General features: G+C 42.1%; 5 protein-coding genes and 2 non-coding genes across 9 annotated transcripts in view; 4 read left to right on the forward strand and 3 right to left on the reverse strand.

Annotated features, from left to right (window-relative positions):
- The window catches only part of acbd5a (acyl-CoA binding domain containing 5a), a 51,472-nt gene extending 3,605 nt beyond the window's left edge, over window positions 1-47,867 (forward strand). Inside the window, exons 2-12 of one of the 3 annotated variants that reach the window (XM_042332429.1) lie at window positions 2,106-2,226; window positions 10,109-10,181; window positions 20,988-21,105; window positions 30,769-30,909; window positions 37,169-37,387; window positions 41,558-41,664; window positions 42,446-42,716; window positions 43,665-43,864; window positions 45,238-45,288; window positions 47,193-47,302; window positions 47,404-47,867. In XM_042332429.1, coding sequence (XP_042188363.1) covers window positions 2,106-2,226; window positions 10,109-10,181; window positions 20,988-21,105; window positions 30,769-30,909; window positions 37,169-37,387; window positions 41,558-41,664; window positions 42,446-42,716; window positions 43,665-43,864; window positions 45,238-45,288; window positions 47,193-47,302; window positions 47,404-47,416 — 1,424 coding nt within the window. In that variant the 3' untranslated portion in view covers window positions 47,417-47,867. Of the gene's footprint in view, window positions 1-2,105; window positions 2,227-10,108; window positions 10,182-20,987; window positions 21,106-30,768; window positions 30,910-37,168; window positions 37,388-41,557; window positions 41,665-42,445; window positions 42,717-43,664; window positions 43,865-45,237; window positions 45,289-47,192; window positions 47,303-47,403 lie in introns of those variants that run through there. The other 2 variants (XM_042332430.1, XM_042332431.1) reach the window with 2 other exon arrangements.
- Window positions 17,272-17,341, reverse strand: trnat-cgu. The gene has a single exon. It is a non-coding gene; the product is annotated as a tRNA-Thr (tRNA).
- A 3,525-nt stretch (window positions 47,868-51,392) lies between the features above and the next one.
- mastl (microtubule associated serine/threonine kinase-like) lies at window positions 51,393-69,951 on the reverse strand. The gene is made up of 12 exons (XM_007901164.2): window positions 69,660-69,951; window positions 67,165-67,302; window positions 66,292-66,431; window positions 65,918-66,006; window positions 65,490-65,596; window positions 64,426-64,597; window positions 63,326-63,498; window positions 58,763-60,091; window positions 55,259-55,397; window positions 54,185-54,298; window positions 53,192-53,293; window positions 51,393-52,363 (listed from the first exon to the last, which is right to left on the reverse strand). Exons 1-12 carry the CDS (start codon window positions 69,861-69,863, stop codon window positions 52,206-52,208), a joined length of 2,865 nt encoding a protein of 954 aa, XP_007899355.2. The 5' UTR covers window positions 69,864-69,951; the 3' UTR covers window positions 51,393-52,205.
- A 4,444-nt stretch (window positions 69,952-74,395) lies between these two features.
- Window positions 74,396-74,468, forward strand: trnav-gac. The gene has a single exon. It is a non-coding gene; the product is annotated as a tRNA-Val (tRNA).
- A 508-nt stretch (window positions 74,469-74,976) lies between these two features.
- Window positions 74,977-96,065, forward strand: yme1l1b (YME1-like 1b). The gene is made up of 19 exons (XM_042331905.1): window positions 74,977-75,201; window positions 79,731-79,862; window positions 80,500-80,671; window positions 81,737-81,838; window positions 81,926-82,032; window positions 82,125-82,275; window positions 83,518-83,601; window positions 84,558-84,640; window positions 84,728-84,818; window positions 85,922-86,074; window positions 86,172-86,304; window positions 88,359-88,421; window positions 89,608-89,720; window positions 89,860-90,015; window positions 90,251-90,402; window positions 91,739-91,865; window positions 93,473-93,546; window positions 94,536-94,622; window positions 95,034-96,065. Exons 1-19 carry the CDS (start codon window positions 75,172-75,174, stop codon window positions 95,175-95,177), a joined length of 2,154 nt encoding a protein of 717 aa, XP_042187839.1. The 5' UTR covers window positions 74,977-75,171; the 3' UTR covers window positions 95,178-96,065.
- Window positions 96,066-103,035: 6,970 nt separating this feature from the next.
- Window positions 103,036-116,182, reverse strand: LOC103183592 (patched domain-containing protein 3-like). The gene is made up of 4 exons (XM_007901162.2): window positions 115,454-116,182; window positions 110,087-110,208; window positions 109,830-109,975; window positions 103,036-107,330 (listed from the first exon to the last, which is right to left on the reverse strand). The coding sequence occupies exons 1-4, from the start codon at window positions 116,165-116,167 to the stop codon at window positions 105,631-105,633; spliced, it is 2,682 nt and encodes an 893-aa protein (XP_007899353.2). The 5' UTR covers window positions 116,168-116,182; the 3' UTR covers window positions 103,036-105,630.
- Window positions 116,183-123,816: 7,634 nt separating this feature from the next.
- LOC103183591 (hybrid PKS-NRPS synthetase pytA-like) lies at window positions 123,817-139,268 on the forward strand. Its single transcript, XM_007901161.2, is given in 9 exon segments — window positions 123,817-123,929; window positions 126,399-126,482; window positions 127,721-127,874; window positions 128,109-128,269; window positions 129,931-130,134; window positions 130,813-130,994; window positions 133,499-135,449; window positions 135,452-136,910; window positions 136,913-139,268. Coding segments are annotated over 8 exon segments (6,321 nt in total). The 5' UTR covers window positions 123,817-123,929; window positions 126,399-126,424; the 3' UTR covers window positions 139,065-139,268.
- The last annotated feature ends 4,911 nt before the right edge of the window (window positions 139,269-144,179 follow it).

The following is a 144,179-nucleotide window of genomic DNA, read 5'->3' on the forward strand; positions in this document are numbered from 1 at the left end:
TCAAGTGCTAGATCAGTTCTAACTTTCTACAGCTCAACATTAACAAGATCAAAGTTGTTCCACTTGGCTCTCCTATCACCAGCTCCTTACCTCAACCTGTACTGATATTCACTTCACCTAATTAGAGCCAGTGCAGATCCACAGTGTCTAGTTTGATCCCAACTATCCTTCAAGCAATACATCTGGGCTCTCAACTGCTCTCTCTCACCTCCGCAGTATCACCCTTCTCTGCCACTACCTATCCTCCTGCTGCTGAGACCCTCCTTCTTGTGTTCATCACCTCCATGCTCAACAAATCCAATGCCCGCCTTGCAGAACTCCCCAGATCCTCCCTACATGAGCAGCAAACCTGCATTGAGTTTCCGAGCCCAACACCCTTGCCTGACTGCACTGTTTCCCCTTCCCCCAGTGGATTGAGTTCAAAATTCTCATCCTCAGACTTAAATGCCTGCATTGCTTTGCCCCAACTAATCTCTGCGACCCGTGACCTGTTACCCCATGGCTTCCTCCACTTAGCAAATGCCAACCTTCTTTACATCCTCCACCCACTCTCCTCTACCATTGGTGGGTGGGCATTCAGCCATTTGGCTGCTGTCTTCTGGAATTCCATCTCTCTGGAATTCCTTCCACCTTGTCCACTTTGCCCACCTTCCCCCCCCCCCCCCCCCACTCCCCCGCCAGCTCCTTCTCAACCTCAGGCTCCCAGTCAGTTGTGTGAAATGCTTTGAAATGTCCTCCTAACGTGAAGAGTACACATAAATGTGAATTATTTGGGTTATTTGAAACTGGTATATTTCTGTATTCTCTTTGCTATTTCGGCTTTGAAGTGACATGAAGTGTAATTTTTATAAAAATGTTATTTTTATATTTCAGTGACTTTTTTTTGGAAATTAAAATTTCCCATCTCCCTTATCTTCCATCCCTCTTGATTCCAAGCCCCAGCTCGGGTGCAAACCATTTACTGTCCAGTACCTGGGATATAAAAGGCACTATATAAATATCATGGTGTTATTCTTGTTTTTGTTAGCTCCATTTGAAATTACATTGATTCAGTTTTGAGAGGTAATTTTATTGCAGCTGATTACATGATTTCAGATTTTTAAAAGGTACATGTAGATTTGGAGCACAGAAACAACTTGAAGCGCACTTGATGAGGGGTAGCTTCTCGGAGTGTACAATTGCTGTGTGTAGTTGGTCTGCCGCATTCGGGCTACAAACACACAACCACTCCACAGTAAATACTGGGATGCACTTTGGGATGTCCTCCTGACGTGAAAGGTGCTATACCACATGCAAGGATTATTTATTATTTATTTCTCATTGTTAAATGTCTCAAAGCACTTTACGGAGCCAGGGTGAGGACGATGGGGAATGGGGAAAAGAAGGCATAATGGGAGGTTTTAGAGGGATTTTAAGAGCATTGAGGCAGTATGCAAAGCGGAGAGAGTTCCAGAGAGCAGGGCAAGGTGATCTCTTCCACTTTGCCAGAATTCTTTTCAAACATAATTATTTAGTATTGTGTTAGCAACAATAATTTAAAATTGAGTGCCTGCAGGTGATAACGTTTTAATATACCAAAGCACATTCCTAATACATAATGCTTTTTTTAAAAAAAAACAACCAATCAGATACTGGAATGGTGATCTCACACCTAAAACTCTGAGAGCAAAGTTTACACTTCCAGATCCATATAAGGTGAAGTGTTTGGTTGCTTCTTGTAATTCTGCAAATGCAGTAGTTATCTCTTTTATGGGACTATACAATTATAGTGTTTTACTGGAAAAGGTATTTTAAACCACTACTATTAAAAGTTTAAAATGCAGTAATATGTTCTCTCTCTACAGCATAACTCTTTACTCCCTGCCAAGAAATGTGTTCTAACCATATAAAGTCAGGCTGTTCATTTGTTAGAGGAGGATAACTTGCCTCTGCCCAAGCATTACACACTTTGAAGCAGTTATCAATAAATGCCAGTAAGGATAAAGGGAATGTGTGGCATGGAATCTGCAACTCCCGGATGTTTTAATTAGAAGTTAACTGATTGTACATGTTGGAATTACAGTAATGTTGGAAATATAGTATTAAGTGTTTGCTTTATTATATAGGTTCATTTCAGCCATCAAATGAGCTGATGTTGAAGTTCTACAGTTACTATAAACAAGCAACACTGGGCCCCTGCAACACCCCGAGGCCTGGATTCTGGGATCCAATTGGCAAATATAAATGGTAATGTTTGTTTTTAATTACTAACTTTATTGATGCAGTAAAATTGTCATTATGTCAAATGACAGCAGTCTCTATCAAATACAAGATTACTATGTATTTCCAGTTCATTAATCCATCTTTTGATATTTATTTTAGGATCATTTCTGCTTTGTGATTCAGACATACATTAAGAGATTATGCCAATTGCTATTTCAAAGAATCATGGAGTCTTTCTCCCAATTATCTTGTCTTCTCTTAATAATAATAATAATCCTTGCATTTGATATAGCACCTTATCACATGGGTGAAACGTATTGAAGTGTTTCATAGAATATAGTGTAAAGTGAATTGATTGTGTGTTTTGGGGGGTGAAACAAGGCAGTCAATCGCGCCCAGCAGTGTCCCACAAACAGTCGGGTTACTATTTAGTGCTAGGTAAACAGAGGTGTGTGCCGAAGGCTTTGCACTGCCCGGAAATCAAACCGGGGTCCAATCGCTTGCGAGGCGAGGTCATGTCAAATAACAGAAATCTATATCAAATACAAGTTTATTATGTATTTCCAGATCATCATCCAATTTTTTCATATTAATTTTGGATCGTTCTGTCTTGTGATTCAGGCACATAAGAGATTATGCCATTGCTATTACAAAGAATCATGAAGTCTTTCTCCCAGTTATCTTCATCTAAATTTATCCCAGTTTAATTTATTCTAATTGTTTACGGATATTTGCTGGTACAAAATAGTTGCTGAGTTTCCCTATATAACAATATTCACTTTCTAATCAATATTTTTAATCAATTATATTTATTGATACTTCATTCTGAAAACTGTATGATATAAATTCTTTTAAGAACTACAGAAAGCTAAGATTGAAATCAACAATTGCCAAATTCCGGATCCTTTGAAATAGTGTAAATTTAGACATAGATGAGATTTCTCCTCATTTGTATTCACTTTATAGCTTTATGGCTCTTTATGGGGCCTTGCTGTGTGCAGAATGGCTGCTGTTTTGCCTACAAATAATAATAATCCTTGCATTTGATATAGGGCCTTATCACGTCTTCTGGACGTCTCAAAGCGTTTCACAGAAAATACTTTGTGGGCGAAATATAAATTTGCTGGACTTAACAGCAATTGCTTGTGAAGAACTTGAGTCATTTTGATATTATAGGCACTATCAACTGCAAGGATTATTATAATAACTGTTTTGAAAGATATATTAATTGATTTGGTGCTAAAAGGATGAAGCGGTTAGGGGAATAGAACACTTAGCCATCCTCAGCATTAAGAGTTCGGCTGATGGCTTACCTGATAAAGCCGTTGCTTTGCTTGAAACTAAGCCACATTGACCTACAAGATTTCAGATTCAATTCTCAATCTGCTTTGAATTAGATTATTCAAGATGGGGCAGTAATAGAGATGAAACCATTAGCTTCAGCTTTGTGGATTTGGGAGGGGAAATTTCAATCATGATTGCTATCCAGTGATCTCTGCTGAAAAGTGTGTCTGTGTAAATAACAGTTGAGGACAAGATTGAAACGCCCACACCCAACAGTTTGACTAGTCTAGGCTCACACATAAAGACTGACAACTTATGTGAGATGGCCGAGGATGGCCGATGTTTGTGAAACTGTTTCCATGAGGGTGGAAAAAAAGTTTCCCCAAGTCAAGTGTTGAGAGAAACCTTCATCTGTTCTGACAATGTATTAACCTCAAAATGCCATTTTGTTTTCCACTGCACACGTGTCAAACTTTATATTTTCCAAATCAGCCCATCATAATGGTTTATTTGAGTGAATTATTTATACTGATGTATGTATATATTTTTCCTGTTGATCCCCAATTAATTCTGTGGTTTCTCTACTGGCGAAGAAAGGCTTTCATTCTCAGCCTAGGCTAGATTTAAAACCAGGTTATAACGGTGAAATGCTAGTGTTTGACACACTGCACCCAGTCTCTATGTTAAACTTCATGTAATGCATGTTTGCAGCCTTATACAATTATGGTAGTTTCAGTGATTGTGCTAGCACCCTGTAATTTTCGAATTTGTCTTATCTCATTAATCCATTCTGTTGTAAATTTGTATAATTTTTCACCTGCGTTTATCTTACCTTCAAACCTTCTAGCATTTAAATGTTATTGCTAACTCATGGTTGTTTGTGCACAAAATAGCTTCCTTTGTCTACATGTGATAGTAATTACTTTGAGACATTTTGAGGTTTAAAGTATGATAAAATTGCAAGTTCTTTTGTTGAAAATCCACCAACTATTGCTCATTTTAGGTTTTGAAATGTCACTTTTAAAAATACAAAGTTCAATGTGTAACTGAGCAGTTAATCACATTTACTGATCATAATTGTGACTCCCAGCATGTTTTAATGTTGACAACTCCACCTTTGTTGACTGCACCATCTAGAAAGGTATCTTTTCCTGATAGTAGGCATAAGTGAGATGGTCAAAGTAAACCATATCCCATTTAAAGATTTTTTTTTGGGTGGGTTTGTAACCTTGTTGGTGTTTTTTTTATTTTGGTTTGCCAGACAGGTGCGGAAACCATTGTTATGCTTAAGAATATCCAAACCATACAGAGTTCCACATATGTATGCAACCGACGCATTGAAATTTCCTGTGTCTAGAATGGAATGCACACTCTCTTCCTGGAGAACCCTGCTCACCTTCCTGCAAGTTAGGCGCAGGTCGGCAAGAGCCAATCTTAAGCAATCTAGAATGTGCATTAGGGTACTTCTGGAGGTTAACTAGTTAAAACCACATAGCTTGGCATTGAAAGCATAGTCTGTCAAGCTTCTCGCTGCTTTGCCCCCTGGGACCAACAGTTTGGGCTTAAGCTTGCAAAATTAATAGGAGTCGAATAGGAAATATCCATACTTCTTCCATGATCCTTCAGGTCCTGCCGTTGAGCCGGCTGATCTTCCATCAGCAGTGCCTTGGACTACTACAGAACCGCCGGCTCGGGCACCAGGTGACTGAGCTTGCCACAGATGGAACTGTCTTAATTCCAACATTGCATTGGCAAGCAGGTCACCTTGGATCAGCATGAGGATCGTTATTGGCGAAGAAATGCACTGCAACGGACCCAATTCTTTGCTGCTGTGAAAATGCCCCCCCCCCCCCATAATATGTTTTTGTACCTGAGTTTTGAGAGCAAACTTACCCTTTCAGCTGCAAAATAGATGTCTGACTGCTTTCTTTTGAAAACTCTAATGGGGCCTATTTTAAGAACATCGACTGTTGGTGGTTTGGATGTTGATTTCCTGCTAATGTACTTCTACACATTTTGTGAAAAATAGCTGTTATTTGGAAGATGACAGGAAATGCTAACAGGTATTGCTGCATTTGTTGATGAAATCACTATCTGTTTAATAATGTTGCCTTTACTTTGCAACGTGCATTATATGGGCAGCATGTCAGACAGTGTCAAGCTTTGCGGTTTTAGCTGGTTAAACCCCGGCAGTACCTCTGAGATTCCTCAGCCTTGGTTCCTGCCCACCTACACCTTTTTCTCTCTGGAATTAGGTAAGCAGGATGAGTTCCTCCAGGGAGAGAGTGTGCATTCCACTCCACTACATGGGAATTTCCATGTGTAGGTGCGATGCACGGAACTCTGTTTGGTTTGGATACTATTAAGCATGGTGATGGGTTTCTACCTATATCAGGCTCCCGGTTGACCCAAACTGAAATCCACCACCCAAATGTTGGCAATTTGACAAGGTTACAAGTAACATCAGTTTTTTTTTAGCACTCCTTCAATGATCTTTCATTGTTCTTCTGTTGTTTTCTTGTTTAGTTCTTTTGTGTTGCATTGCAGCACTTTCATCCTTATTAGCCTTTACTTGTTTTTTAGTGAAAAGATCAAGTAACAGCTATTGTGCAGGAAGGCTATTTTAGGTGACTTCTCTAAAGTTCTACTCACCAACCAGGAATGAAGTTTCCTGGTGTCTGTACTTTCTTACTGTTTAACCATTGTAGTACTGTATATGAGGAAAAACAATTAATGCACAGAACTGAAATCAAACAGAAAACAACAAAGAAAAACTTGTTGGCAAATCCCACCCCCAAGCAGGCTGTTTAATAATATAATAATAATAATACTTATATTTGATTTAGTGCTTTATCACGTCGTTGAGACGTCTCAAAGTGCTTCACAGAATATACTGGAAACTGGATTGACTTTATCTACAGAAAATATACACAACGGGAGAAACACGGCAGACAATTGTGCACAGCAGTGTCCCATAAACAGTCATGGATGGAGTGACCAAATAATTATTTTTTTTGAAGGGATTTGTTGCCTCCGGAAAATCGATCTGAACAATCAGGTTCCTACTTACTGCTAAGTAAACAGAGACGTTTGTAGTAAGAAAACTAAGGCTTCGCCCCACCCAGGAATCGAACCTGAGTCCTCTCGCTTACGAGGCGAATGTGCTAACCACTATGCTACAGGTATCGCAAAGCGATAGCCATCAGAACCCATTTCAAAAATTATTTAAGTAGATTTGACATCAATTGTTTCCAGTCTATTTCTGTTTTGTTTTATAAGCTAGTATGATCCGTGACTCATCTTAACCGAGTCAATCTACTTGACAGTGTGGCCATTGAAATAACATTAGGCCATGAGGTGCTTACCATGCTTGTTTCAACAGTCTTATTTCAGTATAATCTAACCAACAACCACAATGACTCTTTCAAGCCACGTTGCCCAGTGATGCAAATAGCAGGACAAATATGTTTGCTTTCATAATTAGAAAAAACTATAATTAAAGTCAAATGTTCTTTATTGAGTTTTTTNAAGTGATACTAATCTTTGAAATACTTGGCTGTTATTTTGAAAATGGTATGGAGTTTTTGATTAAGAATGCTTTGTCTTGTCATTGTTTTTTATAATATGTCCTTAATTAATGAGAAAACAAACTATTTTATCTCTCAACTGATCTTCCTCAAAAGATGTTGATTTGTAATATCTACATAATTTTGAGTCTAATATCCACTTTTCAGAATTCTTCTTTTTCCATTGACAAAAGTTGGTCAAAACAATAAGACAATGTAACTTGCTGATTTTATAAGGATTTAGATTATTTACAAAAAATTCTATCTGGGAAATTTTGAAAGGAAGCTCAAACAACCACTGTAAAAATTAAAGGATATTGGGTGAGAAGTGGAATGTGGGATTAACTTTTTTTAAAAAAAAGGTTTACTCAGTAAGGAGAAGTGAGGGTGTTTAGAGATTTGTGGACAATTGATCTGAGAGGGGAGCTTATGGAGCTTGGCAAGGAGTGGTGTGATGGGTTGGGAAACGTTTTGCGTGGGTAAGGATGCAGGCAGTGAAATTTTGGATGAGCTACAGCTCTTGGATAATAATGATAATCCTTGCATTTGATATAGCGCTTTTCGCATCTTCTAGACGTCTCAAAGCGCTTCACAGAATATGCTGTAAAGTGAATTGACTGTATATTTATGAGCGAAACGCAGCAGCCAATTGCGCACAGCAGCGTCCCACAAACAGTATGGATTGAAAATGACCAATTTATTATTGTTTTGTTTTGGAGGGATTATTATTTGGTGTGTGGAGTAAGGAAACTTGCCCACGGTTTCGCCCTGCCTGGGATTGAACCCAGGTGTCTCGCTTGCAAGGCGAGTGCTCTAACCACTGAGCTACAGGATGTTGGAGCTGGGGAGAGTTTGGCATTGTTGAGTGTGAGAGAGGGATGAAGTTAAGCAATGTGGTGAAGGTGGAGAAAAAGTATCTTGGTCAGGGCCTGGTACTGAGGGAGGAAAGATAACTGAGGATCAAACTGAATGCCAAGGTTGCCCACTAGTAAAATTTAATACCCCCTTGGATGTCTCACAATTATTATTATTATTAGGGGCAGTTTGGATATGACAGGGAAATAGAAATCTGCAAAGGTAAGAATATTTTTCTATCCTGATACAACATCCATTGAAGGAATTATACAATAATTCCTCCATATTGTTGTATAATGAGGAATAGTAATATTCCTCCATTTGTCACTGTTACCATCACTGGCAACAGTGTATTTTTAAACTTGTATTGGTAGATCTATAGTGATAGTGTACCCAAACCTAGATAATTCTGAGTTATAAATTGCATTGTTTTATTAGATCATGGCAGACCTATTAATCGCATTTCTCATTCCTTTTCTCCATATTCCTTAATGTCTTTTCTTCACTTCCCAAGTAACTGTCTATCTCCCTTTTTTAAACTTGTCTCCCACTAACCCAGATGTGGGAATATGAACTTGGTCTGAGCATAATTTTTAAAAAAAAATCGCTATCCAAGTGTGTTACTTGAGTTTGGAAGTTATTTGTTGTGTAGATCTGTTAAACGTTAGTTTGGCCGCAGTATTAACATAGTTGCAAACTTTCCAGTGGTCTTAACTCAGTTTGTACAGTATTTAACTGTCAGACAGTTGTGTTGTTCCTTTGGTGGTGGCTATCATGCCACATTTCCTGGCTTTCCTCAAGCCACCAAAAATGCAAATTGGTTGAAGTTCAAGGCAAGTATGCTTTTTTAGGGAATGTTTTGCTGAGGACGGGAAAAGCATCAGTAGTGAGGAATGAAATGTTTTTCCACATTTGAACACATCATCAGTTTCCCACTTTTTGCTGAACCCAACTCCCTTCTTATGGACAACGAGCATATCTGCATCGTCCTTCTCATTTACAAAAGTATTCACAGTCAAAGAATAGTCATCTACCACCGCTTACAAAATACTGTTGTTTGTATTGTCATAAAGTGCTACCCAGTGGTTCAGTTGATGAGAGGCATTTTCTAAGCTGAAACTGACTAGCAAGATGGGAGGGAGGGAGTTGGTGTTGCAATTGGACTTAGTTCCCTAGAGCTTCAGAAAGGCAGGAGCGCTAACGCAAATCACTTGCTAATCATGACCCTGCCTAGAAACTGTTTGGGCTTGGACCTCAGCAGCTTTTCATTTCTCATGGGTTTAGTTTAGCTGTGGGCTACTGGTTGCTGCGTTACACCCATAAAATACTGAGTCACTCCACTTTACAGTATATCCGCTTTGAGACATCTAGATGGCATGTTAAGGTGCTAAATTGAATGTAAGGATTATTATTAAGGTCACTGTCTTAAAATTTAAAATCATGCAGAATTTTGAAAAGTTCCTATATTTTGCCTTAATGTGGAAAAATTCTGTTTAAGACAGCTGGTAGAAGATTAAAAAAACACCTTCATGTTGGGAGGTAAGGTGTGTGAGTAAGAGAGACGGGTCAGGATTACTGTGATCTTTCAATCAGGCAGCTTGGATTTTTGTTGTTTTTTTTNGGTTGGGAGATATTGGGAAGAAACTGCCTTCTGTTTTCAAAATATGACAGGATTTTTAATGGCCACCGGAACAGGCTAACGGGACCTCAGTTTAACATCTCATCAAAGGTCAATACAGCAGTGACCCAGCACAGCACTGGAGTCTCAGCTCAATTTTTTTCAGCTCAATTGTGTATGTCAACCTTCTGTTCCTGTGACAAGAGTGATACCAACCCCTTCATTTCCCCTTCTCTGTCTTCAAAAACTACCTAAAAACGCCCTCCTAGACTGTGCCGAAGGCGACCTCCCTTCCCACCTCCCTCACTCAATGTCAAGCACCATCTCTATAAAGTGCTTCAAGATGCTAGTTTACGTGAAGGAAACCATATAAATTCAAGTTATTGTTGGGGAATACCTGCGGTTTGAGATCTGGGTTCTGAAATTTGGGCGTTTCCTCGGCTGATAGAAAAAAAAGTTGTTTACCTTTACAGTGACTCTTTTCCTGAGCAGTGTAACAGTTTAGTTTAGAAATGACTGGAGTTTCGAGAATCAGCTTTGCATGTAATAAGTCATTAAATGACTTCTTGTGTTTATTATTTAGGGATGCTTGGAATTCCCTGGGTGATATGTCTAAAGAAGAAGCCATGATTGCCTATGTTGAAGAAATGAAAACGGTAGGGCAACAGTGTATTTTTAAACTTGTATTGGTAGATCTATAGTGATAGTGTACCCAAACCTAGATAATTCTGAGTTATAAATTGCATTGTTTTATTAGATCATGGCAGACCTATTAATCGCATTTCTCATTCCTTTTCTCCATATTCCTTAATGTCTTTTCTTCACTTCCCAAGTAACTGTCTATCTCCCTTTTTTAAACTTTCCGACCAATTTGTTTTCCTTCTGTGGCAGTGCGTTCCACATTCTTAGAACCCTTTCTGTGAAGAAATGTCTTCTGATCTCACATTTTGTACACAAAATCGTGCTAGTTTAATTTGTTTCAGGAAGTTGATGTGCTGACATTTTTATCTACTACATGGCGTTTCTTCCAAAGTAATACAGTGCTGGTTCTCTTTTGGAAACAAAAACTTGGAAAAATGATTACTAATTGGAGATTAGAAAACTGGTTTGCGAAATATATCTCCTTGAAATACTCATTGGCACAGCAGGACTCACCAGAGCAGTTTACAGTTCATTTTCTTGTATAGCATTTACTTCCTGGACCATTACGAACAGAGTACCCCTGGAAGCCATTTGTAAAGCAGCTAGGTCAGTTGGGGCATTCTTCATGCTTTTCCAAAGACTTATTGCCTTGATTCCCATCTGGTCTGCTGCACTAGGACCAGTAGATTTATTAGAACTGCGGAATGCTTTTTGATTGTGGAGGTTGACCAAATGATAAAGAATAGTAATCCGTGGAGTAATCCATATCTGCCGCGTTTTGGGGTCTTGATTTCTATTCAGCCTGTGTTGGCATTGGCAGTAGACAGGATATGGCTTACCTTTGACACAGTGGTTGAGGAATCCACCAACAGCATTTGTCTCAGCGCTCCAAGACACTATCCTGCGTGAATGATGCTATATGTATGTGTGTGTATATATATATACACAAGTTGTTGTTAAGCCTGACTTAAAAATGACTTGTTGGAAAAGATGTTAAAAAAGGACGACTAACGCCCGTGATATTGTGACCCAGAATGAGTCATTGCTTTGAAAAGGGGGGAGAATTGATTTGTGGTGTAAAATGAAATGTAATCCAATAGCACTGTAGGTAGCTGAATTAGCATAAACCTTCTCACTCTCTTTTCTGGCACTTTCCATTTATAAATGAAGGGACTCGCTGTAAACTACATATTTATTGAAGAACTGAAATGTTCCTGCGGTTCTGTGGCAGCTTGCTGCAATATCCTGATAAGCCATTTTTCTATAACTTTTTGTGTATGAGTATGAGTGCAAATTCCACCAAGAACAGAAGCAAAACAGTTTCCTTTGGCTGGCACCAATGGGACCACAGACCAGTTTGCATCACCATCAAGAGAAGATGATCTGTTGCAGGTGTTTATTAGCAAGTTCGTGGTGGTGGTTTGCTCTGCACAACTTGAATCTGTTCAATAGAGTAGTTCCTTTAAGCTGTTAGCCCACTGGCTTTCTCTGAGCTCCAGTGATGGATCTATGTCATTAGTGCTTCCATTTTGCCCATGGAATATACAGTCAATTCACTTTAGAGGATATTATGTGAAGCGTTTTGAGACGTCTCGAAGACCTGATAAAGCGCTATTCGAATGCAAGTATTATTATTGTTACAGGGCAACCCCATTGTAATGCGTTTGTCTGGGTCCAATCACTCACGTTGTAAGTCATCATAAGAAATGTCCGAATTCCTCATTGTCAGGTTCTATGTGCAAGAAGCTTGCTGACATCAATTCTTTCATGGCGTGATAGCTCACAGGAAATTACATCAGTGGTGAGCTGACAACCTGGAAGTTGGACAATTTTTAGCGTGGGAAACCAGGTGTATTGTGGTTAGCTCAGGTCTCCATTAGACACATGCTCTTGAGTGAGCTTGCATTCAACCAGTGGGTATTCTAGCGGAATTGCCTTATACAAGGAAAGTTCATTTGTGCTGCTGTTTGACAGATTATAGTAATGCTGCTCTGTGTTGCTGTATCCTAATATTTTAAATAATAACAACATAAGTTGCATTTATATAATGCCCTTCACGGAGGCTAGGGTCCCAGAGCACTTTAACAAAACTTTATACAGGGTATTATGGACCTACTAGAATGAGATGTATCTTGTGATTCTGGTAGACACAGTTCATGGAAATTATGTGAACTATAAATTTGTAGATTTAGCAGAAATCAATTGACAAATGTTGGCACTCAGAAGCCTATACAGTTAATGGCGTACATAAAGGTGGCTCAGAAGACTGAATTAAATTTGTTTTGTTGGAGAGTCTGAAATCTTTCTTGTCAGCGAAGAATGTATAATAGAACTTATCAACTTCAGCATATCACATGTCCCCAAAGGAAATAACAGAATGGTTTGATCTATTCAGAAATAATATTGTTGCTGGCCTCAGCAGAATTTCTTTAGAGTTTAAGTTGCTGATTTAGATAAGGTATCCTTGCACTGATCATGTTTTTGTGCCATTTTTGGTTATTAAAATGCAGCTAACTTTAAATAGCCATTACATTATGGGTATCATCCTTGGGAAGGAAGTATGCAGGCTCCCCTTGGAGCTGTCTGGGTCCAAGGCGACATGTTTGGCAACAGAAAGTCGGAATCAAGCCAGCCCTCTATGGCAGTCTCGGTAATAATAATAATCCTCGTATTTGATGACGTGCCTTATCACGTCTTCAAGAAGTCCAAAGGGCTTTGCAGAATATACTGTAAAGTGAATTGACTGTATATTTTGTAGTGAAATGCGGCATCTAGTTGTGCACAACAGCGTCCCACAAACAGTCGTGGATTGAGTGACCAAATTATTATTTTATTTTTTTGGAAGAGATTATTACCCCGGAGAAGCGATCCGCCAATTGACTAACAACCGGGTTCCTACTTACTGCTAAGTAAATGGAGTCATGTGGAATAAAAAAACTTGCCCAACATTTCGGTAGTCGGGTTCCTGAGCCAGGTGGGTCTACAGTACTCCAGGCACTGCTGATGACAGCACAGCCAGCCTGGCTCATTGGTAGGACTTGGAATTCACTGGGGGCAGGGAATCATCCCACTCAGCTCGCCCTAATGGGTCGGGTGGTCCCAGCTGGACAAGCTGTGGGAAAGCTTCCCAGAGAGCAATATCAATAGCAAGCTATGCTGTTTTAGCTGGTTAAACTCCAGCAGTACCCAAACGCTCATTCTGGGGTCCACAAGCCTTGCCTCTTGCCAACTGGAATCAGGAAAGCAGGATGCATCCCTTCAGGGAGAGAGTGCATTCCATTTCACCAATGGGTTTCCACATGTGTCAGACACCCGGCTGACCCCCCAAAAAGGTTTTGTGCAATGCAGTACTATTATGTTTCTTCAGGTCAGTCCCAAAAATTGTAGACATGACCTCAACTACCGAACATATAGCAGGATCTTACATCTGTTTTTGTTCATACAGACTGCAATAAAACATGTTCTCCCTTTTGATAATATGATTCAAAAGATCAGCTTGCTTTGTGTTGGGGAGAGGGAAGAGGAATTGGAAACAATGGAAAAGAACAAGCAGAGAGATTTCAATGAATCGGAGATGAATTTGACAAATGGCAGATGTAATTTAATATGGATAAATGCAAAGTAATAAGACTGGGAACGGGAAGAAGTAATGGGAACATCAAAGGGAAGGATTATTATCATCACTGAATAAGGGACATGTAGATAAATTGGGTAAATCAAGGTGAATAGATTGTTTACATCAGGGGTCAGAGGTGGCTCAGGTTTTTTTCTGGCCTGTGGCCCAGTCTTCATTTTCTTCAGTCACGTGTTCAGTGACATCAGTCACGATAACATGTTAGGACTGTATGGATGTACTATTACAGTGCACTATGATAGTGCATACAGAGAATATATTAAAGTAATTATACTGGAGGCAATATCGACTTTGACTCCATGTATCTCCCACGTTCATGAGGATTTTTTAATAGTTAATAATAGTCTTTGCATTTTTCCTTTCCCCCCAAGATCAATGAGTGATTCTCACTATCATAATGGATGCAGAAAATCCTTAAATTCAATCTAAATTTGGAAGCTGGTTCTTTTTAAGAATTTCTGAAAAATAGCTTCCAAATTAACCATAACAACAGCCACAAATTACATTTGTATAGCGCCTTTCATGTCAGGAGGACGTCCCAAGACCCTGGACAGTCAGGGATCAGCACCCTAGCTGGTGGTTGGGATCAGGAAGGGTGGCAGGTAGGGGTCAGAAGGTGACCAAAGGCATGGTCAAAGAGGAGGGTCTTGAGATGGGTTTTGAAGGAGGCAAGGGAGAGGGCGAGGCAGAGGGACTGTGGGATGGAGTTCCTAACAACAACTAAAACTGAGTTTAAGAGTTTGTTTTTACAATCTGTGCGAGCTTCAAAGTTTAAGACCTATTCTTAAAAGCTAAGGCTTACAACAACAAGAAAATTACATTTATAGAGTGCCTTTCACATTGGGAGGACGTCCTAAAGTGCTGAACAGTCAGGTGTCGGGGCCCGAGCATGGGGGGGAGGGATGGTGTAGGGCTGAGGGAAGACAGAGAGGTGGGAGGGCGACCAAAGGCACGATCGAAGAGAAGGGTCTTGAGACCGGCCTTGAAGGAGGCGAGGGAGGAAGCGAGGCAAAGGGACGGTGGGATGGAGTTCCAGAGTGTGGGGGCAGAGAGGTTGAAAGCTCGGCCACCGATGGTTGGGCGGGAGACATGGAGCAGTCCGGAGCACACTGAACGGAGTGAGCGGGCAGGTTGCTAGGGGGTCAGCAGGTCAGAGAGGTAGGAGGGGGCAAGGCCATGGATGGCCTTAAAAGTGATGACGAGGGTCTTGAACTCGATCCTCTGGGGGATGGGGAGCCAGTGGAGTCGGGCGAGGGTGGGAGTGATGGAGTCACGGAGCCTGGTGCGCGAGAGTACATGAGCTGCAGAGTTTTGAATGATTTGCAGCTTGTGAAGGGAAGAGTTGGGAACTCCGATGAGGAGGGAGGTTCCGTAATCCAGCCTTAACTTAATAGCTAAGGCTGGAATTTCATGCTTAATAAGAGGCTATAAGCGATGTGATAACATTATATTGTTGAATATTACAGCAAAGACTTTTATTTGCGTCAGTATGTTAACGCTAGATCAAATATAGTCTCAGAGCAGCACTTGGTGGAAGTACATGTTCTGAGTACATGTTTTAGATGTATTAAGGGCATAATGTAGTCATTTTGTTTGGTAAATAGCTACAACATTGAATACTTTAACAATGATTTTAAAAAATCACACTTGCATTTGATATACTGTGACACCATGTTGAACGATGTCACCGCTCCCAGAGACCTGGCCAACAAAAATCCCCCAAATAAAATTTGTCACTCATTTCATGGCTGTTCATGGGACCTCACTGGGTACTGGGAACTCCCTGTGAGCTTTCCGGTGAGCAACACAGCTCAGTATGAAGTACGTGAGAGCCTTGCCACCATCTTTCTGTCCACAACTAGGACATGTAACAACAACAACAACTTTGATTTATATAACGCCCTCCACGCCGGACGGTGTCTCAGAGCGCTTTACAGTAAAGGAATCCCGGGACCGGGGGAGGGGGAGGGAAGGTGCCCAAAGGCGCGGTCGAAAAGAAAGGTCTTCAGCGGAGACCTGAAAATGGGAAGGGAGGGAGCGAGACGAAGGGAGTGAGGAAGGCAGTTCCGGAGCCTCGGGGCATAGTGGCTGAAGGCACAGCCGCCGAGGGTGGAGCGGAGGACTCGGGGGGGCGAGGAGGAGGCCAGACCCGGAGGAACGAAGGCAACGAAGACGCCATGTTACGCCTTCCAACAGCTGTCGCCCAAGCCTTAGGAGAGTTTACTTATCAGCTACCTGGCAGACATCTGCCTTCAATGTGGTGGGAGGATTTTTGAAGGACAGCTTGTGATGTGCCAGCTCGAGGTCCAACTCCAATACTGCATACCAGGCTTACTCAGCAACAGGCTTACTCACCAATCGAAATGTTCCTGCAACATTATACCAATTCCTCCATTAAACCAAACGTCATCCATTTTCTATTAGCTTAATTTCAGGCTGCTTTATACGGGAAAAGGTGCTTGACCTTGGTTTCACATTAAGTGTTTATAGTAATATAGCATTCCAGCTGAAAAAGTCAGTAAGTTTATACTGTATGAAACAGTCAAGATTGCTTTACATTGTATCTGAAGCCACTAACTGTCGCAGCAGTAAATCTGTTTCGAACATGTATAAATAATGTTGGCAATACCTGTTCTTGCCAAGATTTTGTCGTCTTTGTGATCTTGCTCTTCTCACTGAACAGACATGCTGGCTTTTAGCTTTCATACTTTGACAGGTTCCGACCTTTTTTGGACATATTGTATTAAGATAAATTAATTTCACCTAAGTGATTGCTTGTGCCAGAAGTATGCACAAATCTACTGGGAACGTAGCGTTGTATATTCCAAGCCTCATACTGTCTGGGCTATCACTTCAGCAGTGGTTACATTTGCTGTACTTAAAACAAAATGTAGTTATGTCTGTCAAAACAATAAATATGATATTTGATCAAATAGGCGTTGGCCATTGATTTCACAAAATTGATTTCCTCTTTCGTGAGCTTAATATTTTTGTCTAAACTACTTTAATTTCAGAAGCTTGCAATATCTCCTTACATTCTTGCTTTCAGCATAAATCCAGTATTTAGAGAGCAGTATTTTTTGGGACCAAGCAATTAGATATCACCTTGTCACTTATTACATCTTTGAGGTAAGTTTGACAATTTGAGGGAAGTTCAGTTTTATTGCATCCGTAGACTGATAGCTGTCGTGAACTATAATCATATCTGTCTGTATTTATCTATTTATAATAATAATGATAATCCTTCCATTTTGATATAGAGCTTTTCACATCTTCTAGACATCTCAAAGCGCTTCACAGAATATACTGTAAAGTGAATTGACTGTATATTTGCCGGCGAAACACGGCAGCCAATTGCGCACAGCAGTGTCCTACAAACTGTCGTGGATTGAAGTGACAAATTTATTATTGTTTTGTTTTCTTGAGGGATTATTATTAGGCGTGTGGAGTAAGGAAACTTGCCCAAGGTTTCGTCCTGCTGGGAATCGAACCTAGGTCTCGCTTACGAGGCGAGTGCTCTAACCACTGAGCTATAGGACTCCACAATTTATCATGACTGTTTGGTACCAAATTGTCTGCTGCATCTGGCTACAGTGAAGCACATTGCGACATCATCCCAATGTGAAAGGTTCTATATCAAATGTAAGAATTAATATCATGCCTGACTAATTGCCAGTGAATTGTTTAGAAACGTTTCAACTTCACGAGGTGCTCTGTGGGAGCACGCTCACCTCCAAGTCAGAAGGTTACGGGTTCAAGCCCCGTGAGGATATGGAAAGCAAAAATCTGGGATTGATGGTTGGATCATGCTTTCCTTGGTGTTTAAATAGGTCTGCTATCTCCATTTAATAATTATTTAGGCTAACCTTTATTTAAAACTTCCAAATTCAACTCTAAAGGAATAAAGTCTACTTGGTAAGGGATGGGAAAAATTCAAATATCTAAACCCAAAACTTGTGTTTCAGCTAAACTATGTACTATTTCTTTTTATAGCAGTCAGTTCACAAACACAGATGTATTATAATAACTTTATACTTTAAATGCACTCTGTGTTGTAATAGTTTATATAATGTTTATCTTAATCAGCAGTACTTAAAATGAAATAAACGGTTACTTGGCAATTCTCAAAGCTAATTCAGCAAAACATGCAGGCATGAGGGTAAAAACCTATTCAATTGTGGATTAAAGTGCTGCTCATTAAATCTTCACCAAAAGCCTTTTCTGCCTGCCCGTTATTCACAACTTTAGGTCAGAGTTTCTGTGTGATGTTCTTTTGATGGATTTCTGAGTAAATTGCAGTGTACGGTCCCACTGTTAAATACTGCGTGGTTTAAACTGAAATGCTATAAGTTGAAGATTTTTTAAAAAACATTCAAATTGACTAATAGACATGAAAAACATTTGAGACGTCTCATTGACGTGATAAGGCACAATATCAAATGCAAGCATTATTATATTAAATCAATTGGTTTTAATTGCAATAAAAATAAATTGAAGTGCTCTTGCAATTATCTCTGCTTCTCTTATGTTCTCCAAAAGTAACATCTCTGCATCCAGTGTGCACTTAATTACATTTTGGAATGCACTTTTTCCTCCACTGAGAATAAATTGAGCTCCCTTAGGCTATCATTAAACACAACAATATAAAACTTTGAACTGTAATCTTTGCTCTCCTTTGAATTCTTTTTGATAACGTTGGCATTGTGAAAGTATAGTTAATGACGAATGTTCTTGAATAGGGTCTCACCGGTGTTTTACGGAGTCTTATTACTTCCTTGGTCTTGGGAGACTACGGTTCTACTTCTGCATTCTCTCAGTCTACAATATTTGGTTTGGATCACTATCGTGTAGTGTTTTCAATGTTTGCTTAACTACCACCACACCCAGATTATTTCCTCCTTTGTATCATTTAATCAGATACTCTTAGTTTGATAATTGGGACAGATATGTGTTACTTTACACACTCCAATGTCACAGTATCCAGGCTGTGCTGGTGTTTATACTCCATGTGAGTCTCCAACCATTGCTTACTCCCTCCCATGCTCTTCTATTCCTCATGAGACGGCCCACCTTCCTCTTGAATATATCTCTACTGTTTGATTCAACCACTGATTCAGGCAGCAAGTGCCACAATCTCACTAGACAACAACGTGGATTTATATAGCACCCTTCCCATGGGGTAGCGCTTGTGTGAATTAACAACAAAATTCTGTTTGTATAGCGCCTTCCACTTCGGGAGGATGGCCCAAGGCGCTGGACAGACAGAGTTTCGGACCCAAGCTAGGGATCGGGGAAGGTGCAGGGCAGACGGCGAAGCAGGTTGATCGAAAGCACAGTTGAAGAAAGGGGTCTTGAAATGGGTCTTGGAGGATGCAAGGGAGGATGCGAGGTGTAGGGATTGCGGGATGGAGTTCCAGAAGGTGGGAGCAGAAGGTCCGCCCACCAATGGTGGGGCGGGCGAGACGGGAACAGGCCCGCTGAGGAGAGGGAGCGGGCAGGATGGTAGGGGGTTAGGCGGTCGCAGAGGTAGAGGGGAGCAAGAGCAAGGAAAGCTTTGAAGGTGAGGACCAGGATCTTGAACTGTATCCTCTGTGTGATGGGAAGCCAGTGGAGTCAAGCGAGGATGGGGGTGATAGGGTCGCGGAGCCTGGTCCGGGAGAGGACACAAGCTGCAGAGTTCTGGATGATCTGCAGCCTGCGGAGGGAGGATTTGGGGAGGCCGACAAGCAAGAAGTTTGCATAGTCAAGCCTTGATGTAATGAAAGCATGTATGATGAGGGTTTCGGCGGCCTGCAATGTGAGGCAGTGGCAGAGCTGGGCGATGTTGCGGAAGTGGGGGAAGGCAGAGTGGGTCCTCTGTAGTTCTTCCTAACTTCTCTGTTAGAACCCCTAGTCACACATTTCTCCGGCACCATTTCTGTCTTCAAATGATTAGAACAACAAAATAAATAAATTAGAACAAGATCAAAATGGTGCAGGAGAAATATATTCCATTAAGAAATAAGGGAAAAATAACTAATAATGGGATGCTATGGATGGATAAGTAGGTGAAGAACAAGAAGCCCCAAGTCTTGTGTAGAAGACCTATTAAATGCCTTTTGAAAGCAGATATTTTTCTGCATATTTCTAGCTGCATTATTCACATCTTCAAAGAATTCCAGTAAATATAATATAAACTACTTTTGTTTCATAACTTTGATTCAATTTTTCACCTTGCATCGTTTAAATTGCTTCCTTAATATTGCTCCCTTAATAAACTCCTGATATTATTCTCACAGATGTATAGTCTAGAATTCCCAAGATGTTACTAAAATGTTTCCTCTCTTCTATTTTTGCATCTCGTTCCTCTGGGCCACATGCCATTTCATAAAAACATAGCATTGAATAGGATTGAAAAAGACCTTAATAATCTTTAATTTGATATAGCTGCTTTCACATCTGGAGGATGTCTCAAAGTACTTCATGAGATTTACTGTAAAGTGCAACAACTGTATTTTTTAGGCAAACGCAACAGCCAATTTGGACACAGCAGTGTCCCACAAACAGTCATGCAAAAAATGATTGTGTGCAGAACAAAAAAAAGGTTACTTCTTCACTTTTAAAAATGTCACTTTATTTCTAATGATACAAAGCCTCTTTATTTTGTGGAATTTGTTTTCTATCTTTTCCTTCTGCATTTCATTAGTTCTTCCTGCAAAGTTGTTCAGGCATCAGTCTTGATCAGTGTCATTGAGTATTTAAGATGTTTATTGTGTCTCCTTTTAATTTAGAAATAGTGCTGATTGAATATTGCATCAGGACGTGTTAGTTATTGGTATTCTTGTGGGGGAGGCATTTTGCTGGTAATTAGAGAGAATTATAATTGTGTACTACAAATGATGAAATTAGTAGCTCATGGTCATTAATGGTATTGTGAAGCCTCAATGACGTGATAAGACACTATGCCAAATAGTGATATAGGATTATTATTATTATATTTTAACCTCTGATTGAGGTATGAAACCAGTAGAGAACACTTCAGCAGACTGGTAAAACAGAGAGAGAATTCACGCCAGACCACTTATGCAGCTACTGATCCCAAGATTATGGTGAATTTAATTTTACAGCTCTGATTGAGAATGTTTCAAGGAAGTAGGTAATAATGTATTTTAAGCTGTATTTGAATCCTTCTCTGTCTGCGTTACAGATCCTTGAATCGATGCCCATGACTGAGAAGGTAGAGGATCTACTTCGTGTCATTGGACCATTCTATGAACTTGTTGATGACAAAAAACAAACCTTGTCGCCACTTGCCATCTCAGCAGGTTAGACTTTACTAGGCATGTCTTCAAATTAACATGAAAATGAGGACTACAGATGTTGTTAGTCCAAAACAAGTACGGAAATGCTTGAAATTCACCTCAGGCACATCAACAACTGAAAGGAACAGATAGATTCATTATGGGTTAACCTTCAATACGATGAACAGATTTATTCAAAACATTAGGCTATCTTTCTCTTTCAGTTGCTAACTGACATCCTGTGGATTTCCAACATTTCTATATTTATTAAATGTTAATCCTGTTTCAAGTTCATTTCTGACACTGTTAATATCCATTAACTCCATGTGGAAAATGAACTTTTGTTTTACATTCTATAAGAAAATCACTTGTGTCTTTCCTTAAACATGTTTAAGTAATAAGTTTGTTGTTTTGCTTTCCGCATCCCTTGTTTCTTCACCAGGCCGGTTGGATAAAGTGGTTAAATCACTTGAAGGTAAGGATTAATTTATAGCGAGAACCTAGTGGTGATGTCTTGTGGTGATTTGTTTTATGTTTCTGTACCTGATTAGAATTGGAAAGTTACTTAAAAATCAATGTTTCATGTTGAGTGCATAGGTTGAGAGAGTTCTCGTAAGAGGGAGTGTATCATATGGTAATTTTTCAACTTTGGAGTCAGACAGATGGACTGCAGAGGCCTTTTCCGTCCTGCACATTCCTATGTTTCAATGGATTTTGCAAACATATCCCATGGGTGCTCTGTTTGTCAGTAAAACACCAGTTCAGTTTTGTATCTGTTTAGTTGGACGATTAGATCAAGTTTCCTTTTAGACCATATTTTGGGAGAACTTAACACTAGCAGCAGGCTACTGTTGTATGTTCCTTGATTTGTGACTATATATTGATGCAGCTGGTGGGTTCAGTATGTTGTAGAGCTGGCTCATCATTGAAAACTGGGCAAGGCCCCTCTCACAATATTGTTCCATTTTGTAATAATGTCAATTGTTGTAGATGTAGATTATTACCTCATTCAAAATCCATTACTCTGCTAAATCACTTATATTCCTTTTCTTATTTTGTTATACAAACTTTGTAACTTATTGTTTTTTCAAAGCGTTTTCTATGTTGGAATGAGATGGGGATTGTAGCAGAGTGTTAGGTGCGATTGAGGCCTGAAAGTCCTGTAAACTGCCTTGTATTTGTTGCAATCATTTCATTTTGTCCCACCTTGTGGAATTTATCTGCAGGTTTTCAGTATCGATCTTGTAGGATTTGTCCCATCTCGAAGTATAATTACAGTTTTAGGAATATCTGGAATATCTAATATCTGTTCCATTGATCCATTGCTTGAAGTTCATGTTAGAGAATAGTTTTGAGGTGTCAAACCAATTAATCTATAATAATAATCCTTGAATTTGATATAGCGCTTTATCACATTGTTGAGATGGCTCAAAGCTTGTCATAAAATATATTATAAAGTGGATTGACTCTATATTGTGGACGAAACACGGCAGCTAATCTGGAGGATTGTTGGCCAGGACGTCAGAAAAAATTACCTCTTTTCAGATAGCATTCACAAAAAGTTGTATTACTATAAACTGATCATTTGGAACTCAAAGTCTGTTGCTTCTAGATGTCATGAGGGTTTACAGTTGAAAAGGCTGCCTTTATGGACTCGCATGCATCACTTGATGTGTTGCACAATCTTGAGAGCAAAAAAAANTGCCACTTTTTAGAATTAATTTGTAAAGAAATTATTCGATCCGCATTTTACAATTAGTAAAACATCCTAGGCATTTTCGATACGCATTAGGCATTTTAGGCATGCCTATGAATAATATTTTATGGAAGTTGTATGACTTTGGATAATGAAAGCGAAATGGGAATTAACAATAATACAGGCGGATGAACTGTTTGGTCTATTCTAGAGTGAAACCTATTCTGTCTGCTCTTTATAACCTGCAAATTTCCAAATTATCCTATTTTTAAATGGATTTTATCTGTTCCAAATGGAAAATTACTCCTTCCTCTTCCTCTGGTGGTTCAATAGCGCATTGTTCCTGTTCCATCTGGAAAGTACAAGTTTCAATTGTTCATTGTCCCTGGCTGCTTTCATTGGGGAGTTCTTCTTAGTTCTTGGCTAAGTTAACTAGGGTAGCATTTCATCTTGTGTTCAGAAGAAAAATGATCAGGTCACAGCCTTCTGACTCCGAGGCGAGAGGGCGACCAACAGGCTGACACCTGTGAGCTGTGGACTTGGCACAACGACACGGAGTGTGTTTATATTGTGTAAATTTGAATCAAGTACCTCCTAAAACCGCCACCTTCAAACACCCACTTGGTTTTGTTACTGAGGGCAATTAAGATTATTATTGGTGATTATGTGGAAATCATTGTGCCAAAAAAACAGGCCTAGAGAGCTTAATTAAGATATGATAGTTTACTCTCCAAATTTCATCATTACGTTTACAAATGTTACAATGGAGTATTGAACCCTTGGTTTCTTCCTCTCAGTCCCTTTCAACTGCTCCCCTGGTCCAGTTGTACACAATCCCATATGATTTTAAAAACTTGTTAGTCTAACTTCAGTATATTTGTTTACAATAAAACAATCAATGGAAATAACTTCTCCCCATTTACCCTGTCAAAACCCCTCATAATTTTGTTCACCTAAAAAGAATAAAGAATAACATTTTGTTTTTTCATTTCTCAGCACACAACCTGCAAACAGCACAAGGGCATTTCATGTTGTTCATAAATTAATCCTAATTCATTAGATTTGGACACTGATGCAGTGCACCCTTACCCTCAGCAATGAACCAGTATTAACTCTTATTATTACATTATTATTATTATTACACCTTCAGTGATTAATGTTCCACTCTGGTAAAGCACCTTTACATAAAATTATAGACTGTACACTTAGCCAACTAATTCGTACTGGCGCGTATCCTCAATACAAGACTCCATCTCTCCCAGTTCCTTGTTTCCCTTTCTTTCCCTTCTATTCCCTTCTCCATCATGTATACATCAAGCTCCCTCTTAAATGCATTTAATAATTGAATTCAGGCTTATGCAATGAAAAAATTTTATAAATCCACCTGTGAGGGGCAGAATTTGGGGGGTGGGGAGTGTCATTATATCAGCAATGGAAATAAACATGTTCGGATGAGGCTGTATAATTTCCATGGACAGTGTTAAGGAACAATGCTGGGAGTCTTCTGTGGGGTGGGGGGGGGGGGGGGGGGGGAACAGCCCCTCACCCAGCATAAAAATAAAGGAGAAAGAATTTCAATAGTCAGTTGATGGTATGAACTCTCTGAAGGACATGGATAGCAGAATATTAGAAAGAAATGTCACTTTTTCGAAAAAAAAGGCTCAGTTTGTAGCACTCTGCCTCTAAATCAGAAGATTGTAATACAGTGTAAATTTACATTTATATAGTGCCTTTATATCGGAAGCGCTTAAAAATACTCGCCTTTTGGTTTTTGTACTCACCAGGGGCAAAACATTAGGTAAGTTTCATTCCTCCACATGTATCTAGCAGTAAGTACACAGAGGCATGTGGAGCAAGAAGGACCCTGGTTATTCGTCGATTGGTGGATTGCTTTCCGGGATAATAATTCGAAAAAAAATTTGGTCACTTAATTCATGACTGTTTGTGGGACACTGCTATGCAGTTGGCAATTGGCTACTGAATTTCACCCACTAAATATACAATCAATTCACTTTATTTTATGTAAAGCGTTTCAAGACGCTTCGAAGACTTCGAAGAAGTGCAGTATCAAATGCAAGTATTATTATAATGTTTGTTGTTGATGTTTCTTGTAAATGCAGCTGTTAAGCTATTAAATGTTTTTAACTATCTTTTGTTTTAGTGTAAGGGAAAAGTGTCAGCAGTTTTCAGGTTTCCTTGGGTGTTAAAGCCAGAGAATCTATAATAGTTTGTTTTTTAAATTCTGCTAAAATGTATATAGTTTATATTAACTTAGTGATTGCCAGTATGATTCTCTTGAATTAAATATTGGAAGAGTGGTTTAAATATCATTGAAATTAACGGATGGCATTGGGAGAAATATGGGAATGCAGTCTAATGAGCATAATTGAGAATGAGCATCACATTTCATACAAGTAAGCCCTCTCAGATGTTTGTCTGATTTCAAATGCAACTTTGTTGGCCACGCATTAATCTTAATGCTCAGCGTTTCCTAAAGGAGAATATATGATGTTGCGCTGAGAGTAAAGTTAATAAACACACTGCTTATTTGTTCGCTACGGTTCAAAATGTTTTAGAAGTGTATTCTTGAGGGACAATGTAGAGCACTTCAGATATGTATTATGAGTGACATGATCACAGTTTGTTTTTATGCAGAAAAGTTGTTTTTTGTGATCATCCTCAAATGGAGAAAGACTTCTCTCTAGCTGGTGTCCTTGTCAAGCATTCCAGAGCAGATTATAATGTAGATTAGATCCAGTATTCACTATCCTTTACATTGCTCCATCTGTCGTGCCTTAACCCCACCCTCAGAGCTGAACACTTTGCTGTATCTGTCTGAAATTGTTGCTTACAAAGACATTCCTAACGACTATCAAGTGTGAAGATAATACCAAGGCTTAGTATGTTTAGAAATCTATTTGCATTTGAGATTAGTCAAGTATACTTTGGGCCTTCGTAGCCAGTAGAGAAGATTTTGAAGCCATTTGTCTGAATTATATTCAGATACAGTAGAAAATTGCAAAAATATTTGCCAAAAATTGCAGGGCATTTGACAAATTTTGCAGAAAATGGTGGAGATTTGAAAAATTGTGCTGGAAATTGCAGAGGTCTGGTTAATGCTATTCAGAGACGCATTTTGCTGCTAACCTACATTTTTTCACTTTATTGATAAAAACTGAATGTGCAGTTATGTTTGAAATACTACAGCCCTTGAATAGTACAGCACTTACCAAGAATTTGTTGCAGGAGCTCAGTTTAGGCAGGGCGTCGAGCAAATAGACGCCAGTGGTTCACTCACAAGCGGGCGAAGCCGATTTTCTACTGTGCCGCGAAACCGATCCCAACACTCCCCGCGTCACACAGGCGCGACCAGAGCCACTAAACCCAAAGTAACAGCGTCGAGCAAAGAGAGCAAGAGGCCTGGGGCCCAGCACACTGTGTTTGCACAGGTTTGTAATGAAGAGGGGGGCGTTTGTAGCAGAGGAGGGCGACACCCTGACCACTACAAACCCGCTAAAAAAATTTAGTTTCTGGCCCGCGGACCTCTCGCTGTTTATCTGTTGTCACTGTGGGGATGGCGGCTCCGTACCCGCATGTGCGGTACAGCGCAAGCGGGAAATATTGTGATTGTTCATGTATGTGTGTATGTGAGGGTCTGTGTATGAGTGTCTCGCTTTCTCTATGTGCTTGTGAGTGTCTCTCTATGTGTTTGTGAGTGTCTCTCTATGTGTTTGTGAGTGTCTCTCTATGTGTTTGTGAGTGTCTCTCTCTCAGTGTCTGTGTGTGTGTCTCTCCATGTCTTTGTGAATGTGTGTGTGTGTCTCTCTCTCTTTGTGTCTCTCGCTCTCTCTATGTGAGTCTCCCAAATTTTTCTGCTACTTTTGGAAAACATTTCCGCAATTTTTCTATTGTCCCTGGTCATAACCTATTCTGAAAGTAACCAGATATTTCAGTTGCACAACTTATCTGTTGAGATGGAATGGTGAGATAAGGAAAATTTGCAATCAAGTTACATGAGCAAGTATTGCTGTCACTGGTTGAAGGGTGAAAGAAAAAGACCCTTTCCTTTGAGTAATCAATGATTGAGTATTTTATGGTTTATGAAAATACTAATAAGTTCTTCTCACATTTGCTGGATTTCAGCTTGTTACCCACTTCACATCAGCTGCAGGTGTACTTCAGTGATTATCAGCATTATTTGCCACCCATCTAATTTGTTGGACATATTGCACCAGTTTCTGGCAGACCAATGAGGAAGTGTAACCATTAACTCCAGTATCTTGACCAACTGAAGTATGAAAAGGATGCGCTCTTCCCCTTTTTTGTTAGTTTTGGGTTAATTGCAACATAAAACAATGACAGTAGAAAAATACGTTTCTTGATCATTTTAAGTGAAAATACATACCTCTTTAGAAGAAAAAAAAACAGGCATTACGGGCATTATCGCATTACTACAAGACACTGCTGATGACAGACCAGTCGGACTGTCTTATTGACAGAATTTGTAGGGACAGACACCGGGTGCAGGGATTCTTCCCACTCAACTCTTGTAAACCCCGTGAAACAAAGCCCTAATGGGTGGGGTGTTCCTAACTGAACAAGCAGCAGGAAGCCTGCCAGACAGAGCTCTCAATGACAAGCTGTGTGGTTTTAGTCTTGTTAAACTTCAGCAGTAAGCCAAAACACATTCTGGGGTCCCCAAGCCTTGGCTCTTGCCAACCTGAGCCTATTACTCTCCAGAATTAGGTAAGGCACGGTGCATCCATTCCAGACATGGAGAAATTCCATGTGTAGGTGACATACATATGTGGAACTCACAGTCTGGTTTGAATGCTGAGAAACGTGGTGCATGTGTCAGACACCCAGTAGACCAAAAAACAACTATAGGAAAAATTAAACTATGCAATGTCTACAAGAAGCTGTTATAAACATATAAAAACAATCCTCCAGCCAAAATTGGTAATTTATTTCATGGCTGCCTGTTCTTCGTCCTCTCAGCACCATCATTGGCGGCCGTGCTTTCAGCCACTATGCCCTGAAACTGTGGAACTGTCTGCCTCAATCCCTCTGCCTTGCGCCCACCTTATCCGTCTTCTGATTGCATCTGAAGACCTTCCTCTTTAACCGTGCCTACAGTCACCTTCCCTATCAGCATCAAGCCCCATCACTGTAAGCACTCCTAAGACATTACCCTCGTGAAGGGCACAATATAAATGTAAGTTGTTATTGTTGTTTGTAGTGCCTTGGTGTGCACAAAAAGCCTATTGTATTTGCTGCACATCACTACATGGTATTATTGTAAAAGAGCTTTGAGACATTTCAAAGAAACATAGAAACAGGAGTAGACCATTCAGCTTCTCGAGCCTGTTCCGCCATTCTATAAGATCACGGCTGATCGGTACCTCAACTCCAATTACCCGCCTTAAAGGGATGGCCCTAGAAAAATGCAAGTTCTTCATCAGTATTTACTCTGTAAATAATTTTCACTATATCTCAGAATCTTATTTAATGAAGTGAAGGAGACAGAAAAAACTTTTTTTGTGGGAGTCTTGCTTGGCATGTTCTTGCAGAATGGCTCACAGCAGATGATAAGGAAATGGTGGAAATACTAAATGAATACTTTGCCTCAGTTTTCACAAAGGAAACTGATAAGGAAACTTTAGTAAGAATAGATGGGAAGGATCTAATATTAAGATGGGAGAAGGAGGGTATTAAATAAATTGCATAAACCTAAAGAGAACAAGGTACCTGGCCCAGATGGACTGCACCCAAGGAGTCTTAGGGAAACCAGGGTGGATATGGGTGAGGATCTAGTACATATATTTAAGAACTGTAGAGAAAAGAATTGTGACAGAGGACTGGAGAATGCCAATATTTTTTCAAAATGGTGATAGATGTAATCCAGGAAACCATAGTTTAGTGTTGGTTGTGGGCAAGGTATTGGAATCTATAATAAAAGATGAAGTAACTAGTCATCTGGAAAAGGAGAATATAATTAAAAGCAGCCAGCATGGATTTTCGAAAGGAAGGTCATGCTCGACCAACCTTATCGAATTCTTTGCAGAAGTAACCGATAAAGTGGACAAGGGAACAGCAGTGAATGGAGTGTGTCTGGGTTTCCAGAAGGCCTTTAATAAAGTGCCACATGAGAGGTTCGTGACTAAAATAGGGGTATATGGAATTGTGGTAGATTTGAGATCAGCATTAAGAGTATCGAATCAAACACTAAATGTTTTCCCATGACAAATATTAGACAGGGCAAATGTGAGCGAAAATTATGAATACTTTTTTTGTGGAAATCATGGTATATACTCCACACAAGTCTTCACCTAGTCCTCGCTCTCACTATTAAACTCAAAATATCTCCCTCTTTATATCTTTAACTGTCCAGCGCTTTGGGACATCCTCCCAACATGAAAGGCACGAGACAAATGTAATGTGTTGTTTGTTGTTTCCTTCGCTGCTTGCCTGAAGGTACTGAATCCTGAAATGATCTAACTCTGCACAGACTGGGGTTTTACCGACTAAGCTATTGGGGAAGTTGTCAGGTGTACTTTCACAGATCATCCCTTGTGAATCTCCTGGCATTTTTGGCGTACTAAAATTAGTCTTAGGATATTTTTTTGATTTGAAAAGCGCTATGTAAATGTAAATTTGTTGTTGAGTTGTTGGTCAAAAAGGACAATTCAGTAGATCAAATCACTTTGACTTTCAGAAACCAAATTTGATAATTTTCCGCATCTGAGGTTTTTAAAACTGGAATTAATGGTAAATTTGCTAATTGATTTGAAAACTGGCTTGGTAATGGAAAGCAGCAGGTGGCGATTTTAATAGTAAATGCTCTGTGCCAAAGGTAGCACTTGTGAAATTCCACATGAGTGTGTCCTGGCTCTCCTGCTTTTCACACTCAAACAATACTTTCAGCACAGTAAACATTGCTGACAACACAAAGTTATATAGTCAAACTATGGATATAACAACAACTTGCATTTATGTAGCAACCTTCATGTAGGATAATTTTTTGGAACGTTGTAGGGATGTTGATAGAATCAAAAGAATGTGGACTAATTAATCAATAAATTTTAACTTTTAAGTACCAGATGTATGCACATGAGAACTGGGAATGGGAAACATATATACAAAAATTCCATTAGTACTAGTAGATATTTGAAAGAATTTGTGTTGCACTTAAAATATTCTATCAATGTGGATTTAAAGACTGAGTTAAGTACCTCGGCTTTGATTATGCAAAAGTGATATTCTAGAATTTTATAGATCATTATTTTGGTGATGAAAGCCAGATTTGGCCCCAAATCCTACCTAGTCCTGGCATGTTTAGACATTTTGTCTTAAAATAGAAGATTGTGCAGAATTGAGAAAAAATCTTAAATTTGGAATTTGGAAGCCAATTTTCTACCATTCATTTTAAGACAAATGGGCTTGATAGGTTTGGACTTGATACAATTTCAGGCCTTCAAGCCAACATAGAGTAAAGGAAGAGTAGAAAATAAACCCAAGCATGAATCTTTTGATCCAGAGTGTTACCAATTGAGCCAGGCTGACACATTGGTTCATGGCACTATTCAGAAAGAGGAGAGTTTCTCCCAGTGTCATTGCCATCAGTCCCTCATATAAAATTGGTCATTCACTTCATGGCTTGTGCGACATTGCTGTACTCAAATTGGCCGTCACGTACAAAATACATAGCTACTATACTTTACAGATTAGTGGTTATTTGGAATAGTTTGTTAGGAATCATATTGAAAATTATAAATAGCCTTACAGATAGCAACGATACTGTATGGAACAAAATGTTTCTTTGGCTCTAACAGGCAAAGATGGTTATTGGTTGGCTGGTTACTTTTTTGTGCAAATGATACCTGTTTTGAAACAGACTTGTTGGTCTAAATGGCCTTTCACTCATTCAAGCTAATGTTCTTAACTGGGATGTGAAATAACAATTTGTTTTGTTTCAAAACTTATAAATTCAGATCTTGGCAATGTTCTCAGTTCAGCCCAAAACTGTGACAAAATGAACGGAAATATTGAGAGCAACGATAGTAGTGCTGAATCTGAACAGGAGGAAGGTGAAGAGGATGATGATGAAGATGCAACTGATGATGATGAGAAAGGTAAGTGCAGGAGAGTAGAGTTACAATTAACCATTCCACCAGTTGTTTTGTTGTAGCCTAAATGAAGCCACCTCATTGAGTTTTTATTTAGCTCCAACACTAAAATTCCGATATCTAAAATGTGATTAATAAGGTAAAGTTCATGATTTATTGCAGCTCTGCTTTACCACGTGAAGATTGAATTTTATTATCAATAGAAAGAAAATGTAACCTTGATAATCTTACAACGCTGAGTATGATTATAATTAGCATCCTTGTCTCTGAGTTAGAAGTTTTGAATCAAGCCCCAGATCAGGATGGTTGTGGCTGATACTCCAGTGCAATTCTGGTTATGTTCTGCATTATTGAAGGTGTTGTCCTTTGGATGAGACATTAAACCGAGGACCGTCTGTCTGTTCAGGTGGATGATAAAATTCCCATGGCACTATTGAAAAAGAGTAGGGCAATTTTCCTGGTGTCTTGGCCTACAGTCCCCCAAATAAAATTGGTCACTCACTCCATGGCTGTTTATGGAACACTTATGTGAAAATAGGCTGCCCTGTTTGCTCACAAAATGCACACAGTCTTACCACTTTATAGTGCATATACTGTGAAGCGCTTTGAAACATAATAAGGTACTGAATTAAATGCAAGGATTATTATTATAATGCTCCTTTAGATGAAATCGAGAAGCAGTATCAAATTCAAGAATTTTTATGGTATCTTCTCTAGATGGAAGATCTTTCTGTGATGTTGTAAATGTTGGTTTAAAGAGAACTGCAGAAAAACCCACTTATATAATCAGTCATACAATCCATTCAATTCCTCTGTCCTCCCTCTATTTTAATTATTGCGACCTTTTCTCAAATGCCTTTGTTCCTCTGATTGAAGTAGTCTGAGATCGTATTATCCCAGACCATATTTGTCCTGCTAGGGTATTCTGGATAAATCATGTAACTAAGGACTAAGTTTTTCCTCCTTTTCAGCATTAGTATTGTAACTAGAATTTATGCTATTGGGTGAGGCTCGTGCAGAAACTATGAGTCTACAGTGACCTAGCAGGAATATAAATGGAGTAGTTGAGCTAAGTGGATCCAGAGCTGCCTGACCACAAGAGTAAGGAGAAGCTAAGGGAGAAATGAGTAAGATATTCAAAGGAACAGCTTCAATGCCGAGTCATTTTTTAAAAATAGAAAATGATTGTCAAATTCCAACAATTCATCAATTAAATAAAAATGTATGTTGGTTAAAAATTACAACAGAGCTGGACAGTATAATTTTGTATTTCTCTTCTGGGAAACACTTGAATAAGTACAACTGGCTAGAATGAGTCATGCTCATTCTTAATCATCAAAGGCATGTTGTACTACCATCCATAAGCTATCCTCTATTTTCTACATTTGAAAAAGTGTCAGTGATAGAAACATGAAATCCTCTCAATGTGTTTCCTTTTGATGTTTTGAAATTTAAGACAGATAATGTTTTTCTGTTGAGTTTCTATAAATAGGTTAACTGCCAGCTAAATTATATATGATATCACTTGTAGCATGAACCTGATTACATCTGTTTCCTGAAAACTGAGTGATTTATGCACTGTATGAAGAATGTTTTCTGACAGATTTGGGTAGAAGAGCAATTGTTGCACATCAATGGTAATCATTAGCTCTCTTTCTGCAGTGACTGGTCTTAAGAGAACAAAACCATGCAATTCTACATTTGTAAAGCAATCTGGATTATTAGGCTGCGTTAGTCAGCATACACGCAGATGATGATGATGGTTACAGCTGGAAAGCATCCAGCAGATTTGTGGAGGATATCATATTTTGAAATGCAAATGAGAGCAAAGTGTTGGAAAATGAATAATCTTCTATCTTCCTTTAAGATCAACAATATTACTGTTTTTTTATCCTTAGAATATACTTTCAAAGATAAAACTCCTCTCCCCTTCCCCTCTTGGGAAATATCAAGGCTTTCGAAGAGAAACCAATCTAGATTAGTCATATGGAAGCAACAATGAAGAAGATGGGGAAACCCTCTGGAACTTTTGAAACTTTCTGCATTCATAAAGTTCACTATGCTTTTGAAAACGTGAAGATATGAAACCTACAGACTAGGATTCCCCCTCTCTTTTGCCATTTCCTTCATCTCATTTTATTATGAAACAGTTGATTTTCTCACAAACAGGAAAACTGCAACAACACTGGAGCCAGTTGAAGATGCTTCAGCCCCATTATTCCCAAATACCAACTCCACTGGCCTCTCATTATACCATCATTTGAGTTTCATTTAAGTCTACCCTTGCTAGTAACCTGCTCCAGTTGTTGATTATGCTCTGTGTAAAGAAATCCTGGTGTGAAACATTTTAGCTCTTAAGCCCCCTACGAATGAACTTCAAAGACTTGGAAACGTGCATTGCAGATTTTACATAGACAAAAACACAAAATGATATCCAGGACTTCGTAGAGAATCAGGCTAAATGTAACGGGAGTCGTCCATGAATGAAAGACATAAAAGATATCTTTTAAAAACTCGTTTCATCCACAAAATATATAGTCTATTCACTTTGCAATATATTCTGTGAAGCGCTTTGAGATGTCTCAAAGACTTGATAAGGCACGAAAATTTCAGAAACCGTATTCTGTCTGATAATAAGACATTTTCACACAATGATTGCGCGAATAACTTTTTTTTACACTGGGGAAGGCTGTTGCCTTCCTGAAGCCTGCATATTGGATGAAGATTGCTTTTAACTAGGTTTGTTTTCGGTGTCCGACACCTTATTCACGTGACCTACTGCTCTCCAGAAACTCTCACATTTCCGTTCTGACCGTTCTGATAATAATTCATGCTGAAATCATTCTTTTTAATTTGAACAACATGAAGTCATCCTTCTTGCTTGCATGAAATTCTTTTATTTACGCTTCACTTCAAGTAAAATTGCCAGTGGGTGCCTCTGAAGTTGTGCACACAGGCAAGGCACTCAGGTTCATTTCCTGCATGCAAGAGGGAGGAGGAAGAGTTCTCAGCTGCAGGTCTGCTCAGCATGTAGTTCAATTAGCACAACTACAACAAAGATTTTATATATCAAATGGAAGATTATTATTTGTATTATGATTATTTGATATAGTGTCTTATCACCTCATAGAAATGTTTCACAGGATTTACTGTAGAATTCAGCAACTGTATGTTTTGTTAGCGAATGTGACACCTAATGTGCACACAGCAATGTGTCACAGACAGCCATGAAGTGAATGACCAATTTTGTCTTGGAGAATTGAAGCCAGGATACAGGTAGAGACGTCCTTCTCCTCATCAAATAGTGCCATGGTATTTGTAGGCAAATGCAGCAGTACAATTGCACACAGCCATGAAATTAAACAGCCATAAAATTAGTGACCAATTTTATTTGGGAGATTGTTGGCCAGAGCACCAGGAGAAACTTCCTTTGTAAGGTCCTCCTCGGTTTAACATCTCATCTGAAGAACGACACCTCTGACAATGCAGCACATCCCCAGCATTGCATTCAAGTGTTATTTCAGACAATATGAGTTCCAAATCCCGATGTAGGGCATCAACCCACAACTTTCTGTCTCAAAGGTGAGAGTGCTACTGACTGAGCTAGGCTAACACACCCTATAATTAATAAACGTCTTTCTGTACATATTTTCAAAAAGATTTACTAAGTAAGTCACCTGAACAGTTCAGTGTTCTGTAAAAAAAAAAAGATCAGCATTGGCAGCCTTCGCTTTTTATGTTGTATCCAATTGTTAATAGTTCAGATTTGAGTGCAATGTGAAAATTGTCTTTGAAAGCGTGACTGGTCTTTTTAGGATCTGAGGAAGCCTGATTTGCGCAGTTGTTCCTACTTATACTGTTAAAAGTAGGAGCCCAACCTCGTATCTCCATCTGCAATCATTTGAATCGTGTCTATCAGTGACAGATAGTGGGCTGCTGTTTCATGCCTTCGGGTTTGGCTTTTGACCTAATTACATCAGTAGTATCAAACAATATGTAGACATATCCCAACAGCTATACGTTTGGACTGTAATAGAAGATTGATTTAGAGGTTCCCTAATTCAGGACTTTTGCTTTACCATACAAAAGACAAATTATTTTTTGTATTTCTGGTATATTAAAATGAAGGTTAAGTTAAACACTAACTAAATAAATGTAAACAGTGGAGGCCTTATCTAGTTTGTATGTTTATGTGATGATTGGATCACATTAGACAGTAGTAATGGAATAAGAAATGGAAACAGTATTCACGCATTGCCTAGGTGTTGCCACATCATATTCTATTTGCAATATTTATTTTGAAAAGGTAAACTGATGGCATTTAGATTTCTTCTATATTGTGTACACTTCACTGAACTAAGTTGATGTTTCAAACTACTGGTCACCAAGGGAACATTTTTTTTAATTGAGCTGGGCGTGGTACACGAGTGATTTGTCAGAGTTTGCACAGATATTTTCCTAATGATGTCACTTCCACAGATGCAATGATTTCTACATTTTCTACCAAGTACAATAGTGAAAACATAGAGAGGGAGAATTTTGTTGTCGTTGCGCCCCCTTGAGGGAAGCAGCCATTCTCTCTGAAAGTATACACTTTGGCAGGCTGAAAGGATCCTTCTGAAATTATAATAATAGTTATATAGTTATATTTGTAAATTGGCAGAAATGTTCTTAAAGATTTCAAGCGCTTAATTAACTTAAATAACAGTGTTGCATGCGCTATAATTATATGAACCATGATTACATTCCATTTAAAACCCAGGGAACATTTTGTTATTTATTCTTCAGAGCTCAAGTTTTCCTCGTCTTTCCTCATCCACCAAAAAAGTATATCTTAAGATAGATTAGACCTCATTCGAGAATCCTGGAGTACAGAGTAAAATAATCATCCGTCACACATATCCGTTGAGTTCCTCACAAAATCCCATATGGCAAGGGTTTACCTCTGTGCCAAGTCGCTGTTGTTTGTAGGAAGGTCATGTCAAGTCAATAACCCCTAGAGCTGGGTCAGCTACTGGTAATGTTGGATTATTGGGAAATTAAACTCTCTTGTCTGTTTGGAAAGCTACAGGCAAGTACGGAGTGCTTTCATCTCTTGCCAGATAATATGAATTTTGAAATGTGCTTTGTTGGAATCGTGAATATTTTTTGGAAGATCGTGGCAGCAGCGTCTGAAAACCATGTTGGGACAAGAAGGATTTCAGGATCCTCACACTTGTGTTCAAATCCCTTCACACTCCTCCCTACCTCTCTGACCTCCTCACTTCCCAATCCACCACCCAGCACCTCCGGCTCATCCCTCTTCCCTCCACCCCACCATCGGAGGTCGCGCTTTCAGCCACTACGCCCCGAAACTCAGGAACACTTGCCCTCAATCCCTCCGCCCTGCCCCTCTCTCCGCTTTTTTAAGTCCCACCTGAAAACCTTCCCCTTCGACTGTGCTTACAGCCACCTCCCCCGCCCCCTCTCTGCGCTCCCCCCTCTCCCCCGGCATGGAGTCAGGCTCCTCCACTTTTAAGCACTCTGGGGCACTACCCTGTGTGGAGGGCGCTATATAAATGCAAGTTGTTGTTGTTTGGACAGAGAGTACTGTATATTAACAATAATTATCAGAATAAGAACACTAACGTTAGTAATCTAGCATAAAAGCCCAGCAAAATAGATTGTGTTTATCTCGATGTTTAAATGCTGCTGTAGTGGAGTTAAATGTGTGGTGATTTCTAAATAAGGATTTCTTAATACGGAAACCAGACATTGGTTACACTGATTTGCAGGAACTTTCACTAACAATATCTTTTTTCAGAGAGGAGATCACTTAGATTGGTGTGATGTGTTGACTTGCCGCTGGTTACCGTATGCTGTCTCCACTCGAATTCCTTTTTAAGGAATCCTGTTAGTAAATGCCACATAATAGACTATTGTCAAACCAGAGCCAACTCATCCAAATTTGAAAAGAGGTGTTTGGAACTTGTCGTATAACGCATGACATGTTCAATATTGTGTCTGAGTTTTTTACTAATTTTAATTGTTTGAGTACAAGTTGCTTTCAAGAATATGATGAACTAATTCATGAATTGGATGCGGTTTTTATTTACACTAATGTGCTGATAAGTCACACGCTCTGGGTGTGAGGAAAGCTTCGTTTGTTGCTGCACTTTGTATCTTGCTGCTTGCACACGTGATCATTGGCAAACATGCAATGTTCTGGCTGTTCTGAGTTCATTTGTTTCAAAGTTACTTTGTTTTTTGTGGTTTTTTTCCATAGAAGAAAATGAAGTAGTGAAACTGCAGAACTTGACCCAGGGATCAGCTGTAGACATGAAAGCAGAACTTGTGCTGCCCAATGGCACAGTCGGGGAGAAATTGATTCCTTGTGCATACAGCACTTTTCAAAATTCTAAATCTTCACTGAATGGAGAGGAAACGGCAGATAAAAAGACAGTGCTCCAAATGGGACCAGCAACAGACATCAATGGTGAAATAGGTATGGCTTCCCATAAGGACATTCTCAATTGCGTTTTCACCCCAAATACACAGTCAATCCACTTTACAATATATCCTGTGGAGCGCTTTGAGATGTCTCAGAGACATGATCGGGAACAATATCAAATGCAAGGATTATGATGATGATTATTATTATTAATTGCGTTCTGAAGACACAAGACAACCAAGTTTTCTTGGCACTATTTCAAAGAAATGTGAGGCCTGAAGTTCCACCTAATCTTGGCCAGTTAATCTTTGTCTTAAAATGTTATATGGCACAGAATTCCACGATTTATTTCAAGGTTTATTGTCAATTTTACAAAACTTTCTATTTAATTCAAATCGATTTGTTCTGCTGCACATTGGAATGTATCCTGCCAGCACTGAGAAATGAAACATTTCAATTTTAAATTGATTTGCATAAAACTTGTTATAAAACTTTCCACAATGGAAAAACACAAAGTTTTAGCTCTGTTTTAAAAAGCAAACAAAACAGCCTGTACACTTCGTTTACTTCCTCAATAGTGAAGTCATAGGAGTTCTGAGGATATTACCAGCATCTTTAGCATTGAATAAACTAAACCAATGGTCCCAATATGGAAATTGAGCTTATTTTAAGACAGCTGCGAGTTGTTAACTCATGCCCTATTTATGAGTCAGTTGTAGCATGACTTTGAGTTGATTTACTTAACACATGTAAATGCAAACATAATTTATAATCCTGGCCTGTTGCACTTCCTATCCCAGCAGTTCCCTTTGTCATAATTTGAGCAGTTTGCTACAGCAGAAAAGCAGACACATTCCTATAAAAATATAATCCTTGCGTTTGCATTTGATATGATGTCAAAACATTTCACAGTGCTGTACAATAATTGTTTAGTGTTGTGGCTGTATTTGTATGTGAATACCTATCCCTCCAAGTCTGTTCCTAAGCAGATGCTTATTTTTTAAAGGAGTCAATCGATAAAACATTACTTGTTCTTGTTGGTGGTCTGTTACACTTATTCACTACTCTTTTGGCAAAGGAGCCATTCTTCCTAACCTAGAAATTCTATGTTTACAATTCAGCTTTTATATTTGTTGGTCCCAATAAATGAACTTTTGAATTCAAATATTTTTAAGTGCTTTTTCTACTTTCCCGAAAATAGAATCTTTGAATCTTATCCATAAAGATTCAATCCCATTGGAATTTAGAAATTTGTTTGCGATACAGTTAAACTCAGCATGTGAAGAAAGGGAAAAATTAGCCTGGGTTGCCACTGGAATGTGCCCATACTTGAATGTTAGGATTTGAATGTTAGGGCATCTACAGGATTCACCACGGCTCTGATGCTCTCCATGGTCAATATCTTGTCAACACTCACAGCCTAGGATTTTGGATGAAGATTGGTCATGTGGGTAGTATTTTCGATTAATGGTGGTCATATAGAATCAAACTCCAACATGAGTTCCCAGCTATCTAATTTTTGTCTGACCTGTTTGTATTCTCCAGCCCTGATTCGCCCCTTCAGCCACTACTCACGAAACTCTGGAATACTATTCCTCTATCACTCCGCCGTGTGCCCTCCTTCCCCACCTGAAGACCTTCCTACGGTCACCTCCCCTCAACTCGGGGTCCACTTCACCACTGTTAATTGCTCTGGGACGCTACCCTGCCTGGTTGTTGTTGGTGCAAGGATGTTTTGAAGTAGTTGAAGTAGTTTTGTTCAAATTGTGACCAATTACAAGAGCACTTTCTCAGAAAATAGGTGGAAATTTATTATAACAATAATAACGTAAAAAACATTTTAAAAAGTCGATCCCTCTTCTGTCACGAATCACTCAAAACCAGCCTGATGATGGACCACCCATCCAGGGAGACGGTGGAAGCAGAAAGTGTCAATTCTTTCAAAAGCAAATTGGATAGAGATTACTTTTAGGAAATAATATCGTGGGATACAGTATATAGTTTGGGACATGACTTGTATATGCCACTGCCAGGTTGGTGGAAGGCGAACTGGATGGACCTTGGTCTTCTTTCGTCTACCAATTCTTATGATCTTATCTCCTGGGGCAAAATAATTGTATAGATACTCCTTGAACTCCAATAGAAATCAAACTCTAGATGTGCATACATTCCACATCTCTGGTATTTCACTCTGAGCTCTTTCCCACCACAAACAATATTCCCCTGTTTTGTTTTCTGCCATCCCACCTGAAATTTATTCCCAGTAGCATAGAAACCAGCATACCCTGTAGAATTCAGTGTCTGCATCGATCGCTGTATCCTCCAAAACTGATCCAGACAAATACAGATTCATGTTAACTGCTATCACAAGAGCATATCTGATTCACTGAGCAAAGGGAAGATTGAGAATTTCTTTGAGGAGCCCCAGTAAATTGGATTTTTTTAAACAAAATAAGTAGAAAAAAGAAATATGTGGAAAATATCAAGGATATCAATTATCAACTCTCCTAGGTTCACAAGATGATTAACTTATGAACCTAAATTTTCCTGACAAATTGACAATCCAGAACCAGGAGCAAATAAATGTTTGATTATTTTTTTCAATGAGCGAGGTTAGGCCTGCTTACCCCCATCAGCCAAATTAGACTGAATGTGATCCACTTAGGGTTGTTCCCGCAGACAAGCCCCAATCCCCCCCAAGACTCATCTAGGCTCAAAATTGTCAAAGGACAATCCGGACCTGAACCATGTCTTCGCGACCATCCGAGCCTTGTGACCAGGTGCTCGAGTGAGCTCTGTGTTCCAGTATCTCTGCTTCCTCTTAATGAGGGCGAATATCAAAGATTACAAAGAATGTACAACACAGAAACAGGCCACTTGGCCCTTCCAGTCTGTGCTGGTGTTTATACTCGAGTGACAATTGATAAAATTGTACATAACGTTGCTGGTGTTTCCCTGGACTCTAGGTGCTAAAGATTCCTTTCCATTTCTTGTTCAGCCCAGCTACAGAACCGTTTTGATTTTGATTTTGTGCAATTAATTCACTTAGTTACTTATATTCGTTTGAACCACCGCAAACAATACTAATAGCCTATTTCCACATCAGTCGCCATTGGTTAACAAAATTAAGGTCAGTTGCACAAGTAACTTTTACCTCACTGTGAAACTGAACTGGGTACACTTTATTTTTAGTGTGAAAGCTTGGCTCAGTGGTAGCACTCTCGCCTCTGAGTCAGAAGGTTATGGGTTCAAATCCCATGTCGGGACTTGAAGTCACATAATCTAAGATGACATTCCAATACAGTGCTGGGGGTCTAATGCATTGTCAGAGGTACTATCTTTTGGATGAGATGTTAAACAGGGGTCTGTTTAATTGGTCATTAATTTCATAGCAGTTTGTGAACAATGGTGCTGCCACATTTGGCTACAAATACACAGTCACTCTATTTCACAGTAATTCCTGTGAATAACTTTGAGACAGCCTTCGATGTGATAATGTGCTATAGCAAGTGCAATGATTATTATTATTATCATCGAGACATTTGTACCCCTACAACTTGGAAATTATGACACATTGCTGTGCACAAATTGTACTGTCGTATTTGCTTACAAACTGCACAATCACTACACAGTATATCCTGTGAAACACTTTGACACTTCCTCCCAATATGAAAGGCACTATATCAAATGTAAGGATCATTTTTTTTATTACGTAGCCAAACCTGAAGTAGTCATTGTTAATTCTGGAAATGGATCATACATCAGGGGAGAGCTGGTTCTGTGGAAAATCAGAAAAATGCCCCCTTGAAACATTCCCAATATCACCCTGATATCCAGGTGAGTGACAGCTCGGACCATCGAATCGTCGCCCAGAGTCCGCCTTCCCTGATGAGTGACAGCTATAATATTCCAATCTCTGCCCGGATCCCGCCTACCTTTACAAGCGGTGATAAAGGTTTAATGCCAAATCGGTTTGGCTGTGACGAAGTGGAGCATTCCTCCCAGTTATCTTGGTTTATATTCTTTCCTCTTCCAAGTTTACCCCAATTTCAAGTTAATTGGCTGCTCATGCCTTTGTTTGTAAGACATTATTGGGTGTAAATTAGCTACAGCATTTGCCTGCACAGCATTCACTTCATTTCTGATGTGATTCTGCAAAACCAACCCCTTTGAGAATTTTCTTGTGTGTGAAAGGGGCTAGCTAAATGTAAGTTGTTGTTGCAGATGGGATGGAAAACCACCTTGAGGATATATCAGGAATTCAGCACATTACGAGTGACTCTGACAGTGAAGACTACTGTGACTCAATGGAACAGCTCGGCTTGGAAGAGGCAAGTCATACAGAGAGCATGATCAGGATTAAAGCTCTCTAATTATAAGTAATATTACAAATAATAGTTTAGTGGCTCTCAATAAGAATATCTGAAATGACAAAAAATAATTGAGCCCTTTGACACCATTCTTTCCAGTATACCAAATTCAGTTTGTAATGTAGCTCTCGTAGATTTGGATAGACAAATATGCCAATGGGTTTCCATATGTATCAGACTCCAAGCTGACCAAAATAAAATACCTGTACTTACTTAACATTACAATCTTCCGTTCCTTTCAACACGAGACCTAGCTTATTTTTGAAGAACGTAACGAATATTTCATCAACTGTGTTTGATGGAAGTTTCTTAAGTTTCTTAAGTTTCTACCTGCTGTTTGGGGTGGTAAGGAGAAAGAAAGAAAAAAGTCTTCAGCTTCGAGCTTTTCTTAAGATTTTTCAAATTTTTTACGAAACCTCCAGACCTACAGTGAAAATGAATATCCTGGTTAGATCCTCCCTGACCATGTCTTTCAGAGTGTTGAAATCCTCTCTTGTTCTTTCTACCAACAAGATTAAGTCAGATTCTGTCTGTCAGCCTAACCTCAATGTGTTTTCTAGAACCCTTCAGTTCATGTTCTTTTAAGCAACCAATGTTATACACAATTCCCATGGCCTTTTTGACTCTTTCCTGGATCAGAATCAAAATTTACTTGAAACGCTTTTAAAAATGAATATCAAACAGGTCATCTTGTCAGTGCTTTTCAGTAAATATATTTTTGGGGCCTTGTTCATTTTCTTAGATATCAAAACACATTTCTGATGGAGAGATGCTTAATAGTTCCCCCAAAATCTCAGCAGTTGCCTACAGCCGGCTATCGGGTAGCACAAGGTGGAACATTCAGCCAGAGTTGGAACATTCTGCCGGAACCATTGAGCTTCAGGGAGAGCATAAGGGAAGAGAAGGGGGTGTTGCGCATGGTGGTGAAGACACAAAGCCAAGTGGAAGTGGATCTTACAAAGAGAAGATAGCAACTGAAAAAACAGAGTCTCGTGGGCTCAAGAGAATGAGAGGTATATATCTATTACAACAATTGATTTATCTATTGTTTCTTCCCTCCTTACTATCTGTGAAAGGGGTCCTTATGGTTCTTGAGTACACAATTCTGCTTTACTGCATCCCTAACCCCAAACTATTTGGTGATCTACCTCAATGTTTAGCCACAGTGTTTACCTACAAAAACAATCACTGGACTTCACAGCATTTCAAGGCGATGAGGTGCTATAAAAATGCACATTTGTTCATTTTTTGGCGTGAAGATATTATTCTCAGTTTTGACTCCTTTGGTATCATCTTGCCTCACGTCAGATTTTGGTTTCGAGCCCCGAGGAAATGCTGCATCATTGGAGGTGCTTTTTTAAATAAAATGATAAAAATATGAACTTCAGTCTGCCTATTCTTGTGCTTTAGCTGGATGTTAAATGATACTATTTCAAAGAGGAGCAGAAAGATCTCCTTGTGTCCTGGACAATATTCCTCCCTCCAAATCTATTAAAAAAAGTTCATGGATTAATTGATCATGATTTTGTGGAACTGGCAGGTAAAGATTCACTGCCACATTTGCATTAATAAGATCCTTGCATTTGATATAGCGCGTTATCACATCATTGAGACGTCTGAAAGCGATTCATAGAATGTATTGTAAAGTGGATTGACTATATTTTATGGGCGAACTTGGCAGCCAACTGCGCACAGCAGTATCCCACAAACAGTCGTGGTTTGAGTTTTGCCTTCAGCACACTTCAAAATAGCTCAGTTATGCTCTTAACTAGAGGAATAGGAAGCAGCTGATAAACATCAGAGGAGGTAAATGAAAAGAAAAGTAAATACTGCCAATTATTGAATAACTTCAGCACAAAAACTAAATTGTCCTGGAATATAGGAGCATTTGTTGATGAATCAATTTCTTCTGTGCTACAAAGACATAAGATGTAATTTGAACAATCATCTCTATCTTACAGGCAACAGAATGCAGTACCTGGGGGACAGTTCTCAGGTTGCACAACAGGGTAGTAGTGGTGATGGAGAACGGTGGAATTCAGACTGGGTACAAAATCGGAGCCTGAACCAACAGATTGCTGCAGCGCTCAGCAGGCTCCAGGAGGATATGCAGGACGTAGTGGAACGTCTTCACACCCTGGAGGCACTCACTGACTCTCAGGTAAGAGTTGCCCCCACCACCCCCCCCTCAAAATGTCAGAAAACATATCCTGTGAAATATTTAAGTGTGGGTTTCCATTTGTTGCAGCTACAGGCTATAGAATGCAGAGATGGGTGGTGCAAACTGTAGACTTTGGCGGTGAGCTCAGTGGAGGGCACGAGTTTGTACTTCGGAATTCTTGCAATTTCCCAAAAGAAAATTGGCCAGGTCAATAAGATGCCAATGATAGAAACACACTGGAAGGAGGAGGAGGAGGAGGGAGAAATGGCCTGAAGCTTGGGAAACACTTTGGAAAAGTTAATAAAACTGCGTTAAAAGTAAGGGACAGAGAAAAAGATCTTAGTGTCATTGGCGGGTATCTTGTTAGTATTCGCAATGGCAAGTTGCAGTTTTAGCTGGTATAGCAATACATATCAATACATATTCTGGGCCCCCAATTGTTTATGGAATTGGGATTAGGAAGGATTACTTCTTGCAGGAAGCAATCATTGACACATAAAATGAGCCAAATGGCCTCCTTGTACATTTCTATGGTTCTAAACCTTGGCTCTTGCCAATCTACACCTGAACGCTTTGTGATTAGGTAAACAGGATTTATCTCTTCCTCTCTGCCCCCCACAGAGAGTACACAGTCCATTACCAGAAAAACAGAAATCATACATATGTGGAACGCTCATTGCTTTGTTTTGGACACTCTTAAACAAGGTCAGGGTTTCCCCAAGTGTCAGATACCTGATTGAGCCAAAAAGGGAAAAAATGCAAAGCTTAGCATAAATAAAATTCCATATTGAACTTGATTTGCTGTATGTAATATCTGGGCAGTCAACAGCATTTCTGATGATAATAATAATAATAATCCTTGCATTTGATATAGCACCTTATCATGTTGTTGAGACGTCTCAAAGGACTTCACAGAATATATTGTAAAGTGGATCGATTGTGTATTTGTGGCTAAATGCGGCAGCCGATTGCGCACAGTAGTGTCCCACAAACAGTGGTGAATTGAGTGATAACATTTTTGTTTTGAGGGATTATTAGACCTGGAAAGCAATCCACCAATCGACTAACATCCAGTTTCCTACTTACTGCTAGGTAAACAGAGTCCTGTGGTGTGGGGAATCTTGCCTAAGGTTTTGCCCCATTCAGGAATCAAATCTGGGTTGTCTCGCTTGCGAGGCATGTGCTAACCACTATTGGACTCCAATAATTGGAATGGACTCCAATAATTGGAATTTTCATGAAAAATCACCCGGTTTACGATATTCTGTATTTCTGTTCATATGCTTTTTAAATTCTAAATCACATAGTTCTTTCTATTAGAATTCATTAAGTTTAGAAAAAGTATGATTCTCTTTCTTTTCTTCAAATTACAGGCAAACTCAGAAAATCTGCAACCAAATTCTCGCAGGGATACATTTGTTAAGGTAACTTACTGCAAATCACTTAAATCTTGAATGCCTAAACCCTACTTCTCCAACATGCTGCTCACTGGTCACTGGTGGACTAGCCATGCCACGTTGACCTCTCCACCCTACCCACCCACCCCACCTCTGGTCCGCTTTTAGTCTTAATGTGCGACCCAGCTGCTTCCCCCAAAATGCCTCTACCCTCCACTACTCCCGCTCGATCCTTCTTTCCCACCGCCCTCCCCGCCTACTATCCCTGCTCAACCATCCCACACCTTCCCTCTACTCCAGCTTGTGAATCCTCCGTCGCTCCCACCGTGGCAAACACCACTGGCTGTCCAACAGCAGCCATCCTGACTGCCCCATGCTCCACCTCCGTTGACCCCAGGGGCCAACCTCTCCTCCCTTATCCACATTCCCACCCTCCCAGACAATACTCCTCCTCATCTCACCCCTTCCTCCACCACCAGCTGACCCCTCCACATCGGTCTACAAAATGCCTGCTCTCGCTCCAGCAAAACACTCACCATCCAAGGAAAACATTGACATTCTCGCCCTCACAGAAACCTGGGTCACCCCAGGCAACACCATCCAGCTACACCTTCCATCATACCCCATGACCTAACCGCCATGGTGACAGTGTGGCTCTCATCTCCTGGTTCCCACTCGGCCTATCCGCTTACTCCTCCCTTTCAACATCGATCTGCCCCTCTTGGTGACATCATCCGTAGACATGGGGTCAACTTCCACATGTATGCAGATGACACCCAACTTTATCTCTCCGCCTCCACCCTCAACTCCAGGACCACTGTTGTCCTGACTCAATGTCTGTTAGACATCAAGTCCTGGATAAGAGCTAACTTTCTGCAGTTGAATGTCAGCAAGACCAAGGCCACCCTGCTTTGCCCTCCACACCTCAGGCACTGACAGCATCACTCTTCATGGATGCACTCTGCACCTCATGGAGCCAGTATGGAACCTCAGGGTCCTGTTCAACCCACAACTATCCTGCATACCCCACATCCGTGCCGTGACCCGCTCTGCTTTCCCCACCTCTGCAACATTGCCCGGCTCCGCCACTCTCTTGCATTGCAGGCCGCCAAGACCCTCATCCACACATTCATCACATCCGGGCTCAACTATGGAAACTCCCTGCTTGTCAGCTTCCCAAATTCCTTCCTCCACAGGCTGCAGATTATTCAGAACTCTGCAGCTCGTGTCCTCTCCCACACCAGGCTCCGTGAACCCATCACTCAGAGGATACAGTTCAAGATCCTGGTCTTCACCTTCAATACAATATAATACAAAATTACATTTGTATAGTGCCTTTCACGTCGGGAGGACGTCCCAAGGTGCTGGACAATCGAGGATTTGGACCTGAGCTGGTCAAAGCCCCCCCACGTACTTGCTCCTTCATATCTTCATATAATAATGTTTAATAATGTTTTACTGTTTAATTTTATTTCAAAATATTTTGTAATGTTGATAATTTTATCAGAAAAATAGCTACAAGACTACCGGATGTTGTAAATGCCCAGTTGATTCACTAATGTTCTTCAGGAAAGGAATTCTGCCATCCTTACCTGATCTGGTAGACACACAACTCCAGCCACCCTACGTGGCTGACTCTTTAACACTTTCTGAGGTGGCCTTATTTGGTTATGAGAAAGCTCCCCCATCACTTTCTCTGTCAATCAGAGATGGGCAATAAATGCTTCCCCCACCAGCGTCACCCACAACCCAAGATGAGTTTTTTTAAAAAAGTATATTTTGGTAATGGTTCTTACAACAAGATAATAATAATTCTTATCACATCATTGAGACATCTCAAAGCGCTTCACAGTGCACACTGTAATGTGAATTGACTGTATATTTTGTGGATGAAACTCTGAGATACATCACTCTTGTGTTTATTTTTCCAGAAATCGTCTTGGTGGCCTTTTGAAGTGTCAGGCCATACCCTAGCATTTGCAGTGCTTTGGCCTTTCATTGCCCAATTGCTGGTACACTTGTATTTTCAAAGGAGAAAGAGGTAATTTAATAAGTCAATAATCTTTTTCTGTTTGTCAGTCCTCATTATGAAACACTTGTTGAATAAACTCTTCCTTTATTTCTCCCTCGACCTCCCTCCAGAAAACTGAATTAGATGTCCTTCTGGGATTATGAAGGTCTTAAAAGGTAGATCCATGGAAACTGGAGACTGCAAATGATTCTTGTCTCCTGTGTGTTCAGTGGCATTTTACCTTCCCTAAGTCAAGGTGTGCATTTTGGTTGAACACCACAGTGAATGCACTGTACATAACTAACTGTGAGAACTACTGATACTTGAACCAAATTGTTACATTAATTGTGAATGAATTTAATAATTATTCTGAAAGCATATTCTTGTTCTAACATTTAATTTATGTAATAAAACACTACAATATGTCACTGTAATAATTAACACTATCTGAATGCAAATCTCAATGTTCATTTCAACTGTTGTGATACAAGTGGAATCCTGTTAGAAATTACAGGATCTGTTAGAATCATTATATTTCAGTCCTTCCCTGGACTATTCTGTTTGTGTTTGTATAAAATCAAGACTTCTGTATTGAGACTGATCCATCAGATGTGGTGTTTGCATCTTTTTCTTTTCAATGCATGTGATTTATCTGTACATACTAAGCAATCATCCATTGTGAAGTCTTGATTCATATCATTTCTGTTAATAGCTGTACAAATTGTAGAATACAAGTATGAAAATAGGTGCAATATTTTTCAATTGCATTGTATTAAAATTGTAAACTGTAGGAGACAGAAAATGTGATGTCTAATAGACATTCTATTATCTAATAGAAATATTTAGTATGGTACTTATTTCAAAAATTGGAACTAAATTGAGCTAAGATACATTTATTAAAGCAAATGGATATTGTAACAACTGTTCATATTAAGATTATTATTAGAGTTCTAAAGTAACTTCAAGAAAGTGGCTGTAAGCATGAAAATACCTGTCAAGATTATTGCTTTAAGCATCATACACTGATATATTTTTAGCACATGAAACCCAAATTAAACTTTCCTGGAATTCTTGAATGTTTTCGTATCTAACAAAAAGTAATCACACTATCAAAAATCCATTCTCCTGCAGCCCATAGTTAGATTGAATTAAAAAAATCTTTCACTGGATTAAATCCATGCTATAAAATATTGATAAAATCTACAAGCTAAATTAATGGTTACTCCTACCATAATTTGGGGGATACTAAGTCAAAACTCTTAAGAGAATATGTAAAAGCTTTTGAAAAAATAATAATGCAAACCACAACTCCCAAGAACATCTCTACAGAATAACATTTTACAAAATCTCTAGTGTAAGAAAGAAGCATATTGTGTAAGTGCCAGAGCACCTATAGGATGGTGTGTGGACATTGTATGTGGAGTATATCAATAGCCAAAACTATATTGATACTGCATCTGTAGGTTGGTAATTGATCTCATTGTTTCAGTTGGTTATAATTACCTTAAGTAATTTTCTTTCAGCAATAATTCACGGGGAAGAAGGAAAATCAGTCATTGTGGGATCCAGGAGAGAATTTAGCACAACTATCAAACTGCAGGTTTGTTGTGAACGTGTGTAGGTTGGCCCAATGGAGGTTCTTGGCTGAGTTTAGCCCAAGTAAGGTTTTCACTGCTGCATTAGCAAATTAAGAAAATCCCTGGGAATTTCTCTTCCTATTTTCTGCTAAGGTAGTGAGAAATAGAAGTATGTGTAGACTGGCTAACCCTCTCCTGAACTGCACTGAGTAGATCCTTTGAATTGTCTGTTACACAATATCTGTGTGGAAATTTTGGTTATGCTTTGATGACCTGAGGGGTAACCTTCAGAGATGAATCAACAAGGTCACCTTTTCAGATAGGTAAGACGTTGAAATTCCAGGAGGTTTCTGAATAAATAAGGAATCACAAGGCTAACTTTCCCGATAGTTTTGGAGGTCGTCATTATCTTTTAACGTTTATTCTCCGCAAGCGATCAAAAACAAATTGGAAAATACAAGGTATTGTACAAGCAATGAGATTTGCTCGTCAGGAGCGAGTCCTGATGCATTTAAATCCTGGAATAGACCTGAGGCAATAAGTGTTCTTTTGACCTCAGTGCATGTAGGTTGATTTCTAGTGTTGATATGGTAATTGTGGAGGTTACTTCCTTGTAAAAAATAAATTGCATCGTTGGTGACATTGTATTTGGAGGAAGACAAAATTCTACATTGTTATGGTGCTATATGCCGCGAGACTCTGGAATTCTCTGCCCCAACCCTTACTCCCTCCTTGCCTGCCTTCAGATCGCATCTGAAAGCCTTCCTGTTTGACTGTATCTATGGTTACCTCCCCTCGCTCTCTGGCTCAGTGTCAAGCTCTGCCATTGGTGTCAAGCGCTCTGAGATCTGCAGGACTTACTGTATCAAGGCAACGTGCTTTAGTTTTACTCGGTTTGATGAGGTTTATACTTAGACCATCAACTAAGGTTAACATTGGCGACACTTGCAGACACCTTCCGTGGCTGAAAACTATATTGTGGCCTGAAATTTAATTGAATCTATTCCCCATTTAATAACCTTAATAGTTTTAATAACAGTGCATGGGCTGTTGGGTTCAATGGGTTATTAAATTCAGTGGACGGTTGGATTCTTGTGGCCCACATAATCTGTTCTGGTTTTAACTTTCATGTTTCTGCAATACAACAAAAAATGTCCTATCTGTTAAGAAAAACATAAGACACAGGATTCCTGTTCAATTTTGATTCATCATCCAAGGACAAAAACTGGAGGGAGGGGGCAGAAGAGAGGAAATCCTAAGACAGGGAACTAGTGTAGCACCGCATAGCATTGTGTGTGAGTTGACACTTTCTGATATCCATCTTCTGAAAAGATACTTGACAAAAATCAATTGTCTTAGAAAAAAGCTTTTAGAAAAGAAACTTGACAAGAGAGTACAAAAATGCTGATGCAGCTCATTCTAATAATTATCTTCTCACTTTATTGGGTGGTTTTAGATCACGTTGGGGGGATCTCATTGTGGCCAATTCTTAACAGGAGTCATTAATATTGTCTCCCAGGTTGGAAATAGCAACACCTGCCAGTAACTGGAGCTGCGGAAACGTGCTCCATCTTTGCCAGATAGCAGACCAATGCCCGCAGTTCTGATTACTGATAGCTTTCTCTGCTTGCAGGCACGTTAATACAAACTGCCGCAAATTAGATTGCAGAACCTTTCAAAATATGCCTCACCTCACTGTATGGTACAAATCCAGGAAGAACAAAATGTTCTGGCCTCACAAACTAGGAATGTCAGGATCAATTCATATTACAAATGTGAGCTGTTTGAGATTGATAAATAAAACTGAACACTCAGTAATCCAATGATAATAGGTTATTTATTCAAAATCGTCGCTGTACAAACTGCGAGTTGAACATAAAGCTGAAAGTGTAAAAGTTTGTTGACACTGTGACAGCCAGACATTAAGTACTGTATATGCATTATTAACAAGTATTCCTCCAACATAACTGGTTTCCAGACAGAAATGTTGTACTTAAAATCATTTTGCAAACAATATGGAGCTTGGTTACAGCATCCGTTTAGAGGGAGTTCTGTAAACTCTAAAATGACTTATTGTATCCTTACTATACAATGCACCATCACGGAAGAACAGACCAGGAAACTGGGTGGGTCTAAAGTTTCCAAATGATATTCTCTTCTGGAATTTGCAAGTTTCTGATAAGTGGCAGGTGATGTTAAATAAACATCAACTGACATTAAACTTCACTTTTCAACGACAGAGGAATTTTACAAAATAAAAGTTGGTTCTATACAACAGTAATAGTTGCTTATGTTGACAGATTTTGTTTGGAAAAAAAAAGTTATTTTGATCCGAATGTTTGTCGGGCAAACACACATTGCAGTACAATGTTACCGAGTCCAGCTCTGAAAATGCACACAGGTGGTGAATTGTGTTCTAATGGTTACAGTGTAAGAACAGTTTTTAGCGTTTATCACAATAAAATACTTTGAAGGTAAATAATAGGGTCAGTTTTTGCAGCCATTTGAATTAGCAAGATTCTACAAACAGCTATGAGGTAAGCGACCAATTAATCTGGAGGTGTTGTCCAGGACACCACGAAAACTCCCTTCTCTACTGAACAGTATCAAGGGATCGCTGACATCCGTTTGATCAAACTTCTAACAATGTTGGCACTTACATTGTTACAGGGTGTTTGCTCAATTTAGGCACCTCAAACTCAAGCAAAAGATCTGTTGGTTCTGGTGCTGACGTTTGGAGACAGAGCGAGCCCTTGTACATAAAGTGGGCTGTGACATAACTTCTCACCTTAATCAACTGGATATTGAAACAAGCGGACAAAAGGTAGGAAGAGCAATAATGTTTCAGGACTTCAATATAAAGTAGAATTGGATTCAACCACATTCTCAATAATTACAATTTACAAAAGGAAGGATCCTTAATATTGCTGACTTTAGTTCGGAACCATTAAATAAAGTGCACTTCAATTTGGAAAGGAAGATTATTTAGAGAGGGACACTTAATTAGCTTTCATATTAAAAATTCTGTCCGACAAAGTGGGAAATGACTATTTCAAAGAATAATGAAGTAATGAAGGGAGAAAGCGAGATGGAGACTTAAACGCAAACAACTAATAACATCTTAATTTAAAAAGCCTTGTAAATTACATTACACACTGGCCAACAAAAAAAATGTTAATCTCAGTTAAGTGACAAACTTTAATAGAGTAAAATAGGCAGTAAAGATAGCTCTACCCATCAGGCACAAGCCATCCTCAGTATAAAGGATTGTCACACAGTCTCGCACGACTACAGGCTGATGCTTTCCCCCCTCCAACCTCCAATACTGCGCATAGGTTCAACCAACACCTGCAGATCTATAAGCTGAATCCTGAAACAGTCAAGTGTTGTGCATTATTTCTAGCTTCAAAGTAGGTTGTATCGGTCTCGTCGACTGGTTGCGGCACGAAAGGCATCGGGCAATTCTGCAGAGTGTCCCAATCGATGCTGTGAAAGAGTGCGTGCTTCCTGAGCTCTGAAAGATAAACCAAAGTAAGTTCTCGCTCTTCAAAACCTGCTCTCCTGTCTGCCAAGCTTCAGATCATGCAGAACTCTGCAGCTCACATCCTCTCCAGCAAGGCTCCATGTTCCCCATCACCTCCATCCTTACCAGGCTTACCTGCAAATGCCTCTGAGGCCTTGCTTCACCCCAACTCTGCAATCTCTTGCAAATCTAATCCCCACACTTTCTGCTCAAGCAAATCTGGTCTGCTTCGTGCACCCCCTCTACGCCTGCTCTGCCCCGCCATTAACAAGCGAGCGTTCAGCCATTTTGTCTCTGCGCTCCGGAACTCTCGTCCGAAATTTCTCTGCCTCCCTCCATGTCCGTTATCAAAACCTGTCTAACAACAGAATATAGAACCCGTCTATATTTTTGACTGCACCTTCTGCAATCTTTCCCCCCCACCCCCTTTATTTCTCTCGAAGCTCAGGCTCCCACTCAAGTCTTTGTAAAACACTTTGAGGCGTTCCCCTCACGTGACAAGGGTGCGGGCGAGTCGTGGTTTGGTTTCAGTTTTGATAGGAAAAGATACAGAAGCTCAGATCCTAAGGACATTTGAGTACATTGCATGGAACAACACGAAAGCTTATACCCAATGTTTCCCCTCTGACAACACACAACACACGAGAGCACTGCAGCCTCAGTTTGGGACAAGTTCCAAAGCGGGGCTTGAACCCACAACCTTCTGACTCAAGAGACGAGACAGTGTTGCTGCTGAGCCAAGCTGACACACACGGTGCAGCAGAACAACCTACTAATTGCTGTCTCCTCAATTTTGATCTCAACGCCCTAAAGCAATACCTTTTACCCCTGCTCTCTTGGCACAATCGAGGGTCAGCAGAATATCAACTGCATCGTGGGCGCTTTTGGACAATTCTTCTTCATCTTCTGGCCAAGGTATATCTGTCGGAAAAATGTATTATTATTACTGAGAGTATGGCATCAAGTCTCATCACTTAAAGATTTAAACATGCAAACACTAATATGCTGTATTCAAGTAAGAAATTGATTGGTTACGCAGCTATTTAGTAATTGCTCTACAATGTAACTTTAACAAACATGCATTCATAATTTAGAATACTGTTGGATTTGGTTTCATCTCGGAAATCTGTTTTGTGTAATTCTCCAAAGAACATACAGAAAACTGGCTCCAAATTAAGATTGCGTTTAAGAATTTGCCGAATTCTGAACTTTAAACAAAATCTAATCTAGATTTAAATTACATTGGGTAATTTCTCCCCAAGTATTTCTCAATAAATATTTGTGGGTTAGGAGAATTTGTTTAAATCCGGGATCAGGGCACAGGATAAGAACACAGTTGTTATCTCCTCAATCTGCCCACATTGGAAATGGCAACACTCCCAAGGATTACTGGTTTTTTAGCTAATTGCTCAGTGCAGAATAGCAAAATGAGCAATTTTACTGACAACAGCAAATTGTAGTACGCATCTTGTTTAAACAATAAGATCCTGGCAGTGATCAGAGTGGATAACAATTAGATGCACTTGTTGCAAGTATTTAAAATTCTGGATCACCTGCTTGGCAATTCTGAGGAACAAATTTATTAGTGTTCACCTGCAAAAATAATCTGATGTTTTGCTTCACTCCTTGTAATATCCAACAACGTGAACAGACATTCACTCCTTTCGCCCACAATATACACAGTCAATTCACTTTACAGTATAATCTGTGAAGCGCTTTGAGACATCTCGAAGACAAGAGAAGGCCCAATATCAAATGCAAGGATTATTATTACTATTATCGTAAAATAAATGCATATATACACAAACAAACCTCGATTTAAAATGTTCTGAAAAACCTGTTGCGCCGTCGTGTCATTGAAAGGTGGAATTCCAGTCAGAAACTCAAACAAGCACACACCAAGTGCCCACCAGTCCACCGCAGGGCCTAGCACAAAAAAGTTATACATATTATAGACACAGACTGTGTACAGTTACGTTAGAGACAAATGATTCCAATGGGAACTTGTTTTCTTTATATCCACAAGAATATTTCAGAATTGTTTTGCTGCATCTTCAATATCTTCATATTCACTACAACGGTAAAGAACTGAAATCGGGGGAGAAACTGACCACAGATACATTGGCTGGGATTGACAAGTAAATGACTGATGGGATTGGTATGCTATATATCCCGCCAATGTAACCGATGGACTGGGTATATTCCCCACGTACAAGATGGGTGCGTTATACACAACAACTTGTATTTATATAGCGTCTTCACCCAGGATAGCGTCTCATGGCGAAGCCTGATGCCGAGCTGGTGACCAAGAGCACAGTCGAAGAGGTGGCCAACAGGGTTGATCTGAAAATGGGGAAGGAGGGACAAGATGGAGTGATTGAGGGAGAGGCTTCCAAAGTTACAGGGTGCAGTGGCTGAAAGCACAACTGACGAAGGTGGAGCGGAGGGGATAAGGGACAAGCAGGAGACCAGAGCCAGCCGAGTGGAGGTGGCGGAGTGGGCAGGTGGGAGAGGTAGAGAGGTGCCGGGGCTTGAAGGGATTTGTAGGTGAGTGTGAGGACCTTGAAGTTAATCTGTTTCTGTGATAGGAAGCCAGGCTGTTTTTTCTCTGCTTAACTCAGGATGTACTGAGTCTAATTGTGGTGCCTTTAGTGCCGTCTGAGTGACATTGGCTAACTGAGCTCTAAACCCGTGACTATCTCCTCTCTGCATGGTCAGCTACTCACTGAACCAGCAATGGGAGATGTACCAGCTTCGGGTACCACCCCACCCACAATCATCTATGCAAAGCAGCAGCCAATAGTACACATCTGTTGTTGTACACCCACTGTCCTGTTATTGCAGGGAACATGTCTGTGCAGTCAGGCTAACAAAGTATCCTCTTACCATGTGGTATTTGTAGGAGCAGCTCTGGGGCCAGGTAATCCGGGGTTCCCAGGATTCGATCCTCCTCCGTTGGAGCCTGTCCTCTCCGCACACTTTTTGGAGTCCTGTACGGAGTCTGCACATTAGCTGGCTGTGGAGTCTGAATATTCAGAAACAACAAGATAGATTTTTAGCGCAACTTCAGCTCTGTATTGTGAGTGTCAGCCTGGACTATGTGGGTCCCATATCCTGATGTCCTGCCGACTGACGCCTAAAAAATGCTTTATAAATCCATAAAGCAAGCCAAACCATGAATGTTTTTGTGTTCCTTTTATCTGTGTCATCACCAAGTCCTCGGAATCTATTGAAACGGTGCAAAAATGTCACAGGTCTGAGTCTGGCAACAGAGTACATTTGGGTGATGGGATGTTTGAATGTTTCAGCAATTTTATTATCCTACCACCAGCTGGAGCTGTAGTCCCATCGACTTTACTCACTGGAGCGTTCTAGTGGCTGTAACGTGATACTACAAAGTTTGAATACTGTATTAAAAAAATATTGGCTTGAGAACCTGAACCATTGCCATTTCTCCCGCCCGCCCCCGTATTATTTAGGCTCTTTAAGAGTATTACCAAGAGTCAGAGGTTCAATTTGATCAACTGAGGTTCAGCCTGGCTCAGCTGGCAACAATTAGTGCCTTGGGACATCCGCCCGACATGAAAGGGGCTATACAAATGTAATTTTGTTGTTGTTTTTCCTCCAAGTCAGAAGGTTGTCAGTTCAAGCCTCACATATGGACTTTGACCTCAGTCACTGCATTTCATAAAAATCTTGTGAAGTTTGCGCTCAACTTTGTTGAGTTTTGGTTAGAGCTACCTACCTACCTCTCTGACCTGCTGACTCCCTACCAACCTTCCCTCTCCATCCGTTCAGCGGGCTCCGGCCTGCTCCATGTCTCCCACCCGACCTACCATCGGTGGCCGGGCTTTCAGCCTCTCTGCCCCCACACTCTGGAACTCCATCCCACCGTCCCTTCGCCTCACTTCCTCCCTCGCCTTCTTCAAGGCCGGTCTCGACCCTTCTCTTCGATCGTGCTTTTGGTCTCCCTCCCACCTCTCTGCCTTCCCTCACCCCTCCCCCCTGCTCTGGCCCCGACACCTGACTGTTCAGCGCTTTGGGATACCCTCCCGACGTGAAAGGCATGCTATAAATGTCATTTTGTTGTTGTTCAGCGCACACCTCCTAGCGAGAGGACCCGGATTCAATTCCCAGGCTGGACAGGGCGAAACCTGAGGCAAGTTTCCTTACTTCATACACAGTAAGTAGGAACCCCCATTTAGTCGATTGGTGGATCGCTTTCCTGGGGGAGGGAAATAATCCCATCAAAAATAATAACAACAATTTGGTCACTCAATCCACGACTGCTTGTGGGACGTTGCTGTGTGTAATTGGCTGCTACGTTTCGCCCACAAAATATACAGTCAATTCATTTTCCAGTGTAACCTGTGAAGCGCTTTGAGACGTCTCAAAGGCACTATATCAAATTATATATCAAATTAGTATATTTAGTATTATAATTAGTATTGTATTAAATAATCCCTCCAAAACAAACAAAAAAAACAATAATAAATTGGTCATTTTCAATCTATGACTGTTTGTGGGACATTGCTGTGCACAATTGGCTGCCGCGTTCGCCCACAAATATACAGTCAATTCACTTTACAGTATATTCTGTGAAGCGCTTTGGGACGTCCTCCCGACGTGAGAAGCGCTATATCAAATGCAAGTATTATTATTATAGTATTAATATAACTTTGTGCTCAAAGCACTTCACGAATGTCAGTATTGTAGGTGCTATATCAAATGCAAAGAATATTATGAACCTGCACATCTTGAGTGTACTGTACCCCTCAACCTCAATATGTCACAGGGAAACCAGAGGAGGAGCTGATAAGATCACCAGCTTACGAACGACCATTACAGATCGCATAAGGCTCACCTGAAGTTTACATTTTACTCAGATTAATTTTCCGTGACTAATGTATCTGATCATAGCTCAGCAATGCTCATGGACATGTGCATTATAGTTCTTACCCACAACGAGAAGCGACAATACAATTCATGGCAACGCTGGAAAGTGGCAGGTTGCAGTTTCCTTCAACAATATAGAGTACATGCTTTTAAAATCACTGCCCGCTGCCGCTTAATTTATCTTATCCCCTCACCTACTTGAGTGGTGGCTGCACTATGGGCCCAGGCTCTTCACCCGTGTTTGTTAAGAAAAAAAAGTCTTGTACCTATACTTAACAGAGGACACCCATCTGTATCTCAAGATTAATATCAGTGCAAGGGCACAGAGGTATTGAGGAACAGAGGTATTGAGATTATCTGCACCTTGGAGTTATTAGTTGGGTGGACCAGATGGACCAATGGACGATTGCTCCTTGAAAGGACAATGTGTTTTTATATAATCGATTCATCTTTTTACGTGTTGCGAGGCGTATGTGTCATAAAGATCCTTACATTGGTTGGATATGGCACCTTATCAAGTCGTCCATATGTCTCGAAGCACCTCGCAGGATTTTCCTGTGATTTGTAATAATAGTCCTTGCGTTTTATATATCGCTTTATCACGTCTTTGAAACGCCACAAATCGCTTCACAGAATATACTGTAAATATCCTTTTGTACAAGGGGCTGTTTTAGACGCTTCATTAGTTTTACCCCCAACAGAACCCGTCCGTTATGAGGGTGGTAGAAGCAGATTCGAGAGTAGCTTTCAAAAGGGAATTGGATAGGTATTTAATTAGGAGCCTAACTCCTTGGCTCCCGCCAACGTCTTCTATCTTCCAGCTCTGACCTCCTCAACCTCGCCGGCCTATCCTTGGACTCACCAAACCTGTGCATAACCTCGGCATCAGGTTCGACCGACAGCTGCCCTTCTTTCCCCACATCCAGTGCCTGACCAGGAACTCCTTCCTCCACCTCCGCCACACTGCCCGCACCTCCAACCGTACCTTGCCCGAGACGGAACCAAAACACTCGTCCACGCATTCATCGCCTCCCGACTCGACTTCTCAAATGCCCTCTCTGCCGGTCTCCTCAGCTCCACCATACACAGGATCCAGCTGATCCAAAACTCCGCCGCCCGCATACACACCCTCACAAAACTCCGTACCCCCATCACACCAGTTCTAGTCTGGCTCCCTATCGCTGAACAGATCGATTTCAAGATCCTCACACTCAAATCCTTACAAGTTCTGGAACATTCTTCCTCTATCTCTCCGTTGTTCTCGTTCCTTCCCCCATCTTCAGATAGTACCTAAAGACCTTCCTTTTCGAGGGTGACTACAATGGGCGCTACATAAATGGAAGTTGTTGTTGTAAGAGCGCGGGAGTGGGAATAGTTGGTAGCTCTTTCAGAGCCGTCACAGGCACAATAGGCCAAATGGCCTCCTGCTGTGCTCTAAGATTCTACGAGGTCTTACACACTGTTTGCACTTCAGCGGTTCCTCAGGTAACTCACCTGATACGTTCCAGCCGCTCTGAGCAGTACACGAGACGCAGCGTTGACCTGCGCAGGAGTAGTAGTTCCGGTGCAGACCGACATGTCTACAGAGTCCAAGCTCATCCCGGTGGGAACGGACAGATTCGAATTGTATATGGGGCTGCAGTAGCTCCGGAATACCACCGCGGACTTCTTTTGGCCCGCAGTCAGGGCGCTGGGGCGGAAGGAAGCTTTGGCGCTGGGGCACATTTCCCCCGAGTGTTTCACGCACTGATCGCTGTCCGTGAGGTGGGTTTGCTTTGCAGTCGAATAACCAGCAAAAGGCAACGCGTGGCACGGGAGGTAGGGGGAGAGCTCGTCTTTAGCCGCACCCGCCTCAAACAAACCGTCTTTGGGGCTTTTGTCTGGCCGCAACGACGGCTTCTCCAATTGGGTTTCTGTGAAGGAGGCGTCTTGAGCTGAGGAGTCTGAGTACATGCTCAGGCTCCGCTTCAGACTACGGTCGTTCTCATCAGTCAGGAAGCTGCAATTCATGGCGTCTTTACCCTCCTCTTTGTCGCAGTGCTCGTCCAGCTCACTCAGCAGATTCTTGGCCAGGGACGGGACTTTCAACAGGTCAGTTGTCGTCTTTCCGGCCGGGTGGTCGCTACTCTCGACACGACCACCCCTTTTCCCGGGACTCTCACAGTTCCTTGTCAGCGAACCTAACATGAGTGTCTGGATCTCCCTGGTCAGGCCAGTGCTGTTGCTGGGAATGGGACTGGGTTGCAAGTCGGGGATGTGGCAGCCGCGACTATACTCCGCGTTCTTCTTCTTGCTCCGCGAGGTGAAGGAGAACGGGCTCTGGTCCACCTGATCGAAACCCCTCTTGGCTTCATTTCTTGGCCCTGGGCTTTTCCGCAAGTCGTCGAGCGACGATTTCACCTCGCGCCCCGGCACATCTAAACCGGCCAATTGGCCGGGGTCTTCCCGAGCGGAGACGCACAAGCTGACGTTGGCGGAGTTTTCCAATATCTCGGCCAGCCAGGGAGGCGAGCGGTTAAGGCCACAAAGGCCGGGCGCCTCTTGTTGGTTCACCTCGGCTGAAGGCCGAGGCTTCTGCAGATCGGGCCGGACCACGTTTTCATACAGGCATTTCCTGACCAGACACTTGGCCGCAGCATTGATGAAAGGGGTGGCCTGGATCTGCTGCTCGGCTCCGCTCTGCGGGCTGATCTCGTTCTCCATCGGCGAGACCACGAACTCGAGATCTCTTTTGGAACTGGCGAGGCCGTTCTTCTGGAGCAAGTTCCCTGCCACCGCTTTCCTGGCTCCCAGCTCAGCGAGGGGCTGTACAGTCTCCGGGTCCTGTGAAGATCAATCAAAAATCTGAAAACCAAAGGCAAAGCGTGCACACTGCACCCCGGCACCATGAGGAGTTATATATGCGAAGGCGAGCATCTTGAAATTAATCTCCTCTCAGATCCTTCTCTGACCAAGAACCAAATTCCGTTTTGACGTAAGATTATTCGGGTCAAAACCAAATCCGCTTAATTAATAATGATCCTTGCCTGATCATGTCATTGAGACATCTCAAAACGCTTCACAGAATATGCTGTAAAGTGTATTTACTGTATATTTTGTGGACCAAACGCCCACCATGATCTAGTTCCTTTTAACGACCACATCCACTGCCTGTGACAACTTTCTTTTAAAAAAAGGCACAAATAGGTTTGTCTTCATAATAATAATACTTATATTCGAATAAAGTGTTTTGCTACATTGTCACAAGTCAGGCCTGTATAGATATCCTCCCTCTTCTCCCATGGACTCTGGGTTCATCAGCTTTTACTGCTCAATGAATCACAACTGGGGGATGGCGATAGGGGTAAGAGAGAGAAAGATGCGGTACGAGAAAAAATGCTGCCAACTGCGTAATGGTTACCTTTTTGTAAAAACCTGCATGGTTTACCCTAACTCAATTCTGCTTTTCCTCCTCGGAGTCAGAATGGTCTAAGAGTACACTCCAATGTAGGGGTGGGTTGGTGAGTAGGGGTTTCATTGTTGGGAAGTGTCCTTTGGATGAGATGTAAAACAGCTAAAAACTTGCCAGACTATGCATTGCAACCTATATGGTTTTTGCTGGTTAAACAAGGAACACGGAAAGAACACTCTGGGGAACCCAAACGTGCACTCCCAAATAATGCCCTCTGGAATGAAGTCAGCCGGGTACGTCCATCCAGGGAGAGAGAGCGCATTCCAGAACAGGGAAAATGTAATGTGTAGGTGGCACATGTAGATGGAATTCCCGGTTTGGTTTGGATACTCTTAAGCATGCTGAAGGAGTTTCCGCATGTGCCAGACACCCGGCTGATCCCGGACAGAGTAAATCTCTATTTAGAGGAACGTGGGGTAATTAGAGACAGCCAACATGGATTTGTTAAAGGCAAATCTTGCCTAACAAATCTAACAGAATTTTTTGAAGAGGTGACTGCGAGGGTTGATGAGGGAAATGCGGTAGACGTTATTTACATGGATTTCAAAAAGGCTTTTGACACAATACTGCATAAGAGATTAATAAAAAAATTAGTGGCCCACGGTATTAAGGGGATTAAGGGCAGTTTGGATTAAGAAATGGCTGAGTGACAGCAGGGAGAGGGTGGTGGATAATGGGTGTTTCTCGAAATGGAAGGAGGTGTGCAGCGGTGTCCCCCAGGGATCGGTATTGGGACCACTGCTCTTTCTAATATATATTAATGATCTGGACTTGGGCACAGAGAGCACTATTTCCAAGTTTGCAGATGATACAAAGTTAGGTTGGGTAGTAAATAGTGAGGAGGACTGTAACCAACTGCAAGCAGACATACACAGAATGGCGGAATGGGCTGACATGTGGCAGATGGATTTCAATGTGGATAAGTGTGAGGTGATACACTTAGGTAGCAATAATGATAGGAGGCAATATAGACTTGATAGCTCAATCTTAAGGGGGGTGAACGTACAGAGAGATCTGGGTGTTCAAGTAAGCGAATCATTAAAGGTAGCGGGGCAGGTAGATAAGGCAGTAAAAAAGGCATTTGGTGTACTGAGCTTCATTAGTAGGGGCATAGAGTATAAGAGCAGGGAGGTTATGCTTAATCTATACAAAACACTGGTTAGGCCTCAGCTGGAGTACAGTTCTGGGCACCTTACTTCAGGAAGGACATTAAGGCACTGGAAATGGTGCAGAGGAGATTCACGAGAATGATACCAGGAATGGGGAACCTTAGCTATGAGGACAGACTGGAGAAGTTAGGACTTCTTTTTNCTTCACTCAGCGAGTTGTTCGAATTTGGAATGATCTGCCTGAAAGGGTAGTGAAGTCCAATTCAATAACAGCTTTTAAGAGAGAACTGGATAGGTATCTGGGGAAGACGGGTTTGCAGGATTATGGGGAGAAAGCTGGTGATTGGGGTTAGTGAAAGTGACTTGCTCTGTCAAAGAGCCGGCACAGACTCGATGGGACGAATGGCTTCCTTCTGTGCCGTAACATTCTATGAATCAAATCAGAAACACCTCCCCTTTTCCAAGAATCGTCCGAAAATATGGACGGTAGGGTTTGAGTAAACACAGGCACGGATTTCCCAAAGGCTTTCCAAAATGAGTGCTAGGCAGCAATGAAAATGCTTTACCAAGAGTGTAATGCAGCAGCAAAGCGTGTTTCACTCTTGGCAAATAAAAGTATATTTTTACGTGAAAATCCCATTAACTCCCGAGGTCAGGAACAGTTGCGGTGGTAGACTGGCAGGGAGTAGGTCGGCTTGGAAGCTGAGGCGAGATGATAGGAGTTGCATGAAAAGTTGGGAGTAGGTCAGGTAGAGCCACAAATTGCAAAGCAAGTAAAACAAGATCATGGATTTAGGAGGCGTAAAATATTCACAAGTTGGACTTTTTTTTACACTACATCAGCACATTAGCTGGTCACTGGGGTTGATGAACTTGCGGGAGGGGGAAGGGAGGAGGCGATCAGGATTTCATCTACAAACTACACAATCACTACCCTTTACCCTGTGAAATGCTTTGGGTCATCCTCCCAATGTGAGAGGAGCTGTATCAAGTGTAAAAATTATTATTGTCACAAAGGTTGGGTTTTCTGAGCATCGAGAGTTCAATCGACTAAACTAAAAACTTTTATAAGCAACATTTTTTTTTGAATTCTTAATGAATGTAGTAACATACCCTTGCATTTGATATAGCGTCTTATATTGTTGAGATGTCTCAAAGAGCTTTCCCTAGGAATATATTCCAGTGAAATGACTGTATTTTGTGGGCAAAACGCAGCAGCCAACTGCGCAGTGTCCCACAAACAGCCATAGATAGAGTGGTCAAATCTTTTTTGTTGGTGGTGGGTGGTTCGGGGGCGATTTGGAGGGATTATTACTCCCAGAAAGTGATCCGACTAACAACCAGGCTCCTGCTTACTGTCAGGTAAACGGAGGCATATGGAATCAACCTGTGTCCTCTCGCTTGCGAGGAGAGCGCACTAACCGCTTCGCTACAGGACTCCATAAATGATCAAAATACAGTGGCTAGGAACGTACCCGAGACTTGGCAAACACTAACCTGTAGGTCGTTTTCCCACTGTGGACTGTTCAAACATCCTGCCTCTGTGCTGGAGGGAAATATACGTGATTGACTGCTGCCACTTGACATCCCAAGCATTTTATTTGGCTGAATGAATTCCGGAGTCAGATATTTGACTGGCATACACTGGTTACAAGAAGAGCTGTCAACACCTACAAAAGGCAAACACAAAATTCATAATCACAATTGCTAAATAGTACTTTCATTTGATAAAGTGAGAGGAGTGAGATTCTGGAGGAAGAACAAATTATCTATAGTGAATCTTTGAAACTAGAAAATTAAAGTCACTGCTAATATTGATGTAGTGTAAGCAACTTCAAGAGGACACAGGGCACTATGTAACTGCAATGTTAAATAAGACATATGTTAAATGGTAAAATTTTACAAGAAATTGAAGTGCAGAGAGATCAATGGGTTAACATGCAGAGATATTTAAATATAGGAAGGCAAGTGGACAAAGCTGTGAAGAAAACTTTGGGATCCCAAGTTTTATAAATAGGGGCTGATATTATAAAATCAAAGAGGTGAGGTTTAGCTTGTATAAATCATAACTTAGATTGCAGTTAGACCTTTGCGTAATGAGTTACTTTGATGCTTAATGAGTGCTTTGAAGGCAAACACAGCAGCCAATCTATGCCAGCAACATCTCATGAACAATAAGTGATACTTGGTTATTTGGTCAGGATACCAAACAAACTCTCCACTCCCTCTGGAACTCCATCCCAGAATCCCTCCACTTTGTCCCCTCCCTAGCCTCCTTGAAGGCACGTCTCAAGACCGTCCTGTTTGGTTGTGCTTTCGGCCATCCTCCCATCCCCTCCACTCCTCTTGATTCCAACCCTCAACTTGGATGGAAACCCTTATCTGTCCAGCATCTTGGGACTTCCTTCCGATGTAAAAGGCGCAATATAAATGTAATTTGTTGTTGTTGTCTTCAACATAGCGCCATGGGATGTTCAAAGCCCATCCAACATGGGATAAAGGACCTCAATTTAACATCTCACTTGAATTCTACAGAGCTATGGGATTGTTAGTCACTTATGAATTTTTTGCTTTTGTTTCACTTTTGTTACACATACCAGATAGCAAGCAATAACTGCTTTTCAAGCCCTTTGCCTTCAATCCTTCCTTATACCCTTTGACACTCTGTGGCAAAGAACAGTACGATCCAAGAGAGAGATGGCTAGTGTCACACACCATAGGGCTTATCGATGGCGATGCAACTTTATTCTTCCCTCCCGCTGGTGTGTTCTAAACAGGAAGATGTGCACACTATTAGAAGCAGGCAAAAATCGAATGGTTAGATGACTGAGAAATAATTGCCACGAATAGGTGACTTGACCATGGTAACCCAATGTCTGTGGAGACCTCATTGAATTCCACGGCTCCACTAAAACCAAAGTTATGGTTTCATATATATGTATACACACATATATATACATATACATATATATACATGTATATACACACATATATATATACACGTATACACACACATACACGTATATATAATAATAATAATCCTTGCATTTGATATAGCGCTTTTCACGTCGGGAGGATGTCCCAAAGCGCTTCACAGAATATACTGTAAAGTGAATTGACTGTATATTTGTAGGCGAACACGGCAGCCAATTGCGCACAGCAATGTCCCACAAACAGTCGTAGATTGAAAATGACCAATTTATTATTGTTTTTTGGAGGGATTATTATCAGGATCTGTGTGGAGTAAGGAAACTTGCCCAAGGTTTCGCCCTGTGCCTGGAATTGAACCCAGGTGTCTCGCTTGCAAAGCGAGTGCTCTAACCACTGAGCTACAGGACTCCACACAGGACTTGGTGTGTGTGTGTGTATGTATATATATATATACACATACATACACACACAAAGAAGTTATTTGAATTCCCCAAATAAATAACAGGAACTAGTAAGATTACAAGTAGTTTTTTTTGGGGGGAGGAGAAAAATGTAATTTGTGTTTGGTGTTTGCCCATGGCTGGCCCACTCGCTTCCTGAAACCTGTCTGCTTTTTGCGCTAAAATGGCCAAATTCCAAGTCATTAGGTCGTTGTCAACATCACTTTATGCTTCCTACTGTAATACAACCAACATACATTGTGTTAAATTATAACAGAATCAATACTTACAAACCCCAGGGAACTGATTAAAGACAAAATCTGGCCTGGAGTACGATAGTAGTCAAAGTTTGGGTTAACCATGGATGGCGTATTGAGGATATCCATCATGTTTATCTCTTAGAAACAAAAACATCAGAATTGTAGATATTAATTCACTAAATTGAGCAGAATTATGGTCATTTGAACTAAATACAGCACATTTCTTAATAAAAAGCATGTTTTAAACTCGCAGGTTCAGCATTGCAATAAAGTCTCAATTACTACATTGTCGCCTACAAAATACAAAGTCACAATACTTTACAGTAAATGCTGTGACGTGTTTTGAGACATCGGCCCAGCCTGAAAGGCTCCATGTCAAATGCAAGTATTATTAATGAGTAATACGTGCAACTTTATTTGAAATATGTCTAATTTGCAATAGGATATTTCTTTATTACCTCTGTTCAGGGTAACCTTGGAGAGTCCGAAGTCAGTTAACTTGATGTGGCCTTTGTTAGAAATTAACATGTTGTCTGGCTTCAGGTCTCTGAAAGACATCAACATCGTCAGGTTACGTGGCAAAATAAAACACAAAACTCATAGATTCTCCCTCTTTATTCCTAAGGTTTGTGGCTGACCCACAGAGAGCCCAGGTTTAGGATAGGGCAAGCCGAAGTCAAAATCGTATTGATGCCAATAACAGTAAGAAAATGGTCAAATATGGCAGTTTCATCTCAATAACCAAGGTTAGATTGCTAAGAATTGAAGGTTTTATGAAACATTGTTTTATGTACTGAATTTTTTTTTTTAAAAGTCTTAATTCAATCTTTACCTGTGAATAATACCATGTCTATGCAGATAATCCAGAGCCATAGCAACCTCAGCGATGTATATAATGGCCATGTCTTCGTCAAAATATCCATAAATATGGAGCAGAGACTTCATATCCCCACCAATAAGGTACTCCATCAGCTGAGGAAATAAGACATTTAGATTTTGATCTTGTATTGTAATTTTATTAGGCAACAGAATATCATAAAGTCTGAGACAAAGACTATCACGCTGCAACACCGACAATATGGATTAGTGGCTGGCTAAAGGGAACGAAGCAAAGGATTAGTTGTTCAAGGAGCCACAATGAATTGGAGAAGGTTTATTAATGGGCTGCTTAGGGATTGGTACTGAGACCCCTTATGTTTCTTGCGTCTACCAATGACCTGGATTCAAAGATGGTGCAAGGTAGTTATATTTCTGTGGGAAAGAATACAGACTACTGAGTTTATGATGATTTGGAGTTGTTGGAGGTTGAGGAGCTCCTGGATAACATACGACACACCTCACAGGGCTGGGTACATTGGGTGTCACCATCACTGCCTCATTTTTGACGATAGGTAATTTACCTGAAACGTTTTCCTCTCTCTATTGACGCTGCCTGACCTGCTGCATGTTCCTAGCGACTCTTGTCTTTATATCACTGCCTCATTCCCTCTTCTTTATCTATCTTTAAATCCCACTTTAAGACCGGCATCTACACCCGCACCTAGTCCCCTCCCCTTCCTCCGTTGCTTAGCCACTGTTGCAGAGATGGAGGAAAGCAGACTTTCGAAGCTGGCTTCCCGTACCCTTCACTATTCCTCCTCTTCAGTCACCTATTTAATTCCCTTTTAAAATAATTGACGGACTCTGCCTTAGTTAGGATACTTACAAGGTAAACATTGTTGGCAGACTGTAGAGAATAGTACAAGTGCACAATGAAAGGGCTTTTACTAAGGGCCAGAGCAGCTCTCTCTGCCTGCAGCTGATGCACCATGTTTTTATGGATCAGATCAGCTTTCTTGACAACCTATGGATAGAGAGGAAAAGGAGTTATTTTAAAAAATCTTCATTAACAAAAAGAAATTATGTACAAAAAAAATCACCAGATCACCATCAGATGTATTCTTTGCCAACCACCTTGTCAGCTTTCAGCCAAAGAGGACCTGACGAGAGCCCAGCACAAACATAACTCTTCTCCCAGCACGCAGGAGCCTAGGCACAACCCAGTGGGAGATTGAGCCTGACTTGGGGCTTGAACCCATAACATTTGGCTCAGAGAGTGTTACCAAGTGAGCCAGGCTGACAACCAACTATGAAACACATATCCAGGTTTCTCCACAGTCCTCGAGGTGGCAGCCACTGCTGAATTGGGCTCTGTTCGGTCACCTACTCCCTGCCCCAGCTTGGCGTCAGGTTTTGGCACTATTATGTGCTCCAAGATGCTGCCCGGCGTGAAGGGCACTATAAAAATGCAAGTTCTCTGCCCAATTCCCATCATGCGTGCGTGAGTTTTCAGAACAAGGTAATGGCTCACCTCGATTGCCGGGAATCCCACAGATTGCAGCCTACACTTGATTCAGCTTTCAGCAACACCCTGTTCTGATTGAAACTCAAATGATCCCCAATATTTGATCAGCTTTCTTGTTAACTATATGACATTGATACCCTCAGAAAATGGTTAATAATGGCACACAAATCCTGTCCCACCTTATGAAAAATGCTTAAATGCCTGTTTGGGGGAAACTTGTTTAAAATTATTTTTGGTAGGTGTCTCAAAGTGCTTCACAGGATTTCTACTGAAAATACTGCACCGATTGTGTATTTTGTAGGTGAATATGGCAGACAATTTTTTTTTGGGTGGGTGGTCAACCGGATGTCTGACACATGTGAAAATCCATTATCGTGCTTAAGACTATCCAAACTAAACTGAGATTTCCGTGCATCCCACCTACACGTGGAAATCCCAGAGATAGATGCACACTCTCTCCCTGGAGGGATGGATCCTACTTACCCAATTCCGAAAAGTATCAGGCACAGGTTGGCAAGAGCCAAGGCTTAGGAACCCCAGAGTGAGTGTTGGGATACTCCTGGAGTCTAACAAGATTCAAAAATCACAAAAATCAGGCATACTGTTTGCCGATTGTGATCGTACAGATGTTTACTTTCTCCGACCTTCCAAAAATCTTGCCCAGATTTTTCTTACAGTTATATAACATACACTGATATAACACCTTTCACCTTTGCAGTTATCAAAATGTTTGACAATACCAGCTGGAAACCCCAGCTGGGGCTGGGAGCTTTGTCGGGGAAAGATGACTAAAAATACCGTCAAGACTCATGTTTTGAGGCAGGTCTTGAACGAGTGGAGAGAGCTGGAGGACCTCCGTGATAGAGTTCCAGAGAGCGGGGACAGAATGGCACAAAGTTTGCCTGGTGATGTTGGGACATTAAACTGGACTAAGTTCGTCAAACAAAGGGAGTGGCCAGGTTTGAATGGCTGAAGGAGGTTGCAGAGGTAGGGCGGGGCAAGACAGTGGAGGGATTTAATTGCGAGAACAAGGCTCTTTAACTTGATCAGCCAGGGGATGAGGAGCCAAATAAGGATGGGGTGTCAGGCCCGTGGAGCCTGGTGCAGAAGAACACTAAATAGACTGCAGCCTGTGTAGGCAACAGCTGGGAAATCCAGTGAGCAGATCTTTGGCGTAGATAAAAGTGTGGATGAGGGTCTCAGCAGCCCGAGGGGAGAGGCAATGGTAGATGAGGACAATTTCACAACTGAGGTGGGTAGATATTTGTTAGGTAAGGGTATCAAGGGAGATGGGGCAAGGGCGGAGTTGGAGTTGAGGTACAGATCATCCATGATCCTACAGAATGATGGAACCGGCTCGAGTGGCTGAATGGCCTACTCCTGTGCCTATGTTCCTATCTTCAGAGATGAGGGAAAGCTGTTAAGAGCGCAGATGTGGGTCAAACAAGACACAGAGTTTCCGCTCCAGCTCTGTGAAGTGGATGTGTATCTGTGCAGGTTGACATTGTCAACAAACGCCCGAGGTGCGAAGCTGCCGCCGACTCCGGAGAGAAGCGGGAGAGTCTCTGCCTTGTCGACACCAAACATAAGAACGTTGCACTGTTAAAAATCATTGGAACCGTAAGAAACTACGCACAATGTTATTTGTATTTTTTTTTAAAAAAAAGCAAAGCTAATCCAATTGTGGTCATAGTTGGGGATGAATGGCCCTTCGGAATCCAATCAAATACAGTAAAACACACCTTACGGTATCCTGTGAAGCGCTTTGAGACGTCGCGACAATGTGATTAAGCGCTATATCAAATGCCAGGATTATTATTATTAATAATAATTATATTATCATTATTAATACTCGCCTTCACGGCGTACAGTTTCTTCTCTTCGCCGCCTTTCTTTCGGGCCAGGTACACTTTACCGAACGCCCCGCGGCTGATGGGCTTCACGACGACGAAGTCCTCGATCCCGGGCGGTTTGGGCACTGTGATGGAGGTCCCGGCCCCGTGCGGGGGGTCGGCGGGAATGTCGCGCTCACCGGGAACCGCGGCTCCTCCTCCTTCCATGTTCCCGTCCGAACTGAGCGAACATCCCCCGACGTGCGAGTGGAGCGCAGAGACAATCCCCTTCCGACCCCACACCCCGACCCCCACCGCCGCCGCCCGACCAGCGACCGGACCCCCCAGTGCGGGCGGTACCGGGGCTGGAGCTGGAGAGACAGTCCCCACCGCCGCCGCTCTCAGGGCCCCAGGACCACACGGTTCAAAAACTTGTTTTGAAAATTCCGCCCTGGTCTGTCCCGCCCTCTCTCCCGGGTCCCTCCTTCCCGCCCTCCCGGGTCCTTCCTTCCCTCCCGCGCCCTCCCGGGTCCTTCCTTCCCCTTCCGCGCCTGTGCCTCTGCCCCGCGGCGCCTGACGGTTCAAATAAGACATCGAATTGTTTGTTTGTTTGTATTTATTTCGCGGTTTCAAAAAAAAATGAGGGCTTTGTTTTTTTCTTACTTTGTTGGCGGCGGCAACTTTTTTTTTCTTTTCTTTTCTCTCCCTCTCCCGAGATTAAATCCGTGTGGATTGTGTGGACGGCGGTGTCCGCGGCGCCGCCTGAGATGAGCAGCGAAAGGGAGGCTTTGTTTTTATTCGTAAACCAACAGCTTTTACATCAGTGCATTGCATTGTGTGTGTTTTTTTTTCCCCGCTCTTATTCGTAGATTTATTGGATTAAATTGTTCTCTCACCATCACTTGAACTCATCCTGAACGCTAAAAGGTCAATTGTGGGAGGTCTGAACCCGTCTCGTCTGAACCCGAACACTGGTCACTTTCACGACCAAAACACGGTCCAAAGTTTCACATCGGGACACACAACCGAAGACCATCGGTTATTTGTCTGTCTGTGTGTCTGTCTGTCCTAATAAACTGGTCACTCAATCCATCACCGCTGTTCAAATAATCCTATAATAATAATCCTTGCATTTGATACAGCGCTTTTCACGTCGGGAGGACGTCCCAAAGCGCTTCGCAGAACGCACTGCAAAGTGAATTGACCGTACAGTTGTGGGCGAACGCGGCAGCCAATTGCGCACAGCAATGTCCCAACAAACAGTCGTAGATTGAAAATGACCCAATTTATTATTGTTTTTGGTTTTAGAGGGATTATTATTAGGCTCTGTGTGGAGTAAGGAAACTTGCCCAAGGTTTAGCCCTCTGCCTGGAATTGAACTCTGGTCTCTCACTTGCAAAGCGAGTGCTCTAACCACTGAGCTACAGGACTCCACAAAAGACAGACATACAGAAACAGACAGACAAACAGAGACAGGCAGACACACACACATAGAGACAGACAGACAGACAGACTGACAATCACACACACAGACAGAAACACACACACACACACACAGATACACAGACACACACACTGGCCGTTTATCTAAACGAGGAAGCGGTTTGCTGGAGGTTTCCGTTACGTTTATGCAATGGCATCAACGCCAAGGGCTGAAGGAGGTGATGGGGAGCGTCTTGTACTCAGTCAGATATGAGGTTGCTTCACTACTGGTTCGAGAATACACTGTAAAGTGGATCGACCGTACATTTTATGCTCGAAAGAGTGAGGGAGTGGGATTGGATGGGCCGCCCTGTCAGACTGCCAGGCCAGGCCCAAGCACGATGGGCTGAATGGCCTCTTCATGTGCTGTAGCTTGTGCACTGCTCTGGCCATGGTCCTGGCCCTGGCCACGGCTCTGGCCCTGGCCGGCACAGGCTCACAGACTGATGGTCCTGAACACAGTGAAGCCGCTGTGAGAGGTGGTGACCAGGACCCCAGGATAGCGCGAGGCCCAATGCCACTCCTTCAGGTCGTTACGCATGGTGATGGGTTTCTGCAGGTGTCAGACCCAGCTGACCAAAAAAAGTATTACAGAACCAATTAAGATGCAGATTTGTATTGTGATAGGTGATTAAGCTTAGTTTGCCCCTTTTGTACGTGCTATTGGGATCCTATCTTCTGTTGATCTCAATTTAACAACGTTATGGTGTGACTGGTGAAAGGTGCCATACAATAATGAGACGGGTTTAATTTTGAAAGATTGCTCTGTGACTTAACTACTTTAAAAAAAATCTTTTATGCAATCACAACTACAGCTTGAAAGAGAGCATTAGCATTTAACAAACCAAATCAGGAATTTTCTGCACAGAAGGCGGCCATTTGTATCTCTTGTCACTTTTTAGAATTTTTTTTTGATTGATCCCACTTTCTTTTCCTCATATTACTTAATGTTTTAAGTGATTTGGGAAAAGAGCATCCTCCAGTGCTTCTCCGGTTTCCTTGTCCAGTTCACGATTCTATGAACTAACTATATTTAATATCCACTTCTAAAACCTAATAACTTTCTGAGTGCAAAATCCTGAACCACGCCTTTGTTCTCAGGACACATGGAGAAACTCCTTTCCACTTTTAAAGAGTGTCATGGGATCTTTAATATTCAAATGAACCAGCAGACAGGACCTCAATTTAAGAGTAGATTTCACCAGTGTGTTAATGTGCACACAAGCTACTCTGAGGCCATCCTGTACAAACAACACTTTGACCCAGTTCCCTGAATAATTGTTGAAAGATTTGACTATTTAAAAAGACAGTGTAGCAATGGATATACAATAGTCCTCATTCTTAATTTTTTTTAAACTTAAGATTTCAAGCAAGACCTTCCAAACAACAATTTGCACAATTCCAGTAAATCTTTTGTTCACCTTGAAAGTTACAATACTATACTTGGGTACACACACCTTTGATCCGTCTGTAGAGTTGTAGAGGAAAGTAAGCGAACATTAAACAGTTTCATAAAGTAGGTCACACCACAGAGGTTGCACAATGGGTAAAATGAGATCTGTTTCTTTACGAGAGGAAACATTAACTGTTGCTGCACCACAGATACAATATCTTGTTGGGATATGATCTTGCCGACTCAGGGCTTCAAATGTCCTCCTCTCCGGTTTCCCTAGCTCCACCATCCATAAACTTCAACTCATCCAAATCTATGCTGCTCGCCTCCTCGCAAACTCCATATGTCCCAGCCAGGCTCCTCTGGCAGATCGATTTCAAGGTCCTCACCTACAAATGCCTTCCCACTTAGTATCTTTCTATAATAATAATAATCCTTGTATTTGATATAGCGCTTTTCACGTCTTCTAGACGTTTCAAAACACTTCACAGAATATGTTGTAAAGTGAATTGACCGTATTTTTGTGGGCGAAACACAGCAGCCAATTGCGCACAGCAGTGTCCCACAAACAGTCGTGGATCAAAAATGACCAATTTATTATTGTTTTGTTTTGGAGGGATTATGCTTTGGCGTGTGGAGTAAGGAAACTTTCCCTTGGGAAAGCCTGGAATTGTACCCAGGTGACTCATTTGTAAGGTGAGTGCTCTAACCACTGAGCTACAGTCTCCTACGCCACTATCACCACCCCCTTCGTTGGTTAACTCATGCTTGCTGCATGTCCCCCGCCCTACCATTGATTGCTGAGCTTTCCAACTCTACACCTCTAACCTCTGGAATTCCCTCCCTCAACCACTCGTTCTCAGGCTTTCTCCATCTGTCTTCAGGTCCTGCCATAAAACCGCCCCCTAATCCCCATGTGAAATGAATTGCATTAAAGATCGATCTCAGCATCTCACCCACCTTGCGTGATGTCCAATGAAACACTTTGTGGTGTTTTCATGTTATAAACACGATATCAAATGCAAGGATCATTTTGCTTGTATGCGCACTGGTTCATTATTTGCATTGAGCCAATCTCAATCAGTGTGGATAATCAGCTCTTTATTGTATCAATGTGTTCAATAATAAATCAATTGTTTTGTTAGTATTTCACTCGTTCCAATGTTCCAAAATAACACACAATTTTCACCAAATTAATCTTTTTTGTGTCAAATCTTGCCTCATTAAATTCAACCCAAAGAATAGACGCTGAAAAATACCTAGGTTTTAATTTTTATCCTTACACACCTTTGACCCGGTCTCCCCTTCTTCCTTCATCTCCATCATTCAGAACTCTGCAGCCTATGTACTTTCCTGCACCAGGCTCCCTGACCCTATCACTCGTATCCTTGCCTGGTTCCACTGGCTCCCCATCACTCAAGACAATACAGTTGAAGATCTGGGTACTCACCTTAAAAGTTCTGAATGGCTTTGCTCCTCGCTACCTCTGTGATCTCCTAACCCCCTACCAATCTGACCACTCCCTCCGCTCAACAGGCTCCGGCTTTCTTCATGTCTCCTGCCTTGCCTGCCCTACTATTGGCTGTTGGGCCTTCAGCTTCTCTGCCTCCACCCTTTGGAACTCCATCCCACAAGACCCTCCTCTTCGACCTTGCCTTCGTCACCCTCCTACCCTTATCCTCCATGCCCTCCACCTGTCCTGATCCCAATCACCAGTTTGGTTACAGATCCGACTGTCCAGCGCCTTGGGATGTCCTCCTGACGTGAAAGACGCTCTGCAAATGCAATTTCTTGTTGCGGAAAAATCATCTTTCAATTTATACCAATCCCTTTATCGTTTGATAGTTCACGGATTTACAAGGCTAAGTGGACATAGCTATCAGGAGTCCTGCAGCTCAGTGGTTAAGAGCACTCGCCTGACAAGCGAGAGGACCCGGGTTTGATTCCCGGGCGGGTCGGGTCAGGGCGAAATGTTGGGCAAGTTGCCTTACTCCAGACGCCTCTGTTGACCGAGCAGTAAATAGGAACCTGGTTGTTAGTCGATTGGCGGATCGCGTTTCCGGGGGTTACAACCCCTTCAAAATAAATAAATAAATAAATAACAAAGCGGTCGCTTGAATCCACGGCCGTTTGCGGGGACGCTGCTGCGCCCAAGTGGCTGCCGCGTGTCGCCCACAAATGCATACCATCGGTTCACGTTACGCTGTGTTCTGTGAAGCGCTTTGGGACGTCTTGAAGACGCGACGAGGCGCTGCGTCAAATGCAGGGTTTATCATCATCGTTATTGTGACTGTCATCTCCCACACACAGCCATGACGGGGTCAACGCTGTGACTGACGTACGCGGGTGACGTATGGAAGAGGTGGGGGCAGTGACGCGTTGGCCGACGACGTGACCCGGAAGTAGTTACCCCGGCCCCCGGGGGTGGGGGGCGGCGGCGGCGCGGATGATGATGATGACGTCACAGAGAGGACGCCATTTTGACAGCCGCTCCGCTCGTGTTTGTTGTTGGGCACCGAGTGATTTGAGTCAAACGGCCCCGGGCGGCGGCGGCGCCTCGCGACACCACCACCACCACCACCGGCAGCACCGGGATCAGACCCTTCACCACTCCTTACTTCTGTTTTACATCTCCTGCCCGTCACCGCCTCCGCCTCCGAGATGTTTTCCCTGTCGACGTTTCAGCCGCAGGTACGTGTGTGTGTGTGTGTGTGTGAGACAGGCCCCGGGGAGGCGGACATGTTGTGGTCGTGGAGCCTCTCTCTCTCTCTCTTTCTCCCTCTCCCTCTCTCTCTCTCTCTCCCTCCCTCCTCGACGCCGTGTCCCGGACCCCGAAATACCGAACCGGGTCGTCGGAAACCTATCTGTGAGCGCAAAAAAAAAGAGAGAGACGACGCCGAGGAACTTCCAGAAAGTTCTAGACGAGCCGAGCGCCCTTACACTTCCTCCCCCCCCCCCCCCGCGTGAGGTTATGTAATCGGTCCCGGAATCGCGGCCTCCTCTTACGGTGCCGCCAGGCTCTGTGTTAGCAGCACGTCTGCCTCCCTCGCAGGGCTGGCGGGCGGACCTGTACACCCCCCCCCCCCCCCCCTCCCCGGAGTGGTTTACTGTATATTTTGTGGGTTGTTTGGTGACCAGTGGCACATAGCGACATCCCACAAACAGCCATGGAGCGAGAGACCCAATTTAATTGGGGGGATTGTTGGCCTCTGGGAGAAACTCCCTTCCCTTCTTTTAGCGCTGTGGTATCGTTAACATCCACCAGAACGGGGCAGATGCTTTACCGTTTCATCCGAAGAACGAGGCGTCCGACAATGCAGCACATTCCCAGCACAACATTGGAGTGTCAGCTTGGACTGTGTGACTCCCAAGTCGCGACCTGGGGCTTGAACCCCAACCGTCTGACTCGGAGGTGAATACTTTACCACTGAGCCAGACTGACGCACAATATTTCTTGGGCACTACATTTAGCCAATTGTTGATGTGTGAGTTTCTCATGAGCAGATGTAATAAGAGCATAAGTCATCCGGGATCCGTTACTGTGGAGGGCGCCAAACAAATCCAAGTTGTTGTTGTTGTAATCCGAGAAGGTTTTGCTATAAATTGGTTAAATTAGTAGGCCTATTGAAGTGTAATCTTAAGGATTACATAAACTCAGTAGCCATATGTTCTGCAGGTTCAAGATATTGTGAACTTGAGGCTGTTTCTGAATCCTGAGGGCAATCATTTAACGTGGAGCCAAATTCAGTTCAGAAATGATTTCAATTGGTTTGTGTAAATACAACAACAACAAAGTTACATTTCTGTAGCGCCTTTCACGTCAGGAGGACGTCCCAAGGTGCTGGACAGACAAGAGATTCAGACCTGAGCTGGGGGTCGGGGTGGGGGAGGGTGGAGGACGGGGGGGGAAGCAGGGAGATCGGAAGCACAGTCGAAGAGGAGGGTCTTGAAGGTAGCGAGGGGGGTGGGGGTGCGAGATGGAAGTGCTGCGGGATGGAGTTCCAGAGGGTGGGGGCAGGGTGGTGGAAGGCCAGCCTAGCCTGCCAATAGTGGGGCGAGCAAGGTGTGGGACGTGAAGCAGGCTGGAGCTCGCTGAGCGGAGGGAGCGAATAGAATGGTAGGGTTTAGGAGCTTGGAGAGGTAGAGGGGAGCAAGACCGTGGAGGGCTTTGAAGATGAGGACCAGGATCTTGAACTGTATCCTTTGTGTGATGGGAAGCCAGTGGAGTCGGGTGAGGATGGGGCTGATCGGGTTGCGGAGCCTAGTTCGGGAGAGGACACGGGCTGCAGAGTTCTGGATCATCTGCAGCCTGTGGAGGGAGGAGTTGGGGAGGGCGACAAGCAGTGAGTTTGCATAGTCGAGTTTAGATTGATTTATGTTGTGGAGTCCTGTAGCTCAGTGTTTAGAGCACTCGCTTTGTAAGTGAGAGACCTGGGTTCAATTCCCGATGTGAAAAGCGCTATATCAAATGCAAGGATTATTATTATGTTAAATAATTTAAATAATATGACCATTCAATTTGACTGAATTGTATGGAACATATTAAAACATAGAATGTTCAGGATTGTAAAAGACTGTGATATTCCACCTGATCGGTCCAAAAGTTTAAAATCTTATTCTATTTTCTTAATCCCTCAATTGATTTCTTAACTCAACAGCTATCTATCAAACGACTGTTTATGGACACTGCCGTGCGCAGTTGGCTGCTGTGTTTCATCCAGAAAGTACAGTCAATCCACTTTACAAAAATTCTGTGAAGCTCTTTGAGACGTCTCAATGACATGATAAGGCGCTATATCAAATGCAAGGATTCTTATTATCTAAATATATATATATTACACATATATGTATTACATGCAAGTTGTCATTGTTGCTCTACTTCATACATTCAACACTACAAAGGCCTGATTCACTCTTCATGGTAAAATATTCAAACAGATTACCTTTTGTGTAGAGAAATACTCCGTGGTGTCTATCCTTGAAAATTCTCTGGGACACCTGGAGAAACTCCCTTCTCTTTTCAAATGTATCATGGAATCTTTAACGTCCACTTCAGCAGACAGATGGGACTTTGCTTTAACATTACACAAAAAAAGCACCTCCAACAATGCAGGTGTTGGAGGTAACCCTGGCACTATAATTGGAGTGTCAACCTGAACTATGATTCCAAAGTTCTGGCTTTGGGCATGAATTTACAATTTTACTGAAATTTGAGTCACGGTGCAGAGCTTTTTTTAAAAAAAAGCCCTCCTGGTCTTTATTTAATACTAAATACCAAGGATTATTGGGAGAATAGTAGGTGGAACAATTCTAAGAACTTCCAAATCAAATTGAGAACCTCCAAATTGATTAACTGTGAGATCAAAGTGAAAACATCTATTGAACCCTCAAATGGTTTATCACTGCAACATCAGTGCAATCTCAATTCCGCTGACAAATTATGTATGTTATAATGCAGACAAATGAAAAATCTCTTCATGTTGACCGTATGTTTGATCTTGCCTGAAAGATTTTTTGGCAGTGGGTTTCCCTGGATATAAGCCAATTTAAATTTCTTGGTCAAAGATTAAATTTCATGTAATTATTACAAGTTTGCTGGAATTTTATCTGAAATAGGTTACTAGGAATTGATATTTACTCTGTATTATCAAAAAAAANGTCCTAATCTCTCACAGACAGAAAAGTTGGCAATATGACAGTATTTTTAAAAGTGCTATGTGAAAATAAATGTGACATATCAAGGCTGTATGACTGTACAATGTGTTAGTTGGTTATTTTGAGTGCCTTCCTGCCTCTCCGACCAGCGCCTTTGACGTCCTCCCAGTGTGAAAGGTGCTATTACAAATTTATTGTTGTTGCTTACTTCACAATCTACCACTTGACGCCTCCACTTGGCTGGCTCCGGCCTCCTGCTTGTCCCTTGTCCTCTTTGCTCCACCATCGACGGTTGTGCTTTCAGTCACTATTCCCCAAAACTTTGGAACTCTTCCCCACAATCCCACTACTTTGCCCTCTCCTCCTTTATCAAGTCACGCAGTGCTTAAGGTGAGCCCCCCCCCCCCCCCAGGTTTGGCACTGTTAAGCGCTCCAAGATTCTACCGGCGTGAAGGGCACTATATAAATGCAGGTTGTTGTTTTGTCTCGAGCTAGCAAGCAAAAGCTCAGATGAATTTGCAGTGTTGTGGAATGTACAAACTTTTGGGATTGTCTTGCATTCTTGTTTCTGCTTGAGTTGCCTTTGCTGCACATCATTCCTGTCTGTTGAAAAATATGATAATTGGTGTGCTTTTGTCTTGAGCTAGTAACAAATCTCAGATGAATTTGCAGGGTTGAGGAATGTACATGTGTTTGGGATTCTTTTGATTCTAAATTTCCTTGTGTTGCCCATCATTCCCTATTTAGTGCAGAGATATGGCCTGACCTATGCCAGTATTACTTTATTAACATGTACAAGGTGCACTGTTGTGGCTTACTGTGGCACCATCCTGGTTACCACTCAAACAGTATAAAAGCAATAAAGTATAGTTTAGATTCACTAGAAAGTTACCCGTGATGAAAATGTTCAGTTATGAAAAGAAAAAACTTTTTCATTAGGACTGAAAAAAATCAAAGTTTTAAAGATTACAAAAGGATGATGGGGTAAATTATTTCCACTGGTTAATGAGTCAATAATAAGACGCGCATTTAAAATCATCATAAAAATGATTAGAGTAAGGTTAAATATTTCTTCACACTAACGGTATTAAACGTGCCACAAACCATATTTGAAACAGAATTTACATATTATTTGGAAAGTAAATTATGTTTGAAGAGGAATATTAAAGAGAATTAGAGTGAGTGGGGTTAGATTAGTTTATGAAGAGAAAAGCACCAGGGCTGAATGACATGTTTTTTGTGTATCATTCTTTGATTCTATAAACACCTCCTCCAGCTAACAAAGTAAAAATCAGAAATTCGGTGTATGGAAATGCCATTTCACTCCACAATGTGTGTGAGTGACTCAGTATGTTGCATTTTGGAGAATGGGACATAAAGTACTTGCAACATTGGTAATGTTTTTTCTCTCACTTTAATAAGTTAACCAAAATGTTTACTTTCTATCCCACAGAAGGAGCATGTTTAGTTATTGTGCAATGATTATTTTGTTTAGTTATGAAAGAATATGTAATTTATGGAAGACCGAATCTAACTACAATATGTATTGCATGAATATTTTATAGGTAACTGTCCCCCTCAGCCAGCTGATCAGCACCCTCCATTCCTTTACAAGTTCAGCAACCTCAGTCAGTTCGGCATCTATACAGTGTCTACAACGCGAAGTGTTTCAGGAGCGTGATGCACAAAGTAATGAGGTAACATTAATTCCAGAAATTGAATTAAAATCTAAAAAGCTAGAGAAGATGGTTATTCCATGTGTTAGTTTCTCCTCCCTTGAAAAGTCCTTTTTAAAATAATCCCTTTAAAAGCTCTCAAGCAATCTATTAGATGTAAAAGAGCTTCCATTTCTTCAAATGGAAAATTCAAATGGGGCAATTAATAACTGGAACTTCAACATGGAAACACAAACTAGTTAACTGTGTGAAAACCTCAAATTTGAGACCAACACCTTCCAACCAAGTATAATTTCATTTTTCGGTCCCTATTTGGCTACTTTTGAAGGTCAAATTGCTTTCTAGCACAATTGTTAGCTATCTGCATTTGTGACAAATTGGTTATAACTGAATGTTTTAAATTGGAGGGTAGATATTTAAATGTTGTGAAGGATGATGTCCTTCAATTCTGTGCCTTTATTTGGTAGTTTTTTTTTAACGAGCCTTGGAAAACTGGCTGAATTTAAGAATGTTTAAAAGTTCTATGTATGTATGAACACAATGTTAATTTTAAGGCTATGAAATAAGGAATATGGGCCTCAGGCCTTTACACTGGCATCAGGCTACACAAAAATTGAATGTGTCTTTTCAATGTGATGTTTAAATGTTTTGCCTTCAGCCTATGTTAAACCTGAGGGAATTGGGACTGTCCGATTTAAGATCCAGCCAAGTTGATGAATTGGTCAACAGATTGCTTCCCTGTTTAACTTCAGTTGAAGAAACCACTGCTCAGTCATCACAGTGGCAAATATCCCATGTTTCAGCACAGTCCTTCTTCGAAAATAAACATGGTATGAATTTTTTTTGTTTTCTCAGTAAGATAATAGATACTTTCTAGCAAAGGGAACGTTTACTTTTGGTACCCGCTCTCTGCAATAACTACCTCAATCCTTATCCCACCCCTTAATGTACCAATGTTAATTTCTCTTGTTTCCAACAGCAGCTAATCTCAAGGAATTCTTTTGTTGCACTCTTAAAAACTGGATTTTTAGTTTCCCAAATATTTCACTTTGAATCTTTAAAGTCACATGGGTGGCGGAATTTTACCTATTCAGTTTGGATTGTATTTGAACTAAAATACCAAAGGTAAAAATGAGTGTTAAACCACCAGCTCCAGTGAATTGACTGTATATTTGTGGGTGACCGCTGCAGCCAATTGCGCACAGCAATGTCCCAACAAACAGTCGTAGATTGAAATGACCAATTTAATTATTGTTTTTGGAGGGATTATTATTAGGCGTGTGGAGTAAGGAAACTTGCCCAAGGTTTCGCCCTGTCTGGAATTGAACTCGGGTCTCTCACTTGCAAAGCGAGTGCTCTAACCACTCAGCTACAGGAGCTACCTCCTTTAGGATCTCTGGGCAAGAGAATTGGGGTTTTGCATACTGTACTGATTACAAATCTAGTTTAACTATGTGGTCAGATAACCTGCTGACACTTCAGAGGCTCACATATGAAGAATGTATGTATTCTGTCGCGATACCTCATGATATGTGCTGTCAGCAGGTGGAGGGGGAACAGAAAAGTAATCCCCAAATCTTTTTTTAATTGGCTCCAAATCAGCTTGCAACCAATAAAACCCTGGATTATGTAGTAAATAAATAATTTTCAATCTCCAACATGATTTTTACATCTAAAAGTAAATTTGGGGATTCAGACCTTTTATGAACAAAATCTTAACAATGGCTGTGGGATTCAGTACCCAAATAGGCTATCGAAATTGGCCTGTAGCACTCAACAACAACTTGCATTTACATAGTGCCCCACATTGAGGGTGGTGTCTCAGAGCTAAGGAGCTTCACCATACATTTTCATTGAGTAACACATTTTATTTTTCTCATTTTTTTGTCTTCCAGGATTTTCAAGCAACATGTTCAGCACCCTGCGTGCTTCCCAGCTTTATGGACAGCATTCCAGACCACTGCACACTTTGTGCTCAAACCTCCGTCTGTTGCCAAGTACGTAGACTAAATGTTAGGTTTTCTACAAAATATTTACGTTAATCAGCTATGTGTTGAGAAACTAAAACATGATAATGTTTTAAGACTTGGAACAGAGACGTGGATTTAAGACTCTGAAGTCAAGAACAAGGCGCCTGTCGGGATCTGATAGGGTGGCTGAATCCGAAAGCGTTACCCCTTCATTTATGAAGGTAAGGAGAGGTGTTGTGTTATAATCTTCTATTCAGCTGTTTTTTTTCTTCATGGTTATCTAGAATAAACTTTCTTTGCATTTCCCTTTTAGGGTCTTCTATTGAGGGACCGAGGGCGAGAGGTTGAGAATTTGGACAGCTTGATTAAAACAAAAAATATTCCCGATGCTCATCATGATGTGTTTAAAACTGGGTTTGCAGAAGGTTTTCTCAAAGCACAGGCTCTTACACAAAGAACAAATGGTAAGTTTCTAATATTCTAGATCCAGATAGTAATTGGAAATAATTTACTAAAATTACTGACCATGAAAGGATACAGAAAGAGAATAGCCCGTCTTTCATACGTTTGTTTAGTTAATAAAGGGTGAAGGATTGTTTGAATATTTAGCTGTTTAATTCTACTTTGTGTGTGGGGGGGGGAGGGGTTGGGTGAATGAAGAAAAGAATGCAGCCAGCCTGATTTTTGTCCTTGTCTGACGCCACATTGCTCTTTTGCAGTAGGAATTGCTTGACTCGGGTTAGGATTCCCCTCCCTATCTAGGGACTGAAGCCAACAACAACTTACATTTATATAGCGCCTCTCAGCGGGGGGAGGGTTCCAGAGTGCTTGACAGTGGCGGAGCACGCCTTTTGGATCAGCTAGATCCTCTGGAGTCTGGCAGAAAAGGCATTTGAAAAGTCGATTGTAATTACTTAACTGTTGGAGTAGTTGAGATTGTCTAACCTAGCACAGTCCAGGGATTGAACCTGTGACTTTCTTTGTCACTCAATAATCAATGTGAAGATTTCTTCAACTCGGGAGGAAAAAAAACTGTAATGATCTGATTTCACACAAGTATTTTTGAACTGCTTTCTCAATATTTTCACATAAGCATGTCAATTTCACATAAACCAGGCTCAGATACTGGTGGTGCAATACTTTTCCCAGGCTGGAAAATGAGCACATTGTTGATCAAGTGTGAAGGGAGTTTTGATCTGTGTTTGACCTGTGCAATACATGATTGTCAGTGATGGATGTTGGAGGAAATAATGTGCGATTAAAAANTGTAGAATTGTGCATGAAAGAATAAATTCTAGACGCCTATGAACCTATAATCTGGTGACATACAGTAATTGGCTGGAAATGCCACCAATTTATATACTCTTGTCAAAGCATGGATCTTGTTAGCATCTTTCTCACTTTGTCCCTGTGTTTTGCAATACTCTGCATTTCTGGGAGGGGGTGGGGAGGCAAAATGGAATATCTTCTCCCAAGCTTCGTCAATTCTGCTGTGTAACAAGCAGATGGTAACTTTCTTCAATCAAGAATAAATGGGCATCTTCTTGACAACATCTTGATCTTAACAGAGTCTGAAATAGCTTGTGATTGTAAATTATCATTCTTGACAGTACTTTCATTCAACATATTTGTCACCTCACTATCCTTGTTTTTTAAATAAAATCATCTTTTTTCAACAATAAACATTACTCTTCATTTTCCTGCAGATTCCTTACGAAGAACAAGGCTGGTTCTTGTGTTTCTGCTACTGCTTGGCCTTTATGGGCTGTCGAGAACTCCATTTTTATCTGGTAAATAGATCTATAAGTTTATGCTTGATATCTGAACTTCTGTTCGTTGAAAAAATTCTTTACAGCTACTTGGGAATTTGTAACTATAAAATGTTTCATCACACCCACCTGCTTAGTCCTATTCGATATGACAGAATATTCTGTTTCCAGTGTGTTTAGAATGTTTCTTTATGTGTATTGAGCTAGTAGGTAACTCAATTGTAAGCAATATCTGTAGGTATGGTGCATTATTATCTAAATCAGTACTGACCAAACTACGGCCCGGGGGGTCGTCAAGAAGCAGCCGCCTGAACATTCGCACTAGTCTAGGTTAGTCCATGTTTCATTGGTAATCTGTTTCCAGGTTTTCCTGGATGGAATATTTGTTGATTTATGCATGAATCAAGAAATATTCAAACAAGGACATTTATTTCGTTGGCTGACCAAAAAAGATTGGCCACCACTGATTTAAGTAGTTTCAAAGCTTCATTTTCTGTTTTTCTGGCAAGCATTATTTGTGAGTGTTTAAGGTCTCTGAGGACATCAGTGAGGTATGAAAGCTGCACTTTTTAGCACTTCACAAATTGGAATTAATCAACATTTGCAGGGGTATGGGGAAAGAGTGAGTGGGACAAGTATGGTCTCACCAATGATTTATGACAGTGGCAGAATTACCCCACTATTTTGGCTTGCTGTTTATCTTTTGATACATCCCAATATCTGGTTTGCTTTACTCACTGCCACAGAGCATACTTCCAGTTATCGAAAGGAGTCCATAATCTGTTTATTAAGGAATCTTATTTTAATTTAGTACTGTTTAGACTTTTTTTTTAGAATTGGATTTTATTTTGAACAATGACCCTGCTTTCACATTGCATTGTGTTAATGCGCATAGTTTCAATCCTCGAGTGAAGTTTACGGAGATTTAGTACTGACACTTTACATCTGTCTTACCCATCTTCTGGTCTTTCCAACAGTGCGATTTCGCACAACTTCAGGACTGGATGCAGCAGTGGATCCCATTCATATGAAAAATGTTACCTTTGAACACGTGAAAGGGGTACGTAACATTTACATTGATCCTTTGAATACATTTTGGGTGATTTATATCTGGATTAATTTGTTTTCTTTTCGGAATTGCTAACAGGTAGAGGAGGCAAAGAATGAACTGCAAGAAGTAGTAGAGTTTTTGAAAAACCCTCAAAAGTTCACTGTGTTAGGGGGCAAACTACCTAAAGGTAACTATAAATTAAAATGACAGATTCAGTAATTCATATTGCCAATGTTAGCCTTGAAATATTTTCCATGTTTGCATCTAATCTTTCCAGTTAGTAATCAGTCTTTTTCTAATGCAAGGACTTGTTCTTGGTTTTCTATGAATATCTTTTATCTGATAGGGAATGTGGACTGACATTTACTACCAGAAAGCTGTAGTCTTTAGTATTTGCAGTTCAGAATTCTGCATTGTAGCTGATGAATACAGCACAACCCAATTAAATTGCAGTCGTCTAGGCAGGGGTGCGTTATGAGTGAAACACAAATGCCTGACTTTCAGGTCATCAAGTCACCAATGTCATTTCCTGCACCTTGCAAACAGCGTACAGGAAACACCGCTCATTACTTTCTGTGGGTTTTGCACAATGGTTGTTGCACTGCGCATCTGTGCTGAAAGCCCTACTGATCTCACTTTACCAAATGACATCAAGCGAAATGATGATAATCCTTGCATTTGATATCGTGCCTTATTACACTGTTGAGCCATCTCAAAGTGCATCACAGGATATACTGTAAAGTGGGATGACTGTATTGTGTGGGTGAAATGCGGCAGTCAGTTACACAGAGATTAAACAAAGAAGTGACATGAGTGGTGCTTCCTGCGCCCTGCGTGTGCAGTTGGCCTGGCCATATAATTTTAAGATGTTAGTATTTCTGCCAGCTAACTGAAACTGAAGTAACGTGCAGTTAGCAATACGAAGCTGAAGGAATTCCCTAATTATTGTAATAATAATCCTCACATTTGATCTAGTGCCTTATCACGTCTTCGAGATATCTCAAAGCACTTCACAGGATATACTGTAAAGTGTAGTGACTGCATTTTGTGGATAAAACGCAGCAGCCAATTGCGCGCAGCAATCTCCCACAAACAGTCATGGATCGAATGACCAATCTATCATTTTTAAAAACATTTCTTGAAGAGATTATTACTAATCTTCAGAATAGGAGTTATATTATGTAGAGGTGATTTTTAGAGCCTCATTAATATCATGGCAAATGTTCATTTGAGTAAGTGAGATCATACATTCTGGATTAAGCCTGAATATCTATTTCTGTTTAATCACAGGTATTCTTCTAATTGGCCCACCCGGGAATGGAAAAACTCTTCTTGCGAGAGCTGTTGCAGGTGAAGCTAATGTACCATTCTACTACGCATCAGGATCCGAGTTTGATGAGATGTTTGTTGGTGTTGGAGCTAGTAGAATAAGAAACTTATTCAGTAAGTTGTCCCAAATACATAATGAGAATAATTTGTGGAATTGGCCATTCTTGTTTTTTTCTCTTTTAGTTCTAATTCATACTTTGAATGTTTTTAGGGGAGGCAAAAGGAAATGCGCCCTGTGTCATCTTTATTGATGAGCTCGATTCTGTTGGTGGAAAGAGAATTGAATCACCCATGCACCCTTATTCCAGGCAAACCATAAATCAATTGCTTGCAGAGATGGATGGGTAAGAAAATGGGCCTACACATCCTGAGGAGTAATAGATGTCAAAGCACTTAAACAGTCAACGTTTCTTGTGAGGAGTTTGGCACAATAACAAAATTACATTTATAGAGCGCCTTTCACGTCGGGAGGACATCCCAAGGCGCTGGACAGTCAGGGGTCAGGACCTGAGCATGGGGGAGGGGTGGGAGTGAGGGAAGGCAGCGAAGTGATAGGGTGACCGAAGGCACGATCGAAGAGGATGGTCTTGAGACCGGCCTTGAAGGAGGCAAGAGAGGAAGCGAGGCAAAGGGACTGTGGGATAGAGTTCTAGAGTGTGGGGGCAGAGAAGCTGAAAGCTTGGCCACCGATGGTCGGGTGGGAGACATGGAGCAGGCCAGAGCCCGATGAATGGAGGGAGCGGTCAGGTTGGTGGGGAGTCAGCAGGTCAGAGAGGTAGGAGGGGGCAAGGCCATGGATGGCCTTGAAAGTGAGGATGAGGATCTTGAATTTAATCCTCAGGGATGGGGAGCCAGTGGAGTCGGGCGAGGGTGGCAGTGAAGGGGGTACGGAGCCTGGTGCTCAGTCAGAATTGTCAAGTGATGTGAAAGACACTATATATAAATGATATGGTATTGCAGTGTGGATCCCAGTCGTTGCACCTGTGTAACTGGCCCTCTCGCTTGCTGTTCACCCACTTTGGTTTTCCCACTAAAATGGCTGATTTGCAGGTTATTGGGTTCACTGATGTCAGTGGCAGTCATGTGCAGTAAACAGGAAGGGATATCAGCAACGCCTGATGCTCTGGAAGTCGGACTGTTTTTTAGTGCAGGAACCGGCAGCTAAGCATTGGCATAGTCGAGGCTGGACACAGTAACCAGCTGGTTGCATACAGTGCTGTGGAACCAACAGTATCAAGCCTTGTTATAGCATTTTGGAAGGGGGGGGTTCCAACCACTTTGTAATAACTAAGGTTAATCTGCTGAGGTTATTTAAAATATTTTAATTTGTAATTATAAACCAATGTGACACAATAGCTACACCTCTTCCTTGTTGCCTGGAAGCCCCCAAATCTTTGTCAGCTGGTGCCTTGGTGACCTTCATCAGAGTATGCCCCCTGGTCACTTCGGGTTTGCATTGACACTACTTCAGTTACAGGATGAGCAGTGATCCAGACAAAAGCACACTGAGTGCCTTGGATTGTTGGTTCATATCACTGGCAGAATTAATGTCCTGAAGCATCTTTGAACTTTGAATGCTTCCCTTTTGAGATAAGTTATGAATTTGTGGTGTTAGTGGAATACATTTTGGAAGATGGTACAGCTGACCCAACGCACCCAATGCTTGTCTGTTGAACACACAACACATATAGAATGTATTGCACTCTTATTAACGGCTTTTCTGTGCAAATATTAAAAGTTCCCATTTTTAGAAAAAAAATTCTTTTCCCCGTTATCAATATGTCTGCCATTATTTTGGCCGATTCCTGACTGAAATAATGAAATGGAAACATGCTTACTGGCTTACAAAAACCGACATCACACTCGGCAATGATTAATGTGGAGTTCATTGAGGCACTTTGACTTTGTCAGTAATAGGTGCAATAAAAATGCAAGTTCTTCTAACTGGCCACAAGGAGGTTTATAATACTGGCCTGATGGTATTGCTGCATTTATTGGCTGCCCTTTTCATGCAGAATCGCCAATCTCCTCATGTCTCACAGCTATGCATATTTCAGAAAAGGAAAAGCACAATAATACTACCTTATTCAATACCTTGAATGGTTTGACTAACATTTAAGCGTACTATAAACTACTTTTAATATTGTAAGCATCGGAAATCTCAATTCTGTGACATGAGTTTTGAATGTTTTAGCACTGTAGTCTTCCCTCTTTGCCAAGTCAAAAACACACAGGGATAGGATTGAGGCAGAGGAATTGTCTTGAATGCTTTGATGCTGTTACATTTTCTAAATATCTCTGCATCGTAAAATACAAAAGAAGTGGATTTATTTTTAAAATCTGACTGATTGGCCTGAAATAGAACAGATGTATCCTTAAAAAAAAATTTCCTCTTCAGTTTCAAGCCCAATGAAGGAGTCATCATAATAGGAGCAACAAACTTTCCTGAAGCATTGGACAAGTAAGTCTGCATTTAACTGTTTGTGGTATGATAGAGATTTGAATGAGATTTTAAAAAGTATTTTTTTCCTCATATATGTAAATGCATACTATTATGCAAAACTGTGTTTTAATCTATACGCTGTAGTTGGAGCCCTGTAGCATATTCGTGAGAACACGAGCCTTTCAGGCGAGAGGATCCAGGTTTGATTCCCAGGCTAGGAGAAACTTTAGCAAGTTTCCTTAGTCCATATGCCACTGTTTACCAAGCAGTAAGTAGGAACCCGGTTGTTAGCTGATTGTCGGATTGCTTTCTGGGGATAATAATCCCTTAAAAATAATAACCAATAATAATAATTCGGTCACTCAATCTACGACTGTTTGTAGGATACTGCTGTGCGCAATTTTCTGCTGTGCTTCGCCCACAAAATATACTGTCAATTCACTTTACAGTATATTCTTGAAGCTCTTTGAGACATCTTAAAGACGTGATAAGGTGCCACATAAAATGCAAGGATTAGTATAAGGATTATTATTAGAACAATTTGTCAAAATAAATCCGCAAATTTATTACAAATAAGAACAAAACGGCATTCCAATTTAATTTTGTTATTTGCGCAAAAATAAATCTTATCTCATTCTTCCAGAATGCCAATCAAATTGTTTTCTCTATCAAGCTTTTCTTAAAGTGGTTTAATACTCAACAATTAGTCATTCATTTCAGCTGCTAATTGACCTCCATGTCAATATTTATTCCCTGGTCAAGAAATATGCCGTTAACAAGTTTGAACCTCTGTTCTCTTATCTTGCCCTGTTCTCGTATCTAGCAAAGTATTGTTCCAGGTTCATTTATTGTATTCATTAACCATCTTGTACACCTCAATAAGGTCACTTATGAGATATTTATTCTTAAAGCCAATTTATTCTTAGTTTGTCTAGTTGTTCCTCATAACTGATTCCTTAACACTCATCTTGCGCTTTCCTCTAAAATAACTCAAGGCTCTAAAACTTATATTGCCAAAACGTATGCAAGCAGTATTCCCTGTGCGGATTAACCAAGGTAGGAATGTAGGAAAATGGAAATGGGAGAAGTTCATTCAGTCCACCTAACCTGTTCCACCGGTTTGTTAGATACTGGCAGATCATAATGCCGCTTCCTTTTGCCGTACTCTTTAATCGCTCATTTTTTGTGTATTTTTTCTCTTCAGTGCTCTTGTACGCCCAGGTAGATTTGATATGCAGGTAACAGTTCCCAGGCCGGATATAAGAGGGCGAATAGAGATTCTAAAGTGGTATCTTGACAAAGTTAAGGTTGATCCAGGTAAGCTAAAGATCTCTATAACGATTGAAGTTGTGAAATACGTTTGCGATGTCCTTGTGATGGGAAAGGCGTTTATGTAAATTGTATTGTAACATTACTTCTGGTGTAACTTCACAAAGTATTTTTGTTTCTGTTCCAGCGATTGACGCAGAAATAATTGCGAGAGGTACAGTGGGTTTCTCAGGAGCAGAACTCGAGAATTTGGTAAACCAGGCAGCCCTAAAAGCAGCTGTAGATGAAAAGGACCAAGTTACAATGCAGGACTTGGAATTTGCTAAAGACAAAATAATTATGGGTAAGTCAGACCATTCTGTTTAGATTTTAGTTTTATTCTGTTGCTAATTATTATCATTTTGATGTCCTTGGTATTTTGATAGAGAAGATAGAAACACAAGGTCAGGTGTGAGAAAAAGATTCTTTTGGGATGTGTTTTCATTGACAAAGGTTGTAAGAAACATATACTCAAGTTATAATCTTACTTGAAGAGGGCAATTGTTTATTTGTGGCTAACTGATGTCTCATTCCATCAGGTCCAGAGCGCAGGAGCATCGAGATTGATGAGCGAAACCGAAGAATTACAGCCTATCATGAATCTGGGCATGCCATTGTAGCTTACTTTACCAAAAGTGCTATGCCTATTAACAAAGCCACAATCATGCCGAGAGGACCTACTCTGGGGCATGTGAGTATAAAAGATTGTTGGTCTGTTTGCTTTCAAATTTATAGTTGAAACAAATTGTAAATGTTAGTTAATTTGATAGCTTAGTGCCAGTTGATTTTATTGATTGCTGATCAAGAAAATTCCATAAAAAGCTCACTCTCGCTCACTGACTAGTCCATTTCTCTGAAGAATCCAACCATTTCCTTAAAGGGAGGTAGATATACACAATACAATAAATTGCATTATTGGTATACAATACAAAAAATACTGTTTTCATTTGTATCTTATGACTAATTTAAACAATATTGTACAATATGTGCACAGCACAATAGTTTTGGTCACTAAAATCTGAGCCATAGTAAAACCAGAAATACCTATACAGAAAATATCTCGCTGTTTATAGAGATCTTCATGGCAATGGGTATTGACATTTCAGACATCCTGTCTCAAAAAGGCTTGAGGCAGGATGGTACTTTGGATTGGGGATATCTGAGTCACAAAGAAATGCAATGCCGATGGAATATCCATGGAAATACCTTTAGAGGACAAGGATATTCAAAATGACTGCAAAGTACAGCATTGGTGGCCAAGCTTTCAGTTCCTACGACCCTAACCTCTGGAACTCCTTCCTGCTTCCACTTCGTCTTGAACCTTCTCATTTTTTTTCTTAACACCCACCTCAAATCCTACTTCTTCAAACACACCGATGGCTACCTTTCCCTTCCCCTACCCACCACCCTGTAAAGTGCTCCCAAGATGTTGCCCTGTGTGAAGGCCACTGTAAAAATGCAAATTGGTGTTGTTAATAATGTTGCATGCTGGATAGATTTACCAGATTTAATAATAATAATCCTTGCATTTGATATAGCGCTTTTCACGTCGGGAGGACGTCCCAAAGCGCTTCACAGAACACACTGTAAAGTGAATTGACTGTATATTTGTGGGCGAACGCAGCAGCCAATTGCGCACAACAATGTCCCACAAACAGTCGTAGATTGAAAATGACCTATTTATTAATGTTTTTGGTTTTTGGAGGGATTATTATTAGGCGTGTGGAGTAAGGAAACTTGCCCAAGGTTTCGCCCTGCCTGGAATTGAGCTCTGGTCCCTCGCTTGCAAAGCGAGTGCTCTAACCACTGAGCTACAGGACTTCTGAAATTCAAGTTAAAATTTTTAATTCCAACTTTCATTCATGGGACTTTTCTGCCTGAGAGTCTGGAAGCAACATTATAGATAGTGAATTCTCTTAACGCCATTTAAAATTTGGTCACGTTTTATTACGATGGACTCTGAAGTCACGTAAATCAGAATAAAGATTTTTCTTGTGGTATGAAGCATACAACCAACTGTTTTACAGGTATCATTGTTGCCAGAAAGTGACCGATGGAGTGAAACACGAGCTCAGCTGCTTGCCCAAATGGATGTCAGCATGGGTGGGCGAGTAGCGGAAGAACTGATCTTTGGAACTGAACAAATTACGACAGGTTTGATTTCAGCCATGTTAATGACATTAATGAATGATATCAATGGAATGAGAATTGGTAATTTGGCCCTTTATTCGTGCTCCTCCTCACAAAGCCTATCCAATTGGAGATTCCACATACTCACAATATCTTGTGGCCAGAGTTGTGGTTATCCTGATTCCTTCCATAGACATTTGCCTCCTTCCATCAGCCCAATGCACCAAACAATATTTTGCTGCATACAGTATTTGCGCAGCTTCTAAATAACTAAAATAGAATGCTGACTTGGACTTGACTTTCTACATTTCAAGTACTATGAGGTTATTCTGAGTTTGCTTTCTCTGTCCTATTAAGCATATTTTGAAGCTCTGTGTGGCCTTTGATGTTTTTATGCAGCTTAATTAAGACCCTTAGTTTATCAAGATATTGCTGATAGCTCATGCCTCTAACATACAGCATGACAGGTAGAGTTATGAAGCTGGAGAAGATCAGAAGTGGGGAGGTTTGAGGGCACAAAGGGATTATAGTTGTGCATGAGAATCTTGAAGTTCTGTTGGGAGATGGAATAGCCTGGTGAGTGCATGTATGATTGGCACATAGGAAGGGGTAAAATGAGAGTGGTAGATTCATGGATGAGCTGAAACTTATTGATGGTGGAGTAGGAGGCCATATGCTTGGAAAGTGAGCACAGTCATCTGAGGCATCCAAGTCAATACTTACCCCATTTTCACTCATCTCCCCTTATTCCTGATCCTTGTTTAATCCCTTAGTTATTAATCCATGTTTTACCACTATTTACTTAATAACATAGGGAAACAGGAGGAGGCCATCAAGCCTATTCTAGCAGTTTATAAGATCTTGGCAGATCTTTTAATCCCAAAGCCCTGTTATTCAGCATACTCCTTAATATATCATATGATAGTTTGTAAAAGAGTCCCAGTGAATTTGGTTTGTGGGCAGAAACTAATAAGGGGCAGGTGCAAAACTAAACCATAATCCCAGAAGCCCAACTCTGTTGCAGAACAAAAGGGCGATGTAGGAATAAGCAAGAGGTGTCATCCAAATTGGAGTTGAGTGACATGATGTAAAACCACTTGTATCCTTTATCAACGACAAATCAGCGTTCAAGGTCAACCCAGAATGGAATCTGATCCACTTGATCGTTGGCTGCCAAACGCATGAACTTGTTGGTAGTTAGATGAAGACAGTGCTTACTGTTATTTTTCCAGCCTGTATAATCTACGTAAAGAGGGAAGACTGATCCACTCAACATTGTCAAAACAGTTTGCTTTTTTAAAAAAAATCCTTTGTAGCCATAGTAGTAGGATCCAGATTTCTTCCATTTATCATTCCCTGGAAATGTTTTCTGAATAGTTCTATATTTAGTCACTCATCCCTTCTAATCTCAAGCATTTGGTATAATATGGAATCATGCAAGTCTGTTGAAATATTTTAAAATTTACCTTGGATAGAATTTATGGAATTAAATGTAATGAATGTTAAAAAAGGAAAGGGGCAAAGTGGAAAATAAATGCATGCATTTTAACAAACCAATGTGCTCATTGAGATCTGTGGCTGCAATTTTCTATAATTGAGATATTGACAAATAGTATTTCTCTCTTTTACAGGTGCTTCCAGTGATTTTGATAGTGCGACCAAAATAGCCAAACTGATGGTTACAAAATTTGGAATGAGTGAAAAGGTAAAAAGGCAGTTTCTGTTGTTTTTGGAGAGGGGATTCATTAATATAATGCGGTTCATATCCTTCAAAACACACCTCTAAAATATCTGGGAACACTCAACAGGTCAGGCAGCATCTATGGAGGAAAGTGAGTTAATATTTCAGGTTGATGACCTTTTGTCAGCTATCTTAAATATCTGTGCAATTCCATCTCCTACAAGAATTTACATCAGTTTTGTTAGATTTTTGTGTTTTTATGGCAGTGATGGGAGACTGATCTTAACTCGGGATATATTTGCGAAGAGCTTTGAAACCTGTATTTTTTCACAAGATTGGTTTGGATATAGAAAGCTCTTCTGCCCATTTGATCTTATCCTTCCAGAATACCCACACATTCTTCCAGAATATGCACAAATACTGGGATTCATTGTGTTGGATACATTGCTTGGGGAAACCTGGCACCATCTCACAATATTGGTGGATGGAATCTGAGAAAATGCTTCATGGATTGTTAGCTTGTCTTTCACTACAGAATCAATATAGGTCGTCCATCTGCCCTCATTCCCACCTACCTTTAAAACAAAAGCAGTGTAAAACATTTTGTGATATCCTTCCAACGTGAATGTAAATTGCATTGTAGAAAAGGTACAAATTAGTGTCCATGTTAAATTTGGTTACATTACTATATTCAATTAATTTTAGAAACAGTGTAGTTAATAATAGACCACTGGAATATTCACCCAGCTCCATGAGTTAGCTGTACATTTTGCTGCTTTGTGTAAGTTGATCAAAACTTGATGTATAAAAAATAATTAAATTGTGCTGTTTTTTGTTAAGTCAAATGTCCATGACTGGTTTTCAGTTAATTTAAAAGACACAAAAACTTGGTAAGTACACATGATTTGTAGACTTGAAATGTGTAGACTTAAAGCTAGCTTCCAAGGTGCCATATTTCTTATTTATGAGTTTAGTTCAAGGTAACCCCAAATAATTTAATTTGTTTATTATAGCTTGGAGTCATGACTTACACTGAATCGGAAAGAACAAGTCCAGACACGCAATGTGCCATTGAACAAGAGATCAGGATACTGCTGAGGGTAAGAACATTTTTGATGGATATTGAAACACTCTTGAAATGTTTAAAGGATATATGGAATTTTCAGTTTGTGATGCGTCTGCATTGAACTTTCCTTTTTTTTGCAAAACATTCAATGAAAGTATCTTTATTAATTTCTTTATTATGGCTGTAAAACAGTCATAACTTTTATATGTAGTTATGTCAGTGTAACTACATTTCAGTTTTCAGTTTGGTTCTCCTGGCTCAAGAGTGTGGTTTATAATTGCACTTTCTCCCCAAGTTTAATTATTTTTGATATGTTTATTTTATATTTAGAAAATGGAAAACAAAAAAAATCTTAATTTTGTTGAAACTCTGCTATTGGAATAGTAATGTAATAATGGCTAACACTCTGTTTATAGTGCAGTGCTGAATCTATTTGTTTCAACAGGAGTCTTATGAACGAGCAAGGCAACTTTTGAAGACTCATGCAAAGGAGCACAAAACACTAGCAGAAGCTTTATTGCAGTACGAGACATTGGATTTTAAAGAGATACAAATGGTTCTCGAGGGAAAGAGGCTTGAATTGAGATGACCTTCTCTGGGAATAGTGACTTGATCCATGACAATTAACCTGGCTGTATATAAGTGGAAGAACGGTAGCCCCCTGAACGAATGCTCTTAAGCGGATTTATTCTAAGGGCATTGTTAATATTGTCAGTTGAGGTGAATTACGCAGTTGGAATGACCTAAAAGTTGTCCCCTGGAAATGTTTTTCACAGTAGCTTAACTGTGCCCATAGAATAAACAGATGAGTTTTTAAGTGATTGTACATTTATGAACATTTTACCCCACCCTCTTCACTCCCCACCCTGATTTGAATTTAGAAATGGCTGTTACAATGCACAATGAGTGCTGCGAGCATTGGATCATTCTCTACTATTATTTTGATATATTTAAGTTTATTTGTGCACGCATAGCTGAGATACAATTTGGTGAGCAAGAGCAATTAATACCAGATATAAGGAGATATCTCAGGGCTGCTTTCATTGTTGAATCATTCAGGTATATGTCGTGACTTGTATTTATCATTTGGATTGCCACTAGGCATTCGAGCCTTCCATTATCGTTTTCTCTATTCCAGATATTTCTGATGATAGTAACTAAAGGGGGAATTCATGCAGAAGATAGGGATGTGTAGAGGCTGTAGAATTTTTGTTTCGCTTGAATTATTACTAGCTACAAGAACTCTCATTTTGCTTTGTCTTAAATGTAAGTGGGTACTGGGCCATATGTGTAAACGCAGGAGTTGACAAATAATCACTTCCCATCTACTGTGCTGTATTGTAAGCATTGGAAACAGTACAATGTATAGAAAGCTTAAATTCTTTATTGAAGTTGTACCTTTTATTTTGAATAAGCAGTAAGGAGTTTTGAATTCAAGATTTCTATTGGCTCCTGCTAAAATAAAGAGATCTCATCAGTTTCTGCTTCTTTACATTAAAATTTCTAAAATTGAATACTGATAACACTGCCATTGCCCCAGGGGTGCTAAACATCTGCTTCAAATCAATTGCTTGAGCAATGCTGCTCAAATCGAATCACGTGTTTCATATGAACCGAAGTGGAGTTTTGAGGTGGAACGTTTTTCAGACATTTCAACTCAAAATCACACTTTAGTTCATGTGAAACACGTGATTTGATTTGAGCACTTTGGGATGTCCTCCCGACGTGAAAGGCGCTCTATAAATGTCATTTTGTTGTCACAAAACAATCAATCCAGTCGTGTGGCAGAAAACAGCATTTTCCTAACCAGGAAAACAAGTGTTAAATAAACCTTAAAACAGTTCGTAGCTTCTGAGTCAGAATGTTGTGGGTTCAAGCCCTACCTTGGGATTTGGATCTCATAAAGGCAAAGCTGATACTCCAATCCACGACTGGGATTGTGCTGCCTTGTTGGAAGTGCTGTCCTTTGGATGAGATGTTAAACTGAGACCCTGTCCACATGGACTTTAAAGATGTGGCACTATTTGAAAATCGTTTCTCCCAGTGTCCTGACCATAATCCCCCAAATAAAATTATTCACTCACTCCATGGCTGTTTGTGGGATATTACTGTACTCAAATTGACTGCCACATTTGCCCACAAAACACAGTCACTGCACTTTACAGTATATCCTGTAAATCGCTTTGGGATGTCCTGATGTGAAAGATGCTATGCCAAATACAAGTATAATTAATAAGCCTCTTGTAACAACTTGGATAAATGTACAACTGAGTGGTTGGTTCCCCAAGTGCGGCATCGTGGTTTTACACCAGATCAACAGTCAATGAGTAGGGATATGTGGGCAGGGGAATGGTGGCAATTCTCTCACACATTTCATGCTGAAATGTGTTGCCCCCAAGTAGTTTTTGGTATTTCATGAGAGATGAAACTTGCACTTGTTGGATGTCAAATGACCAACCGATGAGTGTCCTCGGTGGTGGTGGGGGGGGGGAGAGGTTAAGGGGAGTATTCTTCGACTTGAACTGGCTCCAAGGTGACATTCTTGGCAACGGACTGTCAGAATTAAGTCAACTGTGGTTGACTTGGTATCTTGGTAGCTGAAGATGGACTCAGCTTGGCTTAGTGGTCAGATTTGGAAGGGCAGACCAGTCACTGCGGATAGGGATGCTTCCCTCTCAGCTCCTGTTAACCCTGAAAGCCTTAATGATGATGGTATTTGGTTTCTGCATGTGTCAATACTCCCAGCTGATCATTAAAAATAATACAGTAATAACCCTTGCCTTTTGATATAGCGCCTCCATCGAGAGGTCTCAAACCACTTCGCGGGATACACTATAAAACGAAATGACTGTATTTTGTGGGTGAAATGTGGCAGCCAGTATACACACAGCAATGCCCCACAAACAGCCATGGAGTGAATGATCAATTTTATTTGGGGGATTTGTGGTCCAGAGCACCAGCACTATTCGCAAAGAGTGTCCTAGTCAGCTGGGTGTCTTGACAGATGCAGAAACCCACAACTATGCTAAACCAGCTTAAGAGATGGAACTTAGTGTCGGAAGCTGAGGTTGAAGCACAAAAGCATCAATGTATTTAAGAGGAGATTAGGTATGCATGAGGAGAAGGGAATAGAAACATATAGGAGAGGGGATTAGGATAAGTAAAATTAGGAAGCCACTCCTGCCCTTGCACAGTCACTTGTAATGATATACATTTACTTTGTGGCGTCCCTTTGGGCTCTATTCTTACACTTCTCCAGTTCCTCATCTACATTTCCCTTCAGGTTGACATCATCTGCAGGCATAGGGTCCACACCCACATGTATGTGGATGACTCTCAGCTCTACCTTTCTGTCTCCACTCTTCACTCAAAGATCCCTGCTGTGGAGTCAGTGGTTAAAGCACTTGGCTCGCAAGCAAGAGACTTGGGTTCGATTCCCAGCAGGGCGAAATGTTGAGCAAGTTTTCTTGCTCCACACGCCTCTGTTTACCTAGCAGTAAGTAAGAATCTGATTGTTAGTCGATTGGCGGATCGCTTTTCGGGGGTAATAATTGTTAGTATTTGTCACCATCACTGTCAAAGCCATTTTGGATCACTACTTCATCTCCCATAACTCCTCCATCCCACTCCCACCCCCTACCCACCCAACCAACCTGTATCTCCTACCACTCATGGAAAAAAAATCTTCCCTCACTCCGCTGCTCTGGAGTTATCTGAACTCCTGCCCCTCTGGCCCTCCTCTCACAACAACCTACCCTCTTCACTTGCTCTTCTCCACTCTTCCATCCTTGACTCCCTTACCCCACACACCTCACAAACCGCCTCCTACTCCATTAAATCCCCTGGTACACCAGCCTCCAATCTCTCAAAGCAAAGTCCGTAATGGCGAACACACCTGGATCAAATCACACCTAACAATCCATCAGCAGATCTGGCTAAACCATACCAAGGCCTACCACACTGCCCTCACCTCTGCCAAATCAACCTTCTACGCCAAGATAATCTTGGAGGCCAAGTTCAACCCCAGGCTCCTCTATTCCCACCACTAACTGTTACTGTCCACCTTCCCACACCTCACCCATCCTCTCCAATTCCAACTGCGATGAGATGTTGGACTTCCTCAAGTCCAAAATTGAGGGGATTCTCTCAGCTACCTCTTCCCTGTCTACCACTACATCTTCCCCATCTCCCCCTCACACCCTGGCTACTTTCCACCCCTCCCAATACACCTTCGATCCCATCTCCCTTCTCTTCCCTCACCTCCATCATCTTAAAAAATGAAGCGTACCACTTGCTCCCTCAACCCCATCCCCACTCCTCACCTCCCAGTTCCACCTTCTGGCCCCTCTTTTAACCAACATCATCAACCTCTCTGTATCAACTGGCATTGTTTCCACCCCTCTAAAAGCAACTGTCATCAACCCCAGCTTCAAAAAAACTTCCCTGGGCCCATTACTATTCTTCAGCTACCGCCCCATCTCCAACCTCCCTTTCCTTTCCAAGGCCCTGGATTGAGTTGTCACGGCCCAGCTTCACTCTTTCCTCTCCCACCATTCCCTCTATGTACCTTCCAATTGGTTTTCCGTGCTGCCCACAGCATGGAAACACCCTTGTCAAATTAGTAATGATATTCTGTCCGTCTGCGATCAGGGTTCTCTCTGCCTCCTTGTCCTCTTCGACCTCTCTACTACCTTTGACACTGTTGACCATTCTATCCTCATCCACCACCGCTTTTCTCAGCTCAACCTTCACAGACCTGCCCTTGCCTGGCTCAAATCCTACCTCTCACACTGTCTCCACTTTGACTCCACTAATGGCTTCTCCTCCAGTGCCCACACCGTCACGTGTGGTGTCCCTCAGGGCTCTGTCCTTGGCCCCCTGCTTTTCAACGTTTACATGCTCCCTCCTTTGTAACATCATCCGTGGTCGTGGGGTCAACTTCCACATGTATGTGGATGACATCCAACTTTACCTCTCCACCTCTACCCTTGACTCCAGGAGGCTGCCCTCACAGATTGCCTGTTGGACATCAAGTGCTGGATGAGAGCAAACTTCCTCCAGTTGAATATTAACAAGATCGAGACCCTCCTGCTTGGCTCCCGTCAGCGCCTCCATACCTCGGGCGCTGACAGCATCACCCTTCATGGATGCACACTAAACCTCACGGAGCCAAATGGAACCTCAGCGTCCTGTTCGATCCTCAACCATCCTTTATGCCCCACATCCGTGCCATGACCTGCTTCTCCTTTCCCCACCTCTGAACGTTTTCCTGCAAAAAGTAATTTTGAGGTTAATATGTAAACACTTCTTTCAATAATCCAGACAATTGCAAACATCATTAAAACATTTGTTTCATTAAAGCAATCACAAAGACATGCAGTTTTATGACTCATTATTGCAGTATGTATCAATACATGCAGTATTCCCATACCAGATGTGCTGTTTGGAAGGTGCAGAGGTGGGTGCTTTTGATTAGTTTTAGAACCGATGTTGCAAAACAATTTTGAGGCAATGTGCCCAAAGATGTGAGGGTCTGGCTGCTGGACCAAGAGATGGAGACCTTTAGACAAATGTATAACTGTGAGAAAACTCTGGTTCTGTGCAGCAGACTGTGGGTGAGAGGACACAGTGTCCATAAAGACCAGTGAGAGACAACCTGTGGTCCAGGGGCCGGAAGTGGCCCATGGGGCTGTCAAGAAGTGGCTCCCAGAATCTTCGTACAAGTCTGCGTAAGTCCGTGTTTGATTGGCAGTGTGTTTTAATTTTTTTCTTGACTGAATATTTCTTGATTATGGCATAAATCAAGAAGTATTCAATCAAGAACATTTTTGTTGTTGATTGAATACCGACCATAAAGTATTGGTCACCACTGCCATAGTCTCTATGTCTCAACAACAACAACAACAACATTCGATTTATAGAGCGCCTTTCACGTCGGGAGGACGTCCCAAGGCGCTGTACAGTTGGGTCAGGACCTGAGCAGGGGGGAAATGGTCAGGGTGAGGGGAGGGAAGGGAGGGAGCGAGGAGGGGGTAGAAAGTCGAGAGGGGAGCTGAAGGCACGGTCAAAGAGAAAGGTCTTGAGACCGGCCTTGAAGGAGGAAAGGGAGGAGGCAAGGCGAAGGCACTGGGGGATAGAGTTCCAGAGCCTAGGGGCTGAGAGGCTGAAGGCCCGGCCACCGACGGTAGGGCGGTTGGGGTGGGCGATGTGGAGCAGACCAGAGCCAGAGGAACGGAGGGTACGGGCAGGTAGGGGGATAGTAGGTCGGAGAGGTAGGAGGGAGCGAGGCCGTGAATGGCCTTGTAGGTGAGGATGAGGATCTTGAAATCGATCCTCTGGGGGATGGGGAGCCAGTGGAGGCGAGCGAGGGTGGGAGTGATGTGGTCCCGAAGCCTGGTGCGGGACAGTACACGAGCTGCAGCGTTCTGAATGACCTGCAGTGTGGAGGGAGGTGCCGGGAAGGCCGACGAGGAGAGAGTTCCCATAGTCCAGCCTTGAGGGGATAAAGGCGTGGACCTGAGTTTCAGCAGCGTGAGGGGTGAGGTAGTGCCGTAGTCTGGCGATATTCCGGAGGTGGTGGAAGGCGGTGCCAGTTGTGGCGCAGATATGAGTTTCTATGTGGACACTCTCTTCACGGTCACTAGGTGGCGTTTTGATACATGATCAAAAAAGTGCCCCTCAACAGAGAAGATAAACTGATCAAATTTAGTGTTTTATCCTCTTCTGGCACTTATGCCACAGGGGAGGTTCTATAGGACACCGAGTAGGTAACTGATGAAAGTAATATCTCATTTGAGCAAATGGTCCTTACAATGTTGTGGATTTGCATGCCAAACCTCAAGAGAACAAAATGAGTGGTCCCACAAAACAAAGTGTACACATTGAATTGGATGCAATTTGCATGCATTCAGCGGATTACTTCCCAGTTAGTGTCTCTGATCTAAACTATGGGAAGACGTTGTACTGGAGCAAAAGTGTGATTGGTGGGCACAATCTCGTGGCTCTAGACTTCAGTGGTACAGTCACTGCTGTTGGCAGTGATGTGAAGAGTTGTAAAGTGGGAGATCATATTGTTGCATGTTACCCGGTTCCTGCAGCTTCAAATGTCAGCCTTAACTACAACTGCACTTATATAGCACCTCCCACACAGGGTAGGGTCCCAGAACGCTTTATTCTACAGCAAACTCATTTCTTACTTACCTTGTCCACTATAGGCGAAACCATGGGCTTGTGGAGCAGTTGTAAATACACTCAGTTGTAAATAATGCATAAATTAACATTGCTGCCCCTCCCTTTAGTTATAAGAAATTTACATTTATGCGTATTCTGGTGAATGATGTTTATTAAACACGTACCACTCAAATGACTGTTATCTGTGGCTTTTAGCTTTGGACTAATATGAAATTCATTTTGTTGCAAAGTCTAATAGAATAAATATTGTGCATTCAGTTACAGTGAATCATTTCAAAATCTTACATTACAATCGGGAAGCTGAAAAAATAATCAGATATCTAATCGGTTACCCTGTAAATCTGGACGTGTTGTTACTGTTGTAAGATTATATTTGTGATAATTACTGCTTTTAAGGCTTTTAATTAGTCTTTATATAATTTTTAGAATGTAACCAAACACTTATAATCTTTTTAGTATAGTATTTCTTAGTTACTAGAGCTTGGACAAGGTTGTTTGTTTTAATGACTAGCTTAGGGCTCCTGAGGGGGTTCATGTGCTAATTAGTGTTAGCAAAGGTAAAGATATATTAGTTTGACTCTGGCTGAGGTCAGGCTCTGATAACATTCTCTCGTTTGGTTCCTGGTACATGTCAACCTCCTATCTGAGATTGAGAAATCGGCTTATCTCAAGACTAAGAAACAGGGAGCTGGCAGACGCCTCCCAAAAGCTGTCAATCTTCTTCTGATTGCAAAACAGTCGCTGGCAGCTTGAGAAGTGGGGCTTTTCTCAGAGGAAAAACTAGAGAAAAAGGCGGAGAAAATGTAAATCTGTTACAAGGGGAAGCGGAGATAGAAACACTTAAAAGAGAAATGTAAGTTTGGAATAGTTATAATAAATAATAATATAGTTGAAGTCGTTGTAGAGGGTCGGCACTTCCCAGTGGAATCAACATTGATTTTACTGTATGTACGGTCTCAGTTTTAAGAATAAATTGAGCAATTTGTATTGCTTAATAAACTTTGGATTATTACACAACCATATCAGTCGTCTCCATCCGAATCTCAGCGGAGGTGCTTTATCTATTGTCTGTGCTTCCTTCACATTTTCTTTTTATAAATGGTCAATGTTTAAGTCAATGTACATTGTGGTATTGTTTTCATTTTGATTTTTTGCAAACGCACTGGTAATAACTGGTATTCCATTCAATAATTGCTCTGTATCAGATACATGTGTAACAGGCACAATAAAGGTGATCATCTGCTAAAAGCACAAAGCATGATCAAAGTATTTTATTTATACTTTTTAAATTACAAATTTAAATTAAATGACAATGTAAAATATGAAACCAACTAATCTACAATAAGCAAATCATTAACACAGTGCTAAAGATTGGAACAAAGTAGAAAAACACTTTATGTTAATAAAACTAAAGCCATCCTGCATGATGAATGATCAACCAGTGACTGTCCTGGTGGGGTGGGTGATCAGGGTCTCATTGGGCCTCATCTGTCTGCAAAATAATGTGGTAGGAAAATTGGAATTGAGTTTTTCCCTGTGTGACAGTCTTGGTAGTCTGGTTACTTAGCTAGGTGGGGTCAAGGTACTCTGTAGCACAGTTGATGACAGACTATCCAGTCTGGCTTGCCAGTAGGATGTGGAAAGTCAGACTAGTCACTGGGGGTAGGATTTCTTTCCACTCATCTGCAAGCCCAAACTCCAAAAAGTGGGATGGTTCTATGTGAACATACAGGCGATATAGCGAGAAGTTTGACAATCAGTGTGCAATGATAAGCTGTGCAGTTTGACCAAGTTAACTTTCTAGAGTAACCTGGGATTCTGTGATCTTCTGGAAGCACTTTATGGGATCCCCAACAACAGCATTTATATATTAAAAANTTATATAATAAAAGCACCTTGCACATTGGGAGGACATCCTGAAACCTCTTGCCAACCTCCACTTGATATTTTACGGAATTTGGTATATAATAATAGTAATCCTTGCATTTGATGTATCACTTTTCATCTCTTCGAGACATAAGCAGGGTGTGTTCCATTTTAGACAAACAGAAATGTCTCTGGGTATGTGACATGTTTATGTGGAAGTCTATGTCTGGTTTGGATGATCTTAAGCATGGCAATGGGTTTACACGACTCGGGCATCTGACTGACCCCCCCAAAAAATGTGTAAAGGATCCTCTCCTTCCTGCTCAGTGTTCCTCTTTATAAAGCTCTTCAAGACATCATCCTGTATAGGTAGACCTGCTATTATAGGGCAGCCCTAATGTTGCATGCCTCATCATCGGGCAAGTCTGCTTCATTGATCTTCTGCACAACTCTGCCATTCTCAAGCTCTTACCTCCAGATCCAGAAATGCCTCTTAACCCTTCAAGTCTCCCTGGTATAGCGAGCACCTCGGTTCCCTCAGTCCAGCACTCATGTAGCGCTTTAAATCTGACCTGACAGTCCTTTGCTAGATTTGGCTGGACCACACCAAAGTCTACTGCTGTGCCCTCGCCTCAACCAAATTGGTTTTCTACTCCAAGATCATCCTGGAAGCCACCACCAACCACATCCTCCACTCACCCTCATGTGCTCCCTCCATCCTCCTCTCCAACTCCAAATGTGAGGAAGTGATGGACTTCATTGGTTAAAAGATTGAGTGGATTTGCTTGGCTGCGTCTGCAACTCCCTTCCTCCTAACCTTTGCTTCCACACGTTACACCTGGTCTCTCGCTCATCCTCTCCATCCTTGTCCCTCTCCTTCCTCATCCTTCCCCTCATCATCTCTCACATGGAATCCACCACCTGCTCTCTTGATCCCATCTCACACCATCCTTGGTTACACAACTTTCCCATCTCATGTCTTTGCTAGTTAACATCATCAATGTCTCCACTTGCACAGTGCACCTCCTTTCAAAACCACTGTCATCAATCCCCTTCTGAAGAAATCCTCATTTGACCGTTCCATACTCTCCTGCTACTCACCCATTTCCAACCTACCCTTCCTGTCAAAGGTGTTGGAATGAGTCCTTGCTTCCCAATTTTGCTCTTTCCTTTTCTGACTATTCTCTCTTTGAATCCCTCCAAACAGGCTTTCACTCTACCCATAGCATTTGGACTGCCCTGGTTAAGGTCACCGATGATATTTGATCCACCTGTGAACAAGGCTCCCTTTGCTTCCTTGTTATTGACCTTACTGCCGCCTTTGATGTCATTGACCATTCCATTCTTCTCCACAGTGTCTCCTTCTTCCACGGATCTGTCCTTTCCTTATTTTACAATTTTGTATTCCAATGGCTTCTTCTCCAAACCCCTCACAGTTACATGCAACGTTTCTTCGGGCTCTATCCTGGATCATCCCCTTTTCATCATTTACATACTCTCACTCAGTGAAACCATCTGTAGATTTGAAGTTCCACACGTGTGCAGGTGACACCCATCTCTAGCTTCTGCCTCTAACATTGATTCCAGAACTAATGCAGTCGATTGTCTGAAGACATTAAAACTTGAATGAGCTCCCTGATTGTAAAGTCTATTTCCCAGGATTAAAAGTGGCATTTCAACTCTGCACATCACTAAAAGAAGTTGGTTTCCTGTATTTGTTTTAATCAATGATATGCCTCAAGCAACAACCGATAAGCAGAAACAGCAACATAAGGAAAATGTTATGAAATGGCACAGATTTCACTCCTGCTGGGTAGAAAAAAATGACAATATTTAGAAAATATTGTGCGGGGGAATTTAGTGCTAATTCATGCACAAAATTATTTCTATGTCACATTGATTTTCTCAAGATTATGGTCTAAAAATGATAGTAGTATTATGTATTTCAAAAAATATAAAATACTAAAAAAAAGTCAAAGTTATTACTAGAAACAATCTGGATCAATCATACCAGCTGCCATGAGCTCTCGGATTTTAATCTGATATGGAGTAGCTACGGGAAAATTATTTGGTATCTGAAGCTCATAGCTTCTCTGACTCACAATTATACAACTTGCCATTCCATTTGGTGATGGATTTATTTTGTCAACTTTTCGCTTGCTGCTCATTCCAAAAAATGTCAGAAACACCGGCATAAATACGAGGCCATGAATTGCACCAAACAATATGACAAGAAACATGATTTTGAAAAATGTCCGAAATATGTAAATGTTTGCAGCAGCCAACACAACAACACCCAGAATAGTGGAGAGCGCCCCCTGGATAATGGGATAGCCAAGAGTGTACAATGCTTCGATGGTACGTTCATTGGCACTTGCTTTCTCATTTGAAACAAATGCATAGGAAATATGGGCTGTGAAGTCAACTGAAAACCCAATACAAATAACCAGATTAATCATAGATATGGAGTCCAGATTAACATCCCACAGAGCCATGAAACCAGCCACACCAGCTAAAATAGAGGCGACAGCTAATGTCACCCACACAGAACAAATTGGATTCGGAATTAACAACAAGGCAACAACCAGCATTGCACCTGCTGCCACAGCCACATTCTGTATTGTGTTGATCTGTATAACAAGATATTGATCAAAGTAAATGAACGCTGAATGATACACTTGTAAAGGGATTGTACAGCTCTCGGCCAGATCTCTCAGTTCAGTCATCATGTTTTTTTCGGCAATTGAGTCATTGACATTTTTGGTCTGAATAAAAAACCGTGATGCTGTTATGCTTTTATTATCTTGTGAGAGTTCAATATCTTGTTGAAACAAAGGGACAATCTTAAACAATTTAGGTAAATTTGTTATGAAGGAATCAGACGCCGTTATGTCAATAGACATCAGTTTAGAAATGTCAATGTATGTTCGAAGCCAAGACTCTGATAGCTCTCTATCTACATAAATGTTATTTTCAAATTTGCCCATACAGCGTTCAATTTCAGTCTGAACACTGGTGTTCCAATAGTCCACTGATTCTGAGACTGATACCATGACCCGAGGTCCATATTGTGAGAAAAACATATCTTCATGGTCATAGAATTTAATCACATATGAATTGTCAGTGGCCAGATTTCTAAGATCAAATCCTTCCTGTAACTGGAAACAGCCATAGATACCACCTGCCAAATACCCTGCATACAGCAGTACCACAAATACCTTGGTCCATATAATAGTGAGGAATGGGCCATAATATTTCTTAAAGAAGAGATAAATTGGATGCTCTGTTTCAGCACCGGACATCTCATCATACTCCCCACCAACACAGCACATTCCATAGAATTTCGATTCTCCTGGTTGATGGTGCATTTGAATCTTCCTGAAAGTCAGCCAATGCCTGTTACTGTTTTCTCTTCTCCCATTCAGTGCCAGAACCGCCCCAAAAAACGTAATGTTGTAAATGAAGCAGAACAAAACGGTAGTACCTGTATACAAGCAAAATGACTGCACAGATCGAAAAGGTGTCATGACACCAATGTAAAAGGCTATCACATCAGTCAGAGTCGTTATGGTAATGGAAGAAGCAGCTTCAGCATATGTGGCTGCCATGCGATCTTCGATTTTAGCATGAACCTTTGTCTTCTGCCAACTGGAGAGCATAATGAACATGTCATCAACACCAATACCTATAGATAAGAATAACAAATAATCAGAGCCCCACTGAGTAGAGAGAGTGGGATTTGGAAATACAACATCAACAAGTTCCTTGAAATTCTACTAATTTAAAGCATGAAATTGTATCAGAGCCCACATTTCTTATTTCTTTTAATAAATAATACTAATAATCTTTGCATTTGATATAGCATCTATAATATTTAAAGTCTCAAGGTACTTTATTGTTGAATGTATTATGTATTTCTAGGTAGCCATGGAAGCCATCTTATTCACTGCACTGTCTCGCAAGCAATTGATCTAGAGAATTGCTACCGGAATACTGGAAGACTCTCCTTTATCTTTTCAAATACAGTCATGGTTTACTTACTATCAGGCAGAATGGAGCAGAAGGGGCAAGCCTGAATATATAATAATTCTTGCAATTGATGTCATGCCTTATGATGTCATTGAGATCTTTTAAACAGCTTCACAAGATTTTACTGTAAAGTGTAGTGACTGTAATTGTAGGCAATATGGGTCAAGCTGGGGATCTGTGGCAACTTAGAATTGTAGAGGCCTCAGTCACGTTTCCCTTGCATAAATTCCCTGACTCTGAGCGGGGGTGGGAGGGGAGAGGAAACTGTAAGTACAGTCGAATATGAAGCCTGCTTCACATCCCCCGCCTTGCTCACCCCACTATTGGCAGGCGGGCCTTCTGCCACTCTGTCCCCACCCTCTGGAACTCCGTCCCACAGTCCCTCCGTCTTGCTACCCCACCCCCCACCTCGCCACCTTGAAGACCCACCTCAAGACCCTCCTTCCTTTTCGACTGTGCTTTCGATCTCCCTGCTTCCCCCCCTGCCCTCCACCCTCCCCCACCCCCAGCTCGGGTCCATAACTCTGTCTGTCCAGCACCTTGGGATGTCTCCCGATGAGAAAGGCGATATACAAATGGCTATTTTGTTGTTGTTGAGTAATCCAGGCGGAGGTGACAAACGCATACACGAGGGTTTTGGCTGCATTTTGGGTAAGGTGCGATCGGGGATGGGCAATGTGGTGGAGGTGGAAGAAGGCGGTCCTGGTCAGCAACTGGTTCTGGGGAAGGAAGGAAAGCTGAGGGTCGAACCAGATGCCTAGATTGCGCACTGGTTCAGAGAGTCTGAGGGAGAGGCTGGGGAGGATCTGCAGGAGTGAAGATGGGAGCCAAAGAGTATGGCTTCCATCTTGTCCACACTCAGCTGCAGGAAGTTTGCACTCATCCAGGCCCTGATGTCTACCAGACAAGCTGATAGAACATCAGGGGACCTGGAGTCGCAGTTGGAGGAGGCAAACTAGATTTGTGTGTCATCCGCATACTGCGTGTCTGCAATGACATCACCAATAGAGAGCACGTAGATGACCCCGGATGCCCTGGGGTACCCTGCAGGTGACCAGGCAGGGGCAGGAGGAGAAACCATTTGTTGAGATGAAGTGGAGGGGGTTGGTTAAGTAGGACTCGAACCAAGCACTCTCACTAAGGTGGATGAGGGATGAGAGGTTGTGGAGGAGGATGGCATGGTCGACAACGTTGAATGCGACAGAGATCCAGGAGGATAAGGAGGCAGAGGGAGCCCTGGTCATAGATAGAGAGCACGTCATTTGTGACTTCGGCAAGCGCTATCCCTGTGCTGTGGGCAGTTAGGGTGAAAATCAGACTGCAAGGGCTCGAGGAGGGTGTGAGCAAAGTTGACCTGCAACAATGCATTCCAGGACTTTGGCAAGGAAGGGCAGGTTGGAAATGGGATGGTAGAGTGAGAGATTAAGAGGGATCGAGGGTGGGTTATTGAGGAGAGGTGTGATAACAGTGGTTTTAAGGGGGAGTGGAACAGAGCCTGAGGAAAGAGACTGGTTGACCGTGTCGGCCAGCAGGGGGGAGGAGAGGGGGAGCAGCTGGTTGGGGAAGCGGGCGAGGCAGCAGGTGGTGAACTTCAGGCGGGTAATGGTGGTTGAGAGGGAGGATGAAATGGGGGCAAATGTGTGTAAGGAGGGCAAAGTGGCAGGAGCCGTGGCGGAGGGAGAAGGCGGTGTGGATGGTCTGGTTGTGGTGGAAGGAGACATGGTGGGGATGACGATCCAGCCAAGCAGATGTTTTCAAACTTTGAGGCAAAGAAGTCTAGGACCTCTTCGCACTTGGCGTTTGATGTGAGGATAGAGGGAGCTTGAGTGGGTGCACGGAGGAGGTGATGCACGGTGGAGAACAGTGTCTTTGGGTTGAATAGACTTGGTCATTTGAAAAAATTCTTTGCTCGTTTTATGTTTTCTTATGTTTTAATTTAGACTGTACTGAACTGCACCTAAAATAAACAAGAATTTATAAAATAAACGAGTACATGCCCAGTTGGATTTTACGTTTGGTGTCAAATATTTGAAAATATGGCATTTTCACAATGTCAAATCATATACACTCACCATAATCTTACAATGTATTTTTATACTCCTTTCTCTACAGTCCATCAATAGAAAACAAAACGAGACACAAATGTCAAACTAACCTAGAATGAGGAATGGTGCATTAGCTGTGTTGATGGCAAACGAAACCCCACAAAACAGCAGCAGTCCAAAGCCTGTGAGCACAGCTAATCCAGCTGATATCACTCCCAGAGCAGCCACCCAGAACTTATTCCTTACAGGGTCCAACCTGTAAATAAATGGCACCACTTTCTGTAACATAATACATTTTTACCTTAATGTCACACAGTAAGTCAATGAAAATGAATTCCAACTTTACTTAATAGAGAAAGAACTTTACCTCATACAAGACACAATGGAAAAGAATATTGAAAGGAAATAGGTGATTGAAAATAGTGGTACGATTTCTTTGCTGCTTCCTTCAAACTCTGTCTGTCTTGATACGGAAGTGTAATACGAAACCTGTAATTGAGGGGGGAAATTCTTTATAGCATCTTATTAAATGATCAGATTTCTGTTGAAAGTAAGAAACTTGACATAATATCCTGTTTGTATGACAGACATACTTTCATTAATTTAAAAGAACTATGAGATTGAATAACATAAGTGTGTGTTCATTAACAAATATGATGGAAGGCTCATGAACTGGGCCAATAGAAAAGTGCAGCCGCAATTTTTCCACGGAATAATAATAAATATTATCCCCCTTTGTTACAATCACCCTCCTTCGCTATAAACACCCCCCTCCACTACACTCCTACCTCCACTACAAACACCCTCCCATTACAAAACCCCCCTCCCCTGCAAACACCCCCTCCCCTACAACACCCACCTCCCTACAAACACCCCTCTCTGCTGCAAACACCCCCCTCCGCTACAAAACCCCCTCCGCTACAAACACTCCCCACCACTACAAACACCGGCTCCGGCACAAACAAACTGTTCACTACAAACATCCCACTCTGCTAGAAACAGCCTCCGCCTACAAGCAACCCTCCGCTACAAACACCCCCCACTCCTCTACAAACACTCCCCCTCCCCTACAAACTACAAACATTCCCCTCCCCTATGAACACACCCTCCCCTACAAACACGGCCTTGGCACAAGCAAACTCTCTGCTAGAAACACCCCCCTCCGCTAGAAACTGCCTCCCCCTAACAACCCTCCTCTCCCCTACAAACAACACACCGCTACAAACATCACCACCACCACCAACAACAACAACTTGGATTTATATAGCGCCCTCCACGCCGGATGGCGTCTCAGAGCGCTTCACAGTAACGGATCCCGGGGGAGGGGGGGGAAGGTGACCAAAGGCGCGGTCAAAGAGAAAGGTCTTCAGCCGAGACCTGAAAATAGGAAGAGAGGGAGCGAGGCGAAGGCAGTGAGGAAGGAAGTTCCAGAGCCTCAGGGCATAGTGTCTGAAGGCACGGCTGCCGAGGGTGGAGCAGAGGACTCGGGGGATGAGGAGGCCAGACCCGGAGGAACGAAGGCGACGGGCACTGTTTTGACAAGAGAGGAGGTCAGAGAGGTAGGGGGGGGTGCAGAGGAGTGGAGGGATTTCAAGACAAGGGTGAGGATCTTGAAGTCGATCCTTTCTGGGACAGGCAGCCAGTGCAGTCTGACACCCACCCCGACACCCCCATCACTACAAACACCACCACCCCCTACAAACACCGGCTCTGGCACAAACAAACCCTCCACTACAAACTTTCCCCTCCGCTAGAAACAGCCTCCGCTGGTCAGTGGCAAATGACGTTTTGTTAATCTGTGATGAAGGCCCCCTCTGTCTCCTCGTCCTCCTTGACCTCTCTGCTGCTTTTGACACCGTTGACCTCTTCTCACCACAACCTTCAGGGCTCTGTCCTTGACTGGTTCATATCCTACCGTTCACACCGCCTTGTCATGGTTACTCTATTTTTTGCAATACTCTATCCTGCATAAATTGTATCAAATGTTTTGCAAATATTAATATTAATAATCTATATGTTGGGGGTTGCTTGTCCCTTTAAGAGGGTTAAGTCTCCTTTTTTGCAAGCAACAGTGGAGACACTGGGCGCTTAGAGAGAGAAACAATTACTTGTACCAAGTTAAAAGCACGTGGTGTTTAATGCGGGAAAAAAACCACTCTACTTTGTTTAATGGGAGAAACCATTGCCTATATAAGGAAGAGGCTGGCTCACTTGGCCCAACTTTTAATAGTATGTGCCTGACTTGAGGGGCACGACCTCCAAGTCAAGATTGGTCTTTATTATTATTATTTTCACTAACATTATTATTTGCTCCCAATTTATCCCAATCAGTTGTTGAATCGTGTTGTATCTGTTTCATTGTTGTGTTTAACTGATTCGCTTTGACCTAGAAGTAAGATGGAAAGACAAACGCCTGTCTTTAGTTGATAAACATCTGTTGTACCTGCTCAGTATTGCCTTTGAGTCTGTTATATCCTCTGTTATATTCTCTTCAACCATGCCCTCAGCTCCCCTCTCGACTCTCTAGCCCCTCCTCGCTTCCTCCCTTCCCTCCCCTCACCCTGACCATTTCCCCCCTGCTCGGGTCCCGACCCAACTGTCCAGCGCCTTGGAACGTCCTCCCGACTTGAAAGGCGCTCTATAAATGCAATCTTGTTGTTGTTGTTAGGGATGGAGGGAGATAAAACACATTAAAGCAGGAATTGCCATACCTAGTAGCCTAATAGTTCAATAAGGCATTGGGTCAGTAAACCGAACGGTAATACCTGTCGTTGTGTGGCTCCGAAATAGTCAAATTAATAGTAAATTACTCAAGAGCAGGAATTTCCAATACAGAGGCCACACAGTACACTTTGTGTTACTGACATTTGCGGGGTACACGGAGGGGTGAGAACTGTCGCAATCTCCACTGTCTCCACAAACGGCATCTTCTCTAGCCCCCGCACCATCTCATGCGATAATCCTCAGGGCTCTGCCCTTGTTCCTCTCCTCTTCAACATCTACATGCTCCCTCTTGGTAACATCAAGGGTTATTATCGTCCACAGGTGTGGGGTCAACTTCCACATGTATGCGGATGACACCAACTCTATCTGTCTGCCTCCACCCTTGACTTCAGGACCACTGTCAAGCATCAAGTCCTGGATGAGAGCTAACTTTCTCCAGTTGAATGTCAACAAGACCGAGGCTCTCCTGATTGACTCCCATGGGGTTGGAGTGACAGTAAGCACGGTCTAACAAGAAGGTTTTCAGGTGGGACTTAAAAAAGGGGAGAGGGGGTAAGACAGAGGGATTGAGGGAGAGTATTCCAGAGTTTTGGGGTGTAGTGGCTGAAAGCGGGACCTCCGATGGTGGGGCATAGAGTGTGAGGGATGAGCAGGAGGCTGATGCCAGTCGAGTGGAACAGCCGGGTGTTGGATTGGGGAGTGAGGAGGTTGGAGAGGTAGGGAGGTGCCTAGTGAAGGGATTTGAACACAAGTGTGCGGAACTTGAAGTTGATCCGTTTGGTGATGGGGAGCCAGCGGGTCATGGCCAAAACTGGTGAGATGTGGATATGTGTAAGTATGTGGGCGGCAGAGTTCTGAATGAGCTGGATCTTTTGAATAGTGGAGCTGGGGAGACCCGTGAGGAGTGCGTTTGAGTAATCCAGACGGGAGGTGACAAACACTTGCATGAGGGTTTGGGCTGCATTTGGGGTAAGGTACGGTCGGAGGTGGGCAATGTGGCAGAGGTGGAAGAAGGCGGTCCTTGTCAGGGACCGGATGTGGGAGAGGAATGACAGCTGTGGGTCGAACTGTATGCCTAAATTTCACACTTGTTGGGTGAGTGTGAGGAAGAGCCCAGGGAGGTTGAGGAGTTCAGATCGGCAGGAGTGAAGACGTTGATGGGAGCCAAGGAGTATGGCTTCCGTCTTGTCCACATTCAGCTGCAGGAAGTTTGCACTCATCCATGTCCTGGTGTCTGCCAGATAAGCTGATAGAACATTGGCGGACCTCGATTTGTTACTGGAGGAGGCAAAGTAGATTTGTGTGTCATGCCCATACATGTGGAAGTTTACCCTGTGTCTGCGGAGGAAGCACATAGATAAGGAAAGGAAGAGGACCAAGGATGGAGCCCTGGGGTACCCTGCAGGGGACTGGGTGGGGGTGGGAGGAGAAACTATTTGCCGAGGTGAAATGGAGGTGGTTGGCTAAGAAGGACATGAACCATGCGCGTGTTGTCCCATTAGGGTAGATGAGGGAGGAGAGGTGGTGGAGGATGATGGCGTGGTCAACTGTGTGGAACGCAGAAGAGAGATCCAGGAGAACTAGGAGGCTGAGGAGCTCTGGTCACCCTCATCCTCACCCGGCTCCACTCGCTCCCCATTCCCCAGAGCAGGGTAGTCCAGCCTTTTGGCTGCCGATGGCCATATTCCTTATTTGAGAAAGGTCTATGGGCCACAAGCAATATTTTGTGTTTCCCTTCCAGAAACATAACAACATTGACACAGCACCGTTTCCATGTTGGAAGGACATCTCAAAGCGCTCGACACTGCTGGCTGGTCGCCTGAGCTGGGTGTTGTAGCCGAGGGAGGTGGGACAGGGAGGGGAAAGATGACCCAAGAGTCAAAGAGTTCCCCTCTCCCCTCTCTCAATCCCCTTCTCTCAGTTCCCCTCTCCTCCCCCTCTCTCAGTCCCCCTCTCCTCCCCTTCTCTCAGTCCCCTCCCTCTCTCTCAATCCCCCTCTCCTGCCCCTCTCTCAATCCCTCTCTACTCCCACTCTCTTAATCCCCCTCCCCTACTCTCGCTCAGTCCCTCTCTCCTCCCCCTCTCCCCTCACTCTCTGTCCCCCTCTCCCCATCTCTCAATTATTCCTTCTTTCCCAATCGGCCGCACAGGTCACTACGTGCAGTGGCAGGAGCCACCGATTGCTAAGGACACAGAAGACAAGGAGACAAGCTTCCCTTCCCCTGGGCTCCACTCTCCGCGCTGTGTCCTCCCAACCGCCTCCTGCCGCTGCCCTGGGAGGACTTTCACCAGGTTCGGAGGGAGGGAGGGAGCGGAATTTGGAATGTTGGAAAGCGTCACGGACCAAATAAAATCACCCGCCGGGCCTTGATACCTCTGTGACCTCCTAAACCCCTATCAACTGTCCCCTCCCTCCGCTCAGCGGGCTCTGGCCTGCTTCATGTCCCCCGCCTTGTCCGCCCCACCATTGACAGTCTGGCCTTCAGCCTCTCTGCCCCACCCTTTGGAACTTCATCCTACATTGCCTTTGCCTCACTCCCTCCCCTGGCTCCTTCAAAGCACGTCTCAAGACCCTCCTCTACGACTGCGTATTCGGTCACCCTCCTACCCTTACCCTCCTTCTCTTCACCCCCTGATCCCAATTCCCCCCAGCTCAAGTCCATATCCCTGACAGTCCAGCGCCTTAGGATGATCTCCTAACATGAAAGGCGCTATACAAATGTAATTTGTTGTTGTGGTTTGAAGGTGCGGAGGGAGGGGGTGAGTCAGCGGTAGTTGGAATGAGTTGTTGTTATTGGTCATGGATACGTTCTGCATAAATCAGTAACACAAATAAAAATCTCTATTCACCAGCATTCACTTCACACCACTAACTAATGAGCGTTTATACTGCATGTAGATTTAAACACTTTTTGTTGAGGAAGACAAATACTATAGGTTACTGCAGATGCAGCCGTTCATTAACAGTAAAATAACACACACACTGAGGTATTTTGCAGTTAAAACTTACCTGAATATTTTTCAGCACTGTTGAGCGTTTCGGAATTTCATCAATAAACTTCGTCAGCCACCGCTCATTTTTTGGTGCGTTGTTATCTCGTAAATAATAATCAAGTCTAACGGCAGAAGCTGTTTTAATATAATTTCCCTCTAACTTCACTCCCCCCACAGACAAACCAATGAAACCACTACATTCTGTGCTATTCTGGACGGGATAAGTAAATTTAAAGCTCTCCACTTGACCAGCATCGTACTGTATACAGTCTAACATTACATTGGAGAAGCAGGAATCTCCTGCTTTGGCACAAAGACTGGAATAGTTATTCTTATCAACAACAAACCCTTTAACTTCCCCATCGAGCCGCAGAATCTCTTTAAATGCTGCCTCTGTGAGGACGCTGCCACCTTTAGCAACAGCGATGAAAGAAGCAAAGGTCCCCTCTGTGTAGAGCCTCGGCGCCGAGAAGGGCAGAGAATCATGAGTTGGAAAGTGTTTCATAATAAACTCTCTCTCAGACTTTGCCTGACCGTGAATAGGAGTGAACTGCTCCTCTATGTCATTCGTTTCATTTTGCTCAAAGAAATAAAACCCTGCGCCTAGAGCTGCAGAAATGATCAGAGGAATCACCAAAAACCACCATGGATATCGCCCAACGAGGGCTCCCAACTTCCCGAAAACTTTACAGAGAGGTTTCTCCAGACAGTCAGTGTGACACCGAGCCATGGTCTACACTGGGCAGTCAGCAGACTGAAGAAGGGAATGTTACACGCAACGCTCGATTGCACCAGAGATTGGTTTGAATAATAACATGCCACTCTGTGATTGGATTGAACAATGATCTGTGTCAGAAAGTATTGCACTTAACGTACCATGTCTATTACAACGGTCTGGGTTTCTCCCTTCACACTTCATCCATAATAAACTCTACTTGGCCAGGTCTTTTATTAACTTATTGGAACATTGCAGTCATTCGTGCCTGCTTAAAGATTTCTTCAAGGTTACTTCAAATTGAATGTATAAATAATGTAGTAATAATCCTTGCACTTTATATAGTGTTTTATATGTTGGGAGGAGATCTCTGGAGTTATTGTAAATTGATTGTGTATTTTGCAGGTGAACCCAGCAGCCAGTTTGCACACAGTAATGTCCCACAAACAGTCAGGAAGTGAATAACCAATTTCATCAGAATCCCAGAGTTTGTGGTCAGGGTACTGCTGGAGTCTAACCAGCTAAATTCGCATTGCTTGCCATTGAGAGCACTGCCTAGCAAGCTTTCCTGCTGCTCGTTCAGCTAGGAGCACCCTACCCTTTAGGGCTTTGGCTTGCAGGAGCTGAGTGGTTGGATTCCCTGCTCCCAGTGACTAGTTTGCCCTTCCAGGTCCTGCCAATGAGCCTTGCTGGCTGTGCCGCAATCAGCAATGCCCTGGAGTTCTGCGGCCTAGTTTGGCTCCAAAGAGACCGCACTTAGACTGCCCCAAAATGAGGATAGTCAAGTTTGACGGAAGCCATACTTTTTGGCCCTCGTCAACGTCTAAAATCTCACAGCTCTTACCTCCTCCACCTACCCGACCTCCCCCTAAAACTCTCTGAACCCGTACGCAACCTAGGCATCAGGTTCGACTCCCAATTATCCTTCCTCCCCCACATTCGGTCCCTCACCAGCACCGCCTTCTACCACCTCCGATGCATCGCCCGTCTCCGCCAATACCTCTCCCCAAAAGCCGCTGGAACCCTGGTCCATGCCTTTGTCACCTCTCAGCTGGAGTACTCCGAAGTCCTCCTCGCCGGTCTCCCATACACTACCATCCATAAAATCCAAATCATTCAAACTCTGCCGCCCGCATTCTCACCTGCACAAAACTGCGCTCCCCGACCACCCCAGTCCTTGCCAGACTGCACTGGCTGCCTATCCCAGAGAGGATCGATTTCAAGATCCTCACCCTTGTATTCAAGTCCCTGCACTCCTCTGCACTCCCTTACCTCTCTGACCTCCTCTCTCCTCAAAACAGTACCCATTGCCTTCTTTCCTCTGGTTCTGGACTCCTCCTTGTCCCCCGAGTCCTCTGCTCCATCCTCAGCAGCCGTGCCTTCAGCCACTATGCCCCGAAGCTCTGGAACTGCCTTCCTCACTCTCTTCGCCTCGCTCCCTTTCTTCCCATTTTCAGGTCTCTGCTGAAGACCTTTCTTTTTGACTGCGCCTTTGGTCACCTTCCTCCCCCTCCCCCCCCGGCGCGGCCCCGGGATCCATTACTGTAAAGTGCTCTGAGACGCCATCCGGTGTGGAGGGCGCTCTCTAAATTCAAGTTGTTGTTGTTGTATGTCCTGAACAGAGGTAAAGCTGTGTTGTTTAGTGCAATTTTAATGAGGAAAATGTGAAATGTAAGGATTTGTTTTGAAATTCGATTAGCAGATTTACTGAACATGGAGATTTGACTGAGAAAGAAGGAGAAATGCCGACAAAGGCATAACGCCATTATTGCATGCTATGAGAGGAAAGAAGGTCTGGAGATTTTAAGCACATCCACTTGCAACTCCTGGGAGGAGAAAGATAATAGGCAAGAACACCAACCCTGTACAGGTGATGATGGCACACATCTACAAGAAGCTCCTTGACCTGCATTTCTTGGTCTTGGATGCTTTGGAATAGTTCTGTTAGCAGCAAGCACATCAATCTCCACTTGAGCTGGATGAGTTTCAGGCAAATCATTGTTTGTAACTTCTTCAAGCTTTCTTTCTCAAGTAGGAATGTAGGATTTCGATGAAAATAGCCAATTCCAACAATTGCACCAAATCCTTGTGCCACTTTCCACTGTTTTTTAATTGATTATTTTAACTTACAACAACAACAAATTACATTTGTACAGTGCCTTTCACGTAAGGAGGTTGTCCCAAGGCGCTGGCCTATTAGGGATCCACACCCGAACTGGTGGTTGGGATCAGTAGTGGTGGAGGGCAGGGAGGGTGACCGAAGGCATGGTTGAAGAGGAGGTTCTTGAGACAGGTATTGAGGGAGGCAAGGGAGGGGGCAAGGTGGAGGGACTGTAGGATGGAGTTCCAGAGCGTGGTGGCAGAGACGCTGAAGGCCCGTCCATCAATGGTGGGGTGGGCAAGGTGGGGGTCGTGAAGCAGGCCGAAGGCCGCTGAGTGGAGGGAGCGGACAGTTTGACAGGGGGTTAGGGGGTCACAGAGGTAGGGAGGAGGAAGGCTGCGGAGAGCTTTGATGGTGAAGACCAGGGTCTGTGAGTGATGGGGAGCCAGTGGAGCTGGGCGAGGATGGGGTTGATGGGGTCACGGAGCCTGGTCGGGAGTGGACATGGGCTGCAGAGTTCTGTATGATCTGCAGCCTGTGGAGGGCGGAGTTGGGGGGAGCTGACAAGCAGGGAGTTTGCATTGTGAGCCTGGATGTGATTACCTTGTGGATGAGGGACTCGGCAGCCTGCAGTGAGAGACAGTGGCAGAGCTGGGCCATGTTGCGGAGCTAGGGAAAGGCGGAGTGATTCATGGCACAAATGTGCGGGATGAAGGACAGTTGAGGGTCGAACAGGACGCCGAAGTTCTGTATTGGCTCCGTGAGGTGTCAAGTGCATCCATGAAGGGTGATGATGTCAGCCCTCGAGGTATGGAGGCGCTGATGGGAGCCAAGCAGGAGGGCCTTGGTCTTGTTGACATTCGACTGGAGAAAGTTAGCTCTCATCCAGGACTTGATGTCCGACAGGCAGTCTGTGAGGACAGTAGTGATCCTGGAGTCGAGGGTGGAGGCGGAGAAGTAGAGTTGGGTGTCATCTGCATACATGTGAATGACACCCAATGGATGATGTCACCAAGGGGGAGCATGTAGTTGATGAAAAGGAGGGGACCAAGGACAGAGTCCTGAGGGACGCCACATGTGATGGTGTGGGGATTGGAGGAGCAGCCATAAGGGAACACAAAGTGGAGACAGTGTGAGAGGTAGAATTTGAACCAGGCAAGGGCAGGTCTGTGAAGGTTGAGCTGAGAGGAGAGGCGGTAGAGGAGGATAGAATGGTCGACAGTGTCGAAGGCAGGAGAAAAGTCGAGGAGGACATGGAGGCAGGTCACAGATGGACAGAATGTCGTTAGTGACTTTGACCAGGGCTGTGGGCAGCACAGAAACCCGATTGAAAGGGTTCATAGAGGGTATGGCGGGAGAGAAAAGAGCGAAGCTGGGACACAAAGACTTGTTACAATGACACCCTAATTAAACCATTAAAGATGTTAATTTGGCCTCCCCCCAGCCCCATATCAAATTGTCAACCTTCCTGTTCAAAACAATTGCAAGTCATGCAGGAACTTCCTTCTGACGTGGGTTTTTACCTTTGTGTAAAAGTATTCTGACTGTAAAAATAATATCATGTAAACAATGTAACCCTATGCTTTCACCCAGCAAGGCTTCAGTGATCCAGAAAACTGGACATATTATTCTAACATTTAGTTTCCTTATACCAACCTCAAAGGCATTAAATCATATGATGGCCATCACAAATAAACTTCCTGGAAACATTCCTGATATTGGCCTTCAGCCATCAAACTCGACCGTTGCAACTCCCTTCCTCTACCCTCTGACTCACCTCATCTTTATCTGTCTTTAGAAGCTGTCTAAAAGCCTACTATTCTGACTGTGCTTGCAGTGATTACCCTTCTCCCACTTCCATTATTCTCTGTTCTCATTGCTGATGAATTGCGCTTCATAAATGCAAGTTGGTGTTATCTGTCAATTTGAATCAATTTGAATCAAACTAAAACGAAGGTCCCTTGGACGAATAGGGAAATTGAAATAAATGACGTAAAAGTGGGGAATCTTCACTAAATGTAAAGATAATAATACAAAAGGAAATCTGGCAGCGAATATAAAATATAGAAAGGAGGGAGAAAAGGAGATTCAAAAGGCCGAGGGGGGATAGGAAGGAACATAAAGAAAAATAATAAAGCATTTTATAAACACATGTTGAAGGAAGTCAATGAGGAAATGGTAGATGCTTTGACTACAGTTTTTTGAACATCCTTGGATACGAAAGTTTTGTGAGGAGACTGGAGGCTAGCTAATGGAACACTGCTGTAGAGGTGATGTAAAGGTGATGATATTTCAGCTCTACGTTGATTGCTACCCTAAGAAAGGTCTGGCACCTCTCTTACTTTCCAGAGCAGACTCCCCGCCTAAGCCATTTCCCTTACAGTCTGCTCACCTTGAAATGTCTTTCTGAAGTGAAAGGTGCTATACAAATGTAATTTGTTGCTGTTGTTGTTTTACCACTCCGTGTTTTTTTACTTCCCATTGTTTTGAGAAATTTCCCTGGTTTTGAAAACTCTCCCTTCTCAGACTCCATCCTCTGACACTAAACAGAAATGTGAAAGACCCAATAAACACAGGATATCTGTAAGAATTATGAGTGTTGATTGCTGGAGCTTCATCCCTGAGGCCAGGAACACATTCAGTTTCAATCGGGGACAACAATGGTGGTTTCTTTAGCCTTCCTCTGATCAGGTAGATTGATGACTCCTCTGTGAGGTTGCTCAGTCAGAGTTGTTAATTGATGTTTGTTGTGCCATTAAAACCGGAGGTGGGGTCTCCTTGGAGCTGAATTGGTGACGTGCCTGGCAATGGAATATAGGAATCAAGCCAATCCACTGTGACGGTCTCTAGTCCGGTTCCTGAGACAGGTGGGCCCGCAGTATTCCAGGGGCTGATGACACGTAACCTGGCTCATCGGCAGGACCTGGAAAGGCAGACAAGTCACTGGGGGCAGGAAGTCATCCCACTCAGCTCCTGATAACCCTGCAAGCCAAATCCTTAACAGGTAGGGTAGTTCTTTCTACCTGGAAAGGCAACGGGGAAGCTTGCCAGACAGCAATATCAATAGCAAGCTATGCAGTTTTAGCTGGTTTTGGTATCTTGTTTGACCCTCAACTGTCCTGTTTACTCCACATCCGTAACATGACCCACTCTGCCTTTCCCCACCTCCGCAATATTGCCCGGCTCCGCCACTGTCTCACAGCTCAGGCCGCCAAGACCCTCATACGCACATTCATAACATGCAAACTCCCTGCTTGTCGGCCTCCCCAACTGTTCCCTCCATAGCCTACAGATCATCCAGAACTCTGCAGCCCATGTTTTCTCCCGCACCAGCCTCCATGACCCTATCACCCCTATCCTCGCTTGATTCCACTGGCTTCCCATTACACAGAGAATACAGTTCAAGATCCTGTTCCTCACTTTCAAAGCCCTCTACGACCTTGCTTCCCCCTACCTCTACGACCTCCTAACCCCTTACCAACCTGCCCACTCCCTCCACTCAGCAGGCTCTGGCCTGGTTCACATCCCCTGCCTTGGCCACCCTACTATTGGCGCGTGGGCTTCAGCCACTCTGCCCCCACCCTCTGGAACTCCATCCCGCAGTCCCTCTACCTTGACCCTTCTTTGCCTCCTTCAAGATCCATCTCAAGACCCTTGTCTTCGACCATGCCTTTGGTCATCTTCCTGTACCGCGATTTCCCCGTTGAAACTATTAGCAATGCTCTATGACATCGCCATGCTCTCCTGCCTCTATTAAAAGAAAAATAACTTTTTCTATCCCATCAATTTAAGATAGTTATCAAACGAGCAACTGGGGAGGTTAGGAGGAATTTTTCACACATTTAGGATATAGAATGCCCTGCCTGGAGCAATCGGATTGTTCAGACAGAATCCATATTAGCTTTCAAAAAAGAATTAGATAAATACCTGAAAAGGAGTAACTACAGGGGTATGGGGAAAGGGCAGGTAAATTTCCCCATATCTCAATCCAATAAATCGGACTGAAATGATTGCTCTTAAAAGAGACAGCACAGTCATGATAGTCCAAATGATCTTCTTTTGTGCTTCAAATTTCTATGCTTGACACTAAACGAAAACCTCTGCTTTCGTTTGGTAAAGTTGTAAACTTATAGAAAGTCACTTTTTGGTTTAGTGGAAAGTGCTTGCTCTTTAGCATGAAATTAGAAAAAAAATACAGAAGTACAGTGAAGAATACCTGCACATGCATCGAAACATAGGAACAGGAGTAGGCCATTCAGTCCCTTGAGCCTAGTTTGCCATTCTATCAGATCATGACTAATCTGTACCTCAACTCCATTTACCCACCTTTGCTCCAAATCCCTAGATACCTGCCCATTTATTGGGTTTATGTACATTTTTTTAGTAAATAAAAGTAATTTAGAGTCGCTTCTGTTTTCTTTCCTTGCTCTTTCGCCACCATCATTCCAGACAAATTCCGTACATCTGTCGAATGCTCAGTAGTCTAGTTTGGATACTTCTTAGCACAGCGATAGGGTTGAGTGTGTGTAAGATACCCAGTTGTCCAAAAGCAATCCTCGATAATGCTTTCAGACTAGACACATTTGGCTCAAAATTCATCTGCCCTGAAAGAGTTAAAGGATTTTAAAATTTAAGAGTAAAAAATTTTTCATGGAAATGTTAACACCACTCAATTCCAGTGCGTGAATGATAGGCTGTAGAATGCAGTACAATACGATTTACATTTCTATATCACCTTTCACGTCGCAAGGACTTCCCAAAGCACATTCACAGTTGTGGGTGGGCACCTGAGCTGGGGTAGGTGCCAAGGGGAAAGATGATCGAGCATAGCCAGGAGAAAAGGATTCAGTGACGCTGGAACAATTTTAATAGTGGGGATGCTGAAACCTCCACGCTGTTAATAATAATAATAATAATCCTTGCATTTGATATTGTGCCTTATCACATCTTCAACAATCCCGAGCCCTTTGTGGGTGCCAGTCTACCACTGCCTGGTTACCCCAAAAATCTAGGAATAAGTCGAAGAAAACAATAGTTGCTATGCAAGTGTTCATAGCTTTTCACCGACTTGTTTTTTTAAAAAAATTACTTAGCTTGAGGCTCTAAATCAGAAAAGGTGCTAATCGTACTGCATGACATGGTTAACCTTCCTCTTCAAATAAAATGTTTTTGAGACTCAGGTACACTTATAGGCACTTCAGTCTGCCCTCGGAATGGTTTTGCCACCTCAGTGAAAGTGTTACGACTGAAAAAATTAATAGTGGTTACAATTAACTTTTCTGAACTTATTATGTAAATACTGTAATACTGTGCTTTCATGCTGCAAACTTTTCAATGATCTGGTCAATGGCAAATCTAATTGTAACATTTGTTTCCTCATAGCAGTGCTTTCATCCTGCAAAGGTTTCTGTGATCTTTATGTCATATCAATCACACAGCCATGCAGTCTTATGATTGAATGTTGCTTTGTTCTGGGAGGTGGGTGGAGAAGCACAAAAGCTGCACACACCTCCTGACCTATCTGTATTCCATGCTTGTATTTAAAGCATGAAGTGCCTGCGACCAAATAGCAGGAAAGGGAGCTGGAGGCATTGGACTGTTGCATGTTGACACGGTGACATGCTTGGTGGACAACAAAGACAGTCCCACAGAAAGTGAGGGAGTCCCAGCGCAAAGGTAAGACCAAACCATGAGAAGAAGACAGTGTGTTTGTACTGAATGTGAGGTCCAATACAATACATTTACACTTATATAAAACTAGCTGTACGTGTTAGATAGATATATTTCTTATTGCATAAGGGATATGGGGATAAGGCAGGGTTATGTTATTAGCTGGAGTTAGATTAGATTGAATGGTGGGGCAGGCGCGACGGGCCGAATGCCTACTCTTGCTCCTACATGTTATGTTTTGTTATGTTATGTTGCGGCTACGCTTACAACCAGTTTCATTTAATTGGTCTTCTCTCTTTCGTCTGCCATTTTTATTTGCCCTTGAAAGGCTGATCTTCGCACTTCATGCTTTAAATACAAGCGTGGAATTCAGGTAAGGTCAGGAGGTGCGTGCAGCCTTTGTGCTTCTCCACCCACCGGTCACAGCGAAATCTGGAAAACTGACATTCGGTTATCTCTTAAGAATAAGAAAATGTGCTGTTGAACTCATTAGCATCCCTTGTTCACATATCCTTTTGGGAGGACTCCTGTGGGAGGACACCTAGTTGGGAGGACTCTTGACACATAGACAGACATTTTGTCTTTATTAGTATAAGATGTATTTCTCTAATTCATTATTAATTATTATTAATTATAATTATTAATTATACAAATGTAATTTTGTTTTTGTTGTTCTCTAGAAGGGTGTGTGACCTCTGTTGTTACTTTGTTGCAGAATACCATATATACCTTTTTTGGGGCTTAATTAAAGCATTTTAAAAAATATCTTTTGATACAGCTCATCAACGATAGGTGATCCCCAGAAAAAAAATATGCCTATGACGCTCCCCATACAAGACCTTTCCGATGGGGTAAAAGCCATGTCTCTACGTCAATTGGTTATTGCATTCTTGGCAGACAGACAGGCATTTCGTCTTCATTAGCAGAGAAGACTAATAATAATTCTGACATTTAATATAGTGCCATTCGAATCAGGAGGCAGTCTCAGAACGCTTCAAAGGAGGCAATATTAATCACCTGGTGCTGGACTGGTCAGTTGGTAGCATGTTTGTCTTTAAGTCTTTAAGTTCAAGCCTGACACTGGGACTTTGAGCTCACAGGCTAAACTGAAATATTATATACTAATGATCTGAATTCCCATACCAGTGTAAGATAGTTACTTTTGCAGTTAATACCAAATTGGGGGGAACTGTGGAATTATAGGAGGCAACAAAGATGCTATAAAGAGAGCTTGATAAGGTATACACATAGGTTGATAACAGACAAATTATGTTTAATACAGATAAATGCAAAGTAATAATAATCCTTGCATTTCATACAGCGCTTTTCATGTCTTCTAGACGTCTCAAAGCGCTTCACAGGATAGGTTGTAAAGTGACTGTATATTTGCGGGCGAAACGCGGCAGCCAATTGCGCACAGCAGTGTCCCACAAACAGCCGTGGATTGAATGACCAATTTATTATTGTTTTATTTTGAGGGATTATTATCAGGCGTTTGGAGGAAGGAAACTTGCCCAAGGTTTCACTCTGCCGGGAATCGAACCCAGGTCTCGCTTGCAAAGCGAGTGCTCTAACCACTGAGCTACAGGACTCCATAGGAAGTCAATGTACTTCCATGGTTGGATTTGAAAAAAACACTTTAGCAGCTGGTGAATCCCATTCCTTCACAGGATTCACTGTAGCGTGTAATGACTGTTTATAGTGTAGGTGAGTGCGGCAGCTAATTTGCGCACTATCTCACAAATAGCAATGTTTCATAAACAGCCACAAAGTGAGTGATAAATTTTATCTGGGGCGTTGTTGGCCAGGGCACCGAGAGAAACTGCCCTATCTTTTCAAATTGCGCCATAGGATCTTTGAGATTCACCTGAACAAGCAGATGGGACCCTAGTTAAAGTCTCACGATGACACCTCTTACAATGCAGTGCACCTCCAGCACTGTACTGGAGCATCAGCCTAGACTATGTGAGTTTAAATGTAGAGTTATTACATTAACCCTACATTAACCCTACATATTACATGTGGAGTCCTGTAGCTCAGTGGTTAGAGCACTCTCTTTGCAAGCAAGACACCTGGGTTCGATTCCCAGCGGGATGAAACCTTGGGCAAGTTTCCTTACTCCACACGCCTAATAATGATCCCTCAAAAAAAGACAATAATAAATTAGTCATTTCAATCCACGACTGTTTGTGGGACACTGCTGTGCGCAATTGGCTGCTGCATTTTGCCCACAAATATACAGTCAATTCTCTTTACAGTCTATTCTGTAAAGCGCTTTGAGACGTCTAGAAGACGTGATAAGACGCTATATCAAATGCATGGATTATTATTATTATTATTGTTATTATTAGCTACATTATGTCACATTAATAAGAATAAATGTAGACCCCAGTGGAATTTTAGCCCAAATAACAATTACTTTCCAACACCCATTGACTGCTGCAATATTCAATGCCATTCTTTTTGTTTCTTCAGTTTACGATAGGTATCAACAGCAAAACATGGATAAAAATAATGAAGAAATAGCTATTGTTGGAATTGGATGCAATTTTCCCGGAGGTAGGAATTTATGATGTATGAATTGTAAACAACAACTACTTACACTTATAAAGCGTCTTTCAGGGAATGGCCTTGATGCATTTGAGCATCAAAGAAATGTTTTTTCAGAAGACCTTTAAAAGATGGTCAGAGAATAGGTGAGGGGGTGAGAGATGGAGTCCTGTAGCTCAGTGGTTAGAGCACTCGCTTTGCAAGTGAGAGACCTGAGTTCAATTCCAGGCAGAGGGCGAAACCTTGGGCAAGTTTCCTTACTCCACACGCCTAATAATAATCCCTCCAAAACCAAAACCATTAATAAATTGGTCATTTTCAATCTACGACTGTTTGTGGGACATTGCTGTGCGCAATTGGCTGCCGCGTTCGCCCACAAATATACAGTCAATTCACTTTACAGCGTGTTCTGTGAAGCGCTTTGGGATGTCCTCTCGACATGAAAAGCACTATATCAAATGCAAGGATTATTATTATTATTATGGAGTGATTTGGGGAAACCATTCCAGTAAGTAGAGACATACTGGCTGAATGATGACCTGCTAACTCTGGATCGGAGGCGGCTAGGGACACAAAGCAGGCCTGAGTTAACTGAGTGGAAGGGGAGGGCAAGAGAGTGAGGTTGGAGAAGGTCATAGAAGTAAGGAGGGGTGAAAACATGTAAAAACTTGTAGGTGAGGACTTTGAAATTGATCTGTGGGAGACCGTGAGGCAGTGGATCCTGACAAGGTTGGGAGTAATGGACATGCAAAGGTTAGTGCCAGAAAGGCTGTAAACAATCAAATATTGGAAAAGCTGGAGCATGTAGATAGTACAGCTGGGAGACATTGGATAAATCCAGTCTGGAGGTGACAAGGTGGTAGATAAGGGTTTCAGCAGCATTGGACATGAGGTAGCGATGAAGGTGATCAATATGATAAAGGAGCATTGTCTTGATCAGGGACTAGATATAGAGAATGAAAAAGAGGAGAGTAGATTTCATCAGCATTGAGCTCTAAGAAGTGGAGTCTCCCTTAGGACTTGCTGTCTGTTAGAATTTTAAGAAATAAAGGGCTAAAATTTGTGGAATTCCTGAAAGCATTTCTTGCGCTAATTAAGAAAAGGAATGCGTTCAGTAATAATCCAAAATTTGTTCCTTATCTCTTTAATTAATGCTTTAATAGGCTTGCTAACATTGTTGCATATAATACAGTGATATCTGAGAGTAGAGGAACTTCCAGTCTTAATTCTGTTCTTTTCTGTAACAGGAGAAGGCATTGAAAACTTCTGGAGAGTTCTTCTTGAGGGAAGAAACTGCGTTGTGGATATCCCACCAGATCGTTTTGATACACAATTCTGGTATGATCCCGATGACAACAAGCCTGGAAAAATGCGCACAAAGCGAGCGTCTCTCATTGAAGGGTAATGATGTGTCTTTACAATTACATCTTTTATATTGATTCAAAATACTAATATTTGTAGCTGCAAAACAAATACTTTTTGTGTGAGCTGGACACTAAACATTGGTAGCACGTAATTGCAAATCAGTGAAGAATGATTAACCACTTTGATAGATTCATTCATTATCACAAAGCCTTTTAACTCTGAAACATGAAATAAAACCAATCCAATTTGTTTCTTCTCTGCAATTGATAGGTTCAATGACTTTGATTACAAGTTGTTTGGCATTAACAACACAGAAGCTAACTGCATGGATCCCCAGCACAAGCTTCTCTTGGAATGCACGTACAGAGCTCTCGAAAATGCAGGGATGCCCCAGGAGGATCTTAGTGGGAGTAAAACAGGGGTTTTTATTGGTGAGTAGATGCCTGTTGCCCAAAATAATAGCCTATTTGTTTTACCATCAGTGATTTTGTCAGTTTGATGAAATTTTTTTCATAATTCATAGAATTAAGTGTCTATTTTTATATTAAATGAATATCTTTATGTACAGAAATATTACATAAAGCCTAACACTCAAGCAGACCATTAATAATTTTTACTGTCTTAAAACAGAGTTAGTAAGATAGAATTAGTAAGATATTTAGCGTTTCTCTCTGAAAAAGTAATGCAGTACTTTGCAGTAGAGCTCTGGTTATTCACATGCTAATTATTCACTGTTATCAGCATCGGGGCTTTGATGGGGGTTGAAATATGAATGCAATTTAATCACTCTAAGAAATGTTTTTAAGCTATATAAATGTGTGCTATATAAATGAAAGTTGTTGTTGTAATAGCAACTTCATAACTTGCTTCAGTCTGGCTCAGTTGATAGCACTCTTGCCTTTCACCGTGGAGTCCTGTCGCTAAGTGGCTTGAGCACTCGCATTGCAAGCGAGAGACCTGAGTTCAATTCCAGGCAGGGCGAAACCTTATTCCACACCCCTAATAATAATCCCTCCAAAAAAACAAAACAATGATAAATTGGTCATTTTCAATCTACGTCCGTTTGTGGGACACTGCTGTGCGCAATTGGCTGCCGCGGTCGCCCACAAATATACAGTCAGTTCACTTTACAGTATATTCTGTGAAGCGCTTTGGGACGTCTAGAAGACGTGAAAAGCGCTATATCAAATGCAAGGATTATTATTATATTATTATTATTATTTCAATCAGAGGTTTCTGGGTTTAGGCTCTATGTCAGTTTAGGCCAGGGTGGTCCAACTAATGGCCCGCAGGCCTCATCTGGTCCGGGGATGATTTCATCCAGCCTGCAAACCATTCCCAACTTATTATTATTATTGGTTGACGAACAAATACATGTGACGCACAGGGCCTGAGCCAATCAGGACATGGTCACCATGGGCTCAGGCTCTGCCCAGCAGAGGCACTGGACAATCGGGATAAAATATTATGTGGCTCCCAGATGTTTCCCAAATCCGGCCCTTAGCAGCCAAAAGGTTTGACATCCCTGGTCTAGGCTGACACTGCAGTGCATTGCTGGAGGTAAATTGCATCGCTGCAGGAACTAACCTTCAGGTAAAACTTTAATCTGTCTGTTCAGGTGAATGTTAAACATCCTATGGCATCATTAGAAAACAGGAGGCAGTTTCTCCTGGGGTCCTAGCAAAGAATCCCCCAAATAAAATTGGTCACTCACTTCATGGCTGTTTGTGGGACATTGCTGTGCACAAATTGGTTTGCACAGTATTGTAGTCTGCCGGTTACGTGCGATTATCAAAGCTCGTGCCTGCATCAAAGCCCCTTCTGAATCTGATTAAAGTCTGGAAAGAAAGCTGTCTCTTTCAAAAGGTGGAATACCTTTTGTTAATCTTGTAACAAAACAGTAATCAGTAGATGAATGGTATTTGTGTTTTTTGTTCTCATAAATTTTGCTTAATATTGCAAACGCCTGAATCCGACTGAGTACTATATCATGTGATTTTATATAGCTGGGTAACTAGCATTCAGTTTTATTTTGTCTAAAAGTAGACTTGGTTATCACTCTGATATAACAGTTCCATTGTCTTTTCTTTAGGGCTCATGAATAGAGACTTTGAAGCGATATTGAATAATTCAGCCAACAGAATCAGCCACTATAATGGCACTGGTACAGCAATGAGCATAGCTGCAAATAGGATTTCGTTCACCTTCAACTTTACTGGACCATCACTGGCTATAGACACAGCGTGCTCTTCATCTCTGGTCGCTCTACACTACGCTTCTCAGGCCATCAAACAAGGTACCAAAAAACACTTCATTTTTATAAATACTGATTGTATGTACACTATTATCTGTTACAAATTAAAGATAAATCAAAGGTTCAAGTTTAAATTCAATACCTTATAGCCAGCAGATACATAAATAAAGGGTTAAGGCATCGGCAAAGTAACAGCTTTCAGAAAGCCCATCGCATGTGGTTCTGATGTCTCTCTGTCCTGCGGAGAAGTAGGTTTCATGTTCCAGTCCTGAACATGTTACTAACAGATGTCTCTTCTGTCCTGGAGGAGTGTTTGTTTACAGGTGCAATGGAACAATATGACAAGTGAGAGCAAGGGCCCCTGTGCTCATACCTGCAGATCTGACGGTGACAAGCTTGCTGTAGCTAGAGGATATGGTGCAGCTGCAGGTCTCAAACAAAATGGATGTGTCAACTGATCAGTGATTTACTCCCTTGTCTCTTCCCTTTCCATTCTGTTCTAACTTAGATCTGTCTGCTCAGATCTCCTTTTGGGAAAAGTAAGAACCTGTAGAATTGTAATGCTACTTGTCCAGTATTGGTGCCTGCACAAAATCTATCTTATATCATAGATACCATGCCTAGTTGAATGCTAGTCCATATTCACAATCTAAAGCACTATTATTTAGCCTGGATTTTTATTCATAGACAATGATTCAGAATCACATTTTGCTCTTTCAGGCGATTGTGAAATGGCTGTTTGTGGAGGAGTGAGCTGCATCATTGAACCGTGTGTCAATGTAGTGCTTAGTAAAGCAAAGATGATATCTCCAGATGGAATGTGCAAACCATTCTCTAAGAAAGCTGATGGGTATGGGAGAGGAGAAGGATGTGGAATTCTTCTGTTGAAACCATTGGCAAAGGTAAACTATATTTATAATAAGTTCTGTAGTATGTGTCCAAAAAGATTACACAGGACATCACACAAGTGCAGTAGAATATTGGTTATTGATATGCCAATTATCCCTCAGTTCTTCTATATGCATCAGACTCTGATGGAGACATGGACTTAGTGTTCTTGGCAAATAATTATTAAATGAGAAAGGATTTTCTCCCGGTGTGCTAGCCAACAATCCCTAAGATGTAACTTATGATTCACTTCATGGCTGTTTGTGGGACATTGCTGTGTGCAAATTGGACAAAATGGTTGATGTCCTTCCTCTTTGACTGTGCTTATTGTTACCCCGGTGCTATATAAATGCAAGTTGTTTTTGTTGTTGCTGTGTTGCTCATAAAATACACAGTCCCTACACTTTACAGTAAAATCCTGTGAAACACTTTGAGATGCCTCCTGACATGAAATGTGCCATATTAAATGTTAGGATTATTTAGCAGTTGGTGCTGTGTAAGTCTGGTAAGCGGCAATGAACCTCGAACATCAAGGTAGCTGGCATGTCACAAGCTGTCCTATAAAGGTCCTCCCACCATACTGAAAGCAGATGTCTACCAGATAGCTGATGAGGAAACTCTGAGGCTTGGAGTGACAGCTGCTGGAAGGTGTTACCTGGAGTCTAAGCTCATGAACACAAGTTCATACATTGAGCTCCAGGAATCCACCTTGATTGACTTGCAGAGAGGCAAGCAACTGCTGCTTAAGCTCCGCATCTCCAACTGGTGGAACCATCTCTCAATGGGAAGAAAGATGCTGGCAATGCTCTCACCCATTTCATGCTGTGTTGGCCACCAGGAAGATTACAGGGAGTTCTTGGTACTTATCCACCGAGTGAGGGCTCAAACCTGCACAGCCAGGCTGACTCAACGACAGGACTTGGAAGGGTAGAACAGTTACAGGGGGCCAGGGCAGTTACAGGGGGCCCAGTCATTCCTATTAACCCGGTAAGCCAAAGCCCCAATGGGTAGAGTGGTCTTAGCTGGATAAGTAGTGGGAAAGCTTGCCAGACAGCGCTATCAATGGCAAGCAATACTGTTTTAACTGATTAAAATCCAGCAGTACCTCAACGCACACCCTGGGATCCCTAAGCCTTGGGTCTTGCCAACCTATACCTAATACTTTCTGGAATTATGTAAGCTGGGTGCGTCCCTCCGGCCAGAGAGTGCACATTCCATTCCAACAAGTTATCGCTTGAATTTCCATGTGTAGGTGGGATGCATGGAATTCTCAGTTTGGTTTGGATACTCAAGCATGGTGTTGGGTTTCTACATATGTTAGACACCGGGCTGACCCCCACCCCCACCAAAACATTTTTTTTGATGGATTTCTGATTGGCATTTGAAAAGGAACCACATATAAAGCATTTTGCAAAACTCATAATATGATCTAAATGTAACCTTGATACTAAATTCAGGTGCATGGCAAACTGTAAGGTGGAGCGCAGAAGACTACAGTAGAACAGAGAGGTTAGTGGAGTGGGCAAATAAGTGGAAAATGGAATTCAACAAAGTGAAATGAAAGGTAGTGAGAGAGAACAAAAATGGTGATATTGTCAATGGGGGAAGATGCAGAAAATATAAGGAGAACAGATATACAGGGGGATCGTAAATAGGGAATGCATAAAAATAGCTACTGTAATTTTAGTTTTCTTTATCTTAAGGAACGGAATACAAGATTAAGCTAGAGTTTTGAATCCAGTTTTGACATCCCATTTGGGACAATGATTAGGTTACAATTAGAGTGCTGTATAATAAAGAAACTAGAGTGGAGGTATATTAGGATTGTACTGTCATGGTTACCCAGTTTTTGCAAACCTTAGTAATGTGTACATAATATATATATATATAATATTATTTAAGGGAAATGGGGAGGCCTGTTCCTTTAATACGGTGGCTGGAGCCACACGCCTATAAAAAGCAATGCTCGGTGTGTCTCATGGTCACTGTCTAACGGTTGTCATCCGGTACATACTGACCTATACAGGATTACTGTGCCATCAGCTTGGTTGAAGTCTTATCACTAATGTAGTATTGTGCTGCTAGTTGTTACAGTCACGTGTGTTATTTATATTTGATCCCATTGTTCTTTATCTTACATTGTTGTATTTCTTATGTGCGAGGTCATTGTTATGCATTCAGTCAACAACAAAACAACTAGCATTATATGGAACCATTCACACGGGACTGGATCTATGAGCGCTTAAAGAATAAAATGGAGTACTCTGTCGGAGTGCCAAACAAAAGGACATATTTTGAAATATGTCAAAATAATACCAGAACAAAGGAAAACTTTTTGTTAAAATATTGAATATTTTATCCTAATGGGTGGATTATTTGAACAAAATAAGTTTTAAGTTTATAAGACTGAACAGGGCAAAGGGGATCAGAGTGCATAGGTCCAGAAGGGAACCCACATACAATGGCTTCCTTTTGTGCTGAAACATTCGGTAATTCGATTCTTTTATCCAATTAACAGGCACTGAAAGACAATGATCACATCTGGGGTGTCCTAGTGCACAGTGCTATCAATCAAGATGGCAGATCAGTTACACCTATCACCAGACCCTCACAAACACAGCAGGAAGAACTGTTGAAGTGGATTTACCACAGGTATGTTGATCCATCTCAGATACAGTACATGGAGGCTCATGGAACTGGAACTCCAGCTGGTGATCCTACAGAAGCCGGCAGCATATCACACATTGTTGGTCAGTCCAGGACATCAAACCCTGATCCGCTCATCATAGGCTCTGTCAAAGGGAATGTTGGTCACACAGAGTCAGCTGCAGGAGCCGCAGGTTTAATCAAAGTTCTCCTGATGATGCATCATGGCAAAATTGTACCATCTCTCCACTACTCTGAGGAGGATTCAAGCATCAATGCAAAGGCTTTGAATCTACATATTCCAACTAGTGTGGAAAACTGGGAAGAGCGTGGGGAGATGGGTAGGATGGCAGGAGTCAATTCATTTGGGTTTGGGGGAACAAATGCTCACGCAGTGGTGAGACAGTACAAGCAGCTTGCCCGGCTCAACTGTGCACAGAAACCACTGGAGATATTTGTCCTTTCAGCTGCCTCCCAGAAATCAATTCAAGTGATGATAAAAGACACAAGTAAGCAAATAAGTCAAAGTGATGATACCGCTTTCCATAGTCTGGCATATACATCTGCTTGTAGAAGAAGCCACGCAAGTTATAGATACAGAAAAGCCTTTGTAGTTTCTTCCCTCAATCACCTACAGCAGCAGCTTAAATCAGCCACAGTTACAGATGTTGCTCGGATAAAGACAAGTCCAAAGATCGTATTTGTGTTCTGTGGCAACGGTGTTGCCTATAGAGGGATGTGTAAACTGCTGATACAAACAGAGCCAGTGTTCAGGACACAGATTGAAGAGATAGAAAAAATTCTCCAACTACACACACCCATCAATCTAATAGATTTAATTGAAAATGACTATGATGACTTCACAAAACCCGAGATAGCACAGCCATTGCTCTTTGCTGTTCAGGTGGCAATGGTTTCTCTTTTGGGGTTTTGGGGAATCCAGGCTAACCTTATGATTGGACATTCTGTTGGCGAGGTTGCTGCAGCACATTGTGCTGGGACACTGTCCTTGCACGATGCTGTAAAGGTGATTTACTACAGAAGTGTATTGCAGTCAACAGTAACGGGAGGCAGAATGCTGGCTGTTAGCAATTTGCCTGTGTCAAATGTGTCAGACAGACTTGTTCCATATTCGGGGAGACTCTGTATTGCTGCATTCAACAGTCCCTCCTCTTGCACAGTGTCAGGTGATGCCGGTGCAGTGGACAAACTGTATACAGAGTTATCCACCGCATTTGGTGACAAAAATATATTCCTTCGCATTTTAGATGTTCCAGCAGCTTATCACAGTCACTTGATGGAGCCAATCATACAGCAGGTAGAAGAGAAAGTAGGTAACTTACATGAACAAGAAGCACGCTCAAAGATTATCTCCACAGTTACAGGTCAGGTGGCTTCAGGAGATGACTTTCTCACAGGCAAATATTGGGCCCGGAACATTCGAGATCCTGTTGCCTTTGAAAAAGGGATAAGAGCTGCTGCTGCAGAGGCTGAAGACGCAGTATTTGTAGAAATAGGTCCAAGACGGGCCTTGCAAAGATACATCACAGAAATCCTAGGCAATCAAACTCGAGTTTTTCCTGCAGTTCAGCCAGACAGAGATTATGAAACTCATCTATTGGTTCTATCAAAACTCTTTGAGCTCGGGTACAATCCCAACTGGCAAAATGTCTATGTTGGTCGTGAAACTCTCCCCACTGTTTATCCTTCTTATGTGTTTGATCACACAAAGCAGGAATTAAACTTTGAAGAACTTAGGCAAGATAATGACAAGGTAGTTTCTTCCCATCACCCCCTACTCTCTAGTGTAAGCAAGGACGGCAAGAATATAACTTCACCTTGTCAACATTGACAGTACCTTATGTAGCTGAACACAAAAACAATGGAGTGCCCATACTTCCCGGTGCCTTTTATGTAGAACTTGGTGTGGCTTCCGTCCTGGCAAGTATTGAACCAAAGGTACCACTCACTTTGTGCCGGATCAGCGCAAAGTTTCTGAATCCTTGTATAATCCACCAGAACTCAGTTGAGCTCAAAGTGCACCTCAACAGAGAAGATAAACTGATCAAATTTAGTGTTTTATCAACTTCTGGCATTTATGCCACAGGGGAGGTACTACAGGTCACTGAGTGTGTAACTGATGAAAGTAATATCTCGGTTGAGCAAATTTTCCAAAGATGCAAATCGAAAGCAAAGCCAGAGGACATCTATAAAGAACTCTCTTCTTTAGGCTTTCAGTATGGATCAGTTTTTAGGCAACTTGGGGATATCTTCTATGGAGAGAATTTGAAGGAAGCTATAACATGCATTAGAGTACCAGAAGAGCTCATGTCACAGATTCATCAATACTCCTTTCACCCAATCATTTTAGACTATTTTCTACAAATGGCTGCTGTTGTAACAATGATGTCTGCAGTCTCCAGCATAGGGTTCCCCACATCTGTAGGGAGCTTGGTTATTCATCGCCCTTTACAACAAGAAATGCTGATGTATCTGAGGATCAGTAAAATCACTCCAGATTATCTAGAGGTCTGTGGGGGCTTCACAGATACAAAGGGCATAATCATTGCCGAACTGAAAAATATCAGAACCACATTTCTAACCGTGAACAATGGAGGAGGAATCAATGATTTGTTCTATGAAAGTATCTGGGTAGAAATTCCTCACCTTCAAGAGGGCAAAAATCTTGCTTCTGGCCCAAGATCACTCGTGTTTGGTGATAACTATGGAGTGGCTGAAAGCCTCAAGAAATTCCTGCACAGTCAGTCCACATATATTCCTTACCAGGAATATGACAATTTCACTGGTACAGAAGTTGTGGATCTTCTGAGAAAGTACAATGTCCATGACCTGAATAGCTATGAGGAGGTGTTCTTCCTGTGGGGGACTGTAAACCTGACTGACCAGACCAGCACAGCAGTGGTGCAGGAGGTCAGTAGCTGCTGTGAGATTTATCGTCAGATCATTCAGTTAGTTCGAGGGAAAAATGGCACAAAATCTGTTAGAGTAATAACATACAGGACATCTGAAAAAACAGTGGATCAAATTACTCCAGGGTTTGCCCTGTGGGGTATGACCAGATCATGCAGTGCAGAAATTCCAGAGGTTTTATTTCAGATCATTGATGTCAGCTCTATCAGTGATGCAGATATGGCAGCATTAGCTAATGTAATAGTCTTGTCTGATGGGGTGACCCACCCTGAGGTAATGATCAGCCAGGGAATGTTGCATGCTTCCACGATCACACGAACATCCCTTATAATCTCAGACAATACCAATGGTGGGACTTTTATTCTGGTTTTGGAAATGTCCTTTTCCAGATCATGGATCCTTACAATGTTGTGGATTTGCATGCCAAACCTCAAGAGAACAAAATGAGTGCACCCACAAAACAAAGTGTACACATTGAATTGGATGCAATTTGCATGCATTCAGCGGATTACTTCCCAGTTAGTGTCTCTGATCTAAACTATGGGAAGACGTTGTACTGGAGCAAAAGTGTGTTTGGTGGGCACAATCTCGTGGCTCTGGACTTTAGTGGTACAGTCACTGCTGTTGGCAGTGATGTGAAGAGTTGTAAAGTGGGAGATCATATTGTTGCATGTTACCCGGTTCCTGCAGCTTCAAATGTCAGCCTTCCTGCTGTTGTTTGTTTCAAAAGCAAGAAAGTACCATTGCTGAAGGAGATCCCTTGTGTGTCATACTTCACAATAGCATGGGAAATATTCCATAATCTCTTACCAAAACCCAAACATCAGAAACGCTTGGTAATTGTTTCCATGATACCTGATTCGTGTTTGAGTAAAGTCTTGTCTCTGACAGCCAGGGAGTCTGGCTGGAGAGTTCAGGTTCACCCAGACTCCAATGACTTTGTACAGATTCCTGTTCACTTTGATGCTTTGGTTTTATTGCCACCTTTAGAGAAAACCTCTATTTCAAAATATGTCAATGGTTCTTCTGCTCGGGATATTGTTGTTCTGCTGGACAACAAGCAGATGCTTGATATTTCCCAAGACATTCTCCAAAATGAAAAGGACAATGTCTGTATTCATGTTCTGCAGTTAGCCAGTATATTTCAAAAGGGCTATCTCACGAAATCTGCAAATCGTATCTATAAATGGATGAGAAAAATGTATTTAGGGATGAATCGTTTTGATCTATCAAAAATGGTCTTCCAGCAAAGAATATCAGACATGGTTGAGTGCAGGAATGAGTCGTACTTTACATGCAGAGAAGTCTCCATTGCAGTTCTGAAGAGCACCACCAAGACTAGGATGTCAGAGATTCCAATGCACTGCAGACAAAAGCAGCTCTTTAAAAGTGATGCTGTGTATATAGTTGCTGGAGGACTTACCGGTCTTGGCTTTGAAACTGTGAAATTCATTGCCAACCATGGCGGTGGCTATATTCTTGTTCTTTCAAGGAGCTCTCCATCGAAGGAGAAGCAGGAGGAATTTAGCAAACTACAGAATGAAATTGGGACAAGGATCATTTGCGTGGCCTGTGACATCTCAGCTCTGTCAAATGTCGAGAAAGCAATCAGTAATTTTCTTCACTCCTTCCCAAAGGTTTCTGTTAAAGGAGTGTTTCACAGTGCTGTGGTCTTACATGATTCACTCTTTGAAGATCTAAATAAATCATTGTTTGATAAGGTTCTTGTTCCCAAAATTGCTGGGGTCTTGAATCTTCACTATGCAACACAAGGCCTCCAGCTGGAGTACTTTGTGTGCTTTTCCTCAATTGCTTCATTCTTTGGATCATCTCTACAGGCTAACTATTCTGCAGCAAACTCATTTCTTGATTACTTTGTCCACTTTAGGCGATACCATGGGCTTGTGGGGCAATCTGTGAACTGGGGAGCACTGAATCTCGGGCTGCTGCTCAATAAAGACAACGTTCAGAAATTTCTGGAGTTGAAAGGGATTTTGACAATAGAAATTTCTGAAATCATTGAAAGCTTTGAACGTTGTTTGACCCTGAACAATCCACAACAAGTAATCTGTAAATTTGATTTCTCAAATATATATGTTAATGTCTCCCAAAACCCATCAAGCAGGAGACGTTTCCATTCAATTGTGCAGGAAGAGATCAGCAAAGGAAATGTTAAAGTGGTGGTCAGTGATTCATCAATATCTCCTGAACAGTATATAATAACCTTGTTGTCTGAAGTGAGTAACACAGATCCTACAGACTTTACCAAAGAATCTACTCTCTCCAGTTTTGGCATTGATTCCATGATAGGAATGACCATACAGAATCGGATTCACCAGGAAAAGAATGTCAGTGTGCCACTAGTAACATTTCTTGATCCAAAATCAACAGTGTCCACTCTGGTATCACTGTTTGAAGAGGAAGGTTTCCAAGTTCATTCTGGGGAAACATCTATGCCATTGAACAAATCTTTCGAGGAAGTTCCTGATGAGTTTACTCAGTTGTAAATAATGCATAAATAATACAGCATTGTACAGCGCTTCATCCAGTCAAATCAAGATTATATTCCCCATTTACTGGAGAATGATGATATTTGATAATCATGCCTCAGTCAGAATAGATAAACGTATCTGCAACTTTCATACAGATTTTAATTTTGTAGAGTTCAAAATCCTTGTCCTCGCTTTCAAAGCCCTCCATGGTCTTACTCCTCTCTACCTCTGTTACCTGGCGTTCCCTCCGCTCAGTGGACTAAGAGCATAGGAACAGGAGTGTGCCATTCAGTAAGATTATGGCTCATGTGAATTTCAACTCCAATTACCTGCCCTTGCCTCTTGATTCCATTGCTAATTAGCCTAGCTCTAATTTTAAGATTTTGCCCCCTTGTTCTGGACTCTGACCTGCTCTATGATCCTCGCCCTGCCCGCCCCATCATTGGTAGTCGAGCCTTCTCCCTTTCTGCTCCCACCCTTCAGCAACTTCATCCCACAGTGACCGTGACTTCTGTCACCCTCCATCTCCCACCTTCCTTATCCTCCACCTCTCATGATCCCAACCCCAGTTCCGGTGCAAACCTCTGACTGCTCAGCACTTTGGGACATCAGCACTGGGACTTTTCTCAGGATTTACTGTAAAGTATAGTGCTATTCTTTTGAAAAACATCTGTATTACTGTATGCATATTATCTTTTACTAAATATAACAAATATGAAAAATGTTGATGGTATTTTGATTTTAAAATAATTTTCAAAGCATTATTGGAACCTTTTAGTCATAATTTGTAAATAAAAATTGGAGCATGAAAAATATTAAAACAAGCACTGTAGATGAAATCCTTGATTGTAAAGATTGTGGAGTACTGTAGCTCAGTGGTTAGAGCACTCGTCTCACAAGCGAGAGAACTGGGTCCATTCCCGGCAGGGTGAAACCTTGGGCAAGTTTCCTTACTCCACACACCTGATAATAATCCCTCAAGAAAAATAAACAATAATAAATTGGTCACTTCAATCCATGACTGTTTATGTGACACTGCAAATGATTTACAGCGTTGCTAATGTGGCCACAGTTGGGAACATAAAATTATACAATATAGTGTAATATATTTCAACTTAATTTGCTAAATTGCCACCCAGTGGTTATAATTGATATATGTACCGCAACCCAGCTCCTCTGCCCACCTTCCCAAGCCTTGATCTCTGTCCTCTCCTCCAACTCCAAATGTGAGGAGACAATGAACTTCCTTGAATCCAAAATTGAGGGGACCCACTTTGCTGCCTCTGTCCTTGCTAATGCCACCCCCTTCTCATCTCCTCATCTGGTTTCAACCTATCCCTTCCTCCACACTTTTGATCCAATTTTCCTCTCTTCTCTCACCTCCATCATTTCCCAAATGAAGCGCATCACCTGCTCCCTTGACCCCATCCATACTCATCTCCTTACCTCTCAGCTACACCTCCTTGCCTCTCTACTAACAGACATTGCCAACCTCGCTCTGTCCACTGGCACCATACCCACCCCCTTAAAAACACGTGTCATTACTCCCACCCTCAAAAAACCTTCCTTTGACCCATCTCTGTTTTCTAACTACTGTCGCATCATATTTTGTTTCCAAGGTCCTGAAATGAATTGTTGCTTCTCAGCTTTGCTCTTTCCTCTCTGGACACTCCCTCTAATCTGGTTTCCATACTGCTCACAGCACAGACTTAGTCAAACTTACAAATGATAGTCTATCCGTTTATGACTAATGATCTCTCTGTCTCCGAATGCTTCTTGTTCTCTCTGCTACTTCAATATTGTTGAACACTATTCTTCTCCATTGCCTGTCAGCTCCACCTTCACCGTTTTGCCCTTGCCTGATTTCAATCTTACCTTTCCTATCATCTCTACTTGGTATCCGCTAAAGGCTTCTCCTCCAATCCTTGCACCATCTATGCACCTCAGAGCTCTGTCGTTGGTCCTCTCCTCTTTAATATATAACTTCACATGCTTGTTGTTAACACCCAACTCTATCTCTCCATCCTCGACTCCAGGACCACTACTGTCCTGACAGATTGCCTGTCAGACATTAACAACAACAACAAGATTCCATTTATAGAGCGCCTTTCACGTTGGGAGGACGTCCCAAGGCGCTGCACAGTTGGGTCAGGATCCAAGCAGGGGGGAAATGGTCAGGGTGAGGGGAGGGAAGGGAGGGAGTGAGGAGGGGTTAGAGAGTCGAGAGGGGAGCTGAAGGCACGCTCAAAGAGAAAGGTCTTGAGACCGGCCTTGAAGGAGGAAAGGGAGGAAGCGGCGAAGGCACTGGGGGATAGAGTTCCAGAGCCTCGGGGCTGAGAGGCTGAAGGCCCGGCCACCAATGGTAGGGCGGTTGGGGCGGGGGATGTGGAGCAGACCGGAGCCAGAGGAATGGAGGGTATGGGCAGGTAGGTAGGGGGATAGTAGGTCGGAGAGGTAGGAGGGAGCAAGGCCGTGAATGGCCTTGTAGGTGAGGATGAGGATCTTGAATTCGACCCTCTGGGGGATGGGGAGCCAGTCCGGGCGAGCGAGGGTGGGAGTGATGTGGTCCCGAAGCCTGGTGCGGGACAGTACACGAGCTGCAGAGTTCTGAATGACCTGCAGCTTGTGGAGGGAGGTGCCGGGAAGGCCGGCGAGGAGAGAGTTCCCATAGTCCAGCCTTGAGGTGATAAAGGCGTGGACCAGAGTTTCAGCAGCGTGAGGGGTGAGGTAGTGCCATAGTCTTGCGACATTCCGGAGGTGATGGAAGGCAGTGCCATTTGTGGAGCGGATATGAGGGAGAAAGGGCAGCTCAGGGTCGAACAGAACACCGAGGTTCCTTATTGGCTTTGAGAGGTGGAGAGTGCAGCCTTGGATGCTGATGGTGTCAGCGCCTGAGGTGCGGAGGCGCTGACGTGAGCCAATCAGGAGGGCCTCAGTTTTACGCACGTTGAGCTGAAGAAAGTTGTCTCTCGTCCAGGACTCGATGTCGGACAGGCAGCTGTCAGGATATCGGTGGTCGTGGAGTTGAGGGTAGAGGAGGAAAGGTAGAGTTGGGTGTCATCCGCATACATGTGGAAGTTAACCCCATGTCTGCGGATGATGTCACCAAGGGGGAGCATGTAGAGGGTGAAGAGGAGGGGACCGAGGACAGAGCTTTGAGGGACACCGCACGAGAACAGAGCCAGAGGAGAGGGACAGGTTGACGATGTCTGTGATATGTGGGGCAAGAAGGTGGAGCTGGGAGATAAGGAGTGGGGATGGGGTCAAGGGAGCAGGTGGTGGGTTTCAGGGATAGGATGAGTTTGGTGGCAGAGGGTGGGGAAACGGGTACGAAAGTGTGTAGGGGAGGATGGGTAGGAGTCGGAGTGTGCGAGGGAAGGGGTGGGGGGTGGGTGGATGTTGGAGGGGAAGTGACCGCGGAGCGAATTCCCTTGATTTGGGATTCAAGGAAATCCAGCATCTCCTCGCAGTGAAGGTTGGAGGAGATGACCTGCGCAGGGTGGCGGGGGGTACGGAGGAGTCGGGATGTGGTAGAGAATAGTAGCCTGGGGTTGTCCTTCGCCTCCAGGATTATCCTGGAGTAGAAGGACGATTTGGCTGAGGCTAGAGTGGAGCGGTAGATATTGAGGAGGTCCAGCCTGGACCTCCTGGATGGGCAAGATTATAAATAAATTTCAGATAAGGATTAAGATTCTGAATTCAATACAGTAAGTAAGTATATGGAACCCAGCATGAAAGAGAATATTGGCAAGTTTTGGATCAATTGGATTTATGGAAAGTGGAGCTTGAGCTATTGGTGCTTCAGTTGAGCTCAAATTTGTTGGGAGAGGCGTATGCATTCCCTATAAACTTCCAGGAAGTGGGAAGCAATGTAGCCAATCACAACTTGGCCTTGTGAGGTGCCCTGTCTCAATATTGAGATTAATGATCCTCCATTATGTAGCAACCACACAATAGGGAAGAGCTATTCAAGAGGTAGCGAGCAAACCAGTGGAATCTGGGCTGGTTTACCTTCAGAATCCCCGTTAGGCATCTTTGTCTCCCTTACCCTGCGTATTGCAGGGTACTGGCTCAGGAAACATGAAGTGTGTTCCCTGGGAAAAATAGGCACACGGAATCCTCATGTTGTTTGTCCATCAACAGCAACAACTTGCATTTATATAGCGCCCTGTTAGATTATAGAAGTTGTAGTCTAATAATAATGAAACATTAATGAACAAATGTAGAATGGAGAAAATACTGATGGTCATGGGACAGGACACATCTGGTTCTCTCTGGTTTTGAAGGAATAATAAGACAGCCTTGGAAAAGAGTAGGAGGTCACCACTTATCAGTAAATAACAACAAACCCACAATCCTACACAGGTAACGGTCCAAAGTACCGGTCAACACAGAATCTCATCTTAGCAATAAGTCTCTAGATTCTGTCAGGGATTGCCAAGTAACAGAAGGCAACCGTCAAGAATAGCGAACTAATGAGCAAGTTGTTTAAACTGGATGACTTTGGTACCATCCCGGGATAGTCCCACATAACAGAATAAACAAACCCCAGATACAGACCTAAACTGATGAATCTTCTATCCTAGACAGGACAAAGGGAAGACCTCATCGAGACTCAGTCAGGCTGGCACCAAGTCAAATGATTGATTAACCTGAGTATGTGACAGTATTAGAAGTGGGTAGAGGGGCCCTAGGAAAAGGACACTTGGAAAAGTGTATAACTAGCCCACCTCTAGGTGAGAACAGTTAGAAGAACAGGATGACGAGAGAGAGCGCGAGAGAGAGAGACCAGAGTGGAGAGGTCCCTTTAGGAAGAACAAGGAAGGTGTTCCATGACTGTCCACAAAGACTGGTAGTATGATTTGTTAGACATTTATCATATACTTGTTTCTGCATGTTATGTTCACTCTGTTCATAATAAATATTGCTACACCATATTTTGGATTGTCGAGTCATATTTCGAACCATGGGATCGGACATCCCAACAGCCCTTCATGTGGGGTAGCATCCCAGAGCACTTCTACCATTATTATGGGTGGGTCATTATGGGTTCACGAGTCCAGCAGAGTGGCAAAGTAGGTGTATCGACTGATATGACTATGTACATAGTCCCCTCAGTTGTTTGGCTAC

Source organism: Callorhinchus milii, unplaced genomic scaffold, assembly GCF_018977255.1.
Source record: "Callorhinchus milii isolate IMCB2004 unplaced genomic scaffold, IMCB_Cmil_1.0 Scaffold2, whole genome shotgun sequence".
Lineage (NCBI taxonomy): Eukaryota > Metazoa > Chordata > Chondrichthyes > Chimaeriformes > Callorhinchidae > Callorhinchus > Callorhinchus milii.

Coding starts and splice junctions, on each gene's coding strand:
- LOC103183592 (XM_007901162.2), bottom strand. CDS start 116,167: ATGGCTCGGTGTCACACTGACTGTCTGGAGAAACCTCTCTGTAAAGTT. Junction 110,209..115,453: donor CAGTGCTGAAAAATATTCAG/GTAAGTTTTAAC, acceptor CCTCAATTACAG/GTTTCGTATTACACTTCCGT. Junction 109,976..110,086: donor TCCATTGTGTCTTGTATGAG/GTAAAGTTCTTT, acceptor ATTTATTTACAG/GTTGGACCCTGTAAGGAATA.
- yme1l1b (XM_042331905.1), top strand. CDS start 75,172: ATGTTTTCCCTGTCGACGTTTCAGCCGCAG. Junction 82,276..83,517: donor TCTTACACAAAGAACAAATG/GTAAGTTTCTAA, acceptor ATTTTCCTGCAG/ATTCCTTACGAAGAACAAGG. Junction 91,866..93,472: donor AACTGAACAAATTACGACAG/GTTTGATTTCAG, acceptor TCTCTTTTACAG/GTGCTTCCAGTGATTTTGAT.
- mastl (XM_007901164.2), bottom strand. CDS start 69,863: ATGGAAGGAGGAGGAGCCGCGGTTCCCGGTGAGCGCGACATTCCCGCC. Junction 64,598..65,489: donor TAATCAGTTCCCTGGGGTTT/GTAAGTATTGAT, acceptor CTTCCTGTTTAG/AACACACCAGCGGGAGGGAA. Junction 63,499..64,425: donor CAGTTATTGCTTGCTATCTG/GTATGTGTAACA, acceptor TGCCTTTTGTAG/GTGTTGACAGCTCTTCTTGT.